General features: G+C 42.8%; 4 protein-coding genes and 2 long non-coding RNA genes across 8 annotated transcripts; all 6 read right to left on the bottom strand.

Moving 5' to 3' along the window:
* Positions 1-11109: 11109 nt before the first annotated feature.
* LOC311008455 (uncharacterized protein) lies at positions 11110-13516 on the bottom strand (the record flags this gene model as incomplete). Its single annotated transcript, XM_084002145.1, has 7 exons — positions 11110-11181; positions 11319-11399; positions 11801-11947; positions 12034-12101; positions 12204-12570; positions 12664-12767; positions 13483-13516. The coding sequence occupies 7 exons, from the start codon at positions 13514-13516 to the stop codon at positions 11110-11112; spliced, it is 873 nt and encodes a 290-aa protein (XP_083858271.1).
* Positions 13517-33678: 20162 nt separating this feature from the next.
* Positions 33679-35332, bottom strand: LOC311033083. Its single transcript, XR_014599236.1, has 3 exons — positions 35292-35332; positions 34616-34697; positions 33679-34043 (listed from the first exon to the last, which is right to left on the bottom strand). It is a non-coding gene; the product is annotated as an uncharacterized lncRNA (long non-coding RNA).
* A 9174-nt stretch (positions 35333-44506) lies between these two features.
* On the bottom strand, positions 44507-46675 carry LOC311008499 (uncharacterized protein; the record flags this gene model as incomplete). Its single annotated transcript, XM_084002192.1, has 8 exons — positions 46340-46675; positions 46060-46163; positions 45600-45966; positions 45430-45497; positions 45131-45343; positions 44956-45018; positions 44716-44841; positions 44507-44578 (listed from the first exon to the last, which is right to left on the bottom strand). The coding sequence occupies exons 1-8, from the start codon at positions 46440-46442 to the stop codon at positions 44507-44509; spliced, it is 1116 nt and encodes a 371-aa protein (XP_083858318.1). The 5' UTR covers positions 46443-46675.
* A 10645-nt stretch (positions 46676-57320) lies between these two features.
* LOC311032889 lies at positions 57321-59016 on the bottom strand. 2 transcript variants are annotated; one of them, XR_014599225.1, is made up of 3 exons: positions 58931-59016; positions 58257-58324; positions 57321-57685 (listed from the first exon to the last, which is right to left on the bottom strand). It is a non-coding gene; the product is annotated as an uncharacterized lncRNA (long non-coding RNA). The 2 variants fall into 2 exon arrangements; XR_014599226.1 differs by having other exon boundaries at positions 58257-58338; positions 58931-58971.
* Positions 59017-77041: 18025 nt separating this feature from the next.
* Positions 77042-82970, bottom strand: foxl3 (forkhead box L3). 2 transcript variants are annotated; one of them, XM_084001898.1, is made up of 3 exons: positions 82715-82970; positions 81502-81688; positions 77042-81298 (listed from the first exon to the last, which is right to left on the bottom strand). In XM_084001898.1, exons 1-3 carry the CDS (start codon positions 82930-82932, stop codon positions 80825-80827), a joined length of 879 nt encoding a protein of 292 aa, XP_083858024.1. In that variant the 5' UTR covers positions 82933-82970; the 3' UTR covers positions 77042-80824. The 2 variants fall into 2 exon arrangements, with proteins under 2 accessions (XP_083858024.1, XP_083858025.1); XM_084001899.1 differs by having other exon boundaries at positions 81502-81670; positions 82715-82969.
* A 6803-nt stretch (positions 82971-89773) lies between these two features.
* fam20cb (FAM20C golgi associated secretory pathway kinase b) lies at positions 89774-132201 on the bottom strand. The gene is made up of 11 exons (XM_084040237.1): positions 130690-132201; positions 130337-130512; positions 126812-126890; positions 96949-97041; positions 94130-94245; positions 93364-93544; positions 92956-93065; positions 92748-92829; positions 92068-92127; positions 91732-91882; positions 89774-91578 (listed from the first exon to the last, which is right to left on the bottom strand). Exons 1-11 carry the CDS (start codon positions 131196-131198, stop codon positions 91462-91464), a joined length of 1674 nt encoding a protein of 557 aa, XP_083896363.1. The 5' UTR covers positions 131199-132201; the 3' UTR covers positions 89774-91461.
* Positions 132202-144179: the final 11978 nt, after the last annotated feature.

Here is a 144179-nt window from a genome sequence, read left to right as displayed (position 1 = left end):
CTGAGTGAACAAGACCCTAAAATATGGGAACTTCCTCATTTTGGGCAGTGACTAACTCCCAAGCCTGATGGTGCAATCCACCATTTTCCGGCAGAACACTTTGGCATCAGACCTGGAGGTCCCGACCCTCGTCCAGAGTGGTTCACGCTCAGCTGCAAACAACTGCAGTGCTACAGAAAGGTCATATTCTGAATATGCCAACAAAATCACACAATTTACAAAAAGCAGGGACATAATTTTGAGGTCTCCAAAGTGGACACACTCCTTCTCCCTGCTGCATCTTGATCCTGTCCAGGAAAATCACAGGATCGATAACAAGGGTCAACTCCCCACTGGGAATGTGTTTGAATTTGTGCCAGAAATATGGACACAGCACTCATTTTTGGTTAAACAAGGACTAGATGGCTTGACACAATGGCCCCAGTAGCCCATATTTCCATAGTGTCCCGTACAGGACTCCCTGATCAACATGGTCATAAGCCTTCTCAAAGTCCAGAGAAGAATGGATGGGCAAACTCCTATAACCCTAACAACAGAACTGCAAGGATAAAGAGCTGGTCCAATGTTTCATGGCCAGAACAGAATCTTCATTATACATTCTTAGTAGTGTAACGATTCATGCAATGCATCGATGAATCGATTATCAGTCCTACCAATTCAACTAAATCGATCTGCTAAAATAAATAAATAGAATGAATCGTTTTGGCTTCACCAATAATCGATATAAATGCGTTAAATCTTATGAATCGCGAATAATGGTAACAAATGAAGTTAGTCAGTCAGTCAGTCTGTCTGTCTGTCTGTCTCTCTCTCATCATCATCATCAATCATAGCTGCAGCCATACATATGATAAACAATATTTAATTTCATATAACAGGTTTGCAGTTTAAAATTTTTTGGTAACAGCATAATGGTCTAAACATCAAACAATATACTTGCAACTGTCAACATTGGCATTGTGTGGAGAAAAAACCTGAGGTATCAACTTTTGACCAAACATTTTGAGGTGGAAATCGGTTTATCCCAAACACTGAGCATCCAAATCAATGGTTGGCTCATTCATAAAGTTTGTTCTTGAGAATCTGAGCCAGCCAAGCCTGAGAGTCCTACTTCTTCAACTTGATGGCCTCCTTCATCGGGTTCTTCAATTTATGCCATGACAGGTCCTGATGACCTTTTGACCTCAACTCCTAATTTCTTTCTTCTACAATGGAGGCTTTGAACATGGCCCACTTTGAGTTGCACAACAAATTCTTCCGTAGGTTGGAGTTGAAAACCTTTTGAACAGGGATCTCAGTCAGACCTTCCCAGGTCACACTAGAGTACAGCCCTGCTCCAGGTGTTTGTTTCCAGAACCAGTGCAATGCACGGAGCTGAGCCCAACTATATCTAGTGGGTTTTGCTCCACCTTCCACACCAGCTCGGCTCCTTCCCGGCCAGAGAGGGGATATCCCCTGCCACTCTCTGCCACCCGACTCAGACAGCACATGATCTTCTGCGGGTGGGTGGCCCATAGGGCGACGGCTTCAGGCTGAGCCCCATCAGCTAAGGCCTGGCCACCAGATGCTTGCCAGTGAGTTCCCCTCCCAGGTCTGCCTCCAGAAGGGGGCCCTATTTTCCCTATCCCATCCCTATACAACAACATTTTGTAACTGATAAATCATCTGGAAATCACTCTGGCCCCTCCCCTGGGACCAATTTGCCTTGGGAGACCCTACCAGTCTATTATCACGGGGTCATTGGTGCACACAAACCTTGTTTGTTGGCGAATCTAAATCCAACTGCTCGAGTCAGATGCCCACACACTCAGGTTTCTCCTGTTCTCTGTACGTGATAGAGCACTGTTTAGCACTTTATACAAATAAATGTACTTGACTGGAGAAAACTAGATGTCCCTACTTTGCAAAGACATTCTGACTCTGTTAATGTCCTTGGTATGTAAATATCTTCACATTTCAAAATGTCCTCACTTTGTAAAAAATGTCCTCTCATTTCAACTTGACCTGAGATCATGTGATGAAACAGATGAAGATATTGTTTTCAGATAATGGAGAGAGTTGACATGTTTACTGTTGTATTAGTTGTAAAATGTCTGACATGATGTCACATTTAATCAATGTTTCATTAGTTTATGTGAATATAAAATCAGCTGTATAACAATGACAGCTCTTTACACATACTGTGCATTTGTTTCGTTATTTGTATCACTCTATTATTTCTGTCTGTGCGTGCGTGCGTGCGTGCGTGCGTGCGTGCGTGTGTGTGTGTGTGTGTGTGTGTGTGTGTGTGTGTGTGTATGTGTGTGTGTGTGTGTGTGTGTGTGTGTGTGTGAGTGTGTGTGTGTGTGTTGCAGTGTTGCAGCAGCAGCAGCAGAGTCCCAGAGGTTCCACTTTGTCGTCTCTGATAAACAGACTCTGGATCAGTTCCAGCCTCATGAAGCTCTTTTGTTCTTTGTTCTGACAGTCTGGGCGCAAACTGATCTCAGTCCCTTAGCTCAGAACTCTTCCAGGAGTCTCCAGGACCCTGCAGATTATTCCAGGACCTGTTTGATGTCTTTTCAAGGTGAAGCAATAGTAGGTGATAATGCCAGAAACCAATAGCAAAGATATATAACAAGGTGAGGATGACTGAAAGAAAAGATGCATAACATAGAACAAACATAGAAGAAATGTAACAAATATTACACATAAAAAGCTAAAATAAATACAGCAAATATGAAATGTAAGAAAAAGAAGTTATGAAGATTAACATATAATAAATACAATATTACATTTAACAAACGTACAATATAACAAATAAAACATATAACTAACATATTATGCAACATTCAATTAGCAAACTTTTTATCACATTCCTTTTATTATGAAGTTAATTTGTAATATTTCTCTTGACAGTTTTTGGGATGTGGGCTATTTATGGTTTGTACTAACATTTTGTCACTTTCCTTTGTATTTTGGATTTATGTGTGTTGTGTGTTTTTTGTTGTTTTTTGTTTGTACTAGGCTATTGATTTGTTTTCCTTATCCAATTTTATTTGTAATTTGTTTTGTTTTGTAGGTCTATCTTGATATTGATTTCTGTAGAATTGATTAATATTTATTTTAGCATGTTTCTAGAATTGTGTAATAGGAGGGTTTATATATTTTATAATTTAGTTTATTTTTCATACATTTCTATTTTCTTTTGTCTCCTTTGTATCTTTGTATATTTCCTATTTTGTTGGGACTTTTGTAGATTTGTTTAAGCTTTTGATGTTTTATTTTAACTTGAAGGGACATATTTTGGCTTAATTGTGTTTTAAGCATTTGTGTTGGTGTTTTATATGTTTCATTCTTTCCTTTTATCGTTATGTTAGAGTATTCCAGTTCACATGTTCATGTATCACACATATTTTGTCAGTGTGTGTGGCTAAGCGTGTCACCGTGGCAACAGATTTACATACAAAGTCCCTCAGTGGGACGTCCGAGGATGACATCACATGACCCCGGAGAGAGACAGTTGTTTCCTGTGGGACGTGGCTGGAGTCTCTTTGTGTCACTGCTGTGTCATCTGTTTTATTTTTCTCTCTAAAAGTCAAAGTGACAAAACGTTCTTCTCCTCTTTTTTCTTCTTCTCCTCCTCCTTCTCTTTATTCTCCTTATTTTCCTTCTCTTTATTCTTCTTCTCATTCTTCCTCTCTTTACTCTCCTTATTGTCTCCCTTTCTCTGTCTTCTACTTATCCTTCTCTTTATTCTCCCATCTCTACTGCTGCTCCTCTTTCTCTTCTCCTTCTCCTTGGTCTTCAGTGGAATTACTGCAGTTGTACTGTGTTGGTCAGTGGAACCACAGCTCCCCCAGCAGGCCATCAGGTAGAACTGGGACTACATCAAGACTAAAAGATTAATAAAAACATTTAAATTATTATTAATTAAAACATCACATGTTCCGTAAAAACATTAAATAATTTATAATTCATACACTTCATATTAAAGGGCCGTTTTTTATAACCATTGTTGCTTCAAATCTTTTCTCATTCTGACTTGTGAATGAAATACATTCGTTGTTGCTGTTTTTTCGTTCCGATCAGACTTGTATGAATATATATTATTTTGAAATTCAAAATTGATGGCTCTTATGATGTTGACTTCATTTTAAATGTTAGATTTAGCGGTTAACATCAGGCGAAGAGTATCAGTAATAATGTATACTTATAATAATCAAATAAGAAAAGGGACACTTCATTCATATATTTCATATAAACATTCACTCTTTAGTTTTCATTATATTATTTTATTTTTGTCTTAATACCTCCATTTCACGTTGATTCCTTCTGTCTTCGGAGTTTTTCATGAACAGTTCATCATTGTGTGCTTTAACGAGCCAATCAATTAACTTCCACTAATTCATCGTTAACAGCAATTACAATTTAAAATTAAAACTGCGAGCAGTATCGTGACGGGCCCGAGCTCTTATGCGGTCGTGGAGTGCCTGCGGTCACAGGGCAGTGTCGTGGACGCTGCCCTTGGCGCGGCCGCCTCTCATGGCGCAAGTCGAGACACAAGCGATGGACACCGAAAGGCATCCGTCTGTCACGTGCGGTCGTGGAGTGCCTGCATTCACACGCGTGGCAGCCGCCTACCTGTGCAGCAGCCACCTCCTCGTGGCGCGAGTTTAGACACAAGCGATTGACATTTAAAGCCATCTGTCTGTCACATACACACATGTTCATGCCTTCCTGACATCTCTCCTCCTCCACCTACTGTGACCTCTCCTCCTCCTCTCCCTGTGTCCTCCTTGCAAGGTGAGATGAGAGGAATTAGTTATAAAAAAAATCAGGTGTGGCTTTAACTTGGAAAAAATGACTAAATCAATGACATTTCCTGTCACCAGTAGGTGGCGCTCTGACTGTGAGTGAATATCACAGTGCAGATGTGTTCAGGAAGGAACTCTAATCAAGTGTGCAAAGTTTGGAGCAGATCAGAGAAGAAACACTGAAGTTATAATGTTTATGGCAGAGTTCAACTGACAGCTGTGTGAGGTGCATGTGGAGATGTGTGCCATCTCTCCTCCTCTCTGTGTCCAGGCTGAAATGAGAGGAATTTAAAAAAAGGAATTAAAAGTGGCATGGCTGTTGATCTGGTGTGAGGCAGATTGAGCTGCATGTGAGATTCACAGATCTCCATGTGTCACTGATAGATCTCTGACTCCATCTGGTGGTCGCTGTGCGCCTGTGTCTCTCCCCTCTATGCTCCCCGAGTGAAGATTGAGTGAAAACCTGGCTGATTTACACACTTGGCTAAAAACATTTTTTTTACCTACTTTATCATGACTTTAGGCGGTGGGTCCAAGAGGCTTTTTTGTACAGCTCCACTTGGGCTATCTAGGAAAAAATATTTCATGCGTGTACGCCTTACCTAGAGGGGGGGCTGTTGCTGAGAAGATGGGCATAAAATCGGTCACATTTCATTTTGCCATTAGGTGGCGCTCTACCTGTCAGTTAAAATTGCAGTGCAGTTGTGTTCAGGAGGTGATTGTTAACAAGCATGAATATTTTGGAGCAGATCGGAGAAGAAACGGTGAAGTTATAACAGCTTTAATGCCAATGGCGAGGGATGAAAATAGTAGCGCAGTCATGGCGTCGCCGTGGCCACGCCCCTAAATATTCTGGACATCTTTGGCATACTTTTTGTCCGTAAGGCCTTTCCAACAACATATCCAATTTTGGTATCGATCGGATCAACGGTATAATCAGTTTTTGATTTAGCGTGACCCCTGTGAAAGGCCAAAAACAGCCAAAAACAGCCAAAAACTGCAATATTTGGGATTTTCTGGAAGTGGCAAATATGACTCGATTTAGATGAAACTTGACATGCAGGTTCTTTCAAGCGATGGCAACATAGGTTTCGAGTTTCGTAATTTTGGGGGCAAAGGTTATAGAGTTATGCTAATTGCATTTTGGTAGCCCCACCCTCTAATGTTCATTGGCCGATATCTTCTGATAAAATGCATATTTTCGAAACCTTTTGGGACCATCCCCCCAGCTAGGTCTAAAGAGTATGCGTACCGAATTTCGTCCAAATCGGACCAACGGTTTCCGAGAACTGCGCAACTTCCTTTTTTTCATGAAATCCAAGATGGCGGAAAATTTCGGTAGGCGGACTTTGGTACTCCAAGAGGATTTTTTGTAGGGGACATTTGTTTGCACATGTGTGCAAAGTTTCATGTCAATTGGAGTTACGGTGCGGCGGGGCTGGCGATTCTCCACTCTAGGTGGCGCTAGCGAGCAACTTTTTCGTGGTTGAATGCGAAAACGCCAAATTCTGTTATTTTCGCCAGGCCCTATAGACACTCCAATTTTGGTTAGTTTTTTTTCATGTTCAGGCCCCCAAAATGTAGGGCGAAGGCGTGAAAGAATAATAAGAAGAAGAAAAAACATTCGAATAACAATAGGGCTTCGCAGCCCGACGTTGTCGGCGCTCGGGCCCTAATAAGTTTAACAATGATGTGCTTTCAAAATATGAACTGCTCGGTTGTTTCCTCCCGTGATGTTTCTGTTTGGGATTTGACACACACACACACACACACACACACACACACACACACACACACACACACACACACACACACACACACACACACACACACACACACACACAGACATGAGACATTTGTTATTTACAGTTTGACCAAACAGCATTTCTTTATTCTCTCTGATGGAAACTGACAGAAAATCAACAAAAACATTCATCCCTCCTCCTCCTTCTCTTCCTCTCTGGGTTAGGATTCGGGAATGGAGCCCGACATCCATAGGAGACGGGAGGTGCATGGTCCTTCCCCTGGTTACAAGCATCACCCTCGCCCCAGGTGTACTGTTCTGCTTATTCCCATAGCGCAAACCAGTTGTCTTCTCTAGTAACCCTACTTTTTTAATATTCATATTATTTATTGAGTTTGTCTTATTTGACTTGCTTAGTCATTTTTATCTATGTCATCTAGATCAATTGTATTTTATCTTGAATTTGATATGTAAGATTCATAATGAATTTATCTATCAATAGTGTTTAACTTAACTATATATATTGAAATAGAATCAAATCAAATATAATTATACATTTTTTGTGCCGATTTCGACCAATTTGGCACAGGCACGGCCAGTGCTTGTCATTCTAAGTCTCATACACCGGATGAACCTGAGGAGTGAGTTTGATGGGTTCTTCTTAAGGACAGGACTTGAGATGTGTTGCTGTTGAAGGAAATATGTCAAGATAAGACGTAAGGCAGGAGATTATTTGTGGGGAAAATAAGGGTTATGTTAGAGTAAAGAATTAAGGATTATTACCACCTACCTCATGCATAAAGTGTAACTTCCGGCAGGAAGGTTGTAGGTGCGTGGGTTAGGTTAAGATAAAGGATGAAGTCGGATGTTAGGATGGGTACTGATCCTCTTTCAGGAGCGTAAGGTGGTCCAGAGCTGCAAGTTGGTTCCTTGAATGTGCTATACAGGCTGTCCCTACATCAGTTCATTTAGCATAAAGTGGGTGTATCTCGGGAAGGGAAGATGGTAGAGAGGGTGGCACCGTTGGAGAGCTGGTACCCGAACACGGGTAGACTTCAGCCGGACTTTATACTTAGGATAAGGGATGAAGTCAGATGTCAATAGGGTACTGATCCACTTTTAGGAGCGTAACTTTAGATAGGGAGAGGGTAGTTGGTTCCTTGATTATATACAGGCATCCCAATGGTTCCAGCCCTCAGTCCCTCCGAGCTTCGGTTCCAGAGATATATCACTTCCTTTGGCCACTAGATGGCGCTATGTTGGCTAGATTACAGAATAGAGACCTCATTATGAGTCCAGACATGTGAAGACAAGTCATGAAAAAAGTCATGGTATAGAATGTAGAAAAGAAATCATAGTATGCCTATGTGTCAAAAAAAAAAGGTCATAGTATAGTATGTCGAAAAAAAAGTCACAGTATAGTTTGTCGAAAAAAGTCATAGTATATTATGTTGAACAAAGTTATTAAAAAAATTATTAGTACAGTATGTCGAAAAGAAGTCAGTATAGTATTATATATAGCTATTATATATATTATATATTATATATAGTAATAGCTATCTAGCTGTAGGGGCCAGTGCTCGGTCTCTAAATGTCCCGTAGGTGTGAATGTGAGCGTGAATGGTTGTCTCTACATGTCTCCCTGTGATATACTGATACCTGTCTGTCTCTACATGTCAGCCCTGTGATATACTGGTTACCTGTCTGTCTCTACATGTCTTCCTGTGATATACTGGTTACCTGTCTGTCTCTACATGTCAGCCCTGTGATATACTGGTTACCTGTCTGTCTCTACATGTCTTCCTGTGATATACTGGTTACCTGTCTGTCTCTACATGTCTTCCTGTGATATACTGATACCTGTCTGTCTCTACATGTCAGCCCTGTGATATACTGGTTACCTGTCTGTCTCTACATGTCTTCCTGTGATATACTGGTTACCTGTCTGTCTCTACATGTCTTCCTGTGATATACTGGTTACCTGTCCAGGTGAACCCTGCCTTCGCCCAATGACAGCTGGGATCGGCTCCAGCTCATTTCTTGAAACAGAAATGACATTCTCAAAACTCTAAGATCATTTGGCATAACAGTCTTACAGTTCAGCAAAGCACCATAGCTCCCTTTCAAAAGCTCATATCTCTCCCAAAACGGTTCACTTATGCTTCAGAACTTAATTCCTTCCCCATATAAAGAGTCAGTGGCACAAAATTGCAAAGATCCTTCTCGCTTTGACTCATTTCTTGAAACAGACCGGACGTTCTCAACACTCTTGGTGCTTTTGCCCCAAAAAAACCTGGATGGTTCAGCACAACACCATGGTTCACCTGCAAAAGCTCATATCTCTCCCTAAACAGTTCACTCATGTGTCAAAATCAAATTTCTTACTCATATAAATAGTCAGTGTCCTCAAAATGCATCATCCCTTTGGCATTGTGTAAGCACTGCAAGTCAAAATGTTTAGACGTGTTGTCACTATGGCAGAGGACAATTGAAATATCCCTCATGTCCACCACTAAGTCTTAGCCCAGTCCTTCATTGACAATGGTTACTGTACTCGTTTTTTTGTCTAGCTAACAGAATACAATTGTGTGTAAAACTGAAAAAAAAATAGGATTTTACAGTAAGAGTAGCCACCCGTGCCAGGTTGTCGTTCAAACATAGAATTCAAAGGACAACACTCCATTCGTAATGTATGTCTTATGTATTTCTTACAGAATGAGTTACCAATGAAATTGTATTGTTGCTTTACTTTTTACCACTATTCTAATGCATCACTGAACAGTGACTGGAATACTACTGTATCCCATTGAGGTACATTACTGCAGGGCTATAACACACGTACACACACACACACACACACACACACACACACACACACTAAATGAATAGGTAAATGCACATATCTTGCTTTATGCAAGTGTCCAGTCCTACAGTATACAACATATAGTTCAATTATTGACTGATATGAGTACATACCTGTTTTCCCTGCGAAAGGTTTGGATGATGGAGGAGACTGTAGAGCGAGGCACATTAGGCTGCACTCTGCGACCTGCCTCCACCATTGTGAGACGGTGGTTGACAACATGGTCTATAATTGTGGCCCGAATTTCATCCGGGACAACATGGTGTCTTCGTGCTCCTCGGCCTCTTCCCCCTATTCCACCACCACGCACCCTTACTCCTCTTCCTCTTCCTCTTCCTCTTCCTGGAACAGGCAGTTGCCCTTGTTCATTTGCTTGGCCAGGTGCCTCCATGTTCAGAAATGGTACTGGTCCTGGTCAACCTTTATATATATACTGTATATGTTTGGCAGCATTCACAATCATAGACAGCACCTGTCAGGTAACTAAACATACGGTTTGATTGGTCATCTGAGATGAGTGAAACTCCTCCTTCGTTAGTCAAGTTCTAGTTTCACCTGACTGTCAATTACTGTACTCAATTTATCAAATGTTCCAAGAGATTCATATATGGTATTCATGGTATTATGTTCTTGACTCATTTTGACAATTGATCAGACTATTGTGCAAGTGATGACTTACACAATGAAATGATGTGACATGTTTAGCAGAGAACAACCATTAGACTGAGAATCGACCATCAGTTTAGATCAACAAGATCTATTCACTTGGAAATTGTGCTAAATGTAGTCTACCTGTACTTAATCATTTGCAAAGATGTAATGAGATATTGAGACATGTACTAAGACAATTGCAATTTGATTAAATGAATGAGAAATGCAATTCTGTTGTGGACAATTGCCAAGTGGTTTGGAGATTTGTCCATGTTGTTTCGAGAATGTAATTTCTGTTTCAAGAAAAGAGTCAAACCAATGGAGAAAAACTGTAATAAATATATATACATGCAAACACCATTCTATATCCATCCTTGTGAACCTCAGCGCTCACAGGGAGAGGAATGAAGGACGACACAGCGTTGTTTGGGGTTCAGAGCGTTTATTTTTGCTCGAACAAAACATGGCTCAACTAACAAAAACAGAACATTGATGGATTGAATACAGTTAGATGAGATGTATACAACATTAATACACAACCAAACCATCATAAATACACCAGGGGTGGACAGCAAGATAGAGAAAAAACTAAAACTAAAAAACGAAATGTAAATAAATATTTTGTAAAGCTTACAAAGATCACACGTTTTAACAGCTTTTTTTAGTCTCACAATCACAGAGGGAGGAGATATATTGACCAACATATGCAGACAGTTCCAGGAAGTTTGGCTTCTTGCCAGAAAATTTAGACTTATGTTTGGAAAATTTGGATAAAATAATTAACAAATTAATCATATAAAACTGAGAATTTAGTTTTTTTTAATCATATTCAGTGTAGCCAAACAAAACATTTTTCCAGCATGAATTAAACTTGGGGTAAATATGATCACTGATAAAGCGTGCCAGTCTGTTCCAAAGTTGTCTGGCGTGTGGGCAAGACCAAAATAAATTAACCAAGGTTTCGTTGACAGAGACACAGTGGGTACAGTTCACATCAATGTCCTTCTTAAGCCTGTATATAATGATTAGTTGGGTAAAATCTAATAGGTTAGACTACTTCAGGAGTCTTCTTGGAAGCCACGCCTACGACGACGCCTCCTACGACGACGCTTCCTACGATGCTCCACGTTCTAAATGTAGAAAAGCGACAAAACAAAGACGTATTGAAAACAGAGCTCCTTTTTGACATCAGGAAAAACATCATTAAAAAGTGGAAACTTTACAACATGGCAACAAAAAAAACAGATCTCATTTAAATGCTAATTACCCATTGGCCTTCTGGAGCTGCAGTGGAGTCCACGGGGGCACTGAGGTCCGCAGGCACGAGCCGGTCCGTGGACTCCAGCATCTCCGAGCTGAACCGGACAGGAGTGGGGGGGGTGGAACACACGCCCTGTGAAATAAAACACAGAAAGACTATTAGTGGAAATGTTTCATCAAAAACAAAGCATCCATACAGTCAAACATATACACATTTTTCAATTAAAACATAACCAAAAATAACAAACCGTGTGAACCGCCCTCCTCTTCCCAGCACCTGTGGACTGGCCAAGTCCCTCAGGTCGCTTCCTCTGTAATGACAGACAGAACAGTTTTGATCAAAAAGTGACCTTTCAGCGTCATGACAGTAAACTGATTTGAAATATGACATTTTCCAAATAGTCTCAACCACACAAGTCTTACCTTCCTGTCCTGTCGAACTACGGTCCAGCGTTGGGCCAGCGGGGCAGGGGCGACGTCGTCCATCACGACCGGCTGGGGACGGCGACGCTGGGCTGGAGGCGATCTCCGGGGGGGAACCACGGGCGGCGGCGGGGGGGGCTCCAACTGCTGGAGTGCGTAGCTCCACATCAGCTGGACCAGGACACCCATCCCATGGTTGTCACTCAGATGGACCTAAAAACAAATCACAATCACAATTAATTGACTGAACAGACCTTTTACAGTAAATCTCCCATGCACTTAAATACTCGTATACTTACACCATCCCGGCTCCACAGCTCAAGGCGGTTCAATGGGAAGTGCTCCGCGATGCAGCAGTACCGCACGTCTACAATAAATACACAGAGATGGCATAGTTAAAAGTCTGCAATCCAACACATGACACACCATACATGTAAATGTACTTCACAAACATCCTTTTAAAACGTACCCATGACTGCTGCAACGCGGCGAAACTCCTGCCTGAAGTTATCCTGGACATCCACGTCGACCGTCAGGCGAGGAACGAAGTCCAGGACGAACACCTTGGGCCACCGACTGCAGGCACTGGCGATGAGCTCACCGAAGTCCTCCCCTGCCTGCTCCACCGTCCTCCTGGCCGTCAGGTTGTTGCTGGGGGCAAGAACACATACAAGGTCTGGTGTACGTGGCACAACTGCACTCACCAGCTCGGTCCTCAGGTCCCTGGCACAAGCCCCCGGCGTCGCCATGGCACCAAACGACAGGCGTCCCTCCGGCATCGTGACGAACCCATCCACGATGCTACGAAGGTGGGAGTCCCCGACAAGAAGAACAAACTGGAACGACACAACGGAGAATTATTATCATGCAAACAAGATTATGATCAACATCAAACATCATTTGTCAAATGACTTCCAACACAACATTACCTTTTTGTCTGGAGACTCCGGCGGGATGACCAACATGTGGCTCCTGCCGGTGTGAGCAGAAGTTGGCCACTTCCTCACGGCATGGCGACGTCCAGTTCCACGGGCTAGTGAAAAAGTAAAAAAAAAAGAAATCACAGTCAGAAATTCATTCATAATTTATAATTAGTATAGAGGCATAGCTCTTTCCACTAGGTTTGCACTAAATATAGTGAGAAAACATCTAACAATTAATAAAGTAAAACATTTAATGATAAAAGAAAACAGGGGATAGGTTCATTGGTGACTCTAAATTGCCCGTAGGTGTGAATGTGAGTGTGAATGGTTGTCTGTCTCTACATGTCAGCCCTGCGATAGACTGGCGTCCTGTCCAGGGTGTACCCCGCCTTCCACTAGTCTCCTCTTCAGATGTTCTCCTCTGCAAAAAAATACAAAAATCAAATAAATCCAATCACATCAAATAATATATACCATAAAAATAAAAATAAAAAGTCATCTCAGACCACTTATCATACAGAGCTGGACTCTAAATCTATTCTCTATCATATAAAAACATTCTTAAACATACTTGTCAGCAGTAAAAACAAACGTAAAAAAATTAAAACATAAAAATGTTTTATTTAAAAATCCCACAGTGAAATATTCTGTAATTTTTGGATCCAAAGGCGTTTTATTAAAAAAAAAAAAAAAAACACTGAAAAATCCTGTAAGTTTGTGAATTGTCAGTCAGTTGCAATGAATTTACCATAAGTATCACAATACGAGCGCACTGCAAATTTACGGGCGGCTGGTTTAACTTCGGACAAACGAATGACGGCTCACTCGACCGCAGCACGAACACTTCCGTCGTTTCCATGGTGAACAACTAAAACACATGTTTGGCATTTTATGAAATATGGCCGCCGCCATTTCTTTCCCACAAATCTCCATGTCAGATGTGGAAGATTTGACGCCTTCAAATCCAAACAACACAACTTTCCGACCAACGCACTTTCTATTACGACACTACACGGCTCTCCCGCCGTATTTAACACATTCTGTCCCACACAAATATTACATTTACACGAAGACATCGTAGAGCGAGTGTCTGCTTTCACCAAATGTGGGTTTTCCCACCAGTCCTCATGAACTGATGTGAACTGTTCACCGTCAAACTCCAAAAGTGACACTGATTTCTGACTTTGGGCGCTTTTAGCGTCTTTAATGGATGCATCAACAAGTAAAACGTAAAAACCAAACCAACAAAGTTGTCTTACCCCGATGCCTCGGTTCAGATCCGGGCCTGCTGGGGCTGCTCCTGGGTCCGCAGCCCCGAGGGGCTTCGTCGCCCTCTTTCCCGCAGTAGCTCGTTGACGATCCCTCTCGTTCGGCTTCCTAGCAAAGATGCGTTCAGGTCCTTCTTCTTCGGCGGTGTGAAACTCTCCGTTTGGGTCTTCAGCGATTTGATACTCTCTACAGTTTGGATCAACTCTCCAGTTTTACCAATGTGTGTCAAGTACAAGTGCGAAAAGAGAACACAAAATGGTCGACAGCCCTTTTATACCTGCTCTGGGGGCATTTTCTGTTTCCACGGCAATTGATGACGTCAGAATGCGAACTATACCGCGGCTTTTTTGGGGGGGGGGGGTTGCGCGTGCCTCAGAGCGAGGACTTACTCAAAACACATCCATTTTTACAAGCCTGTATGCTAGAGCGGGTCTTTTTTTCCTCCGATGTCTGATTTAAAGTGACGTTTAAGACAGCGTGTGGTATGTGTGCCTGCATACATATATCATGCCAGTAGGTGGCAGTGACTCGATGTAACTCATGCATTCTGATATACGCACTGCACTTGTTCTGACTCCTGTGAAGTAAACACCGTTCGTCTGAAGCCTGCTAGCCTTTTCTTCACTTTACAACACAACATTTTGGTGACGAGGATGGCTCTGCTTGGGATTTCGCCACCTCCGGCATTTTTACAAAGCCCAGGTGAGCCTACGGTGCCTTTCGAAGCATGGATTTGCATGTTTGATAACTGGGTCATTCTAGAATTGGAGATACATTTGCCTTCTCCCTGAAAAACCTTTTGTTATTTAAAAAAAAAAGAAGAATTTATTGAATCAGATTTGAATAATTATAATAATTATATTAAAATCTTACTAAACATAATGCTAAATTAGTATTTTAAGCACAATTTATGCATAAAATATTAAGTTAATGACTATCAACCCACCTGTGATTGTCTTTCTTTGGCTCCTGACTCGTACTTTCAGCTTGAATTAACATAATATAATTAAGTGTAATTTTATGGGTTTTTTTTGTGCTTAATCTATTCACAGTTATAAAATGGATAACATCAAATATCTATTTTCTATATTATGGTTAATTTTAGTAATAAAAAAACACATTTTGTGTTTGTCTCCATGTTCTCATCAACTCTGTTACCTCTGTTATAAAACTGCAAAAAAATCTCCAAAGCTTTCAAATAAAAAGCATGTGACCTGCTCCCAGTGATGTCACTTCCTCTTGCTGGAAACATGGGATAGCAGTGAGGTCTGTTATGCTTCTTATCTCATCATTTTGTATGAAATGTTCATGATACAGTAGATTAATCATTTGTCAAATCTGTTGCTGTGATATTGCATTGAATCTCTCATTAAATTAAAAAAAAAAACAATGTTCTGAATCACATTTAAGCATTTTGCATTATTTTACACTTATTATGGATTTTAGGTCATTTGACTGTAAAGGGTACATTTATGGCGAACATTACAGGTTAAGGAAATTCTCAGATCATTTCTGTTTCAGATAAAGTTATGAACAGCAGAAAGGCAACGACAATACAAGTTACGGCGAGATGCCGACCCTGCAAGGAAGACCGGAAATTTGCAGAAAGACAGAAATAGATGGCACAAAAGTAGAAATGCAGGGCAGACAAGCACAGTGGCTGATCAGGATGAAAGGGAGAACAGGTATAAGCGCAGGTATTGGAAAGAGGCCCAGAAGAGGTGCAGAGCAAGGAGGAAGAGACTAGAAGAGATAGACACCACCACACAGTCCTGAACCAGACCCTGAACCACAGACATCCAGGTTAGATGGGGCATAGGTCCATGAGTTTATTATAAATGTTAACTGTACAGTTAGTCATATGTGTTTTTTAAAGGTACACTCCATCATTTATGCAAGGTCCAACCCATACGTTTTTTATCGTAACAATTTGGTTATATAATCCTGTGATCTTGAACTTCAGGACTTTAGAAGGGCAATGTTCTCTTTTTGTTCTAACCTCACTGTGACCCAAAACACAAGCCTGTTTTCAAATACAAAAGGATCAGTAATACATGAGACATATGCAGTTATTATTCAAGTTCAGGAAATGCTGTAATCAGTGTATCTTTACAATTAAATAGTTTTGTTACAGGATTTCGAGATGGTCATGTGCTTTAACTACACTGTGGAATACAAGCCAGGTCGTGATAACGTCATAGCAGACCGTTTGTCTCGCATGTCCCTGCCGTCTTCTGACCCACAAGAGCAGGATGAGGACATCATAGCCATGGTGTCTGTGGACCTTGCAGCTGTTACTACAGAGCAGCTACATACTGCCTACCAAGATTGCCCAGTGCTGCAGCAGGTTATGGCTTATCTAAGAAACGGTTGGCCCCGTACAGCTAAAGGCCTTGATCCTGCCTTTCTGCCCTTCTACCGTGTACAGACTGAGCTGGCTGAACTTGATGAGGTTTTGGTTAGAGGTACTCACCGAGTTGTGATTCCCCAGACTCTTCAGCCACAACTCATACAGCTTGCCCACGACACTCACCAAGGCATGGTGAGGACAAAACAAAGACTGAGGGAGCTCTATTGGTGGCCTGGTATGGACTCTGATGTTGAAGCTGCCATTAAGTCACGCACCACCTGCTCCCAACATGACAAAACTGCCATAACCAGAGCTGCCCCACTGCAACCGGTGCCCCTTCCCAATGCAGCCTGGGAAAAACTTCCACTCTGCTCCACCTGACTGCCGTTTTGCCATCACATTGGTGGACTATTACAGTAAATGGCCTGAAGTGGCATTTACATCAGATGTTACGTCCGCTACTGTCATTGCATTCTTGTCTGCTGTTTCCAGCCGTGAAGGCAACCCCCTTGAACTTGTAACTGATAACAGCCCTTCATTTGTGTCTGCTGAGTTTGAGGCCTTCTTAGCAGCTCAGGACATTACACACTGCCGCATCTACTATCCACAAAGTAATGGAGAAGTGGAGAGATGGAACAGAGTATTAAAGGACTGTCTACAAACAGCTGACATTGAAGGTCGGCCATGGAAGCCCTTTGTTACAAACTTCCTCCTCACTTATCGAGCAACTCCCCATGCACTGACTCAAGTCTCCCTTGCTGAACTTCTACATGGCCGTCCATTCCGCACCAAGTTGAACATCAAAAACATTGCTTCGCCTCGTGCATCTGCTCAGCCTGAGGCTATGAGAGACATTGTGACTCTGAAACAAGCCAAAGTAAAGCGCTATGTGGACGACCGACGTGGCGCACAGTCTCCAAAGTTTCAGCGTGGTTCCTATGTTCGGATCAGGAAGCCAGGAATCATAAAGAAAGGACACTCCAAGTTAACACAACCCCTCTGGGTTGTTGCTCAGAAAGGCCCGGCAACCTACGAACTTTCTGATGGTAAAGTATGGAACGCCATACACCTGTCCCCTGCAGGTTCCCCCTCCCCTGAGGTGCACACAACCAGTACCTGTGTACAGCCTGAGGATGTTTATGTGCCTCCTCAGACGCCACCGCCTGCTCACCCACCTCCTAGGCCCCAGCGGAGTCGCAGGCAGATTCAGCCGCCTGCATGGCTGGGAGATTTTGCCACCTGACCTCTGTCTTTTTAAAAAGGGGCAGAATGTGGGGTGATTTATGGACTGTTACTTGTGTCCACTTTGAAGTATGGACTGTTACACGTTCACAATTTATGATGTTATGGACCATTCTAATTAATGTATTTTTCCACGTGAAGCTCTTTACGATCAGCATAAGATTACAGATAATGGGAAATTTATTCAATTACAAATGTGTCGCTGCCGGTGACGTATAAGTGTTTTGCTGTAAAGTAGTTTACAGATTCTAGGGAATACTGAGACCTTCAGAAGCTAATTTCAGTTTGTTTCTATTATTTCATAACTACTTACTATGCAGGGTTGGTTACTATTGAAGTGTTGATGCAGTTAAACGTTCACTATCTGTTGTATTTTCATTAGAGGAATTATTCTTAAAAAAGAGGGATATGTGGTATATGCATGTGTGCCTGCATACATATATCATACCAGTAGGTGGCAGTGACTCGATGTAACTCATGCATTCTGATATACGCACTGCACTTGTTCTGACTCCTGTGAAGTAAACACCGTTCGTCTGAAGTAGTTTGCCTGCTAGACTTTTCTTCACTCTTACAACAACAATAGCGCCCCCACGCTTCAATGGTGAGGACAAGAATTGCATGCAGGCCGGTATCTTTATTAAAGTGAAATAGTGAACAATCACCCTCATGTGCAAATCATACATTAAAAATAGCCTAATTTTACACATGATCCATGATTATGACAAAAAAAAAAAAAAGGAAATCCATGGGAAAAAACAGAATTTTGCCAATATTTTAGACCCCCCCCCCCCCAATTTCACGTTTTCAGGGGGGCTCATGTCTCATTAAGGGGGGCTGAGACCCCCCTGGCTCTCCCGTAGTTCGCACCCTGGTTACTCTACTGGGCTTTGTGATCAGTGGGTTCAACCCTCTACTATATAATGCATCCAAAAAATCACAAGTTTGTTTCTGTGTAGATATCTTTGAGAGGTCGATATTGAAATCGCCACAGATTATAAGTGTTTTATTGTCATTTAAACCATTCATTAATTCTTCTAAACTGTCCTTATAAGTTTCTACATTTGATCCTGGTTTCCTGTAAACACATGCAACAATAATATTCCTTATTCTTTTAAATTCAATTTCCACAGCAATACATTCCATTAAATCATCAATTACAGACGTCCCACATTCCACTGGTCTGCATTTGAACTTACTATCCACATAGATGGCCACGCTTCCTCCACTCCTGTTAGCTCTACTGGTAACATAGAAATCATAGCCCTTAATATGCAAAGCAATATCTTTTTCTTTACTAATCCATGTCTCAGTTCAAGCTATCAATTTAAATTGACTTTTAATTGTGTCCAAATATTCATTGATGTTTTTGACCTTTGTTTTAGGTTAGCTTCTACAGTTGAAATGTATTCATGAAAATGTCTTATCTAGTTCAACACTATCATTAAGTTGTTCATCAGTATAGTATCGACAAGAATCATTGATATGATTAAAAACGTGATCCTCCGGATCCACATCACCTTCAAAATCATAACTTCTATGTTCTGTCAATTCAGATCTTGAAAAGACTTGACTCTTAATGTCCTGTCAATTCTACCAATCCATAAGGGAAAAAATAATTCAGTAAAGAAAAAAACAAAGAAAACAAAAATGTCCATAGAGAACTTCATTGTTAGTCGCTTGTCATTGTCACTTGTATCGATCCAAGTCCTTCAAATGTCTAACCACGACCACCTTAGCTTGCTCTGGTGGTCCATTTCATCTTAGAAACACTTTTCCATTCCTTGTGTTGCACACTTAAAGTGGTTTACACTGAATTGCAGCAAAAGCACTTCTCACAAACCTTCATACCTCCAAAACACTGATGTTGATATATCTGTCATCTCACAGCACACACTTGTCATATCAATCTAAATCATCAAGTAACAGGACAACACATTTAAACATTTCATTAGTTAATTAACATTTCAAAATGTTGTAACACTTTCATGTGCAGATAATGATTCTCAGAATGAAGACACAATGCTGGCTTAAGACTGACTTTATTGAAACTGGAACTGGAATCAATAAGATCTGTGAATCGTTTGGAAGTTTGTGGCTGCTATAATTGCAGCTTTCCACTAGATGTCACTGGTAGGGTCTTAGAGGCTTTGAAGGTTGACATCTTTTTTTGGTATCAGGAAGAAACCTCAGAAGCTTCACAAGGCCTCATACGCCCATCTATTAGTTACTAAAATGTGTATTAACAGTCTAAATCTGCAAAGTAACTTGTAACTGAAGCTCTCATTTAAATGTAGGGATGAATAGGACCCTTTTCACCTCTGACATTACTTCAATTTGGCCATTTTCAAGATCTGCTTATCATTTGTAGACTTTTGTCGCCATCTAGTGACGTTCAGGAGGCAGTGTTGAGTTGGTGTATGAATAGTGTATGGATACATATTGACAGTCAGACAGACAGAGGCAGACAGATAGATATAAAAAAAAAACATGATAATCACATTTTAACCTTGTATATTTAAATTCCACTCACATTACATTTCATTGCATTTCATATACATCGTGTGTTATCGTCTTGACTCAAAACAAGTCAGGTACAGCTGTGAATGGGCCGTCCCTCAACCAGATCTGCAAAGCTCTTTACTATTGAGCAATACTAACCATCCTTAAAACTTGAGTAACTTCAGATGTATCATTGCTACACTTCAAAGTTATTTTAAAAACCAAGTCAAGTTAAAATGCTGGCCAAATCCTAAAAAAAATACCTAGCACAACCTCCAATTTAAAAAATATATAAATATTAAAGAAGCCTACAATCACATTAGATGAGTAGTACAGTCACAACCAAAAGAGGGTGAACTACACCGATGATTTTACACAGATTACAGCAATTGAACTCTCACCAATAGCATTTTAAGGAGGTTATAGTAGATTCTCTAAACAATTATATAAAAATATGATACCACCAACTGGAACAATGCAAGGACTGTGGCAGTAAGCTGTTTCAGAAAGCAACTAATATTGAAATACAGACTGAAGTCGAGGGAACAATACAATGCACATCAAATGTCAGTATAGTTACATTCATTTCAGCTGAAACCAAAAGTGGTACATAACATACAACAAAGTGATTATTTTTAAGGAAACTACTAGATTTTGTGTCCCATCCAGGATCGTTGATCTGCGGCTGCAGGTTGTTTGGCTTGCTCTGTTTTTATCTCCGGGAGGTGACGGGCAAGATGAGCACTCATGTTCGTCGTGTTACCACAATATGATGCCTGTCCATGCATGGCTCTGCTTTTCCCCCTGGAAGCTTGTAAAACCCAAATTGTGTCCATACTTTGGATTTTAAGGGTGCAGGTATTCATCTCTTAATCTCTTAATCTTTTGCTGTCACATTTTCATTCATCCAATTTAAAAAATGTAGGCTTTAATGGTTCACATCTATATTTGCTGTCAATGAAAAAATAAATTACTTGCCTCAAACAAATTTCCTATGTCCATGAAAACTATTCAATAAAACTTGGTACAATGTATATTTTTCTTGTTGAAGGAAGTCAATTCATTTAAATTGTTGCTATGGAGATGAAATATCATCTCCTCTCATTGCCGTTGACGACATGGTCTATAATTGTGGCCAGAATTTCATCCGGGACAACATGGTGTCTTCGTGCTCCTCGGCCTCTTCCCCCTATTCCACCACCACGCACCCTTACTCCTCTTCCTCTTCTTCTTCATGGAGCAGTTGCCCTTGTTCATTTGCTTGGCCAGGTGCCTCCATGTTCAGAAATGGTACTGGTCCTGGTCAACCTTTATATATATATACTGTATATGTTTGGCAGCATTCACAATCATAGACAGCACCTGTCAGGTAACTAAACATACGGTTTGATTGGTCATCTGAAATGAGTGAAACTCCTCCTTCGTTAGTCAAGTTCTAGTTTCACCTGACTGTCAATGACTGAACTCAATTTATCAAATGTTCCAAGAGATTCATATATGGTATTCATGGTATTATGTTCTTGACTCATTTTGACAATTGATCAGACTATTGTGCAAGTGATGACTTACACAATGAAATGATGCTGACATGTTTAGCAGAGAACAACCATTAGACTGAGAATCGACAATCAGTTTAGATCAACAAGATCTATTCACCTGGAAATTGTGCTAAATGTAGTCTACCTGTACTTAATCATTTGCAAAGATGTAATGAGATATTGAGACATGTACTAAGACAATTGCAATTTGATGAAATTAATGAGAAATGCAATTCTGTTGTGGACAATTGCCAAGTGGTTTGGAGATTTGTCCATGTTGTTTTGAGAATGTAATTTCTGTTTCAAGAAAAGAGCCAAACCAATGGAGAAAAACTGTAATAAATATATATACACACAAACACCATTCTATATCCATCCTTGTGAACCTCAGCGCTCACAGGGAGAGGAATGAAGGACGACACAGCGTTGTTTGGGGTTCAGAGCGTTTATTTTTGCTCACACAAAACATGGCTCAACGTAGCAAAAACAGAACATTGATGGATTGAATACAGTTAGATGAGATGTATACAACATTAATACACAACCAAACCATCATAAATACACCAGGGGTGGACAGCAAGATAGAGAAAAAACAAACAAACTAAAAAACAAAATGTAAATAAATATTTTGTAAAGCTTACAAAGATCATACGTTTTAACAGCTTTTTTTAGTCTCACAATCACAGAGGGAGGAGATATATTGACCAACATATGCAGACAGTTCCAGGAAGTTTGGCTTCTTACCAGAACATTTAGACTTATGTTTGGAAAATTTGGATAAAATAATTAACAAATTAATCATATAAAACTGAGAATTTAAAACTGAAGCATTTTAAATGAGATCTCTTTGACCTTGTTGGTTAAAAAAAAACGTAATAAAAACTAATACCCGAAGGCACAGCATCAAAAACAATAGAAAAATCCTTGGATGTAACAGGGATTCCATACCGTTGCATAAATTCAACATAACTGTAAAGACGCCCATGTTGGTCAAACAACTGACTCAGTAAAAGTATATTGTTATCAAACCATTGTTGGAGGAAAATAGATTTGTTTTTGTGTTCTGTTTGACCGTTTGCTGTATTTACGTTTCATTTGTGGTTTTAGTTTAGTTTTTGTCAAGTTTGTAAGATGATTGAAATAAAAAAAATAAAAAATAACATTCTATTATTATCATCACTGTCCACACACATGTATCAACACAATTACAATTATTAGACTACTTCAGGAGTCTTCTTGGAAGCCACGCCTACGACGACGCCTCCTACGACGACGCTTCCTACGATGCTCCACGTTCTAAATGTAGAAAAGCGACAAAACAAAGACATATTGAAAACAGAGCTCCTTTTTGACATCAGGAAAAACATCATTAAAAAGTGGAAACTTTACAACATGGCATAAAAAAAAAACAGATCTCATTTAAATGCTAATTACCCATTGGCCTTCTGGAGCTGCAGTGGAGTCCACGGGGGCACTGAGGTCCGCAGGCACGAGCCGGTCCGTGGACTCCAGCATCTCCGAGCTGAACCGGACAGGAGTGGGGGGGGGGGGGGGTGGAACACACGCCCTGTGAAATAAAAACACAGAAAGACTATTAGTGGAAATGTTTCATCAAAAACAAAGCATCCATACAGTCAAACATATACACATTTTTCAATTAAAACGTAATCAAAAATAACAAACCGTGTGAACCGCCCTCCTCTTCCCAGCACCTGTGGACTGGCCAAGTCCCTCAGGTCGCTTCCTCTGTAATGACGGACAGAACAGTTTGGATCAAAAAGTGGCCTTTCATCGTCATGACAGTAAACTGATTTAAAATATGACATTTTCCAAATAGCCTCAACCACACAAGTCTTACCTTCCTGTCCTGTCCAACTACGGTCCAGCGTTGGGCCAGCGGGGCAGGGGCGACGTCGTCCATCACGACCGGCTGGGGACGGCGACGCTGGGCTGGAGGCGATCTCCGGGGGGGAACCACGGGCGGCGGTGGGGGGGGCTCCAACTGCTGGAGTGCGTAGCTCCACATCAGCTGGACCAGGACACCCATCCCATGGTTGTCACTCAGATGGACCTAAAAAACAAATCACAATCACAATTAATTGACTGAACAGACATTTTACAGTAAATCTCCCATGCACTTAAATACTCGTATACTTACACCATCCCGGCTCCACAGCTCAAGGCGGTTCAATGGGAAGTGCTCCGCGATGCAGCAGTACCGCACGTCTACAATAAATACACAGAGATGGCATACCGGTAGTTAAAAGTCTGCTATCCAACACATGACACACCATACATGTAAATGTACTTCACAAACATCCTTTTAAAACGTACCCATGACTGCTGCAACGCGGCGAAACTCCTGCCTGAAGTTATCCTGGACATCCACGTCGACCGTCAGGCGAGGAACGAAGTCCAGGACGAACACCTTGGGCCACCGACTGCAGGCACTGGCGATGAGCTCACCGAAGTCCTCCCCTGCCTGCTCCACCGTCCTGCTGGCCGTCAGGTTGTTGCTGGGGGCAAGAACACATACAAGGTCTGGTGTACGTGGCACAACTGCACTCACCAGCTCGGTCCTCAGGTCCCTGGCACAAGCCCCCGGCGTCGCCATGGCACCAAACGACAGGCGTCCCTCCAGCATCGTGGCGAACCCATCCACGATGCTACGAAGGTGGGAGTCCCCGACAAGAAGAACAAACTGGAACGACACAACGGAGAATTATTATCATGCAAACAAGATTATGATCAACATCAAACATCATTTGTCAAATGACTTCCAACACAACATTACCTTTTTGTCTGGAGACTCCAGAGGGATGACCAACTTGTGGCTCCTGCCGGTGTGAGCAGAAGTTGGCCACTTCCTCACGGCATGGCGACGTCCAGTTCCACGGGCTAGTGAAAAAGTAAAAATAAATAAAAAAATCACAGTCAGAAATTTCATTCATAATTTATAATAAGTATAGAGGCATAGCTCTTTCCACTAGGTTTGCACTCAATATAGTGAGAAAACATCTAACAATTAATAAAGTAAAACATTTAATGATAAAAGAAAACATTTGAGTACATACCAGGGGGTCTGCCCGAGAAGGAAATGACAGGCTCCTGCCCGTCACACCGATCCTCCATCCTCCGCCTGGCAGCAGCGGACAGCCGGTGGTTCTTCCGAGGCATCCTAAATGGAAAAATAAAAAAAAAACTGGCCAAACAAGTTATCAGGAATATAACCGTCAAAATTTGTATTGAATGTGTAAAACAAATAGAAATCTCTTCCTCTGAGACTCAGTGTCCACTAGTCTCCTCCTCAGATGTTCTCCGCTGCAAAAAAAAATAAAAAAAATAAAATAAATCCAATTACATCAAATAATACATAACATAAAAAGTCATCTCAGACCACTTATCATTCAGAGCTGGAGTCTAAATCTATTCTCTATCATATAAAAACATTCTTAAACATACTTGTCAGCAGTAAAAACAAACGTAAAAAAATTAAAACATAAAAATGTTTTATTTAAAAATCCCACAGTGAAATATCCTGTAATTCTTGGATCCCTGAGGTCCTCTGAAAAGTACCTGAAGTGGAATTAGTCATTGGAAACAGACAGCTTAATTTTAATTATTTTTAAAATACTGTAATATTTTACTTCACAAGAAATATCGAAAGGCATTTTATTCTGATATTTCACAGTGAAACGTTATGTGAATATTATGCAATTAATCTTATTTCCGTATTGATCCTGTATATGAGCCTGGTTTTGAAACGGTTGCAATGAATTTACCATAAGTATCACAATACGAGCGCACTGCAAATTTACGGGCGGCTGGTTTAACTTCGGAAAAACGAATGACGGCTCACTCGACCGCAGCACGAACACTTCCGTCGTTTCCATGGTGAACAACTAAAACACATGTTTGGCATTTTATGAAATATGGCGCCGCCGCCATTTCTTTCCCACAAATCTCCATGTCAGATGTGGAACATTTGACACATTCAAATCAAAACAAAACAACTTTCCGACCACCGCACTTTCTATTACGACACTACACGGCTCTCCCGCCATATTTAACACATTCTGTCCCACACAAATATTACATTTACACGAAGACATTGTAGAGCGAGTGTCTGCTTCCACCAAATGTGGGTTTTCCCACCAGTCCTCATGAACTGATGTGAACTGTTCACCGTCAAACTCAAAAAGTGACACTGATTTCTGACTTTGGGCGCTTTTAGCGTCTTTAATGGATGCATCAACAAGTAAAACGTAAAAACCAAACCAACAAAGTTGTCTTACCCCGATGCCTCGGTTCAGATCCGGGCCTGCTGGGGCTGCTCCTGGGTCCGCAGCCCCGAGGGGCTTCGTCGCCCTCTTTCCCGCAGTAGCTCGTTGACGATCCCTCTCGTTCGGCTTCCTAGCAAAGATGCGTTCAGGTCCTTCTTCTTCGGCGGTGTGAAACTCTCCGTTTGGGTCTTCAGCGATTTGATACTCTCTACAGTTTGGATCAACTCTCCAGTTTTACCAATGTGTGTCAAGTACAAGTGCGAAAAGAGAACACAAAATGGTCGACAGACGTTTTATACCCGCTCTGGGGGATCGTTCTGTTTCCACGACAATTGATGACGTCAGTGTGCGAACTATACCGCGGCTTTCGGGGGGGGGCTCACTTATATTGGGGGGGGGGCTGCGCGTGCCTCAGAGCGAGGACTTACTCAAAACACATCCATTATTACAAGCCTGTATGCCAGAGCGGACAGTGGCGGTCCTAGGTTTCATGACGCCCTTGGCGAACCACACACACAGAGACAGACAGAGAGTGTGTATGGTAGTAGACAGTGTAGATATACAGTTGAAATACACATATTTGTTTATCTACTCTTCACATTTATTCAATGTATTTTCTCTTCCTGTTTCCCAGTGCGAGTTTAGATACACAAATATAGCACTTGTCAATTGCGATATTTTATTTTGAAAAGTGCTTTAATTTTGAAAATTGACTTGATTGTCTCGTGTTTCTTTGTGTGATTTCCTGCCAAAATTGACACGAACGCTCGCGACACGCGCAAAAAATAGAGCAGACGCCGAAGCAATCGCTTCACGGCGCGGGGCGGCCGCGCCTATTCGCGGCGCTTCCGCGGCTGTGAACCAGTCTCTCTCAGCATCAGCAGACGCACCATTTCTTTGTGCGGGCGCTCATGCCGCCCTGGGCGGCTGCCCATACTGCCCATATGAGAAACCGCCACTGTGTATTAGCCTCAAATTCTGGTATCATTAGGCTGTAATAATTATGTAGTGATGAAAAAGGGCCATAAGGACTAATCCGTTACGGATTTGCACTCTAGATCACCACTTCAGGTACAGGTCAGTCAGGTACAGTCCGGAATAAACAAGACGAGAGGCCATAGACGGATTACCGCATGGGCAAAGTGGGCGTGTGCCCAGGGCCCCAGCGCCAATATGGGCCCTTGGCCTTCAGAGTTGTTGTTTTTTGTTTTTTTTGGTACAATTTAAAAAATATATTGGAATGGCTGTGGTTTTGAAAATGTAGTATGATAATAAAATAATTTGAATGTTTTAGAAATTATAAGATTAAATCAGTAATGTGTGATGACACAATGACGTACGTAGTACGTATGCTGGGGGTCAACCGTACATTGCATTTTCAAAATGGAGAAGCGGGAGCTCAGTGGATCAGCTAAAAGAAAACAAAGGAAAGAAAAAGAAGCCAAAGATGCTGCTTTGAAGCATCCCAGCCATCGCAACATTTTTCACCAGAAAAGTGGGGCAAGATGATGGTGCTACTCATAGCAGCGGTAGTAGCAGTACTACAACTCACCGGGACGACCTGCAGGATGCTAACACTGCTAGTGCAAGTTCGCCGGAGACGTTTGGTAGCGGTGGAGCGGCGCTGCCTCCTACGGAAACCTTAGCGGACAGTGCTAGCAGTACTACGGCGGGCAGCAGCCGGGCGGCCGAGCCAGGTCAGCCTGAGCTAAGTCCCCTCACATCCCCAGCGGAGGTTGAGATGTTGGCGGGTGCCGTACAGCAGAGGGATGATGATGAAGACTCCTGGTGTGAAACTGTTACTGATCCTTCGCTGTGGGGAAATATATCCAGTGACAAAGTAAAGAGTGTTCTCATTGAAAGAGGGCCCTCTTCCTTTCACAACAGACGAGCAAAATACCCTGCATCAACAAGAGACTGCGGTCTAGGTGGTCGGGTTCGTTCATTAACCAATGACATGATATGCAGTCGACTGCCTAATGGACAACTAGCACCACGAGAATGGGTGGTGTATTCACCATCAACTGGACATGTGTACTGCTTTGCCTGCAAACTTTTCGGGGCAACAAAGAATGCATTTGTGGACGGATTTTGCGACTGGAAACATCCACATCGCATTTCAGAGCATGAGAGGAGCCCCGTCCATATGTCCAACATGCTGACACTGATGCAGAGGATGAGTGGAACTGGCGCAATCGACTCAGCCCTGAGAAAGCAAACTTCGGATGCGAGGGAATATTGGAGGGATGTTCTGCGACGTGTAGTGGCAGTGATCAAGTTTTTAGGAGAAAGAGGACTGGCATTCAGAGGGAATGACGAGCTCCATGGATCGCCACATAATGGCAACTATTTGGGGATATTAGAGTTAATATCCCAATTTGACCCATTTCTGGCAGAGCATATTAAAACATATGGCCAGAAGGGCAGAGGGAGCGTCTCATATCTGTCGTCAACAATATGTGAGGAGTTCATTGACATGATGGGAGAAAAAACCAGGCAAGTAATTGCAGAAGAGCTCCGTGATGCAAAATATTTCTCTGTCATTGTAGATTCCACTCCCGACCTCTCGCATGTTGATCAGTTAACATTTATCTTCAGATTTGTTAGCAAGCAAGGCAACATAGTGGAGCGTTTCCTGGCATTTGAGCCAATTCAGAGCCATACAGGCCAAAGTCTGGCAGATTGTGTGACTGCCATGGTGGAGAATCTTGGGCTGGACTTATCTAATTCTAGAGGCCAATCATTTGATAATGCCAGCAACATGTCGGGCCGGTACAATGGACTACAGGCACATTTGAAGCAAAAAAACCCATTAATCCACTATGTGCCTTGTGCTGCCCATTCTCTAGATTTAGTGGGTGTAAACAGCATAGAGGTAAGCAGTCTAGAAGTGGGACAGTATTTTGATTCACTGCAATCCTTGTACATATTCTGTGCTGCCTCCACTCACAGGTGGGAGCGAGTTTTTCGGAACTCTGATATTCATATAGACTTAACATTAAAATCACTGTCAAACACTAGGTGGAGCTGCCGAGCTGACTCGACTAAAGCTCTTTGGCAAAACTATGTTAAAATAAGGGAGGCATTAGAGAGCATAGCTGAAGATGAAACTGAGAAAAGAGACACCCGAAGTGAGGCCAGCACACTCGCTGTAAAATTAAATAAACTGGAAACTGCATTCATGGCTAATTTCTGGAATACCATTCTGACTCGATTCCAACTGACAAGTTTACAGCTCCAAAAAGCGGACATAGAGCTCATGACAACTGTGCGCCTTCTTATATCTCTGCGTGATTTTGTATCAGCACAGAGAGGTCTTTTCACAGACTTTGAAAAGGAAGCCTTAGCAGTGCCAGGCGTGTGCCAGACGTACAAATATGACCTCCAGCGCACCAGAAAGCGCAAACGATTTGAGGATGACAGCGCAGAAAAAGATGCAGTATTTGATGGGAAAAGCAAATTCCAAATTGAAACATTCAATATGGCTATCGATAAGTTAGTCAGCTGTCTCAGCCACAGAATTGATGCATACAAGCACCTGTGTGATCTGTTTGGTGTTCTTTTCATGCCGGAAAACACATCTGACCATGAGTTAATTGACAAAGCGAACACACTTGCCTTTGCCTATCCCGCTGACTTGGACAGCAATCTTGGAAATTAACTGATTCACTTCAGATCTTTCATCAGATCAGACGGACAGAATGTGCCTCCATCTAAATGTCTTAAAACAATTGATTGTGGATTACAGTCAACATTTCCTAATGTGTACATTACCGTAAGACTGTATCTGACGCTTCCTGTCACAAACTGCAAGGGAGAACGGTCATTCTCTCAAATGGCCAGGACAAAACATGAACTTCGGACAAAAATGACCCAGAGACGCCTTAACAGTTTGTCACTCATGGCCATAGAGGCCGAACTGGTCCGAGAGTTGGACTTTGATGACCTTATCAAGGACTTTTCCTCAAAGAAGGCCAGGAAAAAGCCAGTGGTTTAGGTGAGTAGTTTCACTTTGGTTTTGTGTGGTCGTAGCTGTGGCTCTTTACTGATGTTCATTCATGTTGCCTTTATTACTTTCACGATTTGTTTTAGGTGGTTATATTTTAATTAAGGTGTGTTTTACTCCATAATACTACCATGGCTGGCTATTTGAGCTTGCTGTCTCTCCCATAATATGTAATTGTCCTGTACATGGCAGGTGCCAAACAAAACAGACCAAAAATGACAGTAATTTTGTGGTTGTTGTGGTGTTGCGGTGTTGTTATGTGCGTAATGCGAAGAGCGCCTTTGCGCGCGTACTATTTGCGTGTAGGCAGGGGCCCGTGGCGAGTTTGTGTCCAGGGCCCATGGTCATGATAATCCGTCTATGCAAGAGGCCGATGGCTCCAAAAATATAACAACTTTTATTTTCAACCACTGATAAAAGCACAATTTGATATATCCTAATTAAAACCGTCTTAAGCTACACAGTAGCAAATTACATTACCCGGCACTTGTTAATTAAGACAATAAACTGGACAATTGGGCAAAAGTCGTGGCAGGGCCAACCTGTACAATATATGTGGGCTAGTAAGACAATAAGCTGGACAGTTAGTCAAAGGCGGGGCAAACCTAACCTCGGCAATATACACAGGCTAGTTAAGACAATAAACTGGACAGTTCGTTAAACACTAGTGCAACTAGTCTATATAGTACTGGTATAACAGGAGTTCAAAGGCTGCAATTATATTTAGGACCCAACGCACATGTGGCAAAAAAAAGACTACGACCCAAAAGGGCAAAAGATATCACTGCACACACACACACAAATCACGGCCCACTATATGCAGAGTTCCACACACTGCCACCAAGCGCACAAGAGGGCCTCACTAAAATAACAGCAAGTCGATGATGCTCGCTCAACCAGGCTATGATTTAGGCTTACACCTTATTCAGAGTGACACATTGCACCTGCCCAACCTAACTTAATGTCAATAAGAAAAACAAACAAAACAACTAAAATGACCAAAACAAATTAAACAAAAAAGGGCCCGGTAGCCTACATTGAGTATGGGAAAAAAAACAACGACCGTCAAAATACACATGAGACCCTTGTCCAAGAGGAAAAGGCCGTGCCTTTACGGCGGCCACGCTGACCGAGCTCGACCTGGGCTCGCAAACAATCGCCTGCCGTCTGTCACGCTGCTGACAATGCTTCCACGTCGCGCCGTTAATCAAAGGGAGAGGATGTACCCGGCTTCCGTTCCGTCCTTAAATAATCTCCCGACCGGAAGAAGAGCCCGTGAGATACGTCGGTTCCGACAGTCAGACCTCCCCGCTACACTTATATTATATAACTGAATCTATAGAAGACGGGGATACATTTCTTTGTAAAACAAACCCTATGGGACACGGGCAGCACCCATGCTTATTTTATGTGATCAAAGTCATACCTTGATGCCTTGGAAGCAATTAAAACTCATGATGTAATAAATAATAATAATGCTTTATAATGCTGCAACCTCCCAAAAAAATAAAAAAAAATCCTTCTCAATCCTTCTCACGACTGCAAAATGTGTCACCAGGTTCTTGTGCACTGGATTCATTTACGGTACTTTAATCATTATTATCATTATTTAATTAATTCAAATGTAGTGGCAGTTAATCAGAAAACACATTTTCAATACTGTATTATTGTCTAGTGTTGATCAAAGTCTCTGGTGATAACACGAGCTGGGATGACAGGTTGATCAGCAGTGTTGGGAACGTTACTTTAAAAAAGTAATTAGTTATAGTTACTCACTACTTGTTCCAAAAAGTAACTGAGTTAGTAACTGAATTACTTTATAATAAAAGTAACTAGTTACCAGGGAAAGTAACTATTTGCGTTACTGTAAAAAAAAAAAGTTGCTTTATGTCAAAGAATTTGGATTTTTCTTGTAATGAGATGGCAAACTGTAGTCTTGTAGTCTACTCCTATAGTCGCGTAGCGTGTTGTCTTGTGTATAATAATTGAGATCGCATTCTCCGCACCTCGCATGCGGGAATAATTAAAACTTGAGGAGAAATTATACAGTGGGAGACGCTGTGTCTGTCATATATCACAAAACAGGGTCAGAGCGCACAGCAGTAGACATAATGACCCCGGTGCCTCGAGCCGCCGCGCCGTTCATCATCATCATCATCACCACCGTCTTCACCATCCGCGCTCCACAGCTATACCGGATTCCCGTCCAACACCAGGACGGCGGGACACCGGGGCCCGCGTGGCCCTCGCGCGCCGCTCAGACCAGCAGCAGCCCAAACTCCGGCTTCAGCTCGCGGCAAGTTTGCACGTTTCTCCACGGACAACAGGCTGCCGAGACCAGGCACGAGCGGCGCGCAAGCAGAACACGATCCTGACTTTTTTTTTTTTAACTGACAAATTCAATTCATAGTAACGCACCGCATTTAACGTTCAGTAACGATAACGGCGTTGTAACGTCGGGAACAGTAATTAGTTAGATTACCCCGTTACTGAAAAAATAACGGCGTAACGCCGTTATTTTAAACGGCGTTATTCCAAACACTGTTGATCAGTGACATTGGTTAGCTATCACGACTTGTGACTCACTCATAGATTAGCTACATTTCTGCGAACATACTACAGCTATGAAAACTATGTGGCCGTTAAAAAAAAAACACGGCGACAACAAGACAGCTTGAATGTCATATTTTCTGGAGGTTACAGAATAATTTACATTTCAAACGTCGTCATTGAGCCACAGCGCTTTAGACTCTTTTGGGGTCGATCGAATTTCAAGTTTAGACCATACTGGGAGGCTTAGCTCAGGAGGGAGCGCGATGGACTGGCAACCAGAGGTTTACCGGTTCGATCCCAGCTCCTCCTCCTAGCTACGTCCTCGTGTCCCTGAGCAAGACGCCTCACCCTAATTGCTCCCGACGAGCTGGCTGACTCCCTCCATGGTTGAGACTCCGCGTCGGTGGTGAAAAGCGCCAATGAGATAAAAGCGCTATATAAGCGCTTTTGTTACCATTTACTCTACATTAAATTCTACTCTATATTTAAATAATGCAGTGTTTCTTTTAAAAGAAACAATCACTTATTATTTAGTGTGTTAAATGCGATAATACAGATAACCACCGATGTTTAACATCTCATACTACATTTTTTTTCTTTTTTAACTTTATTGACATCTCGTCCTCATCTTCTCTCACGTAACCGAATCGATTACGTTAGCGGTTCTAGCTCCCGTTTAATGGAAATTACTTATCAAAATATAAAGCATGATTATTATTACAGTTAATGAAATATTTCTAAATATTTTTTAAGTCAAATTTAAACTGTCAAATGTTTTCTACAGTTTCTTATATATGCGCGCTCCCACGCTTTCCCTCTTTCTTCCTCTTACCTGAGTAGCTGCTTTCACTCGCCATCGATCGCGACTATTAAGCCGCTTTTATCGATCATTAATCGTTCATAGATCGTATTATACCTCTGACCACGGAACACCAGCACCTTCACCACGCAGACGACGCAGGCAATCTGCCCGTCGGAGGAGCTACATTATTCACATACATGGAATTTGGATTTCCCTCTGAAGTAAGTAATATGGCTTATCTGGTTTAAATACGTTCCTTTATTATTTGATTATCAATAGATGTGCATAATGCATGCATAAACAAATGTAGGCTACATGTAGGCTAATATAAGTGGTTTTAATAATACCATGTATGAGTTTGGTGTGATAAAAATAAACAAGTACAAGCAAGTGGGATATTAGTGAATAATTTATTAGACAAATAATCCATGTTATATATACAGGTTTCAATACGTGTATGATAAGAAGACATAAGTAGAAATAAGTAGTTTATCAACAAATGAATAGGAAAACATTCAGAATAAATGTAATATGTGATGTTTTCTGTTACAGGTTGGTGCTAGAGGGACGTACTGCAGGTCAATCCTCCTGATGGGCCTCTACTTCGGGAAGGGGATTTAAGGAAGGACTTCTGTATTTCAAGGCATTCCACGGAGAACCTCGTCCACTGCTTACTAACAGAACAGATGGGTTCCATGTCCATAGTTCCACGGTGGTGACGGGGTGACAGCGACGAAGCCGAACCACTCCAGCAGTCCTGGGATATCCTCAGAGGCTCCAGCAGTCCTGGGACATCCTCAGAGGCTCGCAGCTGCAGTGTCTGCTCCAAATGTCCAGATCCCTGTGTTGCAAGAACATGATTATTGTTGAGGTTTTATTTGTGATTATCAGTAGTGCAGTTTATAAGTAATACCACACAGTAGAAGTTGTTACAGACAAATGTTTCCTGTTAAATGTTTTCCGATTATAAGGTTGTGTACAAATCTAAATAATAAATATCTGAATATATATGATTGTTGACTCATGTTTTAGGCCTGTAGGTCTATTTCCCTCCTGCTCTGGAGGAGAGACCCTGCTGCAGTGGTTGGCATCATGGCTGAGGAGATGGGGTGTAGTGGGGTAATAGCAGGTCTTTGCTCCATCACCTCATCCATGACAACAAATACTTCCAGTGTGCAGCAGTGACCTCTCCTCCCTATAAACAACATATACATACATACATACATACACTTATCATAATCATTGTTTAGATCAACTATTCACCACTAGTCATATGTTCTAATATGTACTGTAATACTGTTCCACATGGGACATTACCCAGCACTGACTTTGCCTGGTTATTATAAGAAAGACAACTTCATCTTGTTTCTTTTATGCTGTAGAGTTCAATACTTTAAACTGCTTCCAACTCACCTTGTATTTCTGCTTCATGTTCTCCCACTTCTTAGCTCATCCGGCTCCACCTTCCCTCCATCCCTGTTCTTTAAGAAACATCCTATATGAAGAACAGCACGTAGAAAAGGGTTACAGTTCATTGATGATTTCTTGCTGTTCAACAAAAACGTTTCAGGTAGACATCTCAGGAGAGCAGGACATCTCCCATCTATATACGCTGGTGTTCAACCTTATATCATTGAGTAGCTTAATATGCACCAGTAGTACTTAAGCCCTGCATATGAGAATTATAACATTTAACACCACATTTTTTAAGTGAAGCCTCTCGAGCAGCATCCCTCCTGCCGGTGAACTTCTCCTCCTCGTTCCCTCCACCCAATGAGGTGCTCGGTGTCTGCATCCGTCCCTTTAACGAACGGTGCACTGCGTTATTTAATATATAGTTAGTAAATATATAACCACGGTTTAACATAAGCACTATATTCTTAGTTAACGTCGGTAAAAACGGCACATTTGCCGCTTCAGTTACGCTCGCTAACCTCTATGGTAAATTACCGTCAGTAGGCTAGCCGGCTGGCAGGACCTCCGATTCGTAACGTTAACGTACAATTCCAACAACAATAAAGTAACGTCCATTATCAATACGATTTAAACGTCAGCTGGAAACATAAAAATCATGTTACAGTATACTTACATGTGTACGCGGTTTGTGTCGGGCTGTCGCCAGAATCACCGGAGCTGCGTTTCAATAACAGTTTGAGTCGCCCTCGCTCACTTGCCCTCAGCCCTTGCTGTGGGTTCAACCCTCTACTATATAATGCATCCAAAAAATCACAAGTTTGTTTCTGTGTAGATATCTTTGAGAGGTCGATATTGAAATCGCCACAGATTATAAGTGTTTTATTGTTATTTAAACCATTCATTAATTCTTCTAAACTGTCCTTATAAGTTTTTACATTTGATCCTGGTTTCCTGTAAACACATGCAACAATAATATTCCTTATTCTTTTAAATTCAATTTCCACAGCAATACATTCCATTAAATCATCAATTACAGACGTCCCACATTCCACTGGTCTGCATTTGAACTTACTATCCACATAGATGGCCACGCCTCCTCCACTCCTGTTAGCTCTGCTGGTAACATAGAAATCATAGCCCTTAATATGCAATGTCAATTCTATCAATCCATAAGGGAAAAAATGATTCAGTAAAGAAAAAAACAAAGAATAGAAAAATGTCCATAGAGAACTTCATTGTTGGTCGCTTGTCATTGTCACTTGTATCGATCCAAGTCCTTCAATCTAACCACGACCACCTTAGCTTGCTCTGGTGGTCCATTTCATCTTAGAAAAACTTTTCCATTCCTTGTGTTGCACACTTCCATGCAGGCCTGGACTGGGACAAAAATTCGACCCTGGACTTTTTGGTCCAGACTGGCCCACCACAATCCACATACTGTGCCAACTCGGCCCGTTGATGTAGCCTACTGTACATATAATCACACGCCCTGAATAACACTATAGTGAATAACATCCCTTTATATTCTGGAGCCTTGAATAAAATAAATGATGACTACACAGTATGTTGCTCATTTGCTCTTAAGAAGGATACTGGAGAAAGGATTTCAAGAGTGTTGTTTATTTAACTCTGACTGGAAAAAAAAATATGTAAAGAATATTTGAACAAATTGGACAGTGGGCACGAAGAAAGTGTATTGATACTTAAAACACTTTAACTCTGGTGACCTGATGGGCCAGGTATTCTTAGATAGACAAGCCACTGGGCTCTAATGTGTCTTTGGGCTGCAAAAAAAAAAAAAAAAAGGCAGCCACTGCCGGCCCTTTATAGACAATCCACCCCTGTAAGTGGTTTACACTGAATTGCAGCAAAAGCACTTCTCACAAACCTTCATACCTCCAAAACACTGATGTTGATATATCTGTCATCTCACAGCACACACTTGTCATATCAATCTAAACCATCAAGTAACAGGACAACACATTTCAACATTTTATTAGTAAATTGACATTTCAACATGTTGTAACACTTTCATGTGCAGATAATGATTCTCAGAATGAAGACACAATGCTGGCTTAAGACTGACTTTATTGAAACTGGAACTGGAATTCATAAGATCTGTGAATCTTTTTGGAAGTTTGTGGCTGCTATAATTGCAGCTTTCCACTAGATGTCACTGGTAGGGTCTTAGAGGCTTTGAAGGTTGACATCTTTTTTTGGTATCAGGAAGAAACCTCAGAAGCTTCACAAAGCCTCATACGCCCATCTATTAGTTACTAAAATGTGTATTAACAGTCTAAATCTGCAAAGTAACTTGTAACTGAAGCTCTCATTTAAATGTAGGGATGAATAGGACCCTTTTCACCTCTGACATTACTTCAATTTGGCCATTTTCAAAATCTGCTTATCATTTGTAGACTCTTGTCGCCATCTAGTGACGTTCAGGAGGCAGTGTTGAGTTGGTGTATGAATAGTGTATGGATACATATTGACAGTCAGACAGACAGATGCAGACAGATAGATATAAAAAAACATGATAATCACATTTTAACCTTGTATATTTAAATTCCACTCACATTACATTTCATTGCATTTCATATACATCGTGTGTTATCGTCTTGACTCAAAACAAGTCAGGTACAGCTGTGAATGGGCCGTCCCTCAACCAGATCTGCAAAGCTCTTTACTATTGAGCAATACTAACCATCCTTAAAACTTTAGTAACTTCAGATGTATCATTGCTACACTTCAAAGTTATTTTAAAAACCAAGTCAAGTTAAAATGCTGGCCAAATCCTAAAAAGAATACCTAGCACAACCTCCAATTTAAAATATATATAAATATTAAAGAAGCCTACAAGCACATTAGATGAGTAGTACAGTCACAACCAAAAGAGGGTGAACTACACAATACTAGCAATCCCAAGACAACTTTCTCCACTCACAATAAAGGGTCAATGCATGTTAAAGAGTGTGTGTGTGTGTGTGTGTGTGTGTGTGTGTGTGTGTGTGTGGTGAGTTGAGTAAGTGGAGTGTGTGTACAGGATCCCATTCCACAGAACAACAACAATCAATGACAATCTTGTCCAAGACAAATTTCTCCATTCACGATAAAGGCTCATCTTATCAATGCATGTAATGCAATGCATGTAAAGTGATGGTTCGGAATAAAATAATGTACAAGGCTGCTAGCAAAAGCCTCCCTCACAACCTGCAAATACTCTTCATAGAAAGAGAGGAGAGACACAATCTTAGAGGGAACATGATTTTCAGGCAAAGGAAGGTACGAACTGCGTTAAAATCCTTTTCCTTATCGGTCACAGGTGTTAGACAATGGAATGTGTTAGAAGAAGTCAAAAAATCAGCAACAAGTGGCTTTAAGAAAAAGTATGTAAATTCAACCGTTGACCGGTACAGATTATTGCATGAGAGTTGAAAAGGGTCTGAGGCACGAATCAGCAGACATGGTGTTGTGTCGGGATGGGAGAATAACTAATGAACATTCTGTACCCAAACAATAAGTTGAACCTGAGAAGCTTGTATGGCACGATGTCAGTTGTACGTAGCAGGGAGTACAGCTCTCTGTACCACCTACTGCTGTAACATGTTATGTCAAATGTCACAAGTAAAAGAAAATGTTATGTCAAATGGAAAACGCTAAAGATAATATTATGATGACAATTGTATCCTGTGGGTAATGGGGGCGGGACTAGATAAGCCTTGGCTTCTCCCGCTTTCCCTTTCGGCCATGTGTATCGTACTATTTGAACAAAGTGTGATGATGATGATTTAACTGACATGTCCGAAATAAATAAATAAATTATAAAAAAATGCACCTTAGGTCATTTCCACCATGACATCCAGCCAAATACCCCCTCAGAAGCATTTTTAGCGATGGTCAACATTGGTCAAGATAGGGCTATCAGCCGAACGGCTTAGTACTAGCATGATGGTACATTATGTTTATGTCGTAAATTAGCCCACTAATAATGCATGGATGTTACCAAACTTCTGCAGTTGTAGGGTGTGTACTCACAAAACGAGGCATTTGAAAGTTTGTAAGTACACCAGGAGTTTATTTAAAAGAACACTTGCACTTGCTAGCACTGTGCCGACGCTACTTCCGTGTTTACCAAGCTGTTTCCGTGACGCGAGTTTCACGCAAAAGTATGAAAAAGTTTCGCTGAAATTTTTATAAATACTTGTATTATCAGGTCTGATAATACAAGCATTTATAAAAATTGTTGACCTGATAATACAAGTATTTATAAAAATTCAGCGAAACTTTTTCATACTCTCGCGTGACGGAAACAGCTTGGTAAAGACGGAAGTGGCATCGCTTTAAATAGTGTGAGTGGAGTGTGTGTGAGTGTGAGTGTGTGTGTGTGTGTGAGAGAGAGAGAGTGAAGTGAGTTGAGTAAGTGGAGTGTGTGTACAGGGTCCCATTCCACAGAACAATAAATGCACACATACAATCTTTCATTACAAAAAAGTGATTCTTACATCACAAATTCTGATGACATTCGAAGCATCTTCACCCGATATAAAGTGTGGCAGGCCAAGAAGTGCAGCTGCCCTTCTTCCATTTGTGTCCTACAAGACAAAGAAACATGCAGTAAGATGAAAATGTTAACAAAAATCGTCTGTTTCTAGTCATCTGCTCTTCAACTTACATCTTTTTCAAGGCAGTCCAAAAGTCTCTGGAGCGACTGCTTTTTTCCGCTCATGGTCGCTGCCCTGTAAAGTGCCAATAGTCTTGGCACAAGGTCATTCAGTCCAGCAAAAAACTTCTCCAGGAGGTCCTCAGTCACAAAACGCTGGAATTCTGCCCTAATCTGACAAGACAGACAGAAAACATTGATCAACATAGTTCTTGACGTGGAGAGGAAAGGGTAAAAGAGGGGAGGAGAAGGGACGGAAGGAGGGAGAGAAGCAGAGGAGGAATAAGGAGAGAATGAAGAGAAGAGGAGAATGAAAAAAATAACATTTCATTACATACAAGGTTGTGATTACCTGTCTCTCATCAAACAGCGCTGGCCATCGGGAAATGACTTCTGCGATGAGCGGCTCATCTCCAACGATGTCTTTTCTGCGGTGGGAAAACGTAGCAGCCATTAGCTCTTCCAAAAGCTGGTGATCAGGGTCTTTCTTCTGCATTTCAGTCTTCATTATCTTGCGCTTTTCCTCCATATTTTCCAGACACCATCCTTCAGGTGGATCAGGACAGTAGTTCTCTCATTGTATGTGGCAAAATTGCAAACCTTACAGCTCCACTTCATCCAATTGTTGCCAAACTTCTATGGACAGCAGCACCTAAAAAAACACAACATACTTTAGACTATGATATAAAACCCTTGGTAAAAATGGAAACATGAGCAAAAACACGTCATTTGAATTTACTTCAGATTCATGTGTTAGTTGTATGACTGAAAAGTGTGTGTGGAAAAATGTGTAACAGTGCGACCTATATATACACTTGTTACGGCGGCGTTAATACATAAGGGTGATTCCATTTGCAACAACTCACACTGCTTATTTTATTGAAACTGATTAATTATATGGTTGATGATTTTGCATTGAACACAACACCTCTGCAGACTAGGGTCGTGCACCCAGGAAGATGGCAACAGTTTGGCTGCAATCTGTGTGAGAGCACATGTTTGTATGTGAAGGAGATTGCCTGAATATTAGAGATGGACAGAGTACTCGACCCCAGTACTTGAGTAAGAGTACAAATACTACTGGTCAAAATTTACTCTGTTACAAGTAAAAGTAGCTCAGTCGACATGGTATTCGAGTAAAAGTAAAAAAGTACTTGCTTTTAAAAGGTACTTAAGTATCCAAAAGTACATGCTTTTAAATTTACTTTAAGTAAAAGTAAGAGTAAATTTCAAATTAAATTAATTTTTATAGGCTTAACATAGTGTAACCCACTAGTTACTATAGAGTTTGAACCAGAGACTAGGTTCGTAGAGGAGGGTTTAAAGAGGAAGTGACAGACACAATAAATAAATGGAGCCACGGCGTATATTTAAAGTAAGTTGACTGTATTGAACTGTATGAAAATAAAATAAAATAAAAATAAAATTCAATGCAATGACATCTGATTGCTCAATGTTTCACAGTCTCTCTTTAACATAAAACCAAATAAAAGTGCCAAATAGGAACCGTAACGTCAGTCAATTGTGTGTAAGTCAAGTCAGGGGAAAGTTCAAAGAGTCAGGTGTGTGTGTGGTGGTCCTACCACAGACACACTCAGTTAAGGTGAAGAAGGGCTGGATGTCCTCCTCGGCTCAGGTGCTGGTTCTCTGCTCCTTTGGGCAAGGAAAATTTCACTGGCTCGCCATCTCCCTCAATCAGGAGAATCCAGATCCACATCAAAAGGTTTCTTAAGGGTCTCAAAAAACCTAGCCTGTATAAAGACAGGGCTATCACTTAACACAGAATCATCAAACTTCTCTTATGGCCATATTCAATACATACTATAAATCTCAACACACTACTGGAACACAATAGTGATTAAATTAATTATCTTTTTAACTGTACAGTTCTTTTTTTTTTTATCTCAAGGTGAGTATTTTCACACATTCTTAATCATGTTAAATCAACATGAATTATTTTAGCTATTTAACCACGAATTATGATCATTTTAGCTTCTTTACCATGAATTATGATAATTTTAACTCAGTTTTCCACATGAAATATTGTTCATTTTAATCCTTTTTAACCATTTCACACATTTTCATTGAATTATGAACTGAAAACTAGCTAAATGCACCTTTAACACACATCACAATATCAATTCAGTGCTTCAGAGTTTCTGCCTCTGTGATAAATGGACATGTTTAGCAGTATTTAACAGACACACACCCTAAACAGTGCATCTCAGACTGAATACACACACACACACACACACACACACAGGAAAATAAATAGCACACCTCATATTTTCATCAGATTATCAGAGCAAAATATGCAGCTTTAACTCTTAAAACATACAGTAAACAGTAGCGGCAGGTCACGTTCATGAGTAAACAAGCTTTCTGCCCTCTCACAGACTGAATCACGATGTGGCTACTCCGGTTAGCATGTGCTAGCGCTAGTTAGCTCGAGCGACTCACCAAGTCTCTGCCGAAAACAATAACCCACAGGTCCTCGACCACCTCTCTGCTTCAGGTAGGTACACTCTCACGGGTTATTCTGTGTTGATAAGTGAGTTAACAATCGCCGTTTTCGTGACTTCTTATTGACTTTCTCTTCCGTGTTTCTCATCTGCTCGTACCGCTGCTCTGACTCTGCACCGCGCTACTCTGTACTCTCACTCACGCACTGTAACTCTCGCGAGAAGAGGGTGGGACTACTTTCTCTTTCCTATCATGCATATAATACAACAAATAAGGACTGAGTGTGTGCAAAAATAATATTATTTACAGAATAATAAATTAAAGAGGGTGAAATAAATAAAAAATATATTTTAAGGGAAATAACAATAGTATCTGTTTTCTACTGGGTTACACCAGTTAATAAATATTTGTGTAAAAAAGTCTTTGGGGGGTTCATGTCTTCCTGCACCACCAGTAAATACCAACCACTGCTATGCGCTATACAGTCACACAAGATAAGTAAAATATAATACAATACATATACCTTTAACTAGTATGACTAGATTATCATAATGTATCTTACGGTGTAATATTGCCAAGGAAACTGCACTGTCGTAGCTATGTTCGGAACATAGCCCATCTACAAGCTCACAAACGCATAACTTCTGACTTCTGCTATGAGCCTGCCTGTTAATCAGGCATGCAAGGATGTTGTACGACAAAGTATACATCCAGTTTATTCAGCCCAAAAGCAGCGTTCCCCCAGGATTATACTAGACGACATTTATCAGTAATATGGCAAATGGATTAACTAAAGCAAAGCAAGGGGGTCGACAAAAGTTTGGTAAGTGTTAATAACAAATAACGTTACGTTATGAGAGAGTTTCATTCGGCCATCGTTTCAAACCACAACACACACACACACACACACACACACACTAAATGAATAGGTAAATGCACATTTCTTGCTTTATGCACAGTGTCCAGTCCTACAGTATACAACATATAATTCAATTATTGACTGATATGAGTACATACCTGTTTTCCCTGTGAAAGGTTTGGATGATGGAGGAGACTGTAGAGCGAGGCACATTAGGCTGCACTCTGCGACCTGCCTCCACCATTGTGAGACGGTGGTTGACAACATGGTCTATAATGGGGGCCCGAATTTCATCAACATGGTGTCTTCGTGCTCCTCGGCCTCTTCCCCCTATTCCACCACCACGCACCCTTACTCCTCTTCCTCTTCTTCTTCATGGAGCAGGCATTTGCCCTTGTTCATTTGCTTGGCCAGGTGCCTCCATGTTCAGAAATGGTACTGGTCCTGGTCAACCTTTATATATATACTGTATATGTTTGGCAGCATTCACAATCATAGACAGCACCTGTCAGGTAACTAAACATACGGTTTGATTGGTCATCTGAGATGAGTGAAACTCCTCCTTCGTTAGTCAAGTTCTAGTTTCACCTGACTGTCAATTACTGTACTCAATTTATCAAATGTTCCAAGAGATTCATATATGGTATTCATGGTATTATGTTCTTGACTCTTTTTGACAATTGATCAGACTATTGTGCACACAATGAAATGATGCTGACATGTTTAGCAGAGAACAACCATTAGACTGAGAATCCACAATCAGTTTAGATCAACAAGATCTATTCACCTGGAAATTGTGCTAAATGTAGTCTACCTGTACTTAATCATTTGTAAAGATGTAATGAGATATTGAGACATGTACTAAGACAATTGCAATTTGATGAAATGAATGAGAAATGCAATTCTGTTGTGGAAAATTGCCAAGTGGTTTGGAGATTTGTCCATGTTGTTTTGAGAATGTAATTTCTGTTTCAAGAAAAGAGTCAAACCAATGGAGAAAAACTGTAATAAATATATATACATGCAAACACCATTCTATATCCATCCTTGTGAACCTCAGCGCTCACAGGGAGAGGAATGAAGGACGACACAGCGTTGTTTGGGGTTCAGAGCGTTTATTTTTGCTCACACAAAACATGGCTCAACTAACAAAAACAGAACATTGATGGATTGAATACAGTTAGATGAGATGTATACAACATTAATACACAACCAAACCATCATAAATACACCAGGGGTGGACAGCAAGATGGAGAACAAACAAACAAAACAAAAAACAAACAAAATGTAAATAAATATTTTGTAAATCTTAAAAAAAAAGATCACACGTTTTAACAGCTTTTTTTAGTCTCACAATCACAGAGGGAGGAGATATATTGACCAACATATGCAGACAGTTCCAGGAAGTTTGGCTTCTTACCAGAACATTTAGACTTATGTTTGGAAAATTTGGATAAAGTAGTTAACAAATTAATCATATAAAACTGAGAATTTAGAATTTAAAACTGAAGCATTTTAAATGAGATCTCTTTGACCTTGTTGGTTAAAAAAACTTAATAAAAACTAATACCCGAAGGCACAGCATCAAAAACAATAGAAAAATCCTTGGGTGTAACAGGGATTCCATACCGTTGCATAAATTCAACATAACTGTAAAGACGCCCATGTTGGTCAAACAACTGACTCAGTAAAAGTATATTGTTATCAAACCATTGTTAGAGGAAAATAGTTTGTTGTTGTGTTCTGTTTGACCGTTTGATGTATTTACGTTTCATTTGAGGGTTTAGTTTTGTTTTTGTCAAGTTTGTAAGATGATTGAAATGAATAAAAAATAAAAAATAACATTCTATTATTATCATCACTGTCCACACACATGTATCAACACAATTACAATTATTAGACTACTTCAGGAGTCTTCTTGGAAGCCACGCCTACGACGACGCTTCCTACGACGACGCTTCCTACGATGCTCCACGTTCTAAATGTAGAAAAGCAACAAAACAAAGACGTATTGAAAACAGAGCTTCTTTTTGACATCAGGAAAAACATCATTAAAAAGTGGAAACTTTACAACATGGCATAAAAAAAAACAGATCTCATTTAAATGCTAATTACCTGTTCGCCTTCTGGAGCTGCAGTGGAGTCCACGGGGGCACTGAGGTCCGCAGGCACGAGCCGGTCCGTGGACTCCAGCATCTCCGAGCTGAACCGGAGAGGAGTGGGGGGGGTGGAACACACGCCCTGTGAAATAAAAACACAGAAAGACTATTAGTGGAAATGTTTCATCAAAAACAAAGCATCCACAGTCAAACATATACACATTTTTCAATTAAAACGTAATCAAAAATAACAAACCGTGTGAACCACCCTCCTCTTCCCAGCACCTGTGGACTGGCCAAGTCCCTCAGGTCGCTTCCTCTGTAATGACGGACAGAACCGTTTTGATCAAAAAGTGGCCTTTCATCGTCATGACAGTAAACTGATTTAAAATATGACATTTTCCAAATAGTCTCAACCACACATGTCTTACCTTCCTGTCCTGTCCAACTACGGTCCAGCGTTGGGCCAGCGGGGCAGGGGCGACGTCGTCCATCACGACCGGCTGGGGACGGCGACGCTGGGCTGGAGGCGATCTCCGGGGGGGAACCACGGGCGGCGGCGGGGGGGGCTCCAACTGCTGGAGTGCGTAGCTCCACATCAGCTGGACCAGGACACCCATCCCATGGTTGTCACTCAGATGGACCTAAAAACAAATCACAATCACAATTAATTGACTGAACAGACATTTGACAGTAAATCTCCCATGCACTTAAATACTCGTATACTTACACCATCCCGGCTCCACAGCTCACGGCGGTTCAATGGGAAGTGCTCCGCGATGCAGCAGTACCGCACGTCTACAATAAATACACAGAGATGGCATAGTTAAAAGTCTGCTATCCAACACATGACACACCATACATGTAAATGTACTTCACAAACATCCTTTTAAAACGTACCCATGACTGCTGCAACGCGGCGAAACTCCTGCCTGAAGTTATCCTGGACATCCACGTCGACCGTCAGGCGAGGAACGAAGTCCAGGACGAACACCTTGGGCCACCGACTGCAGGCACTGGCGATGAGCTCACCGAAGTCCTCCCCTGCCTGCTCCACCGTCCTCCTGGCCGTCAGGTTGTTGCTGGGGGCAAGAACACATACAAGGTCTGGTGTACGTGGCACAACTGCACTCACCAGCTCGGTCCTCAGGTCCCTGGCACAAGCCCCCGGCGTCGCCATGGCACCAAACGACAGGCGTCCCTCCGGCATCGTGACGAACCCATCCACGATGCTACGAAGGTGGGAGTCCCCGACAAGAAGAACAAACTAGAACGACACAACGGAGAATTATTATCATGCAAACAAGATTATGATCAACATCAAACATCATTTATCAAATGACTTCCAACACAACATTACCTTTTTGTCTGGAGACTCCGGCGGGATGACCAACTTGTGGCTCCTGCCGGTGTGAGCAGAAGTTGGCCACTTCCTCACGGCATGGCGACGTCCAGTTCCACGGGCTAGTGAAAAAGTAAAAATAAATAAAAAAATCACAGTCAGAAATTTCATTCATAATTTATAATAAGTATAGAGGCATAGCTCTTTCCACTAGGTTTGCACTAAATATAGTGAGAAAACATCTAACAATTAATAAATTAAATAATTTAATGATAAAAGAAAACATTTGAGTACATACCAGGGGGTCTGCCCGAGAAGGAAATGACAGGCTCCTGCCCGTCACACCGATCCTCCATCCTCCGCCTGGCAGCAGCGGACAGCCGGTGGTTCTTCCGAGGCATCCTAAATGGAAAAATGAAAAAAAAAACTGGCCAAACAAGTTATCAGGAATACAACCGTGAACATTTGTATTGAATGTGTAAAACAAATAGAAATCTCTTCCTCTGAGACTCAGTGTCCACTAGTCTCCTCCTCAGATGTTCTCCGCTGCAAAAAAAATAAAAAAATAAAATAAATCCAATTACATCAAATAATACATACCATAAAAAGTAATCTCAGACCACTTATCATACAGAGCTGGACTCTAAATCTATTCTCTATAATATAAAAACATTATTAAACATACTTGTCAGCAGTAAAAACACAAACGTAAAAAAAATTAAAACAAAGATGTTTTATTTAAAAATCCCACAGTGAAATATTCTGTAATTTTTGGATCCAAAGGCGTGTTATTAAAAAAAAAAAACACTGTGAAAAATCCTGTAAGTTTGTGAGTTGTCAGTCAGTTGCAATGAATTTACCATAAGTATCACAATACGAGCGCACTGCAAATTTACGGGTGGCTGGTTTAACTTCGTGAGCCCAACGTAGTTGGGCTCACCTCCACGCACAGTCTGGGCTCTGGAACCCAACTCCTTGAGAGAGGCTGGACTCTCTTCTACTCTGGAGTTGCCCGCGGTGAAAGGCGCCGAGCTGGTGTGGGCTTGCTTATAGCCCCCCAGCTCAGCCGCCATGTGTTGGAGTTTTCCCCAGTGAACGAGAGGGTCGTCTCCCTGCACCTTCGGGTCGGGGATAGGTCTCTCACTGTTGTTTCGGCCTACGGGCCAAACGGCAGTGCAGAGTACCCGGCCTTCTTGGAGTCCTTGGGAGGGGTACTTGAGAGTGCTCCAACCGGGGACTCCATTGTTTTACTGGGGGACTTCAACGCTCACGTGGGCAATGACAGTGTTACCTGGAGGGGCGTGATTGGGAGGAACGGCCTCCCCGATCAGAACCCGAGTGGGGTTCTGTTATTGGACTTCTGTGCTAGTCACAGTTTGTCCATAACGAACACCATGTTCAAGCATAAGGGTGTCCATCAGTGCACGTGGCACCAGGACACCCTAGGCCGGAGGTCAATGATCGACTTTATGGTTGTGTCATCTGACCTCCGGCCGTATGTCTTGGACACTCGGGTGAAGAGAGGGGCTGAGCTGTCAACTGATCACCACCTGGTGGTGAGTTGGATCCGCTGGCAGGGGAGGAAGCTGGACAGACTTGGCAGACCTAAACGTGTTGTGAGGGTCTGCTGGGAACATCTGGTGGAACCCCCTGTCAGGGAGGTCTTCAACTCCCACCTCCGGGAGAGCTTTGACCAGATCCCGAGGGAGGCTGGGGACATTGAGTCCGAATGGACCTTGTTCTCTGCTTCCATTGTGGACGCGGCTGTTCGAAGCTGTGGCCGTAAGGTCTCCGGTGCCTGTCGTGGTGGCAATCCCCGAACCCGGTGGTGGACACCGGAAGTAAGGGATGCTGTCAAGCTGAAGAAGGAGTCCTACCGAACCTGGTTGGCTCGGGGGACTCCCGAGGCAGCTGACGGGTACCGGCAGGCCAAGCGTGCTGCAGCGCGGGTAGTCGCTGAAGCAAAGGTTCGGGTCTGGGAAGAGTTCGGGGAGGCCATGGAGGAGGACTATCGGTCGGCCTCGAGGAAATTCTGGCAAACCATCCGGCGCCTCAGGAAGGGGAAGCAGCCCTCCACCAACACTGTTTACGGTGGAGGTGGGGAGCTGCTGACTTCGACTGGGGATATCGTCGGGCGGTGGAAGGAATACTTCGAGGATCTCCTCAACCCCACTGACACGTCTTCCATTGAGGAAGCAGAGGCTGGAGACTCGGAGGTTCATCCACCCATTACCCGGGCTGAAGTCACCGAGGTAGTAAAGAAGCTCCCCGGTGGCAAGGCACCGGGGGTGGATGAGATTCACCCTGAGTATCTCAAGTCTCTGGATGCTGTGGGGCTGTCGTGGCTGACACGTCTCTGCAACATCGCGTGGCAGTCGGGGACAGTGCCTCTGGACTGGCAGACCGGGGTGGTGGTCCCTCTATTCAAAAAGGGGGACCGGAGGGTGTGTTCCAACTATCGGGGGATCACACTTCTCAGCCTCCCCGGGAAAGTCTATTCCAGGGTACTGGAGAGGAAAATTCGGCCGATAGTCGAACCTCAGATTCAGGAGGAACAATGCGGTTTTCGTCCTGGCCGTGGAACACTGGACCAGCTCTATACCCTCTGCAGGGTGCTCGAGGGTTCATGGGAGTTTGCCCAACCAGTCCACATGTGTTTTGTGGACTTGGAGAAGGCATTCGACCGTGTTCCTCGTGGCATTCTGTGGGAGGTACTTCGGGAGTACGGGGTCGGGGGCCCTCTGCTAAGGGCTGTTCGGTCCCTGTATGACCGGAGCAGGAGCTTGGTTCGCATTGCCGGCAGTAAGTCAGACCTGTTTCAGGTGCATGTTGGACTCCGGCAGGGCTGCCCTTTGTCACCGGTCCTGTTCATTATTTTTATGGACAGGATTTCTAGGCGCAGCCGTGGGCCGGAGGGGATCTGGTTCGGGAGCCACTGGATTTCATCCCTGCTTTTTGCAGACGATGTGGTCCTGTTGGCTCCTTCGAGCCAGGACCTCCAGCATGCCCTGGGGCGGTTTGCAGCCGAGTGTGAAGCAGCCGGGATGAGGATTAGCACCTCCAAATCTGAGGCCATGGTTCTCGACCGGAAAAAGGTGGCTTGCTCCCTCCAGGTCGGGGGGGAGTTCCTGCCTCAAGTGGAGGAGTTTAAGTATCTTGGGGTCTTGTTCACGAGTGAGGGAAGGATGGAACGTGAGATTGACAGGCGGATCGGTGCAGCGGCTGCAGTAATGCGGTCGTTGTATCGGTCCGTCGTGGTAAAGAGAGAGCTGAGCCGAAAGGCGAAGCTCTCAATTTACCGGTCAATCTACGTTCCTACCCTCACCTATGGTCATGAACTTTGGGTCATGACCGAAAGAATAAGATCCCGGATACAAGCGGCCGAAATGAGCTTCCTCCGCAGGGTGGCGGGGCGCTCCCTTAGAGATAGGGTGAGGAGCTCCGTCACACGGGAGGAGCTCGGAGTAGAGGCGCTGCTCCTCCACATCGAGAGGAGCCAGTTGAGGTGGCTCGGGCATCTGTACCGGATGCCCCCTGGACGCCTCCCTCGGGAGGTGTTCCAGGCATGCCCCACCGGGAGGAGACCCCGAGGAAGACCCAGGACACGCTGGAGTGACTATGTCACCCGGCTGGCCTGGGAACGCCTTGGGGTCCTCCCGGAGGAGCTGGGGGAAGTGTCCGGGGAGAGGGAAGTCTGGGCGTCCCTGCTCAGGCAGCTGCCCCCGCGACCCGGTCCCGGATAAAGCGGAAGAAAATGGATGGATGGATGGATGGATGGTTTAACTTCGGAAAAACGAATGACGCTCACTCGACCGCAGCACGAACACTTCCGTCGTTTCCATGGTGAACAACTAAAACACATGTTTGGCATTTTATGAAATATGGCCGCCGCCATTTCTTTCCCACAAATCTCCATGTCAGATGTGGAAGATTTGACACATTCAAATCCAAACAAAACAACTTTCCGACCACCGCACTTTCTATTACGACACTACACGGCTCTCCCGCCATATTTAACACATTCTGTCCCACACAAATATTACATTTACACGAAGACATCGTAGAGCGAGTGTCTGCTTTCACCAAATGTGGGTTTTCCCACCAGTCCTCATGAACTGATGTGAACTGTTCACCGTCAAACTCAAAAAGTGACACTGATTTCTGACTTTGGGCGCTTTTAGCGTCTTTAATGGATGCATCAACAAGTAAAACGTAAAAACCAAACCAACAAAGTTGTCTTACCCCGATGCCTCGGTTCAGATCCGGGCCTGCTGGGGCTGCTCCTGGGTCCGCAGCCCCGAGGGGCTTCGTCGCCCTCTTTCCCGCAGTAGCTCGTTGACGATCCCTCTCGTTCGGCTTCCTAGCAAAGATTGCGTTCAGGTCCTTCTTCTTCGGCGGTGTGAAACTCTCCGTTTGGGTCTTCAGCGATTTGATACTCTCTACAGTTTGGATCAACTCTCCAGTTTTACCAATGTGTGTCAAGTACAAGTGCGAAAAGAGAACACAAAATGGTCGACAGCCCTTTTATACCCGCTCTGGGGGCATCGTTCTGTTTCCACGACAATTGATGACGTCAGTGTGCGAACTATACCGCGGCTTTCGGGGGGGCTCACTTATATTGGGGGGGGGGGGGGGGGGGGGGGGGCTGCGCGTGCCTCAGAGCGAGGACTTACTCAAAACACATCCATTATTACAAGCCTGTATGCCAGAGCGGACAGTGGCGGTCCTAGGTTTCATGACGCCCTTGGCGAACCACACACACAGAGACAGACAGAGAGTGTGTATGGTAGTAGACAGTGTAGATATACAGTTGAAATACACATATTTGTTTATCTACTCTTCACATTTATTCAATGTATTTTCTCTTCCTGTTTCCCAGTGCGAGTTTAGATACACAAATATAGCACTTGTCAATTGCGGTATTTTATTTTGAAAAGTGCTTTAATTTTGAAAATTGACTTGATTGTCTCGTGTTTCTTTGTGTGATTTCCTGCCAAAATTGACACGAACGCTCGCGACACGCGCAAAAAATAGAGCAGACGCCGAAGCAATCGCTTCACGGTGCGGGGCGGCCGCGCCTATTCGCGGCGCTTCCGCGGCTGTGAACCAGTCTCTCTCAGCATCAGCAGACGCACCATTTCTTTGTGCGGGCGCTCATGCCGCCCTGGGCGGCTGCCCATACTGCCCATATGAGAAACCGCCACTGTGTATTAGCCTCAAAATCTGGTATCATTAGGCTGTAATAATTATGTAGTGATGAAAAAGGGCCATAAGGACTAATCCGTTACGGATTTGCACTCTAGATCACCACTTCAGGTACAGGTCAGTCAGGTACAGTCCGGAATAAACAAGACGAGAGGCCATAGACGGATTACCGCATGGGCAAAGTGGGCGTGTGCCCAGGGCCCCAGCGCCAATAGGGGCCCTTGGCCTTCAGAGTTGTTGTTTTGTTTTGTTTTTGGTACAATTTCAAAAATATATTGGAATGGCTGTGGTTTTGAAAATGTAGTATGATAATAAAATAATTTGAATGTTTTAGAAATTATAAGATTAAATCAGTAATGTGTGATGACACAATGACGTACGTAGTACGTATGCTGGGGGTCAACCGTACATTGCATTTTCAAAATGGAGAAGCGGGAGCTCAGTGGATCAGCTAAAAGAAAACAAAGGAAAGAAAAAGAAGCCAAAGATGCTGCTTTGAAGCATCCCAGCCATCGCAACATTTTTCACCAGAAAAGTGGGGCAAGATGATGGTGCTACTCATAGCAGCGGTAGTAGCAGTACTACAACTCACCGGGACGACCTGAAGGATGCTAACACTGCTAGTGCAAGTTCGCCGGAGACGTTTGGTAGCGGTGGAGCGGCGCTGCCTCCTACGGAAACCTTAGCGGACAGTGCTAGCAGTACTACGGCGGGCAGCAGCCGGGCGGCCGAGCCAGGTCAGCCTGAGCTAAGTCCCCTCACATCCCCAGCGGAGGTTGAGATGTTGGCGGGTGCCGTACAGCAGAGGGATGATGATGAAGACTCCTGGTGTGAAACTGTTACTGATCCTTCGCTGTGGGGAAATATATCCAATGACAAAGTAAAGAGTGTTCTCATTGAAAGAGGGCCCTCTTCCTTTCACAACAGACGAGCAAAATACCCTGCATCAACAAGAGACTGCGGTCTAGGTGGTCGGGTTCGTTCATTAACCAATGACATGATGTGCAGTCGACTGCCTAATGGACAACTAGCACCACGAGAATGGGTGGTGTATTCACCATCAACTGGACATGTGTACTGCTTTGCCTGCAAACTTTTCGGGGCAACAAAGAATGCATTTGTGGACGGATTTTGCGACTGGAAACATCCACATCGCATTTCAGAGCATGAGAGGAGCCCCGTCCATATGTCCAACATGCTGACACTGATGCAGAGGATGAGTGGAACTGGCGCAATCGACTCAGCCCTGAGAAAGCAAACTTCGGATGCGAGGGAATATTGGAGGGATGTTCTGCGACGTGTAGTGGCAGTGATCAAGTTTTTAGGAGAAAGAGGACTGGCATTCAGAGGGAATGACGAGCTCCATGGATCGCCACATAATGGCAACTATTTGGGGATATTAGAGTTAATATCCCAATTTGACCCATTTCTGGCAGAGCATATTAAAACATATGGCCAGAAGGGCAGAGGGAGCGTCTCATATCTGTCGTCAACAATATGTGAGGAGTTCATTGACATGATGGGAGAAAAAACCAGGCAAGTAATTGCAGAAGAGCTCCGTGATGCAAAATATTTCTCTGTCATTGTAGATTCCACTCCCGACCTCTCTCATGTTGATCAGTTAACATTTATCTTCAGATTTGTTAGCAAGCAAGGCAACATAGTGGAGCGTTTCCTGGCATTTGAGCCAATTCAGAGCCATACAGGCCAAAGTCTGGCAGATTGTGTGACTGCCATGGTGGAGAATCTTGGGCTGGACTTATCTAATTGTAGAGGCCAATCATTTGATAATGCCAGCAACATGTCGGGCCGGTACAATGGACTACAGGCACATTTGAAGCAAAAAAACCCATTAATCCACTATGTGCCTTGTGCTGCCCATTCTCTAGATTTAGTGGGTGTAAACAGCATAGAGGTAAGCAGTCTAGAAGTGGGACAGTATTTTGATTCACTGCAATCCTTGTACATATTCTGTGCTGCCTCCACTCACAGGTGGGAGCCAGTTTTTCGGAACTCTGATATTCATATAGACTTAACATTAAAATCACTGTCAAACACTAGGTGGAGCTGCCGAGCTGACTCGACTAAAGCTCTTTGGCAAAACTATGTTAAAATAAGGGAGGCATTAGAGAGCATAGCTGAAGATGAAACTGAGAAAAGAGACACCCGAAGTGAGGCCAGCACACTCGCTGTAAAATTAAATAAACTGGAAACTGCATTCATGGCTAATTTCTGGAATACCATTCTGACTCGATTCCAACTGACAAGTTTACAGCTCCAAAAAGCGGACATAGAGCTCATGACAACTGTGCGCCTTCTTATATCTCTGCGTGATTTTGTATCAGCACAGAGAGGTCTTTTCACAGACTTTGAAAAGGAAGCCTTAGCAGTGCCAGGCGTGTGCCAGACGTACAAATATGACCTCCAGCGCACCAGAAAGCGCAAACGATTTGAGGATGACAGCGCAGAAAAAGATGCGGTATTTGATGGGAAAAGCAAATTCCAAATTGAAACATTCAATATGGCTATCGATAAGTTAGTCAGCTGTCTCAGCCACAGAATTGATGCATACAAGCACCTGTGTGATCTGTTTGGTGTTCTTTTCATGCCGGAAAACACATCTGACCGTGAGTTAATTGACAAAGCGAACACACTTGCCTTTGCCTATCCCGCTGACTTGGACAGCAATCTTGGAAATTAACTGATTCACTTCAGATCTTTCATCAGATCAGACGGACAGAATGTGCCTCCATCTAAATGTCTTAAAACAATTGATTGTGGATTACAGTCAACATTTCCTAATGTGTACATTGCCGTAAGACTGTATCTGACGCTTCCTGTCACAAACTGCAAGGGAGAACGGTCATTCTCTCAAATGGCCAGGACAAAACATGAACTTCGGACAAAAATGACCCAGAGACGCCTTAACAGTTTGTCACTCATGGCCATAGAGGCCGAACTGGTCCGAGAGTTGGACTTTGATGACCTTATCAAGGACTTTTCCTCAAAGAAGGCCAGGAAAAAGCCAGTGGTTTAGGTGAGTAGTTTCACTTTGGTTTTGTGTGGTCGTAGCTGTGGCTCTTTACTGATGTTCATTCATGTTGCCTTTATTACTTTCACGATTTGTTTTAGGTGGTTATATTTTAATTAAGGTGTGTTTTACTCCATAATACTACCATGGCTGGCTATTTGAGCTGGGTGTCTCTCCCATAATATGTAATTGTCCTGTACATGGCAGGTGCCAAACAAAACAGACCAAAAATGACAGTAATTTTGTGGTTGTTGTGGTGTTGCGGTGTTGTTATGTGCGTAATGCGAAGAGCGCCTTTGCGCGCGTACTATTTGCGTGTAGGCAGGGGCCCGTGGCGAGTTTGTGTCCAGGGCCCATGGTCATGATAATCCATCTATGCGAGAGGCCGATGGCTCCAAAAATATAACAACTTTTATTTTCAACCACTGATAAAAGCACAATTTGATATATCCTAATTAAAACAGTCTTAAGCTACACAGTAGCAAATCAATTACCCGGCACTTGTTAATTAAGACAATAAACTGGACAATTGGGCAAAAGTCGTGGCAGGGCCAACCTGTACAATATATGTGGGCTAGTAAGACAATAAGCTGGACAGTTAGTCAAAGGCGGGGCAAACCTAACCTCGGCAATATACACAGGCTAGTTAAGACAATAAACTGGACAGTTCGTTAAACACTAGTGCAACTAGTCTATATAGTACTGGTATAACAGGAGTTCAAAGGCTGCAATTATATTTAGGACCCAACGCACATGTGGCAAAAAAAAAAGACTACGACCCAAAAGGGCAAAAGATATCACTGCACACAGACACACAAATCACGGCCCACTATATGCAGAGTTCCACACACTGCCACCAAGCGCACAAGAGGGCCTCACTAAAATAACAGCAAGTCGATGATGCTCGCTCAACCAGGCTATGATTTAGGCTTACACCTTATTCAGAGTGACACATTGCACCTGCCCAACCTAACTTAATGTCAATAAGAAAAACAAACAAAAGAAACAAAACAACTAAAATGACCAAAACAAATTAAACAAAAAAGGGCCCGGTAGCCTACATTGAGTATGGGAAAAAAAACAACGACCGTCAAAATACACATGAGACCCTTGTCCAAGAGGAAAAGGCCGTGCCTTTACGGCGGCCACGCTGACCGAGCTCGACCTGGGCTCGCAAACAATCGCCTGCCGTCTGTCACGCTGCTGACAATGCTTCCACGTCTCGCCGTTAATCAAAGGGAGAGGATGTACCCGGCTTCCGTTCCGTCCTTAAATAATCTCCCGACCGGAAGAAGAGCCCGTGAGATACGTCGGTTCCGACAGTCAGACCTCCCCGCTACACTTATATTATATAACTGAATCTATAGAAGACGGGGATACATTTCTTTGTAAAACAAACCCTATGGGACACGGGCAGCACCCATGCTTATTTTATGTGATCAAAGTCATACCTTGATGCCTTGGAAGCAATTAAAACTCATGATGTAATAAATAATAATAATGCTTTATAATGCTGCAACCTCCCAAAAAAAAAAAAAAAAATCCTTCTCAATCCTTCTCACGACTGCAAAATGTGTCACCAGGTTCTTGTGCACTGGATTCATTTACTTTAATCATTATTATCATTGTTTAATTAATTCAAATGTAGTGGCAGTTAATCAGAAAACACATTTTCAATACTGTATTATTGTCTAGTGTTGATCAAAGTCTCTGGTGATAACACGAGCTGGGATGACAGGTTGATCAGTGACATTGGTTAGCTATCACGACTTGTGACTCACTCATAGATTAGCTACATTTCTGCGAACATACTACAGCTATGAAAACTATGTGGCCGTTAAAAAAAAACACACGGCGACAACAAGACAGCTTGAATGTCATATTTTCTGGAGGTTACAGAATAATTTACATTTCAAACGTCGTCATTGAGCCACAGCGCTTTAGACTCTGTTTGTACTCATTTGGGTCGATCGAATTTCAAGTTTTGACCATACTGGGAGGCTTAGCTCAGGAGGGAGCGCGATGGACTGGCAACCAGAGGTTTACCGGTTCGATCCCAGCTCCTCCTCCTAGCTACGTCCTCGTGTCCCTGAGCAAGACACCTCACCCTAATTGCTCCCGACGAGCTGGCTGACTCCCTCCGTGGTTGAGACTCCGCGTCGGTGGTGAAAAGCGCCAATGAGATAAAAGCGCTATATAAGCGCTTTTGTTACCATTTACTCTACATTAAATTCTACTCTATGTTTAAATAATGCAGTGTTTCTTTTAAAAGAAACAATCACTTATTATTTAGTGTGTTAAATGCGATAATACAGATAACCACCGATGTTTAACATCTCATACTACATTTTTTTTTTTTTTTTTTTACTTTATTGACATCTCGTCCTCATCTTCTCTCACGTAACCGAATCGATTACGTTAGCGGTTCTAGCTCCCGTTTAATGGAAATTACTTGTCAAAATATAAAGCATGATTATTATTACAGTTAATTAAATATTTCTTAATATTTTTTAAGTCAAATTTAAACTGTCAAATGTTTTCTACAGTTTCTTATATATGCGCGCTCCCACGCTTTCCCTCTTTCTTCCTCTTACCTGAGTAGCTGCTTTCACTCGCCATCGATCGCGACTATTAAGCAGCTTTTATCGATCATTAATCGTTCATAGATCGTATTATACCTCTGACCACGGAACACCAGCACCTTCACCACGCAGACGACGCAGGCAATCTGCCCGTCGGAGGAGCTACATTATTCACATGCACATGGAATTTGGATTTCCCTCTGAAGTAAGTAATATGGCTTATCTGGTTTAAATACGTTCCTTTATTATTTGATTATCAATAGATGTGCATATGCATGCATAAACAAATGTAGGCTACATGTAGGCTAATATAAGTGGTTTTAATAATACCATGTATGAGTTTGGTGTGATAAAAATAAACAAGTACAAGCAAGTGGGATATTAGTGAATAATTTATTAGACAAATAATCCATGTTATATATATACAGGTTTCAATACGTGTATGATAAGAAGACATAAGTAGAAATAAGTAGTTTATCAACAAATGAATAGGAAAGCATTCAGAATAAATGTAATATGTGATGTTTTCTGTTACAGGTTGGTGCCAGAGGGACGTACTGCAGGTCAATCCTCCTGATGGGCCTCTACTTCGGGAAGGGGATTTAAGGAAGGACTTCTGTATTTCAAGGCATTCCACGGAGAACCTCGTCCACTGCTTACTAACAGAACAGATGGGTTCCATGTCCATAGTTCCACGGTGGTGACGGGGTGACAGCGACGAAGCCGAACCACTCCAGCAGTCCTGGGATATCCTCAGAGGCTCCAGCAGTCCTGGGACATCCTCAGAGGCTCGCAGCTGCAGTGTCTACTCCAAATGTCCAGATCCCTGTGTTGCAAGAACATGATTATTGTTGAGGTTTTATTTGTGATTATCAGTAGTGCAGTTTATAAGTAATACCACATAGTAGAAGTTGTTACAGACAAATGTTTCCTGTTAAATGTTTTCCGATTATAAGGTTGTGTACAAATCTAAATAATAAATATCTGAATATATATGATTGTTGACTCATGTTTTAGGCCTGTAGGTCTATTTCCCTCCTGCTCTGGAGGAGAGACCCTGCTGCAGTGGTTGGCATCATGGCTGAGGAGATGGGGTGTAGTGGGGTAATAGCAGGTCTTTGCTCCATCACCTCATCCATGACAACAAACACTTCCAGTGTGCAGCAGTGACCTCTCCTCATATAAACAACATATACATAAATACATACATACACTTATCATAATCATTGTTTAGATCAACTATTCACCACTAGTCATATGTTATAATATGTACTGTAATACTGTTCCACATGGGACATTACCCAGCACTGACTTTGCCTGGTTATTATAAGAAAGACAACTTCATCTTGTTTCTTTTATGCTGTAGAGTTCAATACTTTAAACTGCTTCCAACTCACCTTGTATTTCTGCTTGAGGGTCTCCCACTTCTTAGCTCATCCGGCTCCACCTTCCCTCCATCCCTGTTCTTTAAGAAACATCCTATATGAAGAACAGCACGTAGAAAAGGGTTACAGTTCATTGATGATTTCTTGCTGTTCAACAAAAACGTTTCAGGTAGACATCTCAGGAGAGCAGGACATCTCCCATCTATATACGCTGGTGTTCAACCTTATATCATTGAGTAGCTTAATATGCACCAGTAGTACTTAAGCCCTGCATATGAGAATTATAACATTTAACACCACATTTTTTAAGTGAAGCCTCTCGAGCAGCATCCCTCCTGCCGGTGAACTTCTCCTCCTCGTTCCCTCCACCCAATGAGGTGCTCGGTGTCTGCATCCGTCCCTTTAACGAACGGTGCACTGCGTTATTTACCGCCGTTAGTAAATATATAACCACGGTTTAACATAAGCACTATATTCTTAGTTAACGTCGGTAAAAACTGCACATTTGCCGCTTCAGTTACGCTCGCTAACCTCTATGGTAAATTACCGTCAGTAGGCTAGCCGGCTGGCAGGACCTCCGATTCGTAACGTTAACGTACAATTCCAACAACAATAAAGTAACGTCCATTATCAATACGATTTAAACGTCAGCTGGAAACATAAAAATCATGTTACAGTATACTTACATGTGTACGCGGTTTGTGTCGGGCTATCGCCAGAATCACCGGAGCTGCGTTTCAATAACAGTTTGAGTCGCCCTCGCTCACTTGCCCTCAGCCCTTGCTGTGGGTTCAACCCTCTACTATATAATGCATCCAAAAAATCACAAGTTTGTTTCTGTGTAGATATCTTTGAGAGGTCGATATTGAAATCGCCACAGATTATAAGTGTTTTATTGTTATTTAAACCATTCATTAATTCTTCTAAACTGTCCTTATAAGTTTTTACATTTGATCCTGGTTTCCTGTAAACACATTCAACAATAATATTCCTTATTCTTTTAAATTCAATTTCCACAGCAATACATTCCATTAAATCATCAATTACAGACGTCCCACATTCCACTGGTCTGCATTTGAACTTACTATCCACATAGATGGCCACGCCTCCTCCACTCCTGTTAGCTCTGCTGGTAACATAGAAATCATAGCCCTTAATATGCAATGTCAATTCTATCAATCCATAAGGGAAAAAATGATTCAGTAAAGAAAAAAACAAAGAATAGAAAAATGTCCATAGAGAACTTCATTGTTGGTCGCTTGTCATTGTCACTTGTATCGATCCAAGTCCTTCAAATGTCTAACCACGACCACCTTAGCTTGCTCTGGTGGTCTATTTCATCTTAGAAAAACTTTTCCATTCCTTGTGTTGCACACTTCCATGCAGGCCTGGACTGGGACAAAAATTCAACCCTGGACTTTTTGGTCCAGACTGGCCCACCACAATCCACATACTGTGCCAACTCGGCCCGTTGATGTAGCCTACTGTACATATAATCACACGCCCTGAATAACACTATACTGAATAACATCCCTTTATATTCTGGAGCCTTGAATAAAATAAATGATGACTACACAGTATGTTGCTCATTTGCTCTTAAGAAGGATACTGGAGAAAGGATTTCAAGAGTGTTGTTTATTTAACTCTGACTGGAAAAAAAAATATGTAAAGAATATTTGAACAAATTGGACAGTGGGCACGAAGAAAGTGTATTGATACTTAAAACACTTTAACTCTGGTGACCTGATGGGCCAGGTATTCTTAGATAGACAAGCCACTGGGCTCTAATGTGTCTTTGGGCTGCAAAAAAAAAAAAAAAAAGGCAGCCACTGCCGGCCCTGTATAGACAATCCACCCCTGTAAGTGGTTTACACTGAATTGCAGCAAAAGCACTTCTCACAAACCTTCATACCTCCAAAACACTGATGTTGATACATCTGTCATCTCACAGCACACACTTGTCATATCAATCTAAATCATCAAGTAACAGGACAACACATTTAAACATTTTATTAGTAAATTGACATTTCAACATGTTGTAACACTTTCATGTGCAGATAATGATTCTCAGAATGAAGACACAATGCTGGCTTAAGACTGACTTTATTGAAACTGGAACTGGAATCAACAAGATCTGTGAATCGTTTGGAAGTTTGTGGCTGCTATAATTGCAGCTTTCCACTAGATGTCACTGGTAGGGTCTTAGAGGCTTTGAAGGTTGACATCTTTTTTTGGTATCAGGAAGAAACCTCAGAAGCTTCACAAGGCCTCATACGCCCATCTATTAGTTACTAAAATGTGTATTAACAGTCTAAATCTGCAAAGTAACTTGTAACTGAAGCTCTCATTTAAATGTAGGGACGAATAGGACACTTTTCACCTCTGACATTACTTCAATTTGGCCATTTTCAAGATCTGCTTATCATTTGTAGACTTTTGTCGCCATCTAGTGACGTTCAGGTGGCAGTGTTGAGTTGGTGTATGAATAGTGTATGGATACATATTGACAGTCAGACAGACAGATGCAGACAGATAGATAGAAAAAAAACATGATAATCACATTTTAACCTTGTATATTTAAATTCCACTGACATTACATTTCATTGCATTTCATACACATCGTATGTTATCGTCTTGACTCAAAACAAGTCAGGTACAGCTGTGAATGGGCCGTCCCTCAACCAGATCTGCAAAGCTCTTTACTATTGAGCAATACTAACCATCCTTAAAACTTTAGTAACTTCAGATGTATCATTGCTACACTTCAAAGTTACTTTAAAAACCAAGTCAAGTTAAAATGCTGGCCAAATCCTAAAAAAAATACCTAGCACAACCTCCAATTTAAAAAAATGTATAAATATTAAAGAAGCCTACAATCACATTAGATGAGTAGTACAGTCACAACCAAAAGAGGGTGAACTACACCGATGATTTTACAGAGATTACAGCAATTGAACTCTCACCAATAGCATTTTAAGGAGGTTATAGTAGATTCTCTAAACAATTATATAAAAATATGATACCACCAACTGGAACAATGCAAGGTCTGTGGCAGTTAGCTGTTTCAGAAAGCAACTAATATTGAAATACAGACTGAAGTCGAGGGAACAATACAATGCACATCAAATGTTAGTATAGTTACATTCATTTCAGCTGAAACCAAAAGTGGTAAATAAAATACAACAAAGTGATTATTTTTAAGGAAACTACTAGATTTTGTGTCTCATCCAGGATCGTTGATCTGCGGCTGCAGGTTGTTTGGCTTGCTCTGTTTTTATCTTCGGGAGGTGACGGGCAAGATGAGCACTCATGTTCGTCGTGTTACCACAATATGATGCCTGTCCATGCATGGCTATGCTTTTCCCCCTGGAAGCTTGTAAAACCCAAATTGTGTCCATACTTTGGATTTTAAGGGTGCAGGTATTTATCTCTTAATCTCTTAATCTTTTGCTGTCACATTTTCATTCATCCAATTTAAAAAATGTAGGCTTAAATGGTTCACATCTATATTTGCTGTCAGTGAAAAAATAAATTACTTGCCTCAAACAAATTTCCTATGTCCATGAAAACTATTTAATAAAACTTGGTACAATGTATATTTTTCTTGTTGAAGGAAGTCAATTCATTTAAATTGTTGCTATGGAGATGATATATCATCTCGTCTCATTGGCGTTGACAACATGGTCACACAATTGTGGCCCGAATTTCATCCGGGACAACATGGTGTCTTCGTGCTCCTCGGCCTCTTCCCCCTATTCCACCACCACGCACCCTTACTCCTCTTCCTCTTCTTCTTCATGGAGCAGGCAGTTGCCCTTGTTCATTTGCTTGGCCAGGTGCCTCCATGTTCAGAAATGGTACTGGTCCTGGTCAACCTTTATATATATACTGTATATGTTTGGCAGCATTCACAATCATAGACAGCACCTGTCAGGTAACTAAACATACGGTTTGATTGGTCATCTGAGATGAGTGAAACTCCTCCTTCGTTAGTCAAGTTCTAGTTTCACCTGACTGTCAATTACTGTACTCAATTTATCAAATGTTCCAAGAGATTCATATATGGTATTCATGGTATTATGTTCTTGACTCATTTTGACAATTGATCAGACTATTGTGCAAGTGATGACTTACACAATGAAATGATGCTGACATGTTTAGCAGAGAACAACCATTAGACTGAGAATCGACAATCAGTTTAGATCAACAAGATCTATTCACTTGGAAATTGTGCTAAATGTAGTCTACCTCAGTGTGCGAGTTATACCACGGTGTCCGGGGGAGCCGGGGCTGGGGGCGGGCGATAATTTTTTTTTTTGGAGGGGGGCAAAGTTTAAATGCTGATCCTGTCATTAATAGCAACAGCATATGCCTATTATAAAGAGAAAATCCGTTGCACGCACACCATAGGTCTATGTACAATATTTACATGAAACACCCGATCGATCATCATCACATCATACATCACATGGGCTATAGCCTGGGCGTTCACACCGAACGCGATAGACGCGAATTGAGCGGCGACTCTACATTGAAAACCAATGTAAATGGCGCGATGACACGCGATTCAGGCGGAGGCGGCGCGAATGGAGCGTCTGGCGCGATGAGACGCGGCGCGAATGGCGCGAATGGCGCGTCTGACGCGAAACGGCTCCCCCGGACACCGTGGTATAACTCGCACACTGCTCTGGGGAGAGGTGCGAGGGACGTGGCTCCCGGAGGAGGCTCACGGACTCTGGCATCGGGTACCCCGAGGCGGAGGAGGAGGGTCCGCCGACGTGACCCGCCGGCTCCCCTCAAAAATGAGCGTCATGCGCGAATGAAGCGAATGACGCGAATGAAGCGAATGGCTCGAATGAAGCGAATGGCGCGAATGACGCTAAAAAAGTCCAAAATGATCAAGCGGCGCGATACACGCGTCTGACGCGATTGTATTCGCGTCTATCGCGTTCGGTGTGAACGCCGCATGGCTATAGGCTATAGCTGTACACAGAGCCAAACACGCGATAAGAGCAGCCAGCGGCCCAACCATGAAGCTGCGGCCTGCAGGCAGCGCCCCCACGCTTCAAGCGCCTCCGACGTGCAAGCAGGCAACACTTTTTTCATGAATCACGAACTAAAAATACAATTTTATTTCTCTTATTTTACACCTTTGAGGGAAAACCATGGCCAAAATATAATTAATTTGGCAATCATATCAATATTTTAGAGCTCCCCCCAAATTTCACAAATCATGTTTCCAGGGGAGCTCAGGTGGCCACCAGGGGAGCCATGGCTCCCCCTGCTCCCCCGTAACTCGCACCCTGATTCTTGGATCTCTGAGGTCCTCTGAAATGTACCTGAAGTGGAATTAGTCATTGGAAACAGACAGCTTAATTTTAATTATTTTTAAAATACTGTAATATTTTACTTCACAAGAAATATCCAAAGGCATTTTATTCTGATATTTCACAGTGAAACGTTATGTGAATATTATGCAATTAATCTTATTTCCGTATTTATCCTGTATATGAGCCTGGTTGTGAAACACTTTATTGTGAAATCTTCCTTCATGTCAGCTCCTCTGAGCAGTTGCAATGAATTTACCATAAGTATCACAATACGAGCGCACTGCAAATTTACGGGCGGCTGGTTTAACTTCGGAAAAACGAATGACGGCTCACTCGACCGCAGCACGAACACTTCCGTCGTTTCCATGGTGAACAACTAAAACACATGTTTGGCATTTTATGAAATATGGCGCCGCCGCCATTTCTTTACCACAAATCTCCATGTCAGATGTGGAACATTTGACGCCTTCAAATCCAAACAACACAACTTTCCGACCACCGCACTTTCTATTACGACACTACACGGCTCTCCCGCCATATTTAACACATTCTGTCCCACACAAATATTACATTTACACGAAGACATCGTAGAGCGAGTGTCTGCTTTCACCAAATGTGGGTTTTCCCACCAGTCCTCATGAACTGATGTGAACTGTTCACCGTCAAACTCAAAAAGTGACACTGATTTCTGACTTTGGGCGCTTTTAGCGTCTTTAATGGATGCATCAACAAGTAAAACGTAAAAACCAAACCAACAAAGTTGTCTTACCCCGATGCCTCGGTTCAGATCCGGGCCTGCTGGGGCTGCTCCTGGGTCCGCAGCCCCGAGGGGCTTCGTCGCCCTCTTTCCCGCAGTAGCTCGTTGACGATCCCTCTCGTTCGGCTTCCTAGCAAAGATGCGTTCAGGTCCTTCTTCTTCGGCGGTGTGAAACTCTCCGTTTGGGTCTTCAGCGATTTGATACTCTCTACAGTTTGGATCAACTCTCCAGTCTTACCAATGTGTGTCAAGTACAAGTGCGAAAAGAGAACACAAAATGGTCGACAGCCCTTTTATACCCGCTCTGGGGGCATCGTTCTGTTTCCACGACAATTGATGACATCAGCGTGCAAACTATACCGCGGCTTTCGGGGGGGCTCACTTATATTGGGGGGGGGGGCTGCGCGTGCCTCAGAGCGAGGACTTACTCAAAACACATCCATTATTACAAGCCTGTATGCCAGAGCGGACAGTGGCGGTCCTAGGTTTCATGACGCCCTTGGCGAACCACACACACAGAGACAGACAGAGAGTGTGTATGGTAGTAGACAGTGTAGATATACAGTTGAAATACACATATTTGTTTATCTACTCTTCACATTTATTCAATGTATTTTCTCTTCCTGTTTCCCAGTGCGAGTTTAGATACACAAATATAGCACTTGTCAATTGCGGTATTTTATTTTGAAAAGTGCTTTAATTTTGAAAATTGACTTGATTGTCTCGTGTTTCTTTGTGTGATTTCCTGCCAAAATTGACACGAACGCTCGCGACACGCGCAAAAAATAGAGCAGACGCCGAAGCAATCGCTTCACGGCGCGGGGCGGCCGCGCCTATTCGCGGCGCTTCCGCGGCTGTGAACCAGTCTCTCTCAGCATCAGCAGACGCACCATTTCTTTGTGCGGGCGCTCATGCCGCCCTGGGCGGCTGCCCATACTGCCCATATGAGAAACCGCCACTGTGTATTAGCCTCAAAATCTGGTATCATTAGGCTGTAATAATTATGTAGTGATGAAAAAGGGCCATAAGGACTAATCCGTTACGGATTTGCACTCTAGATCACCACTTCAGGTACAGGTCAGTCAGGTACAGTCCGGAATAAACAAGACGAGAGGCCATAGACGGATTACCGCATGGGCAAAGTGGGCGTGTGCCCAGGGCCCCAGCGCCAATAGGGGCCCTTGGCCTTCAGAGTTGTTGTTTTTTTTTTTTTTGGTACAATTTAAAAAATATATTGGAATGGCTGTGGTTTTGAAAATGTAGTATGATAATAAAATAATTTGAATGTTTTAGAAATTATAAGATTAAATCAGTAATGTGTGATGACACAATGACGTACGTAGTACGTATGCTGGGGGTCAACCGTACATTGCATTTTCAAAATGGAGAAGCGGGAGCTCAGTGGATCAGCTAAAAGAAAACAAAGGAAAGAAAAAGAAGCCAAAGATGCTGCTTTGAAGCATCCCAGCCATCGCAACATTTTTCACCAGAAAAGTGGGGCAAGATGATGGTGCTACTCATAGCAGCGGTAGTAGCAGTACTACAACTCACCGGGACGACCTGCAGGATGCTAACAATGCTAGTGCAAGTTCGCCGGAGACGTTTGGTAGCGGTGGAGCGGCGCTGCCTCCTACGGAAACCTTAGCGGACAGTGCTAGCAGTACTACGGCGGGCAGCAGCCGGGCGGCCGAGCCAGGTCAGCCTGAGCTAAGTCCCCTCACATCCCCAGCGGAGGTTGAGATGTTGGCGGGTGCCGTACAGCAGAGGGATGATGATGAAGACTCCTGGTGTGAAACTGTTACTGATCCTTCGCTGTGGGGAAATATATCCAGTGACAAAGTAAAGAGTGTTCTCATTGAAAGAGGGCCCTCTTCCTTTCACAACAGACGAGCAAAATACCCTGCATCAACAAGAGACTGCGGTCTAGGTGGTCGGGTTCGTTCATTAACCAATGACATGATGTGCAGTCGACTGCCTAATGGACAACTAGCACCACGAGAATGGGTGGTGTATTCACCATCAACTGGACATGTGTACTGCTTTGCCTGCAAACTTTTCGGGGCAACAAAGAATGCATTTGTGGACGGATTTTGCGACTGGAAACATCCACATCGCATTTCAGAGCATGAGAGGAGCCCCGTCCATATGTCCAACATGCTGACACTGATGCAGAGGATGAGTGGAACTGGCGCAATCGACTCAGCCCTGAGAAAGCAAACTTCGGATGCGAGGGAATATTGGAGGGATGTTCTGCGACGTGTAGTGGCAGTGATCAAGTTTTTAGGAGAAAGAGGACTGGCATTCAGAGGGAATGACGAGCTCCATGGATCGCCACATAATGGCAACTATTTGGGGATATTAGAGTTAATATCCCAATTTGACCCATTTCTGGCAGAGCATATTAAAACATATGGCCAGAAGGGCAGAGGGAGCGTCTCATATCTGTCGTCAACAATATGTGAGGAGTTCATTGACATGATGGGAGAAAAAACCAGGCAAGTAATTGCAGAAGAGCTCCGTGATGCAAAATATATCTCTGTCATTGTAGATTCCACTCCCGACCTCTCTCATGTTGATCAGTTAACATTTATCTTCAGATTTGTTAGCAAGCAAGGCAACATAGTGGAGCGTTTCCTGGCATTTGAGCCAATTCAGAGCCATACAGGCCAAAGTCTGGCAGATTGTGTGACTGCCATGGTGGAGAATCTTGGGCTGGACTTATCTAATTGTAGAGGCCAATCATTTGATAATGCCAGCAACATGTCGGGCCGGTACAATGGACTACAGGCACATTTGAAGCAAAAAAACCCATTAATCCACTATGTGCCTTGTGCTGCCCATTCTCTAGATTTAGTGGGTGTAAACAGCATAGAGGTAAGCAGTCTAGAAGTGGGACAGTATTTTGATTCACTGCAATCCTTGTACATATTCTGTGCTGCCTCCACTCACAGGTGGGAGCGAGTTTTTCGGAACTCTGATATTCATATAGACTTAACATTAAAATCACTGTCAAACACTAGGTGGAGCTGCCGAGCTGACTCGACTAAAGCTCTTTGGCAAAACTATGTTAAAATAAGGGAGGCATTAGAGAGCATAGCTGAAGATGAAACTGAGAAAAGAGACACCCGAAGTGAGGCCAGCACACTCGCTGTAAAATTAAATAAACTGGAAACTGCATTCATGGCTAATTTCTGGAATACCATTCTGACTCGATTCCAACTGACAAGTTTACAGCTCCAAAAAGCGGACATAGAGCTCATGACAACTGTGCGCCTTCTTATATCTCTGCGTGATTTTGTATCAGCACAGAGAGGTCTTTTCACAGACTTTGAAAAGGAAGCCTTAGCAGTGCCAGGCGTGTGCCAGACGTACAAATATGACCTCCAGCGCACCAGAAAGCGCAAACGATTTGAGGATGACAGCGCAGAAAAAGATGAATTGAATTGAAATTGAAACATTCAATGTGGCTATCGATAAGTTAGTCAGCTGTCTCAGCCACAGAATTGATGCATACAAGCACCTGTGTGATCTGTTTGGTGTTCTTTTCATGCCGGAAAACACATCTGACCATGAGTTAATTGACAAAGCAAACACACTTGCCTTTGCCTATCCCGCTGACTTGGACAGCAATCTTGGAAATTAACTGATTCACTTCAGATCTTTCATCAGATCAGACGGACAGAATGTGCCTCCATCTAAATGTCTTAAAACAATTGATTGTGGATTACAGTCAACATTTCCTAATGTGTACATTGCCGTAAGACTGTATCTGACGCTTCCTGTCACAAACTGCAAGGGAGAACGGTCATTCTCTCAAATGGCCAGGACAAAACATGAACTTCGGACAAAAATGACCCAGAGACGCCTTAACAGTTTGTCACTCATGGCCATAGAGGCCGAACTGGTCCGAGAGTTGGACTTTGATGACCTTATCAAGGACTTTTCCTCAAAGAAGGCCAGGAAAAAGCCAGTGGTTTAGGTGAGTAGTTTCACTTTGGTTTTGTGTGGTCGTAGCTGTGGCTCTTTACTGATGTTCATTCATGTTGCCTTTATTACTTTCACGATTTGTTTTAGGTGGTTATATTTTAATTAAGGTGTGTTTTACTCCATAATACTACCATGGCTGGCTATTTGAGCTTGCTGTCTCTCCCATAATATGTAATTGTCCTGTACATGGCAGGTGCCAAACAAAACAGACCAAAAATGACAGTAATTTTGTGGTTGTTGTGGTGTTGCGGTGTTGTTATGTGCGTAATGCGAAGAGCGCCTTTGCGCGCGTACTATTTGCGTGTAGGCAGGGGCCCGTGGCGAGTTTGTGTCCAGGGCCCATGGTCATGATAGTTGAAATGTATTCACGAAAATGTCTTATCTAGTTCAACACTATCATTAAGTTGTTCATCAGTATAGTATCGACAAGAATCATTGATATGATTAAAAACGTGATCCTCCGGATCCGCATCACCTTCAAAATCATAACTTCTATGTTCTGTCAATTCAGATCTTGAAAAGACTTGACTCTTAATGTCCTGTCAATTCTACCAATCCATAAGGGAAAAAATAATTCAGTAAAGAAAAAAACAAAGAAAACAAAAATGTCCATAGAGAACTTCATTGTTGGTCGCTTGTCATTGTCACTTGTATCGATCCAAGTCCTTCAAATGTCTAACCACGACCACCTTAGCTTGCTCTGGTGGTCCATTTCATCTTAGAAACACTTTTCCATTCCTTGTGTTGCACACTTAAAGTGGTTTACACTGAATTGCAGCAAAAGCACTTCTCACAAACCTTCATACCTCCAAAACACTGATGTTGATATATCTGTCATCTCACAGCACACACTTGTCATATCAATCTAAATCATCAAGTAACAGGACAACACATTTAAACATTTCATTAGTAAATTGACATTTCAAAATGTTGTAACACTTTCATGTGCAGATAATGATTCTCAGAATGAAGACACAATGCTGGCTTAAGACTGACTTTATTGAAACTGGAACTGGAATCAACAAGATCTGTAAATCGTTTGGAAGTTTGTGGCTGCTATAATTGCAGCTTTCCACTAGATGTCACTGGTAGGGTCTTAGAGGCTTTGAAGGTTGACATCTTTTTTTGGTGTCAGGAAGAAACCTCAGAAGCTTCACAAGGCCTCATACGCCCATCTATTAGTTACTAAAATGTGTATTAACAGTCTAAATCTGCAAAGTAACTTGTAACTGAAGCTCTCATTTAAATGTAGGGACGAATAGGACACTTTTCACCTCTGACATTACTTCAATTTGGCCATTATCAAGATCTGCTTATCATTTGTAGACTTTTGTCGCCACCTAGTGACGTTCAGGAGGCAGTGTTGAGTTGGTGTATGAATAGTGTATGGATACATATTGACAGTCAGACAGACAGATGCAGACAGATAGATATAAAAAAACATGATAATCACATTTTAACCTTGTATATTTAAATTCCACTCACATTACATTTCATTGCATTTCATATACATCGTGTGTTATCGTCTCGACTCAAAACAAGTCAGGTACAGCTGTGAATGGGCCGTCCCTCAACCAGATCTGCAAAGCTCTTTACTATTGAGCAATACTAACCATCCTTAAAACTTTAGTAACTTCAGATGTATCATTGCTACACTTCAAAGTTATTTTAAAAACCAAGTCAAGTTAAAATACTGGCCAAATCCTAAAAAGAATACCTAGCACAACCTCCAATTTGAAAATATATAAATATTAAAGAAGCCTACAAGCACATTAGATGAGTAGTACAGTCACAACCAAAAGAGGGTGAACTACACCGATGATTTTACACAGATTACAGCAATTGAACTCTCACCAATAGCATTTTAAGGAGGTAATAGCAGATTCTCTAAACAATTATATAAAAATATGATACCACCTACTGGAACAATGCAAGGACTGTGGCAGTTAGCAGTTTCAGAAAGCAACTAATATTGAAATACAGACTGAAGTCGAGGGAACAATACAATGCACATCAAATGTCAGTATAGTTACATTCATTTCAGCTGAAACCAAAAGTGGTAAATAACATACAACAAAGTGATTATTTTTAAGGAAACTACTAGATTTTGTGTCCCATCCAGGATCGTTGATCTGCGGCTGCAGGTTGTTTGGCTTGCTCTGTTTTTATCTCCGGGAGGTGACGGGCAAGATGAGCACTCATGTTCGTCGTGTTACCACAATATGATGCCTGTCCATGCATGGCTCGGCTTTCCCCCTGGAAGCTTGTAAAACCCAAATTGTGTCCATACTTTGGATTTTAAGGGTGCAGGTATTTACCCCCTAATCTCTAAATCTTTTGCTGTCACATTTTCATTCATCCAATTTAAAAAATGTAGGCTTTAATGGTTCACATCTATATTTGCTGTGAATGAAAAAATAAATGACTTGCCTCAAACAAATTTCCTATGTCCATGAAAACTATTTAATAAAACTTGGTACAATGTATATTTTTATTGTTGAAGGAAGTCAATTAATTTAAATTGTTGCTATGGAGATGATATATCATCTCGTCTCATTGGCATAAACTGGCAGATTTTAGAACGTTGCAGATCTGCAAATTGCAAGAAGTTGCCAGTTGAAACTCGTCTCTTTGTGAATCTTTGGTCTGAACTGGCCGTGACATACTTCAAGGATCGACAGCTCCTACTACTGAAATACTGAACCTACTGATTCGGGATGCAGAACCACAGCCAGCCAATCAAACATAATCATCATTAACAAGATAAACTGGGATGTGTGAAAACCCTGAACTAAGCTCAACCTGGTCAAAGAGTTACTTGATGTTGTTAGTTATGCCTTTGCATCAGTTTCAGTGTCTTGGGATATTCCCGATTGAGAGCATAAAGGAGGCCCAGGAGAATGGCGACAGTATTTGCTACAGACGGCAACTCGCTCAGAACCTCTCGTCCCTCAAGTGTGTTGTCAATGTCTTTGGGTACAGCTTATGCATCTCTGATGATGAAGATTGCCATGGTTTCCTGCTGAAGAATTTGTTCAGCCACTTCCTTCTCTGATACCTGGAAAAGCATTTCAGTAAAAATCAAGATTTGATACAGCTTGGGCTTCCACGCTGATTAATCCAGATTAATTGCCTTCCAGGACATAGGACCTAACAGTTGCACACATTTACCAGTGCATGGGACTCTGATTTAAGTGACAAGGAATTTCATCTTTATTTGAAATTAGACTGTTTTCAGACATAGATCTGAACATAGTCTGGTTTATTTTGAATAGATATAATTCATTGCTAATTAAGGTGGACTCTCATTGATGATTCTGCTCAATTGCTAAATCATATCATGGATGTCCTGGAAGGCCTAGTTATCTTGACCTCTTCTACAGCCATCCAACTGATTTTATGATTATAAAAGGACGGCCATGAACCTATTTTAAAAAAACAACACTAGGGAAGTACAACGTCCAACAGGGTCTGTTCCATTATACACATATAAAAGTAGGCTGTGTTCTATAGACTTTCTGCTATTGGCCCAGTGTTATAAGGTTAAGTATGGGAGACATGATTCTGAGGTATCAAACATGCCTTGATCCACATGGAGTCAAGTCACTCTGGATATGTCATGTTATGTAAAATGTGCCCCACATCTTTTGGCATGAGGTTAAGGTCAACAATGGATGATCATTATGGCTGAAATAACCACTATTACTGCTTTGTACATGTTGTTGTTAAAGTCCCAGGTACACCGGCTAATCGAACGGTACCTGTCTGGGTTCATGAGATAACCCAGAGGTGCTCGCTGAATTTAATTAAGCTGTATTCGCTGTGAATAGCAAGGCACATATCGCCCGGTTCACTACAGCTGTACGCACACACACTTACAATAACATCTTAAAATAAATGTTGTTTGGACCACAGAGAGTCTCCAGTTTGTACTCATAGCTTCGTTTGGTCTTTGTATGAAATGTAAGCTAGTATCGTAGATCTACGGGAGACCACAGACTGCTACAATATGATTTCATCTGACCATTTAGTCCGTTTAATAGCTGCGTTTTATTTTATTTTTAATTACGTCATTGAAGACATACAGCAATACATCTATACATACAAGCCATACATAAGTGACCACATTGTATGTGTCGCAAGTCACAAAGGCGTTAGCTAACGTTACCATTAGTCACACATGTTAGCCAATCACTTTACATGTGGCTAGCTCCTTAGTTCTGCACTTAGTTGTGCACAACAAGACTACTTAAACTATAATAGTTATTAAAACGGATGTTCATCATGAACATAAAATCTGATGTTTAGAGACAGGTTGTTGTAGGAATCAACTGAAATTACATTTACATTCAATACTATCCACTATTGAGTGTTTGTTTGACATTAACGTGTTGAAAACAGTGAAAGCATGAACAAAGCAGTAAAAGACTACTTAATGACATTTTTGATGTACTATAATATACTTTCTTTCTTTTATTTTGGAATACTTTATTTTGAAGTTTTTCAAATATGCAAACATAATACAACTTATTCCCATGGCAAAGTAGTATAAGTAATAAGGACAAACAAACAGGTAGATAAATAATAATAAAATAAAATGGTTAGGAAATAAAATGAATACATGAAAAATAAATAAAATAATAATAATAGAAAGAAAACAAAACAAACAATCAAACAAAAACAATTATAGTAACAGTCATTACATTGTGACACATATGTCACTAAGACATCTTAAACATTGTACCTGGACCTTAATGTTAATTTACAATTGAACCAGTTTAAGGGTTACAGAGAGTCCACAGCTGTTGTTTCTATATAATCAATAAAAGGTTGCCAGATCTTTAAAAAGGTGTCGTATCTATTTCTCATGACATATGTGATCTTCTCTAAGGGTAAACAGGTCATCATTTCTGATATCCATTTCGATATAGAGAGGGAGGAATCTGATTTCCAGGTTAATGCAATACATTTTCTAGAAACAGTAAAAGCTATGTCAATGAGTTTCCTGGAGCTCTGACTTAATTTCAAGTTTGTTGCATTAGGCCTACCTAAAAGACAGAGTCCTGGATCTAGTGGAATTGGTGTAGCCGTGATTTTAGTTAGCGTGTCACATATATCATACCAAAATGTAGTTACTTTAGTGCATTGCCATGTGCAATGTATCATGGTACCCTCAGCAATACCACATCTGAAACAGATATTTGAAATTGAGGGATTATACCGGTGTAATTTTTGAGGGGTGAGGTAGAGTTGGTGAAGGAAATTGTAGTTGACCAGTTTGAATCTGGCATTTATAGTGGCAAATAAGCTGTTCTGACAGAGGTCAGACCACAGGTCCTCATGTATTGTAATGCCCAGGTCAGACTCCCACCTCTCTCTTGATCGGTGTATTTGTTGTTTAGGATACTCCTCCATTATTGTTAGATACACCTGTCTAATAAAATGCTTTGGACCTTTGCTATTATGAAATATTTTCTCCACCTTTGTCAGGTCAGGCAATGTCATTTGATCCCCCCAGCTTTTTTTAAGGAATGTTCTCAGCTGTAAATAACAAAAGAAGTGTTTGTTGGACAAGTCATATTTTGTTTTTAGTTGTTCAAAGGACATCAAAGTCCCATTACTGTAGCATTGTTCAAAGTACAATATCCCTTTATCATGCCAGAGTTTGAAAATTTTGTTATCAGAGAACATTGGAATGAGTTTATTTTTCCATAAGGGTGTTTTGGGTGATAGATCAGCCTTCGCCCCAATAATTTTATGAACCTCATACCATGATCTGACCAGGTGGATAGTGAGTGGGTTTTTGGTTTTACTAAAAATATTTTTGGGATTCCATTTATAAATAAAATCACTTTTCACCTCTTCATCAAGGTCATACATTTCAATTTGTGTCCAAGAGGGGGCAGAGTCTCTTTCAAACAATGGCAAGAGAAATCTCATTTGTGCTGCCCAATAGTAGAATTTAAAGTTGGGGAGTCTGAGGCCACCCATTTTATAATCCCATGATAATTTCTCGAGACTCACTCTAGGTACTTTATGATTCCAGACAAATTCACTTATGCCTTTATTAAGGGTTTTAAAGATGCTATTGGGGACTGGGATAGGGAGTGACTGAAACAAATACAATATCTTGGGTAGAATACTCATCTTTATACAGCTGACTCTACCATAAAGGGTGAGGGGTAAGTCTGTCCATCTGTTGAGGTCTCTTTCTATTTTTTGGATCAATGCAGGGTAGTTCAGTTTAAACAGGTTTTTTAAGTTGTTATCCACCTGGATACCCAAACATGTAAACCCATTTGGAGCCCATTTAAAAGGGTTTGTTTGGGGTAAATCACTCTGGTCAATTTTAGTTAGAGGGAGTATTTCACTTTTTTCATAGTTTACCTTGTAGCCTGATATCATGCTATAACTGTTTAGAAGAGCTTGAAGCTTGGTGAGAGATTGGGTTGGGTCTGTGAGAAATAAGATTACATCATCAGCAAATAGACTAATTTTGTGAATTTGTTGACCAACTTGGACACCCTTTATGTCTGGGTCTTGTCTCACTGCTTGTGCCAGTGGCTCTAGTGCTAAGACAAAAAGTCCAGCTGAGAGCGGGCAACCCTGTCTGCTGACCTTTAGGAGATATGGCCATTCAAGGCGGTCAAAGGCCTTTTCGGCGTCTAGTGATAGTGCAATAGTGGGGTCACTTCTGGTGTTAGCTAAATTAATAATGTTGAAGAGTCTACGAAGATTATCGGTTGCAAGTCGTTTGTTTATAAAACCTGTTTGGTCTATATTGATTTATGTTTGGGGAGGAATCTACTTAGTCTATTGGTCAAAGCCTTAGAAATAATCTTAAAATCTGCATTTAAAAGGCTAATTGGCCTATAAGATGAGCATTTTTTGGGGTTCTTGTTTTTCTTATGAATAACTGTTATTAAGGCCATTGAGAAGGAATCGGGCAGGGTTTGAGTTTCAGTTGCCAAATTTACCACATCCATAAAAAGGGGGACGAGCAGGTCTTTAAATTCCTTATAAAATTCAGGAGGAAAACCGTCTTCACCAGGCGATTTATTAGAATTTAAGGAGGAGATGGCTTTTTCGATTTCTTTTTGTGTGAGGGGGGAACTTATCTCTTCCTGTTCCTGCTCGGTTAATCTTGGTAGGTCTATGTTTGATAAAAATGAATCAATCATGCTAAGATCATCTGGGGATTCCGATGTATATAATGTGGAATAATAATTCTTAAAACAGTCATTAATTTCTTTTGGGTTTCCTGTCACATTCCCATTTTCGGTTTCTATGGAATTGATAGCTCTTGAGGCCTCCTCTGCCTTCAACTGCCATGCCAGAACTTTTTGTGCCTTCTCTCCTAATTCATAATATCTCTGTTTGGTTCTAAGGATATTTTTTTCTATTCTGTAGGTGTTCAACAGATTGTATTGGAGCTTTTTGTTTACTAATGATTGATATATGTCTCTGGAGTGTGACATTTGATGTTCCTTCTCTGAATGTGAAATTTCCCTCTCCAGGTCATTAATTTCAGCCATGTGTTTTTTCTTTAAGCCAATGGTGTAAGAAATTATCTGTCCTCTTAAGAAGGCTTTCATCGTGTCCCATATTATAAAACTATTGGAGGTGGAGGGACAGTTTGTTTCGCAAAATAACTTAATTTGGTTCCTAATAAACTGACAAAAATCAGGCTTCTTGAGCAGAGTTGGGTTTAGCCGCCATCTATATGGTCCCTGTATTTTCTCTGGTATTGACAACGAAAGCGTCAGTGGAGAGTGGTCTGAGATGATCCTAGGTAGATATTCTGATTCCAGGAGCCTATGGTTTAATTGGTTAGATGTAAGAAAAAAATCTATCCTTGTATGGGAATTATGTGGGCATGAGTAAAAGGAGTAATCCCTAGTTGTGGGATGAAGGTGTCTCCAGGCCTCACAAAGATTTAGGTCTTTCATAAAAGCCAGTGTGGATCTGGCTGATTTGGTCCTCGTCACTACAGTGTTTGAAGACCTATCTAGTACTGGGTCAAGGCAGAAGTTGAAATCTCCTCCTATCAATATGTTCCCAGAACATTCAGACACTTTAAGAAATAACTCTTGAATAAAGGAGTGATCGTCATAATTTGGAGCGTATACATTTAAGAGTGTCCAAGTTTCGGAGTACATGTTGCCTTGAATCAATACGTATCGCCCAGCTGGATCAGAAATATCTTTTTCTATAGAAAAGGGTAGATTCTTATGTAATAGTATCACAGCTCCTCTTGCTTTTGAATTAAATGAAGATGCATATACTTGCCCTACCCATTCTCTCTTTAATTTTTGATGCTCAGTTTTAGTTAGGTGGCTTTCCTGTATAAATGCTATCTCAGTCTTCAGTTTTTTCAAATAATCCAACACTCTTTTCCTTTTAACTGGTCCATTCAGCCCATTTACATTAAATGATGTGAATTTCACTACCTTAGCCATTTGTTACTTTATAGTGAAACTTGGTGAATTGCTGTTAGCTTAGGCCTGGATGTGTTCATAAAGTAGATATTTTGGCTGAGGTATTCAAATAGTGTGCCAGGTAATACAATGATAATAGTCAAAGCAAGAAAACAGAAAAAAACAATAAAAGGTAAGGCCCATCCCACAGAAAACAGAACAATGTTAATTCCCACCCATAACAGCACTGATATTGAACAAAAACAGTGCAAGTCCCTTTCACTATAATATACTTTCATGACCCTTTTTCACATAGTTTTTTTTTACCTCTTTGATCCTCTGACCTCTGATCTCTATGGAAGCCCATGGGATTTTATTAAAATGACAAAGTAAACTTGAAAATGAAATGGATTTTTTTCATTTGAGTACAAATGAAAATGTAAAGGTTAATTTGCACTCCTAGTGTAGGAACCTCTCCTGAAGTTTTACCACAGCTGAAGTGTTTATTAAATGAGACATCTGACAACTGACACATTTAAACAGATTTCTGAGTTATATTTTCATTTGAATGTCAAGCCCCCTCCTTTATTATATTTAGTATTTTCCATTTTCTTTCTGGAAAAACCTTCTGGTGTCAGCAGGGACGTCACTCTTTATGGGCAAAATGTAAACACGTCTCCGAACTGCCGTTGATTGACATGCCGTGTTGATTTTCTCGTGACCACACACGCACACACACACACACACACACACACACACACACGCACACACACACACACACACACACACACACACACGCACACACACACACACACACACACACACACGCACACACACAAAGCCATTTAAAAAATACTGGCAAAAAGTGCATGCTGGATATACATCCAGCCCAACTGTGTGTTTGTCAAAGGCCTCAGGCTATTTCACCGATCTTCACTAGCTGGTGGCTCATACTGTGTCTCCAGTATCGAGCATTCATACTCCTCCAAACACAGAGGAAAAAACAACACACTGATATTTATCTTCATCCCCATAACCCTCACCACAGCCTCAGTGAAGTCTGAACGCTAAACAAACCCAAGATTAAATTACCTAATTGTGTTTATGATTTGTTTTACATTAACGTTGCAGATCAATGGTTTCCCAATTTCCTCTCCCTGCGATTCATTTGTTTCTCGCCCTGAGCTGCCCATTTTACCTGGCAGCGTAATGAAGTCTCAAGCAAAATACATTTCCACACTCCTATAAATGAGAAATATTATTGTACGTTATTATGAACAAGATGTTCGGAGCATTAACTAGGAATGAAACCAAATGGATGAATTTGAAAGAGTGTTTTAATAGAGGCCATTCATTGGGACACTGTGCCAGTAGCTACAGCTTCATATATTCACTGACAGCATAATATGTGCAATGACTTTTCGGGCCTGACTGGTGCCTTGCTTTCTCTTTAGCTGCCACAAAAGACCCCTGTAGCCTCGGAGCACTTTATGCTAAGTTAATTTACCCAAATATATCCGCGGCATCATGGTAGCGGCAGCCCCCGCTATTTAACATCAACAACTTTGTTAATGGAAACCTGCTGATCCATAAACGTTTGTGCCGCCGCAGACGTTTGCTGCGGGGCAATTCACAAATGAATGTTAAAAACCCGCAGATCGATGAGGGGCATTTGCAAAGGAGGCATAAGGTGTGTTTAATTATATTTGCGTCAGGAGGTTTGTGTGTGTTTGTTGGGGGAGGTGTTGCTGTTAAGGTTGAGGCAGGGGCCTCTTTATTTAAATAGGGTCACATCTCAGCTTCACCTTGCAAGTGTTATGCTATATTAAATGCCACTCATGTTAAGTGCGTTGAAACCCTCCTCTGATGTAGTCAAGACATAATATAAAGGTTAAATTGAAAAATGTCCCTTCAACGGCACAGGAAATGATTGATCTCCCTTGTACGGCAAGGAAATGTTAGCCAGACCTCTGTTTCGTTAGGCCTCTTCTAAGTGTGTGAATACAATGTGTTGTAATAATAAGGAGTGACTGGATTAGAATTTAAGTGTCAGTCAATCAAGATTGCAAAAGGTCAATGAAAGAATTTACACAGTTTGCGGAAGGTGGGTCTGAAACGACTGCTCAGTCAGAATAGGACTTTAGTTTTTACAGCAGACATATGATACTAGCAAAAGCACAGGCGTTGATAATAAATTAACATAGTTCTTTCTATTCAAACGTCCCACATAGTCACATAGTAATTGTAAGCATTTTTGAATATAGTGTGTTCACATTGGAAGAGTGACAGAATGGAACATATTGATACTATTCTCCCATAATGCAATGTACAAAGGAAATGGAGGATTTACCCCAAAAACGTGTATCAATAATGTATACAACAATTACTATAAATTATTATACACTACCGTATTTGCTGTTTTGAAACAAGAAATTGGGGAAAAAACATGGACATGGGACGATATGAGCTGTGCAAAGGCACATATTGTCCCATTTCCTTCCCGTATGACATTGTAATTTATTGAGTATTTTAACTGCTTGAACTTTAAAATGTGACAGTGATTATGTAGTACATATAAAATGTGAACGTTTTATGGATTTGCGAGTTAGTATTCACAGGCTCCTGAAACTGAAGCAGCTAAATGGAATTCAGCCATCATTAAATGGATACTTCACCGGTGGAAACATTAATCTGTATTGAGAGTGGGTCATATATATGTAGTCGAAATGTAAAATAAATTTCAATTTGGTGTCTTCTCCAAAAGGCAGACAGTGACTTTTTGGTGCATGTGGATGGAAGACAACAATTCCCACAATGCACAGCTCCACAGGCGCAAACTTCCAAGAAAGATGGCGGATGTTGCTTTTAGTTTCTGCAAGTGAGGTCCCACTCACTGAACTGTAATTGGTCTATAGCATCAGTAGGTCCCGCCCCCTATAGGTGGGTTGAAAACATGAGGAACTAGTGTTGTATTCGTACCAATTCTAACCAAAGCAGCCTCCGATGACGCAAAATGATATTTGTGTCATCGGAGGCTCTTTTTCAGAATAGAAATATGGATATCTCCCGTCTCTGGGGAAAATTAGGGAATGATGCACGACCATTCAAAAATACTACCGGTTTTCTAACCATACAAAGCCATTTGCTAATGGGTGAAGTATCCCTTTAATATTAATATTTACAGCTGTGCTTTTTTACCTCCTATCAGATAGGAGTGGTTTGGAAGCCAACGGATATGTCACTTACACACTTCTGATGTGGACAAACCTGCAACACACATACGTACACATGAAAATGGACTTTTCTGTAAAGTAGGACACATACATCTGCATATTCATAGGCTCTGGGTTTTTCACTGAGGGACAGGGCAATTACGTAATTTAATTACATTTTAATCGAGGGAATATATCCTTTTTTTGTTTTCTTTTATCAGACAAAAATAATATTTTTTATAATTATAGCCTATGTCTTAAACATGTCTGGAGGGATCTTGAAAAACACAAGGTTTGAACCTTTGAACTAATTTGTCCTCGAGATTCACTAAATGAAGGTCGGACAAATGAAATGAGAAACATCTGCCATTAATCAGTGAAAAAGCATGGCATGTAAAACCGTAACATTCTGAATAAATTCTTCTTTTATGAAGCAAACCATCTCAACTTGTGACCTGAAGATAATCCAATGGAATGTCTTTTGCCTAATCCTATTTTCGAAGTATTTTAAAATCTGTGTATTTTACAGCTCCTGCGTACAAACAGCAATAATACAATATAGCAAACCTAGTCTATGTCAGCACTAGACTCTGCACAAACAGTATAATGACATTATGAATGCGTTACCATATTGCTCACATTTGATCTTTTTTGGATGAATTCATAGTCAGCATGATGCTTCCTTCAAGGGACTCTTTCCACCTAGAATCAATCACACTATACTGTACCTCAATACGGCTCCTCATTTACATTTTCAAGTCAGTAAAATCCCTCTCATGGAGTTTCTCCTCTGACTTTGGATGTCCTTGCAGTACTTCCCAGTTTTGCACACAGATGAGAATGAACGAATAAGTTCAGTTTCTGCTTCGCTCTCCTCTTAAAGAGTCCAGAAGTGCAGGTTCAGATGTTGGGGCTCCAGGACATGTATGGGAGGCCCTGTGGGTCCTATATGAACTGGGCCGTGGGAGGATCGGAACCCCGGCAGGGGTGGATCCGGAGTGGATAGGATGTAGTCAATGCTAAACTTGATCTCCGATTCTGGTTTCCCATGCTGGGCGGGGTTTGGGATGAGGTGGTTTTGCTGGGGTCCCGGCCTCGGCCTCTCAGGGTTCACAGGGCAGAGGGCGGAGTCGGGTTCGGGGCGCCGAGCTGTGGGCACGTGCTGATTGCCGTGGCTTTCCAAAGGGTGGAAATGGGTCTCTCCTGAGTCACGGAAGCCAATTTTCATGTTCCTCCTGCGCCGGCGACGCCGAAAGTTACCGTTTTCAAACAGGTCGAGCATGGATTCACAGCCGGTGGCAAAAGTCCAGTAGTTTCCCTTCCCCTTCTCATTGCCCTCTGTCCGAGGAACCTGCAGGAAATATGAAGAATACTTCAAAATGATTGCAAATATCACAGAAAAGATAAGCAAAAGACATACATAGTCCTGGAGAAAAGAAGTATTCCCAACTATAATAAGACATTTCCCTTTATCAGGCACAGAAACACTATCTTGTTAATATCTAAATATCCTGACATCATTTCCCAGCGTCCCCTGCAGACAACGCGGCGTACCTTGATGAAGCAGCTGTTGAGGGACAGGTTGTGTCTGATGGAGTTCTGCCAGGCTCTCTGGTTGGAGCGGTAGTAAGGAAACCTCTTCATGATGAACTCGTAGATGCCCGACAGAGTGACCCGATGCTCCGGGCTCTGCTGGATGGCCATGGCTATCAGAGCTATGTAGCTGACACACAGACACACGCTATCATCAGGCAACACAGCGTGTTGAAAAGAGAACAGGCGATGAAGGTCTTGACCTTTGTGTTTTGTTGACATTTGTGTGTAAAAACGGTAACGTCAACGGGTTATTTTCCTTTAATATTTTTTCTGACCATATTAAAGCCAAGTATAAAGAAAAGTAATGAAGGTAACCCTTTGTAACAAATTGGGTGACAAGATCAAAAAATTACTAAATTATAATACCAATTCTAAATATATTTTATTTATCGTTTGGGGAAATGCATAAAAACAATATATATTATATATTGTGCTAGACAAAGAAATGCACAATTTAATATCTCAAATCCAGTAAAAGAAAACTTAACGGACTTATATGGCTTGTATTGCTGGTGCAGTGAACACCAATCACCGATAAATAAAAAAGAAAAAATCCCTCGTATTTAACGTTTCACAGCTGGAGTCCCTGAGAACAAGTAGCACCATTTTTGGAAACATGTCATCCATTCAACACCATGTTTATGAGCAATCCTCATAAAGTCTCGAAAACTAACAAAAGTTGGCTGTTTTTTTAAACTGTTTGGTTCTGTTTAGAACATTTTTGGTTAACTTAGTAAGGATGGAATGAAAGTATTTGAATGTTATCTTTAATTTAATTTAAACCGAGTTTAAACAGTAGACACAAGAAAATAGCCTGATTTGTGAAAAAGGCATATTTACTATTAACCCAAAACAAAGTTATAACTGACAAAAGAAAAAAAAATCATGAAATAGAAAAATTAAATGCAATGTCACTGAGGGGAAATGACACTCTTCATTCGTTATTAGTTATATGTTTCAAAAGCTAGTGTTTTATTCAGAATGTAAAATTAAATTCATGTAAAGGTTGCACTAAAAAGATATTTTTGTTTTGTTTTACCCAAACTGTCAAAAAATACAGGAGAAAAAAAAATCATATAATGTCTTAACATGAAGTTTAAAACCTATTAAATATTACATCCTATAAAATAAAACAGATGTCAAAGTAAAATAAAATGTAAAAATTCCTCACCTGTATGCGGGTCTACACATTTTCTTCTCTTCGTCTGTGCTGGAGGAGGGATAACCGTCTCCATCGTAGTTAAAACAGTTGAACGGGTAGTTAGCATTATCAAACATATCTAGACTTTGAGGAGTCTGGTGTGTGTGATCCAAACTGTTTGTCTCCTCTGACTCTGTTGGCCAAAGCCCAGCAGAAACACCTCGTCCTGCTGCTCTGCTCTGCACCATGCTCTGTTCAGCCAGCTGACACTCTTGTGAGTGGGGCTGATGACGGCTGCCTCCATCCCCCCTCTCCCCTCCTCGTCCCAGCAACGGCTGCAGGTCTCAGCACTCGGGACCACCCTTCCAAGCTCAGTCAGCTCTCTTTTCTGGTCTTGTTTTCAGATTCACAAACCTGGATTTTTTTTCTTTGTTTGTGCTCTGCACACGTTTTAGGATTTCCAAGTGAGGGCCAATTGAAAAACTGAAGATGGCCTTCTGTATCTCAGCTTTTAATTGAACATGCTTTTGAGCCGACGCGGCAAATTCTTTAGTGAAATATAGTCTACAAATGTCTGTAATCATTCAAATAAAATACTATAATGGTAGATACTCCAGTGGTGTCGTTTCTGACAATGCTTTGTTGTGTTTTCTTCATTTAAATCTACAACCATGCCGAAGCAATTAGATACGTTTAGTAGAAAGTAAGGATGTTTAAAGCCCACCAATAGGAAGTGCTTTAATGCAGAGCCAGAGGGCTTCTTTGCATCAAAGTTGGCTATGTGCTCTGGCTGCTAGCCTGGGCTAGCTGAGCAGGATACTTGGATACTTCCTTGTCAAAACTGAGCTCCTACAACAGACGGTTTTATTGGAGATTCAGATCTGCTAAGGTAGTAGCTGCTAATGTCGCCTGGGGTAGAGATGAACCTTGTAGGCTTCAGCCGCAACCAACACTGACTTAAGTGACATCACTTGAGGCAACCACTGCTCCCCATCACCTGTAAATAGACACCGACCATGTGAAATGAGTGCCGTGTCCCTTTAACTTGGACTAAGCTGGTCCAGGAAGTCTCACAGTAGCATTTCTGGTCGTCAATGCGCCGGTCAAACGGCTCCTCTCCCCACCTCCAAGGGATTCTGGGTGGTCTGCCGGGTCGGTAGGCCGCCTTCATGTTTTATTTTGCCTCTTTTATAGCCTAATCTCTCCAACTGTACTTAAAACAGCTATCCCCAAACCAACAAACAAGATCCTTTGCATCTTTGTTTTCCTTTTCTCTCTGTTAACTCTTTGGGGTGTGTGTGTGTGTGTGTGTGTGTGTGTGTGTGTGTGTGTGTGTGTGTGTGTGTGTGTGTGTGTGTGTCCACTCTGGCAGACGTTTAGTCAACAACGGGAAGTTTTGGAGATGTTATCTATAATGTTCTATAATGGCCATAAATTGTTTCCGTGTCTATAAAACAGGGGGATGTGTATTTTGAAGGGATCTAAACGGGGTAATTGGAGGTCTCCCGTGAGGCGACAGAGGCCGGGAAAACAGCCTGAGGTCTGCCAGGCCTCCGTGTGTGGCCCCGCTGGTGCAGGAGGAGCCCATAGGCGCTATATTGGTCCACACAGAGACATTGAAGCAATTCTCTATTTATTTCGGACTAATGAAGCAGCAAAAAGGTCAACGCTGTACTCAAGTTTAGGTGAAGGCCCAGGTTTTTTAAGGCCTTCATAAAAAGCATTTTGGAGCATGAAAAGGAATCTGGATTCATATCAGCTGTGTGTGTCTTTTATCTGTCCTGTCTATGAATAAATAATTTAATCCATGTCAGCCATTCCTGTTGGGAAAAAAAGGTATTACATTAAAACAGATAAAGGGTCATTCCACTGGTTTTACACATCAAGGTCAGTTTATCGGTCTTCTAAGTTCTACTCTGGAGGAAATGCTCCAAAGTCTGAGAAAAGGTTGGGCTTCAAACTAAAACTATTTAACAAACAGCCAGTTATAAACAGGGGCAGCAGGATTTAAGAGACGTAAGCATTCAGCAGAAAGGGAGGGTCTAATGATATCAAGTTGCATAAGAGGAAGTGACTTATTGACACTATTTTAAGTGTCAATAAGTCAAATGTCAGAGTTGCAGCATAATGTGTTCTACTTTTGTTGACTTATTGTTTTTAAATGAAATGCTGTTTTTGAATTTTCTTTTTGTTATCTTTAAAAAAAAGTATAACCCACTATAAACACACAGTGGCTATTTTTCTGCATTGAGTAATTTTACAGACTTTCGAGCACATTTTGCTGATTATTCTTAAATTGACAACTTTTTCTTCAATTTTTACAGTATTTTTACAATGTGGAATTTCTACTTGTACTTCAAAGAAAGGATCTGAGTACTTCCAACGCCACCAAGTACTATTATGGGATAAAGTATCCCAGTTTATGCTTTCTAAATGAAACCACAAAGCAAGACAGCTGACCAATCAGGGGTCAGGAGTGGTCTGGGCCTGTTCACTCCAGACAAGGAAAACAGATTGATTCAAACAAAGCTGTAAATAGACGGACAGAGAGAAGCAACGTGGAGGAGAAGAGGAGGTCACTGTATCAGCTCGGTCTGAACTGAGATCAGATAAGCACCACATGGCTCACTCCCATGACGAGGCTTCCTCTGGCGTCCTGTCTGCGGCCGACCGCGGTGATTACAGCCCTTAGTTCTCCCCTGGTCACTCTCTGTCCCTCTGATGGTTGTCTCAGACTTCCTCCATTCATAGTCTGTCTGCCCGTGTGTGTGTGTGTGTGTGTGTACATGCATTTATGTAAACCAACCAAGTGGCTTTTCCGGGGGCTGTTCTGTGAGGAAAGGTTATGAAAACACAACAGTGCACTGGGAACTGTAAACATGCCTGCACACAGAGAGCCAGGGCTGAGGGCCATTTTCCTTCACACCGTGCTGTGCAGTCATCCTCACTGCCAGCATTCACCATCCAAATACAACGGGTGACAGATAACAACCCGGATCTCCACCAGAAACTCTCACTTCCAATCTTGGTGTGCAAAATAAATTTCATCACAGTTTTTCTGTAGGAAAGTCCCCCTCTGGTCAACCTGCGTTTTGTCTGGTGTTTGAGCGTCACTATGCAGAATGACGAAGGCTGTTTAGAACAGTCACCTGCTGAAGGGGGGAAGTTTCTCTGTGCTCACAATGTCGAGCTGGAATGAAAAACGCATCTCCAGTCATATTGTGCATCTATTTAACAATATATGCTGAAAAATGAATTATTGAAAAAAATATTTCTTTGTATTTTTAACTCAAAATCAAATATAGCTTGAGAATGTTGGGAATTAATCTGCCGATCCTGTCGTTCAGACATACGTCATGTTACAGGAGCTGGTACATGCAGGATTTCTTGGTCCTCATCTGAGTAAAGTAGTAAGGATACAACAAGTACAACAGTGCTATGATCAAAGTGCTAGGTAAGAACATAGAAGTGCATTTATTTTAATTTTTTTTTTTGTGTGGAAGTGTACTGTGGCCCAGAGGTCAAATACAAAAGCCACAATGGAAGTGGCCTCAAACACATCTCAGACTAATATAATATAAAAAATAAAGTAAAATAAATAATAATAAAATAATAATAAATATAAAGCATGATTATTATTACACTTAATTAAATATTTCTAAATATAATTTAAGTCAAACTACCATTGTCGAATGTTTTCTACAGTTTTTTCTGTATATATGCGCGCTCCCACGCTTTTCGCTTCACTCGCCATCTAGCCCAAATATTAAGCAGCTTCTATCGATCATTAGTCATCCGTTCATATATCGTATTATACCTCTGACCACGGAACACCAGCACCTGGCAACCGGCCCGTCAGAGGAACTACATTATTCACATGTACATGGAATTTGGATTTCCCTCCGAAGTAAGTAATATCACTTATCTGGTTTAAATAAAGTTCCTTTATTATTTGATTATCAATAGACAGGCATATGCATGCATAAACAAAATCAACAGACATGTAGGCTAATATAAGTCGTTTTAATATCATGTATGAGTTTGGTGGGATAACAAAACAAGTAGTGGGATATTAGTGAATAAACAATATAACCCATGTTATATATACAGGTTGCAATACGTGTCCGATAAGAAGAAATAAGTAGTTTATCAACAAATGAATAGGAAAGCATTCAGAATAAATGTAATATCTTGTGTTTTCTGTTACAGGTTGGTGCCAGAGGGCCGGACTGCAGGTCAATCCTCATGTTCCCCCGCTGGGCCTCTACTTCGGGAAGGGGATTTAAGGAAGGACCTCCGTCTTTTTAGGCCTTCCATGGAGAACCTCGTCCACTGCTTACTAACAGAACATACTTTATATATAGTTTACATACTTTCTCCGGCGGCTGAGGGAGTTTAAGGTCTCCCCCTCCGTCCTGAGGACCTTCTACTCCGCAACCATTGAGAGCATCCTCACAGGTTGTACCTCAGCCTGCTATGGAAGCTGCACTGCAGAGGGTATCAAGGCATCCCTCACCACGCTGGAGGAAATGTACAGCAAGAGGGTGAGAGCCAGGAAAATCAGGCCTGACGCCTCTCACCCAAATGCTGGCCTCTTTACCCTGCTGCAGTCGGGCAGACGCCAACACTGCATTAAGGACCGAGAGACTGAGAGGAAGAGCTTTTTCCCGCAGGCAGTCAGACTTCTCAACCATGATGGATTTTAATTGGCACTTTTTGCACTTAACCTACACCTGCACTTTTTAAGTCATTTTTATACTATACTTTTTATCAATTATTTCTATAGCATCACCTTAGGTAGATGCCTGTTTTTTTTTAATACATTACTATTTATAAAAGTCTTATTTTTTTATTTTTTGCAGTGACAGACAGATTGCTTTACCCCTTTGTAATTTCACTGTATGTAAAGAATGCTCTTTTTTTTTTACAAAAGATGTGAGGAATAAAACTTGCGGAAAAAAAAAACATAGATGGGTTCCTTGTCCATAGTTCCACGGTGGTGATGGGGGTGACTGCAACAAAGCCAATGAGCCACTCCAGCAGTCCTGGGACATCCTCAGTGGCTCGTAGCTGCAGTGTCTGCTGCAAATGTCCAGATCCCTGTGTTGCAGGAACATGATTGTTGTTGGGGTTTTATTTTTGTTTATCAGTGGTGGAGTTAATAAGTTATACCACACAGTATAAGCTCTTACAGTCAAATGTTTCCTGTTAAATGTTTTAGGCTATGCTAAACTTACAAAGCATAATTATGAAGTAGTACCTAATCATTTTTATTTAAAGCAAAACAATGTAGGCATTTGCAGGATAATGTTTAAGTTGTTTAACTGTGTTTTTTAAAAAGTAAATCAAAACAAGAGAAAACCACAGGGTGATGTCACACGACGCCAGAGCTAAACGCTGCATTAGTGTTGAACTTTCAGTCTGCAGAAGTATGTTATGGACACTCAGCTACAGCTAGTGTTCAATGGACTTCTGTTGGATATTCCTTTACCCATCCTCGCCTTTAAGTTCTCTCACTGGGAGAGGACCCCTTCATGGACTGTGGGAAGTAGTGTATTAATGCTGGAGTGATATTAGGGGTTTAATTATCATCCAGGGTGGGGTAGTGTTGCCGGCCTTATGGGTAACCTGGGTACCGGTATGTGACCTGAGGTGTGATGGGAAGCGTAGTCCCCGTGGATGTGTGTGGATGTGAGAAGCCGCTACTCCTCACAGACTGCAGTGTTCCTGTCCTCTTGTAGACGACTCAATAAAAGTCTCTGGTTAGACAGTGAAGGATCTCTCCTACATTTACATTTACATTTAGGTCATTTAGCAGACGCTTTTGTCCAAAGCGACTTACAAGTACATTTGTCAAAAGAAGGAAACAAAGAAACTAAAAAAGCTAAAAATAAAACAAATGTTAGGTCCTTATCTGAGTAAAGTAGCTGTTCAGCAAACATACCTTAAAAGCAACAGTGGGTCATGCTATGTAGAGTCGAGGTGAGGTCTGAACAGGTGAGTCTTGAGCCTTTTTCTGAAGATGGCAAGTGACTCTGCTGTCCTGACATTAGTCGGGAGTTCGTTCCACCACTGAGGCGCCAGAACAGAGAAGAGTCTGGACTTTGCTGAGCGACATTTGTTTGATTTCAGCGATGGTGGTACCAGCCGGCCAGCTGGAGTAGAGGAGCGAAGTGCTCGCTTCGGGGCATGAGGTTTGACCAGTGTTTGAAGGTAGATGGGTGCTGTTCCATTGATGGCCTTGAAGGCCAGTGTCATCGTCTTAAATTGGATGTGTGCTGCAACAGGGAGCCAGTGGAGGTCACGGAGGAGGGGGGTCACATGGGAGAATTTGGGTAGATTGAAGATAAGGCGTGCTGCAGCGTTCTGGATACGCTGCAATGGTTTAATCGCAGAGGCCGGGAGTCCAGCCAGGAGAGAGTTGCAGTAGTCAAGGCGGGAGATGACCTGTGCTTGGACCAGGAGTTGCGTTGCATCCTTTGTGAGGAAGGTCCGAATCCTGCGGATATTGTAGAGGGCAAATCTGCAGGATCGGGCCACAGCAGTGATGTTGGGGGTGCAGGATAGTTGGTCATCGAGGATTACATCCAGGTTCCTCGCAGACGACGGCAATACTGTGATGCCCTCGACAGTGACCGACAGGTCCATGCGAGGGCAGTCTTTCCCTGGGATGAAGAGGAGTTCGGTTTTATTCAGGTTAAGCTAGAGGTGATGTGCAGTTGTCCAGACAGAGATGTCAGCCAGACAGTCTGAGATGTGAGTGGCAATGTGGTGTGTTGATTGACCTGGCAGTGTGGCATGGAGTATGTCCTGCTGGAAGAACCAATCATGAGTGTTGGGGAACATTTTCAGAGCAGAGGGAAACAGCTTTTCTTCCAGGATGACCTTGAACATGGCTTGATTCAAGCGTCCTTCACAAACACAAATCTGCATGATTCCAGCCTTCAGTGCAGGTTCCACAGCATCCTCTTCATACTTACCTAAAACACTCATCCTGGATGATCACGTACAATGTTATTGTTGACATCCAATGACGATGAAGGATATAACTAACTCACATCGTGTTAAAAAAAAACAGAACCACTATAATATTCTGCTTATTTTTGTTTTATTGCACTTTTACCATGATGCAAAGAAATAAAAAATAAAAAATCCACAGAAACAATGAGTTGAATGAAAAAAAAAAGAGAAGCATTTGACTTTAAAAACACGCCATCATAAGGTTCTCCGTGGAAACCACCCTTACTTCCACGCAAACTGTACTGACCTGACACAGGACTATGGAAACTCAGAACAACTAATAGAACCGTTATGGAACAGATGTAGTCAGCACACACATATATGTAGACCTCCGCATCTTACCTATAGCTCGTCCCCCGGAGGAGCTCGAGCCTTTCCGCTATATGAAACCAGACATTCAAGTATTTCTATCATTGCACAGGCACTAGATTTTCCTACTGTATATATTAACTTTCAGCCAGCGACTGAATCGTTGACACCGACAGCTAAAAGCTATCTGCTCTCAGTAATGAATGAAATATACATCCTGAAAAATAATCTCTCCACAACATCAACATCTGGACGTCAAATATATTACAAAAAAAAAACAAAAAAACAATAATATAAAACTATTAGTGTCACATTTTGCTTTTGGTACCATAAACTCTAAGCTCCCATCTGTTGCACTGAGAACAGAAACAGTATTTGGATCAAACTCTCACCAACACTTTAAACCAATTTGAGTGAGTCAGATCCTTGGAATGGGATAAAATATGGAAAGGGTTAAACTTTAGAGGCACGGACCTGGCAGCTACTTTATGCACATGCTCAGTTTGCCCTCTTGTGGACAAATGAGGAAGTGCACCACTGTGATGTGAAATTCATCAGTTCATTGTTTTGACAGAAACCGATTAGTATTAATTTCAAATAATAAATATTAATTTTAATAAATACTCTCTCAAGTACAAGTAACATTTATGGGCAAAATTAACGGACAAAATCCAGGAGTAAACCTGCACTCCGATCAAAATATTTCCATCTTGAATACCAACAATAAAAAGCTGAATCAACTCAGCAGAAATCAAATTTTTTTTTTAAACATTTTTCAGTAAATCAATAAAACATAATTCTGATAATTAAGACAACAGGAAGTCGACCTACCACCTCCTCCTCCACCATGAATATCCAAACGAAACACTTGCAATACCAACAATACGTATAAACACATAATTCAGCTCGTGAAGAAGGGGGGGGGGGGGGGGGGGGGGTCGGGAGGTTAGTCCCCCAGAATTCACTGAATTCAACAAAAGGGTCCTGAACAAGACAGAGAGAAGGCGCCTCTTGCAAGACTTTCATGGTTTGGTAGTGCTGCGGTGGGTCGGTGCGGTGACACTATCCTACGCTAGAGTCAGGGTGGGATATTTGAGGGAGTCTAGGTAACGTGAGGGGCTGGTTCGGTTTAGTTTGTGACCCGGCCCCAGATCCACCCAGAAGTCTTTGACATCACCCGTGAGCATTTGTGCAGTTCGGTTCATTGCACTTGTTTCATCACGGTCAAGTCCGATCCAGCAGGCTTCCACTTCCAGACAGCTAACACTGACCTCAGGCAGACGGGCTTCCCAGTAAGTTCTGCCAGGGGGGGAAAAAATCAAGCCCACTGAGGAATTCATTACAGATGGAGCTCATCTGTGTTACAGGATGCCAATTCAGTTTTAAGGGAGAAGCCTGGATCTCATATCTCCAGGGAGTCAGTCCCAACTAGCTGCACCTCCGGACAGCTACCTCCGTCGTGGGCCGGTGTGGCCGCGGTCTGTCCCTTGGTGCCCCTGGAGGTCGTCCTCGACGACGTAACTGTAGCCCTCCTTTTCAACGCATTCTGACAGCACGTTCAGCACCTGGTGACAATGACATACATTATCACATCGTGTTCTTTAAACAGTTTTTCCTGGATGTTTAAAGGAACGGTTCAATACTTTTGGGTAAGTCAGATAGGTCACATAATCCCAGCTAGTCTTTTAAACCGTGAAGAGTGAGTACGCAGCACTGACCTGGCGCAGTCGTCGGTCCATGGCATCCAGGTGCGGCTGGATGAGGATGGGACTAAGGCGGTCCCTCACCAGGGATTCTGCCATGAGCGTGGACAGCTTGTATTCTTCCTTAGCGAGCAGCTGCAGACGCAAGTGGGTCGACTTCCTTACCCTGAAGAAAGAGAGCAGCCGGGGGGGGGGGGTAAGAGCCGTGGCTACATTCACCAACATCCCCATATGCTCGACAATGCTGACGACGTGAAAAGCCAACTAACAATGTGTGAAAATCGTGCTTATGTATCGCCATCAAGTCTTTCTCATCAAGCTCCATAAAAACATCAGCAAAGAAGACCTCACCTGCAGCACTGGGTCAACGGCACCAGAATGGACGTCTCGTCATGGGAGTGCTTTCCAAAGCTACAGGGAAAAGACAGAAGCATGATGGATGCATATTTCTTATTATTGTTTGTTCCCTCATCTTGCTCACCTGTAACTCTGAAAGCAGTTTGTGCTACAGTATAACATTCATTATTAAATATATGTAATTTCCTGCATTTTCATAAAAACGTCCATCCATTGGTGAATATAATGAGCTTTCCTGAAGAACACGATCTCAGCCACAGTATACATATTCAAAGTGCTCACTATTACACACTATTACTCAACCATGAGCTCATTATGATAAGATATACAATTTATGAATCATATACTGCAATGCATTAAAACCCCCGTTCACACTGACTGCATCTTTAAAACTCATCCAACACATTCATTCGTTTTAACACGATTAGACGTCATCCAAAAAGTATGTCAATAACCATCATTTTCAGGAAACGCTTCTATAGTTTTATTACCTCTTCATAGCTTAATGTGAGTCTGCTTTTAAAAAAACATATTTTTACGCCATTTTATAAATGATTCAAAATGTCAGAAAATGATGTTCAATATATCTGCACATTATGTATTTATTATGTACAACGAGCAGCGCGGTTATGGACGACGATCCGTTTCTCTGCATTTCAAACGCAGCAGCTTACCCTCTGCCGTTGTCCAGGTGGATGATAAAGGTCTCATTTCCAAACTTCTCGAACGTCTCATAATGGTGGCGATCCATGTTGCCTGTGTTGGAGCACCAGAGTGAAACAGTGAGAGCACATATCTTCATGTTATATAGAGTTTACATTACATCTTCTGCATTATTGACCTCTGAAACGTTGCTTAAACCTCCAGGACAGTGAAACTCACCCATGAGGAAGTCAAAGACGGTCATGTCCATGATGTCCAGCAGTCGTGTCCCGCTGTCGTACGGCGGAGTCTGTTTGACTTCCTCGCAGTAGTCCGGGTCCACTTCCCACCTGAGGAATTAAATATCACATTAACATCATGTTTCCAACTTGTTAAACCTTGTAACTGTTGTTCATTCTTGGGATCATTTTTGGGGAAATTCATTCATATTATTTCTTATAACAAGATTGCAATTTAGTGTTTTCTTCCGTGGCAAGTTTGTTTTCAGCTCTACCCTGACTTACAAGAGATCTTCCAAACCACGCATCTCTTGACAGTGAGTGTAATAAATATCCTCTGACTGCTTGACGTCCAATGAATCACTCTGTCTGCTTCATTCAGTGAACGAGTGCAGGACCCGTCTCTTACTCTGCCTTCTTGCGTTTGTGGTAGGAGCGTCTCCACGGGTTCCTCCAGGTCTTGCGTTTCGCGAGGGCCAGGTCCGGGAGGAAGGCAGCCAGGGATCCTTCTATCTGGTCCGGTTTACCGCACAGAGCGTGCTCAGTGGAGCAGTAGTAGGAACACTCTCCGTAGAAACACACGTTGTTGGCTGAGAGTCAGAAAGAACACACATTGTTGTGGTTACTTGGTTTAAAAGAGCTCAAAAGGAACTGTCAGGTGATTTTTTTTCCCTCCCTCCTTTTGAAACGCACACCGCCTTATTAAAAAGGCCAATTTTCACAAGATTAAAATGACCCGGAGACAATCAGTGACTTGTGTTAATTGCGGAGATTTATCAGTTATTTTTAATCCTGTGAAAGTTTTCAATGTGTATAATATGTAACGTAAAAGTGGCATCGCTAATTAACGACAAGCTAGAGTCCCCTGATAATGCTAATCCCATGGAAATTAATATGCCAGTAATTCAGGCCACAGAACCAGCTTTGCGCTACATTATTAAGAAGAAGACTGTTCATTTTTGCTTGGCTTTGACTTGCATAACGAAACAATATCATGGAAGATGGCACAGATGGCTCTTTCTTCTGAAATTAACACATACGCACGACTGATGGTTGCAAAACAGCTTGTCAACTGACATGTGTGCAGGTTTTTTCATCAGATCTGACCTCGTGGCATTTTATTTCATCCCTGATGCGTCTCTGAAAACCAATAACTGCCCTTTTTCAGTTTGTACCTGGCGAAATGAAGAAGGTCCTCCAGAGTTTTTTGTCTCGCGTGACGTCTCGGATCTCCTTGGTCATGTTGACGAGTCTGCCAGCCACGGGAGGGACGCGGCGGAAATCTAGGATCCTACAGGACAGAGAGACATACTGAAGGGTTACAATCTGCCTTCACAATACAGCAGCTGTGACACTCGCCTCATAGAGGCAATCAACATAATCTGACCCAACTGCTGCAATTTGCATCAAAAAGAGTCAAATCTGAACACGTGGATATCTACATATAAGATCTCCATCAAATAAATGCCCATAATTCCACTTAATAATAACAGAACGCTCCTTCTAACTCCACCATGGCCAAACGATACTCCTGTAAATCACCGTCACTGCCAAGAGGGGGCACTGTGACACAAGTCCTGACCTGACAGTTATACCACATGGTTGTAAAACCTGTGGTTTTTATGTGGCTATCATTCTACATCAAAACCCATTTCTAACTTCCACACAGCTTCCTGGCTGTGCATATTTCCAGATCTAGGTTTTATGGAAAGATGGCGTGATCGTCTTCCTGTGTGCGTGCCACATGCCTATTTTATGCATGTTCCCCCCCCGTTGTCAATACCCCTCCGGCTTACAACAGCAGCACGGGCTCTTTAAAAATTGATAACCCTGACAACACCTAATGGCCGAGGCCTGAAGGCGAGGAGACACAGAAGGAGAGGCTGAGATTAAAGATGCAGCGAGGGGAATGAGAGGAGAGAGATGGACGTGGGAGAAAGAGGGCCGTTAACCGAGAGCTCGTCATAGAAACGATCCCATCAAGCAGCGTGTTGACGGGTGAAGTGAGACAGACGCACGCGGTCGCTTCTCCTTCCCCCGGACACAGGATGAGTCTGGCCTGCTGCCACGTTAAAGGAAACAGCTACGCTAGCTTCAGTTCACTCTTTCCTTCCATCCTTGTCTCTTTGATAAAGTGTATTTCCACCAAGGCCATTTGAAACTAATTTTCAGGGTGGGACGGGAGGCCCCTACTAAGTGCATGAACAGTGGGAATCAAGATTTCGCATACGCCCAGCTGAAAAATGTATAAGACACCAGCTATGTGGTTTCAATATTTTAAGGTCACACGGGTCCTTGTATGTCTTTCATGTCTGCTCGCTCTTTTTTCCTCACCTATAGCAGCACTTCCCGTTTGAATCCAATCACATAATTAATGATGCTTACAGTGTAGCCTATAAGAACAGACAGTGGCTCTGTGTGTGTGTGTGTGTGTGCACACGCCGGTGCAAATCCTGCTTTTAAAAGAGCCTGTGTGTGTCTGCGGGCCCCCTGGGAGGCAGTGTAGCCTAAGCCTCTGCACCAACGGCAGCAGCGGCAGCAGCTCTGCAGCCAGGCTCTAATTTAGAACAGACAAAATTAGGGGAAAAAAAATAAAGCGCTGCTTTTGGCAAACCCTGCCTGGCTTATATTTAGAATGGGCACAGGGCCTTTCATGCCTTTGGTTTCCTCCTCTTCCCCTTAACCCACACATATGCCGGGAGTGTGCACATGTATTTTCATGCATTGTGTGTGTGTGTGTGTATAGAGGAGGACCAGATGTGTAGCAGACTGGTGAAGAAAGCTTGTGCTAATGCAATTGCTGCTGAACTGTGTCATTGTGCCTGAAGGAAAGGCAGATTCAACATCGCTACCCGCCTTGGCCCCATTGTGTGTGTGTGTGTGTGTGTGACTGGACGTGTGTGTGTGTGACCTCGGAATCATCTTGTACCAGCAGCGTTCACACAGTCGTAATAACACAGAGCACACAAAGTGACGTCGGCTGGACTTCAATAGCACCGCGGCCGCTGAAACTCATCGCTTGCTCCGGTCGATCAGAGAGCCTCGGGAGGTTTTCTCTTTTCATTTAAGTATCTCGGGCAGGCAGACGGGCAGGCAGGCTATTAAGTGTTAGCCTTGTAAAGGCAGTGAAGCTAGGCAAGGAAGCTGCAGTCATTGTTCAGTCAGAGGCTAGCTGTGGGAGGCCGGCATTCATTCTCTATGACTCATGGCCTCTCGGTGCCTCCAGCCTCTACTGTACGGACCCGGCTCACACCCCTCGCTGTGTTTGTAAAGGAAAAGCTTCTGAGGGACGGAAACAGTGAAAAGGAGAAGAGAAATGTATAAAATGTGCAGGGCATTCATGCACTGAAGGACGATGCCTGCAGGCATGCAGGCATGCATTCATACACGTGGAGCCGTTTTGCCATACTGGTGGAGGACCTTGCAAACACATATCTGAAAGCTTCACTGTAAAACAACAGGTGCCCACTTCTGGCTTGGCGTTCTGCAGGTTTTTGTCCCTCCCGCGTGGTTAATGAGCTGACACGAGGAGCAGCTAATTAGCAATCAGGGAGGAACTCAAACCCGCAGGACGATGGTCTTCAAGGATGGGGGAGAAAAAAAGCACTTGGGCTTGAAGGAGTTCAAGCAGATTCAAGAACATTGGGGTCTTTTCCTTCGTTGGAAATGTTTGGAGCAACGGTGCCGTTTCTGGGCTGGACATCCACGGCTGCCCCTGAGAGTAATGTAGCCACCAGGCTTTGACAAGGAAGACGGATGCAGGGAATAAGAGAGATGATATCTCTGTTTCTACTGTATCGATTCTGATCTTTTTTTTAAAGAAAAAAAAACGTGCCTTTGCTTAAAAATGTCAGATTCAGCAAGAATTCTGCTTCACAAAGAAAGAAGGTGCGGTTTTAAATGAGCACAGATGAGAAGACAGACGGATGACGTGACGATGGGACGTCCCAGGTAACATAGCACCTCACACCTCTGAGACGTAACGCAGACTTACTTGTCGAGATGAAAGGCGGCAATCTCCGCGTTGTGTCTTTCAAAGTCCGAGAAATAGAAGAAGTCTGGTGGGGTCTCCTGCTGCCGGGTCTGCCTGCAGGGGCACAAGGGTGAAAACACAGAGGTCAGGTACAACTGTCACGCAAAGCCAAGGTTTGATAGCGAGCAGTAAGCAATAGGCTCTGATCACAGTTCAACTCACTTACATGAAAGTCCAAAAAAAACCCAGAAAATTTTCACATTTGAGAACAATTTTTTTCTTGCCAAATGTTATTCTTAATATTATGTGTTGATATTTGTACATTGGATTCAAATCAGTCCATGCCTTCGACACAACTTCATGTCTCCCTACAGAGGAGCCCAAACACTTTGACTTTACACCTGTGTACCAAACACAACGCTTTGTGAGCAAGACACAATAAACACTAAAACAGATGTAGCAGTTACTGTGGGTGTTTGGTGCGGCTACAAGAACAAGGAGGGACAATCGAAGGTCAGACACTTCCTCCTGAAGCGCCCACTCCTGTTCTCGATCTGTACCTATTTCTGTCCAGCTCTGATCCTTCCCCCCCAAAAAAACTGCTTTCCACACACATTCTGCCTTAAAGCTCTTACTGGAGGGAAAAGAGGCTCTTAAAGGCTTAAATCCCAGAGCTGATGGAGGATGGCCAGCACGGGGCAGGACAGACAGGACGCCCGGGGTGAAAAGGCGAAGTTAAAAAGGAAGTGGAGGTGAAAAGAGCTCCGGAGAAGGTGTGGGGTATAGACATTATGTTAATGTCTCACACACAAAGCCAGCAGCTATCATTCTCCAGATGAGCTGCATATTTGAGTTATTTTGCCTTTTCTTTTTATTGACAACAGTAAATACTTTCCGGGAAGGCAATGATTTGGGCTGCAGCCTCTGCCTCTTCTGCTTCAGCTAGTTGAGGGAGGATGAGAAGAATGGAAACTATCTTGGCAACTTCTCCTTCTCTCCTTCTCTCTCCCTCTATTCCCTCCGGATGTCTCTCTCTGTTTATTCTGCACAAAACCCCTCTATCTCACCTCCTCTGCGTCTCCACTCTCCCTCACACAGAACTGTTTTCTCTGCTTTCTTCTTAATACTTTATATCTGTTTGCCTCTCTCCCTCGCTCTCTTCCTCAGCTGGCTGGCTGATTGTAACTCCACAGCTGCATGGCTGACATATGCACCAGTCATTAACTAACCCAAAATGGAGCCTAGCGACACATTCATCCCCTTAAAAAATGTTCAAATCCCCAATTTCCTCCTCCCTTTATCTGTCTTCTTCCTCATCCTTCTCCGTCCTCGATGGAGGCGTTTGCCAGGCATGCAGATGGGTGGAGGTTCGACCAAAAAGGGAACTCAGAAAATCAGAACGTTGTGTGATTCATTTGTGTGCTGAGCTTATCAGATAAGTATTCAGCTCCCATTTTCGCAGCAGACTGCTCACTAGTTCTCCTATTTACATTTCTCGTACTCAGTTTCCTCTCCTCAGCCCTGGCTTCCACACGGCCACTGGAGGTAAAGACGGAGCACCGTCTGCCGATTGTATCCCTCTCTTCTCCTGGACGGCCTCACTTCAGGGACGCAGAGACTCGCTCCACACCAAGGAAACATGACACTGACTTTGAAAGTGGAGAGAACTGTCTATTTACACTGGTGCAGCTCAGCCCCAGCGACAGGAGAGCATCATTTAGTCCGGCATGTGAAGTGACGACCGCTGTTTTATCGATGGGGACAGTTGTGCTCAGTCAGGTCCTGAAGTTATTTCCCACCAGATATGAGGGAATTAGTTTTGGGCCGATAACGCGGCGATGCTTTTTTGAAGACTCCAATACAATACGTTTATATAAAGTTAAGTGAGTGTGAGGTGGAAAGATTAAAGCTGAAATCCAATGAAATTATTGAAAAGCTAAAAACACCACGTGTAACAGGCTCTACCACTCTCCGTTGAAAAAGTCTGTTGTTTTTTGTTATAAGTTGACAATTGCTGGTTGATGGCAACGTTAACAGAATCTCTTAGATTAGAGGCAACGTGTCTTCAAAGAAACCTAAAGGAAGTCCAGTTGCCTCCGATAAAGCTTTCAAAGATTATTCATCTTATTTTTAGTTGAAGTGTGAACAGCCACTAATGATTATTTTTCTAACTATGGCCCTTGCTCTTATTAAGTTATGGTTACTGAAAGGGATAGATTCAGGAGATTCATGTTGTCACCTTAAGGTTGCCAGGCAACTAGAGGAGACTCCAGGAAGTCATGGTAATTGGTGATAGTTGAGATCTTAATCAGAGGCCCGTGGAAGTGATGGTTAACAGATATCGTCACCTTTGGACTATGCTAAGCTAAGCTAAGCTAACCGGCGGCTATAGATGAATATTTAAAGGACATAAATGAGAGTGGTATCAGTCTGTTCATCAAATGAAAAGGAAGTGAATATATATAATATCATGTGCATTTCCCAAAAACGTCAGACTATTCCTTTGAATTAGTGTCTGACTCCATGATGGCATGTAAATCCTGATGTTGCGATGTGATTGTATCAATAATAAGTAACGTAAATACGATCATACGTCCCATGGCATCTGAGTCACAAATACTATTTAAGCGTGGACAAAATGTCTAACAGCGAAGCTCCAACTCTCCAGCATTTCATGACCGTGCTGACCGTACAGGAGCGTCGTCATGGAGATTTCTTGGGGGATAAGCATGAGCAAACATTCTAGTGCAATGATTCATGGTCATTCAGCCTTAAAGAAATCCACAAGCATACTTCACATAGCCCTACTACATTGCTGTCTCTATAGGGGAGGACACCACAATAAGCCGCTTTATTCCTGCTTCTATTCTTAAACTCGAATGCGCACCAAAAAGAAAAAGCAACTCGATGAGGCGTGCGTGCTGTGGGTCTGTGTCGCTGCTTTTGTGCGAGTCAGTGAATGCAACAACGAGTCCCAGCACGTGGATGTGTGGATACAAGCGTGTAGCCCCGGCTGCACCGACGCTCTCCTCTCACCGCCATGCCAGCCAGGAAGCAGGAAGGATGGATAATTATTGTGATCCACATCCATTAATGTTGGATGTGGATTCTGAAAAGAGAGGAAGAAGAGAAGGAAGGAGACAAAATGTGACAATGACCCTGGACTTAAATAGGGGAGATAAGCAGGGACGGTGGTGTAGTGGGTGGATGGGAGCAGGGACGGCGAAGAGGACAAACTATATAGATCCCTCTTAGTGTTCTTTGAACTAACAAATATGCAGCTGTTACACATTACCTAACATTACGTCTGTGTTCTGAGCGTGTTCTGATCAAGCGACCTATTAGAGGCGTGTTGTTTCAAGGAAGCTGTGTGAGGCGTAAGGCAAGGGGGAACATACATAAATGCATCACCACATTATAAAGTCTATAAATGTTTGAGTACACAGTCAGAAAACAGGGAGGAGGGCAGAGATGCTGGTTGCTCAAGAGCTATTCGTCCTTTTCAATTTGAACTGCTTGGTTGAGCTTAACCTTTAAAATATTTACAAATCCAGCGTGGAGTTGCTGAATGATAAGTCGAAATCTTGCACCAAGCTGCCAGAAGAAGCATACATTTATTTCCCTCCTTGGCAAGGCGTCGTGGGACAGCCAAATGTTGTTATGCAAGGATGGATACTTTCACGTAGGGTTTGGTGGCGCCGCTCTAGCCAGCTGTCTACACCGACACCCTTTATCATCGGCAGCAGGTGAGACGTACAGACCGAGCATGCCCAGTGTGACCCTGGCCTTGCTGTAAACACATAGTTTACACTGGGTGGCCAGACAGTTTCTTGGCTCCGCTCCCCACTCAGAGAGGCCCCAGAAAGCCAGCGGGGCAGCGGAGGTCTATCAGCAAACACAGCGCAGTGTGAGAATCTGGAAGAGCTACCTGTGCATACGGCGCATAGCTGACCTCTGCAAGAGAGGTCGAGGGAGAGAGAGGAGGAGGGGAAATCAGGAAGGGGGCAATTCTTTTTACACTGTCATTGATATCATATCTGGGAAAAGGCTATTTTGCCTGAAGTTGCAAATAAAAATACACTCAGATTCAGTCTGTCAGATACAGTTCTGGTGTTGGTCACTTTCTTGCCCTCTAGATGCCTTTGATACTAAACAACCAGGATGGTAAACCTGCAGCATGAGTCGACTGAGTGTGGTTTGCTGATACACATTTGCTGGATTTCTCATTTCAGTTACTTCAGTCATTCAGTATTTAAGAAAAGATGGTTAAAATTGAAACAGTTAAGGTTGTAGTAATAGTCCCTTATATAGGTTGAGCTCCAAAAAAGCCAAATCCTACATTTCCCACAATGCAACCTAATAGCTTTTATTAACTGCCTGGTAAATAACCATATCTTTCATACTCAGAGTCCCTGTTAGTTGGGCAGCTTTCTGATAAAGATGCTGAGTCTCCACCTAAACCAAGATTTCGCTGATGACATCATCAGTCATTTTCACAGTTTTTAGGAGGAAACAGAGGAAATTCGTCTGAGTATCGCTAAATTGGTGGAGTCCTCCTTTAACTCCCTGCTTACACCAAAATGTGATGCTGGCTGTTCCATATCATATTACATTTATTCAACAAAATTCTAAAAATCTACAAAAGGCTTCTTTAGTTGAGCACTTCTGGATGCTCCCATGCCAAATCCATGTTTATTTTTCCATTGATGCATCCCAGCGGCAACAAAGTGGAGTTATCCATTATGAAAAATCCAAAAGTCATGACAGCTAAGCCTGATGCATGACGCATTTCACTGTGATTTTTTTTTTCTCTCTCTCACACGACTGAATATACAATGGGCTTTATTTTCTTCCTCTGTTCATCTTTTTCATGCTCCAGCTGGTTGACTTTTGAACAATCCTCTCATGCTCAAGTATCTTTCTCCAGTTTCATCTGAGCTGAATTCTGGAAACAAGAAACATCCAAATCCCCCTTTTTTCCTTTGACTTAACAATTTTCTTATCCAAGGTAATGTATACTACCCAAAGTCACGGGGCGTCTGGCCGTAGCAAGGAGAGTTTTATCTAGTTTCAAAGTCAAACTGCCATCGATCACCTTAAGCCGGTAGCTGTGGTTGTAAGCCACAGTGGAGGAGGATAGAGGAAGATATGCTGTAAAATATAAAAGGACAAGGGCATTCTCCAGCCCCAGCGGGTTCCCACCAAAGGGCTGACTCCACACACTTGTCACACATCATCCGTCAAACCCACGGGCAAGGCAAAGTGAGCACACACACATCTTACACATATCTATAATACACCCATACATAAATATAGGATCATACTGTACATCACACACACACACACACACACACACACACACACACACACACACACACACACACACAGAGAAGCAGCTTGAAAGAGGTTTAAACCTCAAGAGGGGGTGGTTGAGCTGCGAGGAGGCAGGTAAGCTTTTAATGCATGAGAGCGTAAGATAGCGAATCCCATCCAGGGTCAACAAAAAAAAAAACAACAACCTGGGGATGAGAGGAGGCGCTGCATTGTTTTATCTCCAGCTTGACGCATGTGAAGGTTGACCTTTGGAGCGATGACATTTGATAAATTGAGTAAAAAGCCTTTCAGCGGCGTATGAAACGGGCGTACCTGCGCACACCCGTTTACCGGCGCCGCTGCTGTAACCCTGCGACAAGGATCCGCCGCCGCAAATGAGAAACTGTGACAGGTCATTTTCGTAGGAGTGAATTATCTGTAGGTGGTACACGGAGATGACATTTGGTTGTGTGACTGTGAAAGGACGGACAGAGGAAGGCAGGATTAAGGCGGGAAAGAAGGAGAGAAAGAATGAAAGACAAAAGCACAAAGGAGGAGTTAAGGTGCGGAGGAAAGAAACAAAGGAAGGAATAAAAGAAGTTAAGAAATGAGGAAGGGAAAGAAGATACAGAAGGAAGAGAAAGAAAGAAGAACTGATTTGGAATACAGCTACGAGGAGATTCGGCCTCTGAAAAACATGAGCTCCCCAGAATGCATCATTTGAGACATTTAGCGGGGGAGCTCTTAAATATTGCAAATGTTGGTTCCCATGTTGATGCACCGATCGATCGGCTGCCGATCGAAGCAGGTCAGTTTACCGCTGATGGGCCATGACTGGTGACTGGCAGATTAGTCTCATATTTCAGATTTTGAAAAGGGGAGGAAAGAGAAGGAGAAAGAAAGGGAGAAAGAAAGGTTTTTCATGTTATCTGCTGCCGACCAAAGCAACTTCAGAACACATTAAAAGCCGTTATATAATTCAATACACTTTTTGCACATTTAAATGCTCAATAGATCATTGTAAAAGGCTTACGGCAGTATGTCCTCCAACACGGACGTTTAAGTGACCCTTTAAAGGCTTTTCCACACTGACATCTAGAATTTGAAGGAAAGAAAACCGTCAATTTGAAACAACATATCAGCCTCTCCCTTCAAATCATAGTGAGTGCAGCCATACTAGTAATAAACATAAATAAAATCAAGGATATTTAACTAGCACACCACAAACACCCAAGGGCTCTCCAAATAACCTTCACACCGTGATCCAGGTGTGTGTGGGTGTGTTATCTCTTTATGTGTTTGGGTTATTTGTGTCGCAGTTTCTAAGTGTGATGGCTGTCAAAGCTCCCGGGGCACTGCAGCGCCCTTTCTCCTCCTCCTTCTCCTCCTCCTTTATTCCTTCACCCCTTCAGATCCCAGGCCTGACATACAGAGAGACAGCTGTTTCCTTCCAGCTCTCTCTCACTCTCCACGACACACACACACACACACACACACACACACACACACACACACACACACACACACACACACACACACACACACACACAACCACTGTTACAGCCTGCCTCCAATCAAGGCATTCTGCATGGAAAGCTATGGTTTGGTGTTAAATGCACCCCGAGATCAATTCAAAGACACAACCATGATTCACATCACAATGTGTATGAATAAAAGATAGTGTCAATATAATAAATCACGCGATGGAGATGATTTGTTAAAGGAAACGACACTCTGTTTGTAGTTGAGCCTCAGAATCCTCGGGAGCAGCATCATGTAAATGAAGACATCCTGAAAAATTAGCCAATGCCTTCACAACACAACAAAAAATGGGTTTTTCCTCCTTTGTTTTTTTTTCTTCCAACCTGGCGACGTTTCAAAGAGTTGTGCGCTTTTGTATAGAATAGTCCTAAATGAAAATCACTGAGTAAAACACAGCTATTAGAGGTTTAGTGTGTGGCAAGGCATTGTGAAGAGTGTCGGCTGTGAGGGAGTAAGAGGAGGAGGAGGAGGAGGGAGACGGCAAGTTTAACTACATCGTTATGGAGAGGCTCTTTAGACGAAGGGACTAGACGGGGGACAGAAAGGTGAAATGTGTGTGCCATTAGTTTAAGCTCATTCTCTTTGCATTAATCCTTTATGGAGCATACAAACACGCACACAGTAATACGATGCCCTATCCAGCCTCGTCTTCCACTCCTGCTGCCTGAGCTGTCGTCATGTCGCCCTGTAAACATCCAGGGCGGATAAACGGGCCGTAAAGATGAGGCCATCATCTCAACATAATACCAGACAGATATATCGCCGCCTCTGACGGCAGGACGTCCCAACAGTACACGTCCTAATACGGTGCCACCTCTCACCTCTACATCTTCCTCACGATCTCTGGAAGTCTTTATTAGAAAAATAAAATAAAAAATGAAACCTTCTACCTCCCGCTTGATGCTTTTTCATTTTGTCGGAACAGGTTTTCCTTGGTTCGACTGGGGGAACTGAGCACAGAGAAGCCCTTCCAGGACTCATCCAATGATGGAATACACCAAGAAAATACGCAATGGCTTTTTTTTTCTTCTTTTTTTTTCTTTTTTATAAATACATCAGAGTCAACATGGAAAACTGAAAGTTAATTAAATTGTCTGGGATTAAAAACTGAGCATGGACACACAATCAGAGTAAGCGCCGCAAAATGCTAATACCTCTCCTTTTACCTCTGCAAGCGGAGTGGGAGGGTTGGAGAGAATGAGACGGGGAGGGATGGATTAATTAATGGATGGATGGATGATGGATGGATGGATGATGGATGAATGGATGGATGGATGGACAGATGGATTAATTAATGGATTGATGGATGATGGATGGATGGATGATGGATGAATGGATGGATGGATGGACAGATGGATTAATTAATGGATGGATGGATGATGGATGGATGATGGATGGATAGATGGATTAAATAATGGATGGATGGATGATGGATGGATGGATGATGGATGAATGGATGGATGGATGGATGGATGATGGATGGATGATGGATGGATGGTGGATGGATGGACAGATGGATTAATTAATGGATGGATGGATGATGGATGGATGGATGATGGATGAATGGATGGATGGATGGATGGATGATGGATTGATGGATGGATGATGGATGGATGATGGATGGATGGATGGATGATGGATGAATGGATGGATGGATGGATGATGGATGGATAGATGGATTAAATAATGGATGGATGATGGATGGATGGATGAATGGATGGATGGATGATGGATGGATAGATGGATTAAATAATGGATGGATGATGGATGGATGGATGAATGGATGGATGGATGATGGATGATGGATGGATAGATGGATTAATTAATGGATGGATGGATGGATGATGGATGGATGGACAGACAGATGGATGGATGATGGATGGATGGATGGACAGACAGATGGATGATGGATGGACAGATGGATGGATGTATTAATTAATGGATGGATGGATGGATGATGGATGGATGGATGGACAGACAGATGGATGATGGATGGATGGATGGACAGACAGATGGATGATGGATGGACAGATGGATGGATGTATTAATTAATGGATGGATGGATGGATGGGTGGATGGATGATGGATGGATGGACGGACGGACGGATGGATGGATGATGGATGTATTAATTAATGGATGGATGGATGGATGGATGGACGGATGGATTAATTAATGGATGGATGGACGGATGGATGGACGGATGGATTAATTAATGGATGGATGGACGGACGGATGGATGATGGATGGATGGACGGATGGATGGATGATGGATGGATGGACGGATGGATGATGGATGGATGGACGGATGGATGGATGATGGATGGATGGACGGATGGATGGATTAATTAATGGATGATGGATGGACGGATGGATGGATGGATGGACGGATGGATGATGGATGGATGGACGGATGGATGGATGATGGATGGATGGACGGATGGATGGATTAATTAATGGATGATGGATGGACGGATGGATGGATGGATGGATGGATGATCGATGGATGGATTAATTAATGGATGATGGATGGATGGATTAATTAATGGATGATGGATGGACGGATGGATGGATGGATGGATGGATGATCGATGGATGGATTAATTAATGGATGATGGATGGATGGATGGCGAATATGAACGGAGGACCGATGAAGAAACGAAACAATGCTGGATACAACGATGCCGAAGATTTAACTGAATCTTTGAACCCAAATGTAAACAACGCAGCGTTGGGATTCCCATAGAAGCCCTATAAGAGGACAACTGAAGTGGCTTCCTAATCTCCGTTTTGAACGCGGCGGTGGATTACACGTGCGTGCGTCTCTGTGAGTGGGACGAGGAGATGATGAATTTCCCCGTATGGCATAAAAGATGATCCTTAATCTGTACCTTTCATTCAGCTTTCAAACGAGCGGCATCAATGAAGCGGCGCCACCGTCGGAGCTGCTCAGGAGTGCAGCAGGAGGGGCTGCACACTGACCAAATAATCACATTATGCTCTACAATTGCATGGACTGTGGATGTACCTTCTGTATATAGCAAACCCAATTGTGTGCAAAAGTGATCAGGTTTGGAGAGATTGGAGCCGGGGAGGTATACGACTGTGTGTGTGTGTGTGTGTGTGTGTGTGTGTATATAATATATCTCTATCCTGACTGACAGGGTGCTGTGGTAGTGGTAGCCACGCCCTAAAGCATACTGTATTGACGAAGACTTCAAACTAGTGACTGAGACCATAAACTCACGTTCAGCAATTTTTATTTCAGTCGACTTCATGTGGGTTTATTTTTCCCTGCAATTTGAAAGAATACCAACCAAGCAAATGTTCCCAAATTAAATTATACTACAGTTACAGATCCAATTATAACAAATATCAGATGACTGATCGTTTGACACACAGTAAGTACAACTTTGTTATAACGCAGAAGCAAGAGGCAGCCATTATTAGATTGTTTGAGTTGAACCTCAAAAGAGGAGAGAACGATTATGAAGCCCTACTCTCTTGATTAATGCCAGCCATTTTTTTTTTTTTTGGATCAGGGTTATTTATTTTGCCAGCTAACAATCTTTGATTTTGGTCTCATTTAGGTTTAATTCTATTAACTCATTACATCTGCTGTTCTCTCCCTCTGAGTATTATTACATCAACGTAAAGTCTTACCTGCTGCCATAACGTTCATATTTTCTAGAGGTAAATAAAAAGCCAGCAGCCGTGCACAATCACGGTTTATGACAGACAGTGAATCCATGATCACATTCAATTACCCGCATCTGTAATTGCTGCATATTTGACTTCACTGGAAGTGCTTCAAGTGCCAGTTTGTTTAAAATAGCCTCCATTCAGAATGAGAATCTCCAGTGGATGATTAGGAGACAGGCTGGACTAAGACTGATTGCCGTGGCCTTTCCAGGGCTATTCTGGCTCTGCTGAGTGTGTGCCTTCCACTCAACATTGATCTATCGACCCACAGTCCAGTAAAACCTCGCTCAGACCAAAAGGTGAATCTCATTTCTAAACACACATACACACACACACACACACACACACACACACACACCCACGCACAGCCGAGCCCATGCATCGCACACACAAACACACACACTAACAAGCATGTTGATTTTTGACAAGATTGATGTAGCCTCTCTGAATTCTCCTTGCGTCAACAATAGCCAGCCACTCTTCTTCACCCGTGCATGTGTATGTGTGTGTGTGTGTGTGTGTGTGTGTGTGTGTGTGTGTGTGGCTGTGCACCAATGAACCGGCATTGTGGGCTTTGTGACGACGTTGCAATCACGGCAGTGTAATTGGAATTGAGCAGCACATCCATGAAACCGTGCAGCTCGGTAGGTACGGTTAGGAAAACGATTGGCGTCGGCCGCTATCACGAGAAGCAGGTTGGCGCCTCGGGGGTTAAAGGACACCAGTATTCATGAAAAAAATAACTCCAAGCCGCTCTCAGGATGACCAGATGCACAGCTGCATGCTCCGATTTACTACGAGATGCTTGATCTAAGTTGGATTTCTAAATACAGATATTATGATGTTTTTGATAGGGGGGTAACGACACGTTTTTAAAATGATACGTATCATTTTCTACGATTCCGATACGATTCAAGGACGATATTTGGCCTTCTAGAATGATACGATTCAATGAATCGAAATCGATACAGTAACTTTTTTTGTGTTACTGTGAAAAAAATACCTGCATGGATACTGGACAGTGCATTTCTTTTAAGGGAATCATCAGGGGTAACAGAATTATGCAACAAAAAAACAACGATCACTAGTATTTGAGGAATAATTGAAGAGGGATTCTCATAAACAAGCATAATCCTACAAAAAGAAAGGAATCACTCTTAATTATTATTACGCTAACTGACTAGCTTCCCATACTGTGTGTAACCAGCCTTCACTGAACTGCATATTCATTCTCTGGCTTTGAGTCTGCGTTTCACGTCTCTCTATCTGCCGCTGGGCAGTCAACAGAGCACGAGGAAAGCCTCCTTTTAAGTGTGTCAGGACGCCGGGTCTTTGGGTCAGATGTGCTTTCTAAGGCTGATTCCATTGTGTCCATCCAGCCTGTTATGAAAATGCAAATGTATATACAAATCTTCACACTATCACATTCCTTAGCTGGCGGGTTGTTGTGGAAAAAGGTGCTTCTCCGGTGCATTAGCAGTTTGTGAGCCACCTCACGTACTGCTAATGCTACCCTGCATGTAATGAATGAAGAGCTATATGACAGACAATAAACCGCAGAGCTGAAACAATTCATTGTCAGTCAATCGACAGGAAATGAGTCAGAATCTGAGTCATCTGGACGGTTTCAGCTTCTTAGACGTGAGAATGTGTTGCACTTGAGAAACGCTGAGTGATATTTTAACCACTTTTTGATGTTTAACATTTAGAATTTAGAATTTTTATCGAGAAAACAATCACCAGATTAGGCGATAAGGAAAGTAAAGTTTGGTTGCAGTCCACAGGGAATCCAATATTTACTAACAGCCTTCTTCTGTGGTGCTGGGATTACATGAAATATAATATAAAATCGTTTAACGCAAACACAGCAGAGAACAGGAGAAACTCTCCACAAACAGAGAAGCGCCTGTGATGAAACCCTAACCAATTGCCTTTTTCCCCTCCCTGAACAACAATTACTGCTAATTATCAGCTTCTCTCTCCTCCTGCTTTTAGCACTCAAAGCACGTAGCCGCATCCATCCGCTGGCTTCTCAGGCCATCCTTCTCCGCCTCTATCTCCCTCTCCCTCTGCAGCCCTCATCTGCCCGTAACCAAAACAGCACAGGGGGATGCTGGGGTGTCGCTCGGCCTGATGGGACAGCGTGAGTTCTGGCGCTCTTCATTATTCATGCCCGCCCTCCTCCTCGGTGCAGTTTCTCCTCTCCGTTCCCTCAATCTCCTCATCCGCCCTTTTGCTCTCGCAGCATGCGATGGATTTATTAGGAGTATACCAGGAAGGCCTGCCGTTCCTTCGTACATCCTAATAAACACAATGCAGGAAGGAGAGGGGAGGAAGAAGAAAACATGGGAGGAGCAACGCTCACGAGAGCAGCCTGCTCTGCCTTCTCCTTTCATTCAGTCCACCCTCCCATCAACGAACCACTGGAGCCTGGCGGCAGCGGTCCATAGAAGTGGACGTTGGAGCTCTTGACTTTGAGCACACTATCACACTTTTTAATGACACGCATGTTGGCGAGCTGACTTTTCTTAATCTAAGCAGAACATAAATGATGATCCCTACGCCGGCTACTCTTCATTCCTGATTACCGCTCTCCATTTGTTCGTTTAATGGCACACACACACACACACACACACACACACACACACACACACACACACACACACACACACACACACACACACACACACACACACACACACACACACACACACACACACTGAGATGGCAACATTACTCTTCCCGTGAGAGAGTGGCCCAGTGGCACAGCCACATTAATGCACGTGCACATATTCCCTGAAGCAGCAGAGATGAGTCGGTGTGTCATGGCATGTGCAGATTTATGGATGTGCTATTGCCCTGGAATATATGTCTACTGCTCATTTTTATGTGTGCAAGTTCAAAGATGTTACATCGGACCATTTGTGCCATTAGAAATATCCGGCAAAGACAGAAGGCCTTTCTAAGCTCTCAGCGCCTCTCTGAGCCGATAGGCTGCAGCTTACCGTACGGTGGCTGCTGGGGGCTACACCGCTGACAACAAAGCCACGGCTCTCGGAAACATCAGAAGCCGGCGGCATCCAAACCCCCCGAAGAACCTCTCCGCCGCTTCGCTCATTGTGCCGCCGACTTATCAGGCCATTTCTGAATAGGACGCACTAATAGAATTATGAGGGGGGAATGAAAGGAGGAGAGAATGGCAGCGACGTTTCTGTCGAGAGCAGATTCATTTCCAGGGGAGGCGGCGGTCTCACAGACATATGTTGTAGCCATTGTGCAGACTCCAGTCAATAAGACCCATGGCTGACACTAAATGAACTCCCAGGCACGGAGAAAGAGCACCCAGGTGAGTCACATCCACATCTGAGATCGGGGAGCAGGAACGACCAGGAGAGAGGGCGAGACGTGCAGGAAATGCTATTTCCAGTGTGGTTGGATGCTGAGCGAGCAGGTGGAAAATTTTAAAATCATACACAGATACACATATGCTACACACACACACACACACACACACACACACACACACACACACACACACACACACAGAGAGGCCGAGGCCAGAACCGTCTGCCTGGAAACAGCTGGACGCTTGTACGCAGCACAGAGGTTTACAGCGGGGTCAATCAGCCCAACAGCGTGGCACAATGTGGTTTAATAGTTTATACTTCACCAGGGTGCTGTCTCACATGATTAACTTTGTCATTTAGAATGCATTTACAGGCCGCATTTATGGCTCGTAATGTCAGTTTCTTAGCTTTGATTCAAAGCATTCATAATAAAATCCCGTCTCAACTTAACGATAAAAAAAAGTTGCCATCACTGAGGAAAAGTGAGGACATCGTTGCTTCCTCTCTACAAACTGTCCATCGTCAATAATTTGGGCAAATAAGGGAAAATTGCAGCACCTCAATTAGAGGGAACTGCATGTTCTTCTGCATTGCAGCTATAATTTGCGACGGATAAGATGGGTATATTTCACATCAATATCAAGTCTGGCGCAATTTCAAAAATATTCTATTATATTTATTTTCCAAAATGGATTGAGTGAATGTTTGAATTTAAATGCTGGTATTTCCTTTAAATTGAATCCTTTCACACTGTTCTGTTGTAGAAAAAGCCCCTCAGTAGTTTAGATGCACCTGTATGTATTTATGTGCAGACTGCCGTGCTTATATTCCTCAGGTTGACGTACAAACAGCTCCACTGGGTGCAGACTCCCATTGTGAACCAGATGTCTGCACTTTGAGAACCTGATCAGGTTTTATATGACACACTAGTGTCCTCGGGGACATGCATATGGCAAATTGGAAATTCGGTTATCCAAACATTTAAAGGAACCAGAGCTTCTCTGGAGGCAGAGCTAATCTCATTGCTGAGATTAACCTTCAGTGGCCAGAGCCAAAACGCTGCAGTTGTTGAGTTGATAAATTACATCGCATATTGAAGCAAAGAAAGACCTCTAATCCCCCAAAAAACAGCTTTTCTTTTGTTCGTTAATGTGACTGAAACCTATGACTATTGTCTCCTATTAGTCGATAAAAAGTTTGGTCTGGAAAACATCAGAAAATAATGAAAACTGCCCACCACAATAGCCCAAGGTGATGTCGTGAAATGTCCTGTTTTGTTCAGCCCACAGTCAGTTAGTAATCAACTAATTGTGCTGCTCCACTGACTTCAACTGGCTTACACAGAACAAGCTACTAGTTTGGTTCACCGAGTCTAATGAGATTACACTAGCCCGACCAAAAGCAGAAGACTTTGTAAACTATATGGTCTCTTCACGCTCTGTCCAAAAAATTGGCATCGTAGTCAAATACTTGATTTCAAAAGCCATTATGGTATCAAATGATACCATGAGTCTTATCTTGGAACCTCTTTCAAAAGTGATCACACTCACGGAGAAGACAAAGTCTTAGCAGGTTGCAGGACTAGCTGATGCTCCAAACAGCAGCCATGCTGACTTTAGAGGGTGGAGGAAGGACAGAGATGAGAGCGACCCCCCTAGTAACTAACCATTACCCAGATATATACCGACGAGAGGTGAGTGTTTGGAGGTATGCGGTGATTGGATAATGCCCCCCCAGAGATCCGTTCCGCATACTCCAAATGGCCCGGCTGCATGTCGATGCCATCAGATTGCCTCTGATTGGGGGCTGAAGTCATCCCTCTCCTCTTCTTGTCTTTCATGTTGGCTACATTAGTGACAGGAGAGTAATCAAAGCTGCCATTAATGCCTGGCCATTTCCTCTGCCCTTGTCACGCAGGCCCACAGGGCACGACTACGCTTCCATTCTGCTGAAGTACAGCGTTGTAGGGCAAGACGGCTAAAACCTTCCAGCTAATGGATTTCCCTCGTTTCCTGTGGCTTTGGACTTGAAAGAAAGAGAATAAACCACAGAGATTCTGGTTGGTGTCTCGTCATTTGAGAGGAGTGCTAATATAGAGTCGAAATGGGATATCTTTTAATCACCATGAACTCAAGACAGTAACGTTTAATGCAGCAGCCCAGACCGTGGCTGTTTATTAATGTGGGAGCTCAGGATCAGATACACTGAAACACTTCAGCTTCAGCATAAAGAAACCGTCGCTTGACATGTTTCATAAACAGATGATTAATATTAGTGAACAGAGGCAAACATTGAAAATACACTGGCATTCATTTTTTTAAATTCTCTAATGCTCGCCAAGTAATCAATACTATCTGTGAACTTCTTATGCTGCACTGTATTTTGCACTTGATATTCTTGTTTTTAATGATTTATTGTAATTTAATTTAATTAAATTTTATTATTATTACATTTTTAACTTTATTTTATTATTGGCTGGTTTTAATGCATTTTAATTTTGCCTTTATTTTCTTTTAATTCTTCTATTTTTTTTCACTTTATTGTATGACATTTTTATGATGTGAAGCACTTTGAGACAGCCTTGTGAATGAAATGTGCTATACAAATAAAGTTGCCTTGCCTTGCCTTGCCTTACTACTCACACCACGTAACGCCACGTAAAACCACAACCACTTATTTACATTTGGGTTTTGCTATTTAATTCGCTCCAGAGTTGCTTTTGGACAGAGCTGAGCCATCTGATTCTCCACGTTTCCTGTCTTTAAGTTATAAGTTAATGGCCTCATATAGCTTCATATTTAGCGTATGGTATTGACCTTCGAACAGTTCCTATAAAATGTAAGTAAAGTAAAATGTAAAGTAAAAGTATTGAATCTTGAATCTTGATGGTTAACACCAGCTGCATTAATATGAATCCAAATACAAATTATATATTTTGCTTCTTCTTTTTTTTTAAATACCAGATTATGGCTCATTCTGCCAGGCAGCGCTTCATCCCGTCTGCCTCCCACGTTGCCTCTATCTGTCTCTCTCTCCGACTCTGAGTCATACAAACTACCAAGGTTTCTTTTATTTGATATTTTGAATTGTGTGGCTGGTGTGCAGTTTTGTTTAACCGCGCCTGAACTTCTAAGTTTGACTGAAACATGGGAGGAATTAAATATGCAACCCCCCCCCTAAAAAAAGAAAAAAACACTTTGATGTCTGGATTGAAATTTACTGCTGAGACAATTAGTCTAATTATACAGTTTGCTGGCTGGCAAAAATGAGGGCGGCGTGCCACTGTAACAGGATCCGACTTGTGTGCTCCCACTTTTGACTTGCGTGTTATTGCTAAAGCAGAAACACAGAGTGTGTTAAAAAAAAAAGTGCACCTGAGTGATTTGGCAACACGCTCGGATAGCCGCCACACATACTATTTATGACACACAAATCTCCACGGATCACGGTTCACGCCTCATAGTTAAAGTGATACACACACGGCAAGAGCGGAGGAGCGTTCGAGTGTTCTTCTGGAGAAAACCACTGCGAACGCTTTGTGAGAACAGACGAGAGAAACACCAAAAAAGTGGGTTAGCCAAGAGAGAGATGGTTAAAAGGAAGAAATAATAAAAAAAACTGGGTGGTGAAAAAAGAGACGACTCAGCAGGGCATAAATCATGGGATTTGGGAACACTTTAGTCAAAAGCGATGAATGAGAGAGGGGGGAGGACCGGGAGCATCAAGGTCTGCTGAGCTATGAGTGACTGCAGCCAGGGCCTGTGGTGTCCTGAAATCCAAAGGCTGTGTCTGGTAAATTGGTGGGTGGGGTACATGGTGGCTGTTGATAAGCAGATAGAAAACAGAGCTCAGCACCTATAAATACACTATAAACACACACAGGGAAACCCTGGAGCCACGGGACGAGCATGGCAAGGGCACAGAGGGATGGAGGGGAGGCTCCAAACCGGAGAGCACTGCTGCAAAAATACTCAGGGAAAACCAGAGAGAGAGAGAGAGAGAGAGAGATTAACTATAAAGGGGAGAGAGGGGTGAATGGAGGAATGTAACCACAGCAACAAACTTGATCAGATCTCACTGACACCATGAGTTTTCAGACCAGTAAACGACCGACCTGCGAGGAACCATCCCTGTTTTCGTTGCACCGCCATTATAACCTCACAAAGGAGGAAGCCAAACGGATGGACGCCGCTGGAAAAGTACAATACAAAACTGACCATAATGTCTGTCTGGGAGGCTTTATGAGCGGGGGGGAAAACAAGTTTGTGAGAGGAGTGCACCATAAACAAGAGATTCAGATTTTCCAGGGAGGGCTGCGAGAGTAAGAGGAGAGAAACTCGCACTAGAGGACTAAAGGGGCCCGTTTCTCCCGGCAGAATCGCTCATATCATATCAGGAGCAAATGAGAGGATGACGGCGTTGTTGGAGGCAGCGCTCTTCTCTCTCGCTTTCTATTCTCCTGTGACCAGAGATTGCGAGGTGTGACTGGAGGAAGAAGGAGTGACGCTGAAAAGCAGTGACAGGGAGAGAAAAAGAGACAGAAAAGAAACAGAAAATGGCCTTGAGATGGTGACAAAAAGAAGCAGGGAAGTGAATGGAAAATAAGACGGCGAAAAGGGAGAACGAGACCAGACAAAAATTGAATTTGAATGGAAGTCCTGATTAAATGTGTGAGCACGCTGACAGCTCGTCCCACGTCTGTTTGAGAAACATATCGGTGGCACGCGGTTTAGCGTGTCTTCCACTTCAGAAAAGAAACTACGAGCACAAAGGGAGAGAAACACAGCAGCCCACTGGCAATCTTAGTCCCTCAGCTGCAGCCAGCAACACTGCTTATGACACACACACCATGACAGGTGCATGCACATTTAATCCAGGGAATGAAAAATGAATGGTTGGAAAGAGAAGAAGACCATGTTCATTTGCATATTTAATACATCTCGTCTGTTGCACTTAGCTGCAGCTCCTCGCTGCACTGCGGAGGAAAGGGGTGAATATTGGCTGAGAGCTCCAAACAAAACTGCTTTAAATGTTTCCTTACATGACAGACGTGAAAGCCCCTCTTCAGACTGACGAATACATTATGAGTTGGACTCTTACAGTGCATTCAGAGTGTTTGGGATGTAGCGCGGGCTGCATGTTTAAGTGGTCTTGTCTGCTTGAGTTGTTCATTTAGGGGAGGACACGCGGAATTAAAGGTAAAAGCCCCCCCGTTCCAGACTTCCCCACATCATTAATTTGAATGATGAGATGGCCACGCCCCCCCCCCTGAAGTTCGACAAGAACGGAGACTCCAAAGCTCATATTTGCATAAGCGCTGGACAAACAGCATAGATGCCCCCCCCCTGACTTAACTGAACACACTGAACGCATCACAGTTGGTAGGAAAGCTCTTGCAGCACACTAATCCGTGCCATTTTGCCAAGCTGCTTTCTCCTCGCTGTGCCTAACAATGCTGAAGTCATTCCCCCCCCCTCTCTCTCTCTCTTATTTATTTATTTTTTTGCGAACAACAACAAATCATAATCCTTTGGTGAGCCTGACCATATGGTCTTTTCTTTATCCTTTCTTTATCCACACCCCACTGACATTAATAATCTGTTGGACTGGGAAGATGGTACATACTTCTTTTAGCCGCAGCTGATGTTTCCATCGAAATGGATTGTTTTAGAAAATCACCAATGAGTGATGGGAAAATTAATATGCTTTAGGATTCTGGTCCCACGGCGAATTAGCATCTGAAAATGCAGTTTTGACATAAGTGAAAAAGTCTGTTTCAGCCGAGGAAAAAAGCTCTAAAAGACCCACCGTGGTCATCCTGAGGACATCTTTTCTGCCAGATGTGCAAGAATTAGCCAGCACCATCAACTTCAAAGGTGATTGTGTTTACAGAAATGTAGGTTTAAGTTGGCATCAGCTGCTGAATGCAAGTGTTGCTCCTGGTCAGCTGGACGTGTAAACTGGTATATATAGTGTTTAAATCCTGTCGATTAGGGGTGAGTATTGGCAAGAACCTCATGATACGATATGTATCACAATACTTTAGTCACGATACGATACGTATCACGATATTGCGATATAAATAAAGATGAAAACACAAGTACCTGTATATGTACATCAGATGATATTGATCTGAATATAATTGATACAGCCTCTCCATTTTTTTTCCCATTATTAATTCCCATGAAATTCACTGGAATAAATATTGAAAATAAAATTAAAAAGGATACTGTAATCTCAACGCGTCTAAACAAGAATCTTTTTTTTTTTTTTTAAATCGATCTTTGGAGTTAGGGTTAGGGTTAGGTTAGAAAAATCAATATTGTATTGGGCGGCAAAGTATCGCAATATATTTCCATATCAATATTTTTATTAGTGTCGATTATAACCGCTTTCAGTCTTCAAACATTAAAAAATATCTTCGCAATAATCTTAATTTTAAGTAAAGCAATGCATTCATGATGACGAAAGATGCCTATTTTATGTTCTTCAGTCGTCCGTTTAAGTTAAATGATGAGAAGATAATGTCATATTATTGCATTTTTGTTTTATTCTGTCACATTCCATGATGGTTGTTATTGGAGTCAACACCTAATCTGCTGTTTGATGTTTTTCTTTCATCAACGAGTACATTTGCATCTCCAACCAATAAAGCACCTATAAACTGTAATGAGACAGAATTTGTACACACAGTAAAAATCAAAGTGTGCCAAGAAAAAAGAAAAAAGAAAAGGCCAGCCGGGTTTATTATTGTGTCACTTAAGCAGCACATCTCAGCAAGTGCAAATAATCACACACGATGTCACCACTTTTAAATGATGCTCATGTGTGAGACAACCAGAAGGGCTTTGAGCGGAGGCCGACCAGCATGGAGCATATATATACGCAACCTCTCCCCCGGTTTCATGTGAGGCAGCAATTCATGTTGGAACTTGGCCGCCATGGGTGGCCTTCTAATCTTCCCATCTGAGGTTGGTTGCATCATTTGTTTTGACTATTCAATCTCCTCCTTTTTTCAGTGGTGAAGCTTTTTTTTCAGGGAGGGGGGGTTAAATGCAGATATTGGATGGTAAGAGCAGAGCTTTCTACTTTAATCAAGCTCATACAGTATGCAGCAGTGTGGAGCAGATGTTGTTTAATCCGCATCTATACCATAGCCAGAGCGTTGACAGCTGCGGTTCACACGACCTCTTTCCCACCATAACCTTCGTCGCCGCTCGGCTGTTTGCTAATGACGTATCACAACATGCCCTCATAATTCCACCTTCCTGAACGCCCCCCTCAGAGAGCAGTTCTTTCAAAGGGGGGGGCCTAATTAGACCAAGTGTCCATCTGCTGAAAGGGAGAGGTGGAGGGTGAGTTGAAGAAATTAGATAAACGCAGTAAAAAAAAAAAAAAAAAGGCGGGCGGGCGCCCCAAAGTCCTTGCGGTGCTATAATTAAACCTGACAATCAGGAATGTTGGAGAACGACGGGTGAACATGGTATTTTACCTCCTGCTTCATTATAGTCTAATGACCCCCCCTAAGGTGTTTTCCCCCGACACTAACCACAGCTTATAAAAGGGATCAGTTTTTGCCGCGGGGCCAGTGCGAAGAGACGAGCGGCTTTAATAGCCAGTGAAGGTGAAGACAGAAAGTAAGGATGAAGATCACAAGCGACGCTTTTTAGCGGACCAGAGCGATCCCCGCTGCACTATAAAACACGGGATGCTTCTATAAACGAGAGGTGTCTCGCCCTGTGGCATGGGCGCAGAAACTGTGTTTTCTATCAGCCACAGATGACAGCGGTTTCTTGGCCATCGCAGCTCTCAGATCAAGAGAAGTGAATGCACTGTTTTTTAAGGTATGTTTTTGCCGTACAGGAACCGATACTTTGGTACACTGTTATGTGTTCAAGTTCTATTCAGTAAAAATGAGTATTGGCAAAGGTAAATCCTAACATTATTCTTTTGGGTATCCAAATTGTGAAATTTCACTGGCATCTGTATAATTTCTGGTATCATGACATCCCTAGTTTGCCCCATTCAGAATATCCCTCTCTCTAACTGCTAAATCCTCCTAATTCATCCCATTGACAGCACTTTGACCCGCTTTCACATTCAGAGCAGTTTCATCAAACTCTGGCAGCGTGTACACATTTTTCTTGGCCATAACATTGAGGCTCAAATAACTGAACCAAGATAGGTGAAGGTGTGGTGCCGTTTCTTAGATGTGAAAAATACATCTAGGCTTCTTACAGGAAAACAACCCAGGTTTGAATGCCACACAAAGACGGATGGTGACATTTGATAGCCGGCAGCCGAGCGAAACAAACGGCAGTCAGGTCTGATCTTTACGCTCAGTCGTTCCTTCAAATGCTCTTAAGCACAGAAAGTAAATGAGTTCATGATTCTTGGCTAAAGTTAAAGGGAATCATTTAGATTCACCTTCAAATGCCAAACTTTGTGAGATGACAGGTTTCCAATGTCTGTCCTAATGAGACCTAACGAGACCTGGTTTGCCTGGAATCATCTACTGAAACGTGATGAATCAAACACTAACATGTACAAAGGTTAACGAGGATTTATCCCCAAATAGCTTTATGTTATGATCAGACACAACCTGCTATAGAACAATAATGAGTGTTTCCTCTTAACTCAAGAATGCGATACTACAGAGATGTACAACTCTCTTTGTTCATTAACTCTGAGACATAAAAGGCTCATTTCCCAGTCATGAAACATCCTCTGAGCCTCTGCTTTCAGCATCTGGCCCTCTATAAGAACGGCAGCGTGGAGGGCCGGGCCCAGGCCAGATGATTCAATGTCTGCCGCGATTGTCACATCAGCTGTTGAGGTGTGCCGCGTCCAGACAGAGAGTAAAGCCCGCCTTTGAGTGACAGCTCCTTCAAAGCAAAGAGACAAGATGACAGATGGTACCGGGGCCTGCGTTCCCACACAAAAACAGAGTGGGATCAGGTTTTCTGGGCGAGTAATTAAGCTTCTTTTTCTATTATTTCTACGAAACAATGAACGAGTTTATCAGGGATGAACCGCGGTCGTTTAGCGGCCAGGAACGACTTCTCAGCCTCGGAGACTGCGGAGAAACGCCATTTGTGTGTCTGGCACACACACACACACACACACAAATGTGCACGAACGAGCGCGCACACACAGATGGTAGAGGAATTTAGTTGAGGCTTTGATATGCAGATTGGATGCTGGCTTGTCATTTCTGCTGGCTGCAACACTGCGTTATCGTTCCCTCAGCACGGCGTCGGAGCTGATAACATTTACCTGAAGGGGGCAGCTGACTGATAATATCGCCAAGACGTTTCTGCTCCTGGAAGGCATGGGTGAGGGATGCGTGGAATTTGCCATAACAGTATGACTGCCAAGTGGTGCTCATATGCACGGGGCGAGCCACACACACACACACACACACACACACACACAGATCTCAACTGTGGCGACAGCAGTCCTGAGTGAGGAAGTCAGGAAGAAGATTGGTGTTAACTTTTTCCGACTCGAAATAAACGGGAGTGGATGTCAGCGTCTAACACACATGTCAAACGTAACGATTGTGCTAATCAGCCACAGTGATTAAAAGCGGCACTGTGTGTTAGAGCACATTATGTACTAATATTCTACATAAATCATGACGGCTGATTACTGTATATGGCAGAACGCCAACCCTGCATTAACAGATTACTCCTGGTTTTCCTCCATCCCCCACTAGACCGTAGATTATTTGCATGAGCGTCTACCGTTGCGTGCTTATAGCATGTGCTTCTATAGTATGGCGGGCAATAGGTCCGCACCGCTTATTGTCCATTACATTCAACCTACTTCAGCCCCATATTAATAGATTATTATCAGAGTGAGTCACTCTACCCTTTATTTTCCATTATAGGGCATTTCACATTATCTTGGTAAATAGGTCTTCAACCACTTTTACATCAGAGCGTAACATTGATCGAACACAAGAAGCTAGGGAGTTATTTTTATTCAGATACAGAAAAGTGGTTCATTATAGTCTTCAGAGACAGTGATGTAAGCCATTATCTGACCAATGTGCACAGGAACACATACAAATTACTGACAATTTACCCACAAACACACCATCGTTATCTTTTCTGAGCCTTGAATGAAAAACAGTCATGGTTGATGATAACCAGGCCTCTGAATAACAGTTTGCATTCTACCAACAGCGATCCGTTTTACAACTGATTTCAAACTATGTGGATCAGGCAAAATGTCTCACAAAATCAATTTTTCTAGCAATTTTATCTGACATAGAAATCATTTTAGTATCCTTTATTTTCACCAATTCACCATGGATGTATGGTGGTATCCAGTGTCAGTAAAACTCACCAGTATTACACATCCAGCTGGTGGATTTTACCAGTTTTGTTTCATACAGGGGAAAACAGTGCGGCTGTGCGCTACATGATCCTGGTGGCCTACAATGTGTTATAGTCTCTGCAGGGAAGACAGTAAAGGGGTCAGATAACTGAGCCTCGGGGCTCCATTTGATCATATGCTGCACTCTGAAAGCACATGAGATAACTGGTGTGCGTGTCCTGTACTTGTACGCTTGTGTGAGTATTCCCTTTTAAATCGAGCGCTTGATCACGTATTTTTCTCTGTTCCTCCGACAATTTTGCTTGAGCACAAACAACACCCTGGTGAAACAATTAGAGCATCGGGGAAACAGTCAAAACATTAAGAAGGGAGTAGCGCAAAGCCGTAAGTGCTGCTAAATAACACATCACACAGTGGTTGTAATTTAAGATGAATTATTCAACTGTTTTCTCTCCCAACAGAACCAGTTGGTTACAGCAAAACGAATAGTACGGAGATATTTCCCGAGGTCAGCAAGTGCGTTTACAGGCGATTATAACATCCCGCTATTATTCATGATCCCCAAGTGTTTTGTATAAGATGTGGAGTGTGAGCACGCCTAATTGCAATTAGTCCACGAAGACCCATATTCTGAGCTGGGGAAGATATTCTGTTTATTTCCACATAGAAATTGTGATTTCTTTTATTATTAAAAAAAAAAAAAAAAAGCTTACGTCAGATGTAAACTTTACCTGAATTAAAAGCATGCAAATACATGCAATTTATTATAAGGACAAAAGTATAAAAAGTATAGGCATTTATTGCCATATATATGCTGTATGTATCCAATTATTCATGTGTTTCATGCTTTAAGTCATGCTTCAATCCTGCTGCCGAAGGGTGTGTTGCATCATTCACAGATATGTGGGCCAGTGGATTGGGGGTTAACATGGTACATCCTACCTCCCAGCCTTGGTGTTGCAACCGCTCTGCTGTGAATTTCCTCTATTTCAGAACAGAGCTGCACTCATCATCTGTGCTCTGAATGACTTGTCCTGAGGCAGTTTGTCCCTTTATTTCCCGACTCAAAGTCAAAGCACAGGCAGAGAAAACCTTGTGAATGCAATATCGCATGGCAAACAAGCACACATGCATGCACGCTGAAAAACAAGCAACCGAACCGACAAAATGAATACAAAAAAAGCGAAGGGGCCAAAAACAACGGAGTTTAGTCCACAGAGGAGTCACACGGGAACAATCGCTGAATTGTCCCGTCTTTTATCAGTGGCTCAGTCTTTTCGTTGTTCGAGGGCAATTCTAGGCAGCTATAAGCAAGGATAATAAGGGGTTTTGTTGAGGCATGCCCTCCCCATTTTCCAAATAAAGCTCCCTCAATCTTATTCCTACACCTCCCACAGCTGATGCAGCTTGACGATAAAACATCAACTCTTCCACGCAGCCATTTCCCCTACTTATATTTCACACTTAACACAGACATTTCCTCCAGGCTGTTATTTGTGCTGCTGTCAATACGTTATTGACACAAACAAGGTGACATTAGTTTGCTCCCCACCTTGTCTCCCTGTCGTGCCAATCAAAAATGACTCATGGACCCGACTCGCTACAGATATAGATCGCTTGGTGGGGAAGAGCAGCGGAAAGAGCCGATATCTCTTCTAGGAATACTCAAATTGATTTGTGTGTGACTGAGCAAACAGTCGGCTGATTGTCAAGCGATACAATTAAGTGGAAGCGAGAAGGAACGGAAGACCATCATTATATCAATCATCAGTCCTTCTAATGGGCTTTGTGTGCTCCAAGACTATTCTCACGGCAAATATTACAATCACGTTTCCCCGGGTTCATACCAGCACAAAGTTGGAATGATGAATCAAACACCATCAACGTGTTCTCAACCCAGACAAGTTTAAAGTATGTAGAGCACAACGCCCCAGCTGAGACTTGAACACACCATATGGAAAAGGTCTATTGCAGACATTCTTGAGACAACGGTTCCTGGTGGTCCTGGAGGTATTACTGTACATGCATACATTTTTATTGCAGTACAAAGTACATGCACATGTCTAACAGCAAAAGGCACAATATGTGCATATTTGAACTCGAATGGAAGCTTTTGAAGATACAAAATATTTGTGTTGCTGGAGCAGTTTTCCCTAAGGGACGGTAACAGAGTGGCTCCATGTCCATCCAGTCCGTTGTATCGTCAAGTTAGTGAATGTGAGTTTGATTGGGTTACAGAAGAGTTGATCAAATAGCCAAGAGAATAAAAGTTATCATAGTGCACTCACAGCAAAGGTAAGCCTCTCAGGCAGCAGTGAGCCCATGGTGTGCTTTTTTGTCTAGAGTCGTGCAACATAGCAGTTTCCCTCACCCTGTTATTGATGGAGGGGCTATCATGGCCTGGCAGGGAAAGCTGGGAACAGTACTTGGCACATAAGAAGTAAACACACTGTAGAACTGAAGGGGGTAGAACTGAAGAAAAGTTGGTAAAAAATTAATTTGTATGAATGAGTTACCAACTGTACCAGGGATAATATTCCGAATGTATGCAGATGACAGTCATTTATTTACATGCTAATTCTAAATAGCAACTGCATTTTAATTTACAGTATCTATGGAAAAAAAGAGCAGAATAGTTGACTTCCATATTTTTGGTGTAAATAAAGGGCCACATTACTACATGGTTTTGTTTGACTTGTGTTGACATGAATATTAGTTTCATTATACTGTTATTTCCCAGGTTAATCTAAATGCTGGTAATTACTTGAAGTTGTTGTGTATGTTTTGATATTGTTTTTGCTTTATTATCAACATTTTGACTTGATTGTGGGACAGTTGATACGATTTGGTTATTTTTGTTCCCTACCAAAGCAATGAGCATTTTTGCCAATTCAGGTGAAGTCCCTGTACGTTTGACAGCGTGAAGCATTGGTTGAAGGGAACAAAAGCGGGAATTACGAAAATCCTGCAACTAACTCTGTTACCCCAGTCCTGGCCACAGGCACAACAGGATGCAGAGGATGAGGAAGAAAATTGAGCTTAGTCATCAAACTTCATGCAGGTTACAATGTAGCTGTTGTGGCCGAGTGCAACCATGTTTTCATCCTTCTACTTAAGCAACACAGGGCTGGGCGTCAGCTGGGATTTTAAGTGCCATCCCTCAAAGCCCGAAAGATCTCCCAAGACCTGCAGTCTTAACAAACATTGCAAAACCAGACCAGTTAAGGGTTGGTTCATTCCATGTCTGGGAAACCGGACCGCAGACAGCAGACCAGTGGGCTGATTCATCCGTGTTACATCAGAGTGGACAGGTAACGTAAGCCATTTTGTGGTGTCTCAGGAAGCAGAATAAATCAAATGGTGACGTCATACCAAGGTGTGTTTTTACTTGAACAGACGTAGGAACTCTTACCGCCACAAAAACAGAGGCGTGGACCATAGCGTGTGATCGTTCCTTCTGTCTTTGAGGAAAAAAGGAAACGGGTCGATACAGCAACACTGTGCCGTTCATGAAAGAATGAGTGAGAGAGAAACACAAACAGACGTAGTTTTAGAGATGTTGGGGGGGGGGGGGGGGGGGGGGGGCGATGACGGAGAATATTAAGAATGCGAAAAGAGACGGAGGGGCCGATAAACAGAGCGAACCGAGCAGCGAGAGTGCAGGTTTCCACAGATACGATATGGATGGTTTGAGGGTGGATCGTTACCCAGACGCCGCGTGTGTGCGCGTGCATGCCTGCCTCCCTCCGCTGCCTGCATTTCCATTAGAAGTTGAGAGGAGCCGAGCAGAAGAGCACAGCCGGAGAAATCTTTGATCTCTCAGCCGCTGTCTCTTTGATGCACCATGTGGAAACACACCAGCAGATTTGGGAGCTGGGAGATGATGTTGGGTGTTAAGTGGATGCGTGTGTGTGTGTGTGTGTGTGTGTGTGTGTGTGATCTCTGCAAATCTGTCAAGACCTTGATTGCCGTCCAAATGAGCACACACACATGCCAGCAAGTCAAGGGCATTCAAGCAGCAAGGGATGACCCCCCTCCCCATTTGCTTTTGCTGTTTTTCAGGATTACCAAACATAGAGCTCTGAAAACCGTCAAGCAACAGATTTACATCCAACCCCATCACCCCCTGCTTTTCTTGGAAAAAGTCATTTCACATATCCGCCTGGGTTGAAATTTGGGGCAGCACACAGAAATAATCTGTGGATTTTGACTCTGCGAGGGTATTGACGACACGATGCCCACGTCTCCTCGTCTGTCCTTTCCCTCTCTCGATCTGCCCCGCTCTTTCCCTCCCCTCATCCTCGTCCCCTCCCCGACCTGTCAGGATGATTTCAGGCTTGTTGCGTCTGTCCTGTACAATTGAAGCAGTAATTACAACAGTCTCTGAATAGATTTTCCTCCCACGGAAATCCTCGCTACCTATCATCCGCAGGCTTAACCCCCGCTCTCCGCGCTGACATGCAGGGGCCAGACAACATTGTTGTGTCGAAAACCATTAACCCGCAATTAAATTACAATCAGCGTAACAAAAGACGGGTGACATTTAAATGCACCCATCGAGGGGGGGATTAGGAGCAAAGAGCACTTCTCTCGGGATGCGTTATCATCTAAATATGACTGTCTGGATAAAGGAAATGAGAATTAATTCAATATTACACAGTATCTACAAGTGGGGCCGTTTTTAACCGCTGGGTAGACTTATCTGCTCTGCAAGTTAAGCCGAGCCAAGGTGTATGACAGGGTGTGCCGAGGTGATCTGAAGCACGTAAGGGAGAGAAAGTGTTGCTTTCGCTCCTCTTCACCTCTTTATGTGAGACCTTAATGATAAGCTGCAGCTCGCTGGTTGGATGTCTCCATATCACAGCTGGAATTGGATGTAGAAGGAGATGAGGCGAGGGAGAGAGATGATGGATCCCAAAGCTCACAGCAATTATATCACCATTGCGGAGAGAGCCACAGAAAAATAATGACAGACTGCGTCACCCCTGGGTGAGCAAGGGTGCTACCTGAGAACCTGCTGGCTATAGCCCCGGCTGGGCACCGAGCCAAAAATTCATGCCTCAAACTTTAACATTGGACTGTTTTTTGATTATTTCAGAGACACATTTCCCCTGTGGACAACAATCACATGTGACTGACTAGATGATGTTATCAAAACACAGATGACACAGCCGGCGTCGCCTCAGGGCCGAGGGCCTTCATCGAGGCCACTAAAAGATGCGCCGTGTAACGTGAAAGCCCCGCGAGGTGAAACGCCTACTCAACATTTGGCTCTGACGCAGCAGAATGATGTCGGCCTTCAGTGGAATATCAAGGTTGTGCTGAAATGAAAGCAATTTGATATAGCCAGAGAGGAGAATGAGGAAATGAGATTGATGCTGTGAGGAGAATGAGTAGGTGGTGGGATGTGAAGATGAAAAAAAAAAAAAAAAAAAGGAATTCATTGGAGGTAGAAGGCTGCATAGTTTGGTGTTTTATGCTGAAATGGCACTCGAGCTTTAACGGGATATGAGAGCGATTGCTTTTTCTTAAAGAGAGGCGACCTGACACTGGTGGAGGAGAGATGAGAGGGCAGTTTGACACAAAGAACAACATAAATACCACAAGCTTGGTTTTTAAAAACACACACGACACTTACTTCATGGGTTTAAAGAGAGCCTGGCCATAGTTCTGGAAGGTCATGATGAGCTTGAGCTGAGTGCCTCCAGACTTCATTGCTGTTGGAGTGAAACAGACACACTGTTATGAACAATACGTCACCTGAAGGCCACTACGGTTGTAGTTACACCAAAGAAATGAGCTGTAATGAGTTGGTGCTTTGACGCAAACGTACCCGCCAGAATTCGGTTTTAAATACACACATAAGGAAATACCATATGTTAGCTAGTAGTGTTACTGGCCTTCAACATTTAAACTGGGCAAATATTATTAGGCTGCTGACTGGGAATAAAATACTTCAATAAAAAATATTTTTAAAAGATATATATATATATATATATATATATATATATATATATATATATATATTTTTTTTTTTTTTTTTTTTTACTGTCTTTGTGATCAACATTTCCCATTCAATTTCCCAACTTAGCCATTTTGCATTTGACTGTGCTGTAGCTAGCTGCACTGACAAAAACATTTATAATGACCATTAAATGTTTTCTTTTTTGTCCAAAACATTTTGAAAAATATATTTACTATGTTATAAAACCGAGGAAAAATCTGCAACTCTTCATATTTGACAAGCTGAATAAATGTTTGTCAATTCTGGCAAATAAATGACTGAATAAACGATGATCTGCTATTGTGGCTCCATCTATTTGTTGAAAACGTTCTGTTAATCTGTCAACCATTCATTGAAAACTCTCCCTCAAAACAAACAAAAACAAAAAAATGGTAGGAAAATGCCATCAGAATCAATTAAATCATATAAATAAGCATGTATAGCGCGGTCACGAGGCTCCACACGTTGATCTAAAAGAAGAAGCACAGACCTTCTGCATATTAAGTGTGTTGACCCGTCATGTAAGCAGAGGAAAAATACTGACAGCTCTGAGATAAGAGACTCACCAGAAGTCGTACACGTGACTAAATGTGTTTGTTCTGTTCATTCTAACTGTAATGTCATTTCCACTCACACTGATCAGATTTTACACTTTACACACATGACGTCGTACACCTGAATCAAACGTGTTGCTCGTACACAGCGTGTGTTTGGACGTGCGTTTGCGAGTGTGTGGGCGCTGGCGCTCTGAAAAGACCGAGCGCTGATGTCACAGTGTTTGTTTGACGGGGAGGCAGAGCGAGGGGGTGAAGGACAGCCAGTGCTCGCCGATGCTCTCTGTTCCTCCGCTGTTTACTCGCTCTGTGTATTCTCTGGAGGGCCCATCGCTATCTCTCTCTGGCTCTTTGTGTTTCTATTTCTCCGTCGTGTTTTCTCCACTTTTGTACATGATAATTCAGTCTAAAAGGCACTCATGGGACTGGGCTCGGGGCTGAAATTCAGCGAAATTCGCAAAGAGAGCACGGCGGCGCACTGGGGCCTGCTCGTTCGTCAGCAGATCGATGTGAAGCAGTGTTTCGCCGTTGTTTCGCCAAAGAGCAACCTTCTCAATCAATGCTCTCATTTATTTTTTACATATCGGAATCAGGAGGACATGAAAAATTGTTTACAGAGAAAGAAATCACAAGTGAAAACATCAATGCTGGCAACAGTGTCCTTGTGAACCGTTTACAGGGACAGTGAACAGACTGGTGTTCTCATCAGACTCACGCAATCATCTGTAATAACATTTATCATATCTGCTTTGCACACTATGTCCCTAATTGTTCAAAGTTGCTCAAAAGAGGTTACGGCGTATAATCCATCCGAGCACCACGCTTGAGCTTAGATAATAAGTAGGCTGCAATTGGCTTCTATTGGTATTCTGCCCCAGGCCTGTGTTAAGGCTCTGTAATTACAGAGCCACCATGTATTTAGCTGGCTAGAGACGCTGAACTGCTTCCTCTATCCACCCAGCCGAGACAGAGAGCAAGAGGGAGAAAAATCACAGAACATCTTCAGTGGAAACACAGGGAAAGAAAGTTCTTCCTTTAGTGGCCAGGCACGGACGATAGTTTTGTTAACAACGAATCTGACTCCCAGATAAGTATTTAATCGTTTGCCAAAGGCCAGTAACGGTTTTCTCATTGGCAGATGAACCTGAAAATCTGCAAACACTTTCCACAGCGAGTGCAAGACCTTGAGTCGACAAGCACTCTTGGAATGTGGGAACGGGACTGAGCCAAAAGAAGGAAGACAATCCCCTCTCGGATGTTTGAATGGAGTCAAAGCGTGATGCGTAGATGTGAGTTACATGGAGACCAGGTGTTCTGTGGGGATACATGACAGGAGGAGTGTTTTATTATTCCTTCAGCTTTAGAGGCGGGGGGGGGGGGGGGGGGGGGGGGGGGGAGTGAGCAGGCCGAGCAGATTCAGCGCTGCTGTGCGATAGCCTGCAGCCGACTTCCACCGTCGCCATGCAAATGTGTGTGTGTGTGTGTGGGTTCATGTCATCAGCGCCTGTGGCAATGAGGTGATAGCTGTCCGTTACTTCGCAGAACCTCTTCCCACTCTCAACCAGTAGACCCCGTTACTGGAGAGTCCACATTTGGCTTCCTGTTAGAATGACACACAGCGTTGCCAGATTGGGCTGTTTTCCACCCAATTTGGCAGGTAGGATTTGTTTTGGCCAGCTGTTTGACAATTTGGCCTGCTTTTTTGCACCATTTTGGCCGTTTCCCCTCAGCAAAAACATCGATACAATTGGCCCTTTTTCCACTAAAAGTATTATGATTGGGCCTGAAATGTCAACAAGGTGGAAACTTTTCTGATTCAAAGTGTGATTCAAGTTCCTGCTTTATATAAAATGTAGTTTACATTAAATGCAACATTATCCACTTGGTGGAGATTATATCTAATTACTGTAATCATGCTTTTGGCTTCATCTAATTAAACGAATAAAACAAGACCGGCGGTGCATCTTCTAAACGCTTGTCTTTTGCTTTTTCACTTCAATTCATCCGCAGACCATAAAACATACCAGGGGGGATCTGATGGGGCAAATCCCTTCGCAGCACTACGAGACAACCCCGATTATATCCACTATCAGTATGTTACAATGCTATTAAGATGAAAAAATGCTCACTGTTATCTCACTGCAGGTATTTGGCGAAAGGATAAAATCGGATGTTAATATTATCACACATTCCACTCGGATTGGGCTTCTTGGCATGAGTCAAATCTGGCAACAGCGCTGACGCTGTATCCATATCTTTAAGCTGCGCCGCACACAGAAACACCCGGGGACCGGGTAATCAAAAAGGCACAGGTTAAATCCATGAGCCAGGCCGATATCTGCGGCCATCAGTAGACAAGCGGCCTTGAACCAAGACACTGGAATCCCTAGTAGCTTGCTTTTTATAGGATGTTGATGATGAAAGGCGGGTAAACTCTCCAGCCTCCAACTAGTGTTCTATGATGAGCAGCCAACATGAGTACACATTTAATCATCCCTAACACCCCTGTACGTTGTGATACCTTTTGTAGGCCTAACAGAACTGTTTCCTGCTACATCAGCTTGTGTCTTCATTGTGTAGACGCAATCTGTTTGTCATGACTCACCGACGCTGCTGATCCTCTGGGTGACCAGGTCCTTCAGGAGGGCGTCGATGACCGGGTTGTGTCTGGAGTACAGCTCGTATCGGTTAATCCCAATGTGGAAGCGGAGCCAGTTGGGGTAGGAGTCGGCCGTCAGCTCCCCCGTTGGGCTGAACTCATCCACATTGCCTTCGGTGTTCCTGGGTGAGGAGAGGAGAGGAGGGGGGTAAAGGGGAAACTGGCAGGTTTCTTATGTAAACAGTGGCAGGTGTTGTGCAACAGCCCATGATCATGCAGAATTACAATAATGGGATTGCACAGAGATAAACTCCCCATGTGATTAAATCATGAAATGTTGGTTTTCAGCGCGTTGTTACCATGCCTGGTCCTCCGCAGCTTTGGGGTCAAAGCGGATGTCGGTGTTGACGTTGAACAGCGTGTCCTCGTCGGTCAGAGGTGGCGGGGATCTTTTATATAAAGGGTGCTCATAGAGAGCCGACAACCTTGAACCCTTCGCCGGCATGTTCTTGGCCACCGCGGCGTCCTGGATGAACTGCCTCTTCCTGTCGCCCCGTTGCCCGAGCTCGAGCCTGCGGAGAGCGTGCGTCTTGTCGCCCGTGACCGGCACCCTCTCCAGGGAGTGGGAGGACACGTTGGAGCTGGGCTCGTTGCTGAAGTCCTGGAGGATCCGCAGCGTGTGCTTGTTAGGCCAGCCCTGCTTCGCCCAGTTCTGCGGCTCCTCGCTCGGCGTGTGGGAACAGGAGCAGCCGCCGCCGCCGCGCCTCTCCAGCTTCGGCAGCAAGTCGATCATGATGTGCATCGAGCACGCGATGAGGAACACCATGAGGATCAAGACCCGGAATTTGCGCAGGAGGATCATCTTCATGGTTTCCCGTTTGAGCAGATGGGAGTATTTACTGCAAATGATCAGCACGCAGATGAACAGGCTGACTACATCGCTGATGATGTTGATCAGACTGGACGCCAATCTAATGAAATACACGTTGAACACGTAGGACCCATCTTCACTTGCCGTCTTGAGGAAAGGATTCAGCGTTCAGCCCGTGTGTATCGTCAACATCGGCGTCCTGTTGCGTGTGCGAGGGTCCCAGCAGCGCATCAAAAACCGTCCGCAGTCGTCCAGGTGAACCACGTTGAGCCGGCTCAGACCAGCGGTGGGTTGGCGCGAGCCATGTCCTCTTCACGCCGTCGACCACCGAGCGTTTCCGAGTAGGGATCCGACAGCAGCTGGAGGGGAACGATCCGTTAAACGTGCGTGTCCAAGGAGGTGCGAGGGGCGCGCGTCGGCTTCACCCTCCAAACCTCGGTCCCGCGCGGGGAAGAGCAGCCGCGGATCAGCTGGGACTTCGGCGCCGGGGAGGGGAAAAAAACGAAGTACGGGAAGTGCGAGCTCTTCACATTTTTTGAAGGCTTTTCGGGAAACTCCCCGAAACAAGTAGCGTGAGCACTCATCCACCTCCGGCGATCCGCGGTGCGTAAATGTCACATCGAGTGACTAAATGACCCGAGGCGAGCCAACGGACTCAACGGCACAGGTAACGGCAGACGGATATCCTCCTCCCGCAGGGCCAGGCAGCCTCCAGGAGTAGAAGCGGGACAGGAGGAGAATGCACCTCTTGTAGCATGTGTGAATCTGGGTGGGTGTGTTAAATATGATGATGAAGCCGAGACTAGATCCAGCCTTTGCGCAGCGTCACCGTGCGCAGATTGGCTGAGGAGGGGGTGAGGGGGGCTGCGACCATGTGAAGCAACTGCTCGTCTGTATTCCTCTTGGAATAAGTCCTCCCTGCACATCCCGGCTGCGCAAGAAGAGGGCGTCTTTCCACTGGCCAATATTCCGCCTGGCTCACACGCAGCAGCGAAGCGAGGCTTCTTCTTTTTTTTTTTTTCGTTCTGAAATTCATCTCCTGGAATCCCTCTGAAATGTCTCCTCCGGGACGGCAGTCAATCCATCGATGATACATTAGACAGGCTTATTAGAGCGCTCATCAGTCTGAGGATCCAGTTCCATCCTGCACCGCTGCCACTCAGCGCCAATCACGTCTTCAATAATGTTCAAAGGCTGCAGGAATGAAAACCGCAAAGCACCTTTCAGCCTTACTGAAAAGAAAGAAACACTCTAGAAATACACCGACCACGCGTTTCTGCCTCTGACCTCTGACCTACACACCACATGAAGTACACACACCAAACAGCTCGCCCCAATACACACTGATTGCACTAATGTTTCTTCTTTTTTTAGTCTAATTGGCTGCATCCATGCTTCCCTTGCATTTCATACTATGGCTTACATGCACGGGTAAGTGGTCATGCTGTCTTTGATTACCTCCCTAGATTAGTTTATAATTAAAAAAGAGAGAGGGAGATGGCGGCGGTGGCTCTTGTGCAAACACAGAAGAGATTTATGAGAGAGACGAGTGGAGATGGCTTTGTGGGGAGGATTTAGTCAGTGGGAAACCAACAAAAAAAACATTAGTTGTGAATGTTAATGAAGCTGATGTTGAGGTAAAATGAACACACGGATCTGAAGCTCTAAATGTGTGTGAATGTGTGTTTACTGCATGAAAAAGCATCAGGTGTCAAGCGACTAACAATGGATTCAGATTCACTGCATTGACTATTGTGTCAGGCACAAAGCAAGCATTGTCCTGCTACAGGGCTGTGTCATGGCTACACATGGCCGCTGACATTTCAGGGCCCTTTAACAGTGACTAATTCCCAACAAGGCAAAAAGGTCCGTCGGGTCCCCTCCTTCGGTGCTTGATGTCAGCGATAGCGCGGCCGTGGAAGACAAAGTGATGCCTGTTGCCTGTCCAGACCTCAAGGCAGCCGCTGCAGCCTGTGGCCGACCAGCCGGAGGTGAAAGGAGCGGAGATGGATGTGCATTGATGTCAGTCAGCCGTGGATCACAGCAGTCGATGGCTCAACAGTTCCTCACAGGCCCCCGTCTTGTGCGACTGCAGCCGAGGTCTCCGGCGACAACGCGGCCCTCTCGCTCTCGGACTGTCGGGCCCATGTGTCAACACTTTTGTTTTGTTTGGGCTTTTTTATTTATTTATACGCTGTCAAATGACATTAGCGCTTCACATCTGGTAATAGAAGGGGACTTTTGTGAGATGACAATTTGCAACCCCTAATGAATAATCTCACTCTATTACTGAGGGCAGAAACGCAAGCTCTCGTGACAAAGCAGCATACGACCCACAAAGGGACCAGATTCCACCCATTGGCATGTTTCTATCACCAAACCTGTTTGTGACGGGACTTCCTCCTGATCGCAATCTGTGACATAACAGGCTGATTGAGAAACACCATCTTCTCATAGCTCCCCTGACAAACGGTATTAAAAGCATCTAGACGTTGCACAGACACGATGGGGAAGAGGAGGAGGAGGAGGAGGGCATCCTAACAGATAGCTGACTACAGCACAGGTCGTAAATACACAAGATTTATGTCCTCTACACTTCAGTGTCTCTTGGTGAGATAGCGCGGGGGGGGGCAGCCAGATAGCACTATCCGTGTTCCTATCTGCACTATCACGGTGAAGGCCGAGCCTCGCTACTGTACAAAGTCTGCCTCACAGATTCAGGGGAGAGGTGATTCAAGTCCAAATGAAAAATGGTATTTTTTGTTTCTTCGGCTGATATTCTATATCGTAACATACTTCTATTTGGTGTAAATAAATGAATGGCAATGGTATATCCAAAGAGCATTTTTTTTTCTTCTCTTGTTGCTGTTTTTGTACTGTTTTCTTAGTGGCAGCTTCATGGTCTAATGGTTACTAATACAAACGGGTATGTTTGCATTCCAACGGCGTGAGTTTATTCATTTGTAAGAGTCAGGGAGTGACAACTTGATGCATTCAAAAAAAGGCTCACTTTCACTTTTTGGTTCCAAGCATCACATTAAGGACAAGCCACAAGAAGTTAGGTGGACATGTAATATAATGATTATTACATGCAGCTTGTCTGACTTGTTATCGGCTTCAGTTGTTACCATTTTTGCAGGTGCTGTTGTTTGCAAATAGCAAAAGGCTTTACATGACGTTAAATTGAAATGCAAAAGTTCCCCCCGAAGCTGCATGGGAATAGAATGCTGACGATTGTTTAATATTGCAAGAAAAGAAAGTGGGCAGGTTGGTCGGCGTGGACCTCTCCGCTCCATTCATACATCCCTGTGTGTTTGCCAGCGTTTCCATATGTATTGTCTGAGTAAATTCATTTATCTGAATGTGCCCTTGGCATGACCAGGGCTGAGTGGGGAACAAGACTAATTTCCATCCCCGAGCAGAGCAGCACTCACTGCATCTGATACGGCACATCTGAATGGATATTACAGATAACAATGCCCTCTGTTGGCCCCAATAAGCCTCACGCCGCTCTCGCTGCTCCTCCGTCCTCCTCCACCCTCCCCCCCTCTTTCAGCCGCCCCTCACCTCCATTTACAGTCGCTCGGTTCCGACGCCAGATGTGTAAACACAGACACATTCAAACTGTCAGGATAATCACTCCTGTTAAAACATCCGCAATCACGGGGGACCCGGTGACATCTTGGAAATGATTGTTTCTGAATTGCTCTCCCCCGAAGCCGTTCTTTTATTTCTCCATCCCGTCTGTATTCTTTTGTTATCCCTTTTCATCCATTTCCTTATAATGTTTGATGAATGACGCGCGTTTTGTTTACACAATTATCACTTCAGCACAAAAGCAAGGTTGGCATTCTGCTTGATTGCATATTAGAGACGTCTGAGGGATGCGTTGCTTTGTTCTTACATACAGAAGGATGGAAGTTGTTGATAAAAAAATAATTGGTGTCTAATTCAAAAGAAATTAAATGAATCGTTCCTCAAGATGATACCCGAGGGATTAAGAAACACATCTTTACAGATCAGTAGCACCACAACAGTTACGGCGGATCTACAAGATACACAACGTATTCCTTCATGAATAATTATGACAAAAGAGAAAATTAAAGAGGGCTGTTTTGTTCTCAGTATCATCACAGTCGGTGAGCAGAGGAAACCTGTAGCCTTTACAATGTAGTCGTTTCACACAACTAGTTCCACAAATAAAATGTACAGACAGCTTACCATTAGTGTGCTGGCAGGTTTTGTCAGAAAGAGTCACGAGTGTCAAAGGAACAGCCTTGACATGATACACTGATTATATGACAGACATAAATCAGTGTTCATAGTTATTGCTTTCATGTTGGGTTAGCTGGGATGGAACATTACAAACGTCTATGTAAGCTCTGTAAACAAGTTATTAGCATTATTGAAATGATTGTGAACACTGGGGATTTGGTAGTGAGTGTTAAAAACTGGGACATTTAGTGTTTTACAGATATGTATACAGATATAGCTTGGAACCGGGACAATCTGTCACCATAAATCAGTACAAAGTACAGCTGAGGCTGATGGGAATGTTATTGGTTTAACAGGTTCAACGAGATTCCACAGGACGAAGTTCTCAGGAATCAGTAACTTTACACTTCATCCTGAGGGGATATCAATGTCCAGGGACGTCGCTGGATTTAAAGCCCCCAGGAGAAGTATACAAAATATTTCTACTTCTTCTACACAACAACCAGTGAAGACGTCAAGCTAGTAACAAGTTAAATTACAGTTAAAGACATGGTCTTCTTCCATTCTCTTCTGTTGAACAAGAGTTACTGTAATGTTAACTTTTAGACTCATTAAAGCTGCATGCTTAGAACAGGCCCTGATTATGTAAATATGTCTTAAAGTGATACCATCTCTAATTCCTCTCTCCATTAGATGAGCTGCAGGTCTAAAAATGTTATTTAATTACAACATTACTGTCCTGTAGATTGGTTCAATCAGAGTGTAATTCTGTTTAGTAATGTTTCTGTCATAAAGTATATAGTTGAAAAAAACATGACTGATTTTAAAGGTCACAGTGAAATCTGACAACATAAATATGATATGATGATAGAACTTTACCCAAATAACTGTATTTTGTATGGATTTATTCCAGCAAAATGAGGATTGTGTCTGTAAAAAAATAAATAAAATACAAGGCTTTACAGCAATGCTTCTCTCTAAAGTATATTCTTTCTACAGACTATGATGATCCTAAAACTATATGTATACCCTTCCATCAGCATGAGATTATTCCGAAAAAAACAACAACTCCCGCCTCGCTAAAATAGCCGTAACAACATCACTGTGACTGTCTGTACTGAATTCGGTGGAAATCCATCCAGCGGTTCTAAAGACATTTCGCTCTGAACCAAAAATCCCAACCTCATGGTGCTTTATTCTCCGGGGTCCAAAGATGTCAGTACCAAGTTACCATGGAGATCCATTTGTCCATCCTAAAGTTGTTGGCACATACACAAGAAAAGAAAAAACACAACACACGTCAGTAGGATTCATACGCTCAGATCCCTGAATGTACAGACAAAAGGTCATTGCAATGAATCTAGTTGTTGAGATATTGCTGTGTGGACCAACAACCCATCACTCCAACAGCCATGCTGCTACTATGGCTACAACCAAATGAAGATTGTGGGACTAGCTCCCAAGAGTGTGAATCCACGTCCCGTAGCATGCCAAACCTGGATTCAGGCAGATACAATAATCTCCTCATTTTTGGCATACCAGCAACCATCATTTACTGACCTGCAGAGGGAATGAATGAAGGGCCAGAATGACTAGAAACAACCAAGCAAAGAGAATGACGGCAGGGAAGGATGCGTGTTTCTCCTTGATTCAGGATTCTTAAGTGGTGATGCAGACTCCCCAGGGTCATCTCTTAAAACATCTTAAAAGCCCAGACCGTCTGTGGCTATAATAAGGTGTTATTGAGAAGAGTTGTGCTGACCCCGTCTGCCTCCCTCCGCTATCAGACGGTGGGGCTGACTTTCTCCGCTCCTCCACCTTGGGGTTATTTTTAAGTCTGCTCAGGAGGCACACGGTCAGCACTATACTTACCCAGGTATGTGTCTTGTTTGGCCCGCGTGCGTCGGTTCAAACCGTGCGTGCGCGGCGTCCTGCGGGGAGGGAGGAGAAAGACGAGCACTGTGCAAATGAGTGTTTGGGGTTTGGCGCAGGAGCGTGCGTACGTCTGTGGGTGGATACCTGGGTCACTAGGTACAGTGATTAGTGTGTTTTTGGGGGCAGCTGCATCCAACTAGAGGCCCTTGCTGTGTTTGCCCTGCTGGCTGCCCTGCAATCCTATAATTAGAGCTTGGGTGGACCACTTTAATGAAGGCTGGCTTGGATGGATGAGTGTTCCTGTTTGGATCGTTTCGGTACGAGCGTGTGTTTATTTTAGAGTGTGTCTCCGTCAACCCCGCCAGGCCTTTCCCCCCGATACGCTCGTTGCAGAGGTCCAGATATAGCAGCGACCCTCAGCCCCATCCCTGATCCTCGAAGAATAACACTCACCTGCGGCCAATTTGTTTGTTAACTATACTCTGATTGCCTGAGATGCTCCCCGACCTGCAGGCTCACCCTCGATGTTTTTGCAGGATCTCGAAGAGACCGGTGCATTTTAAAGGAGCAATTCAACATTTTGGGAAATCCTTATCCACTATGTCGCCGCAGTTAGATTGAAGATTTATACCACTCTCGTGTCTGTGCAGTAAATATGGCTGACTGCTACGCAAGAGGACCTCCAGAAAATCCATAAGTTGTTGATTTTTCACAAAGGTCTTTGTAGTGATTTAACAAACAAGATGTATTGTGTTTAGAGCGTAAGAGGTAGTTGTTGGTTTTGTTTGTTGTGAGAACCAGGATAGCTGTTAACCCAAGTTTCCAGTTCTTCTGGATGCAGCTTCATATTCATTGTATACACGAGAGTGGCATTGTTCTCATTGTTCTCATTGTCGCCAATAAAGCAGAGGTGTGTCTGTGTTTGCAAACTCGTTTGGCTCAAATTCTCCCTTCAGGCAGGATTGAACTATTCTGATTTGAATAAAGTTTTGTTTGTGCTGAAACGAGATAATCAGCAAAAAAATGAACAAAAGTTTGGATAATCAAATAATATCTAAGCAATTTTTTTTTTTTCATAGTTTATCATTTTAATAGCTTACAGTTTTTGCATTTAAAGGGATAAAACACTGACATACTTCATATACTGTTAGACAATATCAGACAATCATCCAACAGCACCATGTGGACAAACAAGCAAGATAAAGCTATTTTGTTTATGTAATTTCCAATTCGTCATGTTTAACTGACAGAAAGCTAATTCACTGAACATTGCCTGTTTATTTTTCTATCCTGATACCACGGAGGGAGGCAGACTTTGTAGTATTTTCACATCCAGAATAGCAGATAATCTCAAAATTACCTAATTCCAAAAAGCTCCATGGAGGGCGATACCACAGCAGGTATAAGTGTTCCTCTTAACGGCCATGCCAGCATAAATGTGAAATGGAATGATCCATTTTTTAAGCTTCTTGATGTGATATAAGCCCTACGCACACTTTTTTGGGAGTTTCGTATCACATTCGGATAAAGCTGTTGTGTGTTGTGAAACAGTCTCCCTCTGTGCTGTGGTCAAGGATATGCTCAAGTCCATCACCAATGTTTAATGGACGATAAGCTGTCAGACAAGGCAAGGGACAATAACTAATAGTACCCTACCCTCCGAGGAAATTCCCCTCCATATCTTATTCAGACCTCAATGAAGCCCTGTGACCATGTTCTTTAAAATAAATTTAAAAAAACTCAAGATGGATCTTATTCCATGTAGGGCATGATGGTAAATGAGTCCCAATCGGAGGAACATTTCTGTAAAAACAAGGAATCTACCATTATAAGCTATGAACATAAGAACATACAGATGAATCAATATTTGCAGTTGGATTTTCAGAAATTAACTTAACTGCAGAGTGGACTTTAACTGAAAACTGAACTGTTTCAATCCAAAGTATTTTCTGCATCACATTCCAATATGCTGAGTCAGACTTTTCTCATCTTGTTTAACATGAGTGTTAACTTTTGCTTATGTAAACTTTGGCACCAATTCTACTGCTTAAAAAATGTAATTTACAGTTTTAGCAAATGATCAGTATTATGGTATTTCATATTTCCTGATATGGTATTTCATCCCAATCCCTGCCAAACGACTTCACTCTCACTCTTATGCCCGTACCTTTCATTCTGATCGTTATTCTTCCACATGCCCACATATTCAATTTCATGCAAATATTTGAATTAATCACTGTAACCCCCATTTGAGTAAAACTTTCTTATCTTGCGGCATGCTCCCCTCGCTAAACAAAATTCTAACTCCCTCCACGCTTTTACATGACCTCTTTTACAGATACCATCTCAGAAAAATCAACATTTATATAAGAACCTTTTATAGGTTTAGTGCAGACTGCCTTCACAAGAGAGCGAGCCGCGGGAGCGGGGCATCGTGTCGGGACCTGAAAAAGATATTAAAATCCCGATGGCTTGGAAAACACTGAAATCTCACTATTAATCCAGCCGTCTGCTCGGCCGAGACATGTTTGGGTTGCTAAATGCGGTGGGAGTGGAGGCGTCGCTCTGCAGTAAATCTCAACAGTTATGACAGCCCAGCTAAAATAGAGCTAAATGGAGACGGATCCTGAAGTCGTTAAGTCATAATGAGAGAGAAAGGGAGATATCTCAAAGATTTGACTCAGGGCCAACACCATTAAGAGAATGAGTTATGAACCTATTCCATCTGGGATCTTAACTCATAGTGGACAATTCACACACACACACTTGCTTGCCTGTACCTGCAGTTTTCTCACAAACACACACACACACACACACGTATCCCGACTGCTGACTTTGCAACTCAAGCCTCCCTCTTCTTAGTTCGTCTCAGCACTCTTCATCTTTTCTTCTTTTTCCCTTTTCAAAACACTCCCGACCGTAGACCTGTCATGGGGCTCCTCTCCTCTCATTATGTTCTCATTTCTTCTTCTTCTTCTTCATATTATCCCGTCCCTGCTTTCCTCTCCCTTTTCGCACATTTACTCGCTACTGCGGCGGCGTGTCAACAAAGCCCTCATCACTGTCAGCCAGAAACACACAAACTGTGCATAAACATGAGGTTTGTAAGAGGTAGCGGGCTCTACTTGGCAACGCTGCCCTGGCTTCTGAGAGTGTGTGTGTGTGTGTGTGTGTGTGTGTGTGTGTGTGTGTGTGTGTGTGTGTGTGTGTGTGTGTGTGTGTGTGTGGGAGGATAGCCAGTCACGGCGACACAGTGAAAGAGGCACTTGTCTTTGTTTTCCTGCTGGAGGTACGAGTCTGGCTTCAGACGAGTGTGGAACCACAAAGCTTCCACAAAGCCACGAGAGGGATTTCGAAGGATAAAGTGTATTTTTTTTTGAGGATATTGTTTCAGTGAGTTATTGTGCTTCTGGGTCATAAAAGGAATACACAAAACACTTTACACAATTTCATATTGTAGCTCCTTTTATGATCCATTTTCATATGCCAGCGCAACCCAAATGGGCGCTATATGATCAATGACGAATCGATCAACAATGCGCCTTTCATTCAAGGGTCTGTTTTACTGCCAACATTTTATTTGCGCACTTGTTGGCTTGCAGTTGTATCGATATGAACATTGTGTTGGAGTACCTTGTTACAGGAAACTCTAGTATGCGGGTAAAGAGAGATTTATCTTCTTTGTTACAGTAAGTCACAAGGCCAGCAGGCCAGGGGTGTGTACAGTAAGTGGTAGGTGATTTAGCAACATATCTGGCGTCAGTCCAACAATCAGGTGTAAAGCTGCCAGTATGCTCAGGAAACCCCCCTCTCGAGGACAGACCATCCATCGTACAAACTACTCCTTTTCAGGCAAAACCCAACACGAATGTTCTTTTGTTCACCTTCTACAGTTTGAGCTAAGTACACACATCAATGAGCAATTCTGCTCAAAATGGCAATGTCAACCATCCCAGTGCAATGTATTAGTATGCAAACATTAGCGCTAAACACAAAATAAAGATAATAACCAAGTATATTTGGAATGGCAGTCCGCAGGTGTCGCGACGTTTCACCTAAAAACTACAAATGTCAACCTCGCGGTTACGTGATGTGAGGAGATTGCCAAAGCCATTAGTAGACTTCCTGTGAGGACCATGAATGTCCGTACAAAATTTCATGGCAATCAGTTCAATTCAATATGCTTCATTGGCATGAACGGAACGAGGACAAGCAAGTAATAATGAGATTATAAAGAAAAAGAACAATGCAGTGCTCTGTGGAGAACGCGTTGTGGAAATCTATATGTTGTGTGTTGTTGTCCATCCAGGAGGTCTTGCGATATTTTTTAAAGCCGTTATATAAACATGCTTAAATGTTAAAGTTGTGTGCGTTGAAGAAAGACACACAGCCAGCAGTGACAGAGGAAAAAGGCCACTGTTAATGTGAAAGACACAGGTTGCATTTCTCACATCAACTGAGTGTTAGATGCCCATCTATATTCACGCCGATCAAAAAGGTCAAAGCGTTGTTCTGACATTCTCTTCTCTTCTGGAGCTCATATCCCACCCGCCGGGTCGTGGAAATGTTATTGTAACGGAGACGATAGCTGGACGAGGCTCAGTGTGGCGCAGGAAGTGTGTATCCTGAATGGAGTTTCCGTGAGATTCGGAGGCTTGACCTTTCAGTGATAGCCTCAATGTGAGGTACTTTCCCCCTCAGGGTAAAAAGAAAAGGTGTGTCTGCTGTTTCCCTCCCCTCAATGGGAGCTTTATTGAACGGGCGAGCGAGAGAAAGGAGGACGGCTGTTTCTCCTCCACTTTCCTTATCGAATGTCGGGGAAAATTGCAATAAACCCCCGACCCTCATCCATGTCTCAACCTTGGCCTTTTTTCTTTTACAGAAATAGCCTCACCGTGAAAATGCATTAGGGCGGCAAGTATCGAAACAATTCAGTATGGGCCACGTTCCAATGTACTCCATAACGCTGGGTGATATGAGCCATGAAACATATATGACTTTATGTGCATCCTTTTAGTGTTTTTGTGGTTTTATACTCCAGCTTATAGGATTTTGCTTTATGACAACTGCGGCGATTTACTCAGTGGAGGATATGATCGGCTCGAGTAAAACAAGACAAATCTGGAAGTCTTATTGTCTCATAAACCATATGCATCAGACTATTACTGCAAACACTATCAAATGGACGGCACACGCAGGACCTCTGCTGTCTTTTTATTCTCTATTTTAAAGACATTGATTTAGCTTTACACAAAACTGCCTTCCCGTCTTATTTCCCACAAGACTGCAGTGACTAAAGCCCCTTGTGCTCATGTTGTAGATATTGAACCTCTTAATAGATTAATGTGTACCTTTGGATCCCTCCTCTCAACACTGTGACCCACTGTTGGGTTCAAACTTCACCATAAAATATATCTTTAGGACGATGGCATTTTTTTTCTCTTTGACATGGTTTATATGCTGGCGGCTGTTGAATTCTCTAAACCCTGAAAAGAACCATGTAATCCTTAAATTACATTGAAAACATAGCAACGGTTTTCACATGACAGCAACGTGTAGAAGAGCTTTGAAATGAAACTCTGGTGAACTAGCAAAGGTCACACAAACCTGTATCCGTCTCTCATTCCTTCACTCCACCGTCCCGGTCCTTCATAAAACAGAGGCCCTGTGTTGTAATAGGTGCTGGTTTGCGGTGGCCGGTCTTGATTGCATTACACCGATGACGATCGCCAAATTCCAGAGAAGCAAAAGGCAGAGGCATCGTTTCCTGCCACCTGCCAGCGGTTTCCCAGAAGAAGAAAAAAATTGAAAAACACATAAGTATAAGTACAAAATTGTATGAGCAGAGGTGGGATAAAAGGTGAGATAATGTCAACGCTTGAGAGAACATCTAGGAGAAAAAAGAACCAAATATGAATTCAGTACCAGCGTTTCCTGATCCTTTATTCACCGACATCAAATGTCAACACATTCTGACGGTAATTTCCGACAAACATAAAAGCCTCAGTTTCCTGTTTTCCCCAGATTACCGTGCGTCAGTGTATCGCAATGATTTCCCTCTATCCGATTCCCTGTTGTCTGAGCTCCCACCTGCCAGCCGGGGCTTTATTGGAAGGAGCTTTGTTGGTCCCCGAGAGCAGCTTAATACCTGTGGCTCATCTTAAACTGGTGAAAGGCTTTTTCTCAGCCCTCCTGCCGCATCTCATTTTCTTCTGTGGATGGTTCTTCATGGACGACACCCATCAGGAACACTAGAAGGCGGTAGATGGTTACAGGGCATTAACAAAGGGAACCACCAAGGTCTTGAAGTCTGTACAGTTCAATGATGGACAGATTCAGGGTCTTCTTTTAAATCTCAAGTAGTTCAAGAAAGGCCAAAACTGGTACCATGTTCCCTCCGACAGATTGGATGATTGTGCCTCCATCTAGATATCAACGGCTGCAGATTTCCTTGCTCTCCACCAGCGCAGATTTGGATGGCTCTGGCAATCAGCTGCAGCAGGTTCAAATGCTTCTCAGCAGGTACCGTATTTGATGCTTGTTTGTGGAACATAATGGAGTCAGAGCCCCGTGGTGTTCGATGTCCCAGACTTTCAAAGAGCCTTGGATTAAAAGGAAGTGCCTACAGTGTCCAGCGTATCTCAGGGCGAGGGATGCTGTGCCAAGGTAAATATGTTGGGAAGCCAGCCGATTTGTAACAGCATTCACTTAAATGGATACCACTGAAAAGCAACGTCTGCGCACGACAAATTCAAACCAAACATAGATGTGCTCGGTGGCCAGTGATCACAATCAAGCCCAAAGACACTAATACCCTCTGTCTCGATCTGTCATTTAGCCCACTTTAAATTAAAGAAAGCAAGGGAAAACAATTCAGGGCCTCTGAAT

The sequence above is a fragment of the Eutrigla gurnardus genome, assembly GCF_963514095.1.
Source record: "Eutrigla gurnardus genome assembly, chromosome: 22".
Classification (NCBI taxonomy): domain Eukaryota; kingdom Metazoa; phylum Chordata; class Actinopteri; order Perciformes; family Triglidae; genus Eutrigla; species Eutrigla gurnardus.
The sequence above is the reverse complement of the archived record's forward strand: the minus strand, read 5'-3'. Positions and strand labels throughout refer to the sequence as shown.

Bases quoted from the DNA above. Each gene is read 5' to 3' on its own strand.
- fam20cb (XM_084040237.1), bottom strand. From the start codon at position 131,198: ATGAAGATGATCCTCCTGCGCAAATTCCGGGTCTTGATCCTCATGGTG. The intron at 93,545-94,129 runs GTACAAACTGAA...TCTGACTCTCAG, and splicing joins GACCTTCTTCATTTCGCCAG to CCAACAACGTGTGTTTCTAC. The intron at 93,066-93,363 runs GTAAGAGACGGG...TTAATTCCTCAG, and splicing joins CACAAACGCAAGAAGGCAGA to GTGGGAAGTGGACCCGGACT.
- foxl3 (XM_084001898.1), bottom strand. From the start codon at position 82,932: ATGGTGCAGAGCAGAGCAGCAGGACGAGGTGTTTCTGCTGGGCTTTGG. The intron at 81,689-82,714 runs GTGAGGAATTTT...GCCTGATGATAG, and splicing joins ATGTGTAGACCCGCATACAG to CGTGTGTCTGTGTGTCAGCT. The intron at 81,299-81,501 runs GTACGCCGCGTT...TATTTCCTGCAG, and splicing joins TCAACAGCTGCTTCATCAAG to GTTCCTCGGACAGAGGGCAA.